Raw genomic sequence first — 107,381 nt, forward strand, 5'->3', positions numbered from 1 at the left:
CTCCCCGGCGGATGGGCGGGAGGGTGGGCCAATCAGAGCGCGGGCTCCGCGCTCCCATTGGTCGGATCGCCTCGCCGCGCTGCCATTGGTCGGATCTCTCGCCGGGGGTGGGGTGCGGCAGGGACTGATGGCGGTGGCGAGCCAATGGAGCGGCGTTGCTCAAGGAGGGGGGCGGGAGATGGCCAATGGGCGCGCGTCGTGGGCGGGCCGGGCCGGGCCGGGGCGTTCCGGAAGCGGACGGAGCCGGGGGAAAATGGCGGCCGGCTCAAAATCGGAGCGGGGCGATCCGGGCGGAAAGCTGGGCCCGGCGGGCGGGTGCGCGGTCGGGCCGGGCCCGGCCCGCGGGGCCGCCGCGAGCACGTCGTGAGGCAGCTGGACCGCGTCAAGGTGAGCGTTCTGTGGGGGCCCCGAGGGGTGATGGGGGGGCGGCCGGGAGGGCCCTGAATGGGGCTGGGGGAACGGGGCGCCCGAAGCGGGGCATTGTCGGGTCGGAGGGGGTTGCTCCGCGCGGGGTCCCTTCGGCCTGGGGAGTTTGGGGTGCGGTGCCGGCGATGCTGGAGCAATAAAGCCTGGCACGGCGGTAAGAAAGCGGTGCCCGGGCCGAGCTGGTGCCGCCCCGCAGGGACGCGGGGCCGGGCCCTCCGCAGTTTCCCAGCGCTCCCCCAAAGTGCCCGTGAGGCCCTGGGGGTGCGGGCTGTGGGGTGGCTCCGCTCCCTCAGCGTCGCCCAGAGGGGCTGCAGAAGGGATCAGGAAGCAGATGGAGGGGACCCGTTTGGGGCCCGACATGGAGACCAGGTCTCTTGCTCCCGGGGCTGGCAACCAGGCTCGTGTGGCTGGTTTTGGGGCTCAGAAAGAGGGGGAGTTGTGTGGCTTTGGGCTCAGGAACAGGGTTAGAGATGAAATCCGTGGCAGCCCCCCTCTCTATCTGCACGGAGTGTCTGTCCCGGCTCCGCTCCCGAGGGCAGAGGTAGGGTGGGGGTCCCCCGGCTCATCCCCGTTGGCTGGGTGCGACAAACAGGCTGATTTCTCACCTCCTCTTTTCCCAGGGTCACCTTCTGCGTCACAGCAAGAGAACCTTGCACGGCTGATTCTGCTCGCTGCTCAGGTAATGGCACGCGTGTGGCTGGGGGAGCGGGGAGACACATTGGTGAGTTCAGGGATGCTACAGATACTCCACATCGAAGCCATGGAAAAGGCAACTTTGCTGCCAGTGCAGAAAAGCTGACGAGGAGTTGCAGTGAACAGAGCGTGCCTCCTGCCTGAGCAGGTCCCTCTAAAAAGAATATAAGGTCTGTTCTGGAGCACGTTACACAGCCAAAAGCATTCGCCAATCTGCTGATGCTTTTTGATTGCAGCACCAGGGATTTGATTTTCCCCCTGACCCTCAAGAATAAAACCATTTGGGCGGTCTCTTATATTGCTGATTTTTCTATGCAAAATTAAACTTAAAAAAAAAAGGTAACATTGTATAATTTACCCACTGACTTGCATTGTTTAAAGTGCAACTGCCAAATAGCTGTAGCATGCAATGTATGAGGCATATTTAGGCAGTTAAGTGTTTGTTCTGAAGGTTTAAAAAGAGAGGCGACTGAATGTTACCAGGTTTTCCCTGATATTTCGACAGAGTGCTCTGAGGTACTTTATTTCTGTCTGGCTTTCAGTGGCGCGCTTCCCCAGCAGCCCAGTAGCATCTCTCTCGGGCAGTGCCCCTGGCCAGATGTCCCTCCTCCTTGTGTAACACCCAAGAAAACCTGCAGTCAAGTTATAACTGTGTATTTTGAAGATGAGTAGTTTGCTGCTATCAATTCACAGCTGTGCAAGTGAAATTAGTGCCAGAGGCAAGTCAAATACTTCTAGAGTATGAGTATTTTTACTGGATGTATATAAACATAGGCTCACCCTTTCACCATGAAGTGAACGGCCGAGCTTTGTTCTTTATTGTTCCTTTTGCTCTTCAGGGTTTGATCCGTGCCTCTCAGCTGCATCGACCCAGCGAGCGAGGTGAGCGGCAGCAGCAGCATGAGGGCTGTAGGTGCAGTGGTGGGTCCAGCAGTGTCAATTCTGGTTACGGCACAGTCTGGTCCTGCCGCCCTGCAGGGTGATTTCCCTGCGGCCGCGCTGGGAGGAAGGGGCCAGGCGTTTGGCAGCACCAGAGAGGGGTGTGTGTGTGTGTGAATAAAAAGGGATGCGTGTGTCTGTGGGGGCCACAACATCATTTGGGGCACCCCAGTGTCACTGAGGGGGAGGTGATGTGGCAGAGGAGCAGGTGAGCAGGTGGTGTGGGTCATGCAGGGGTCGTCCCCCGTCCTTGTGTCGTGTGTGTCCCCCCCCGCAAAGAGGTGGGTCACAACCCCAAAATGTCTGAAAATTCACGGGGGTGGATTTAAAAAATGTTAAAACCTCTAAATATGGGCGTGAGACATTGAAATAAAGTCTCTCATTTTTATATGCATTGATAAATAATTTCTTTATATAGAAGGAGTTAAAAATAAAACCCTATATCTCTAAGCATTCTGTGGTTCTATGTTGTATAAAGGGGTTTAGAATATAAAAAGATATTAAAATGTCAAAATATATGTCTAAATCTATGTTCTATATAATGTTAACATAGAAGTCTAAACAGATATTCTATATCAGTACAAATAGATAATATATATTCCCTTAAATTGATCTATCTGCATGTGAATAGATACATTAATGTAAACATCTATGCTCTGTAAGGTTTTAAAAATGCAAAGAAAGCCTATTTATGGAAAGGATTTAAAAACTCTCCCTGCCCTTTAATCTCTCTTGAAGACATAAAAATACTTTCCAAAGCTGCCCCTTTTCCCCTCCCAATTTGGGGCCAGTTCCCCCGAACGGGGATTTTTCCCTGCGGGGCTGCGCACACCCAGCGGGAGCTGCTGCCAGGGCACAAAAATACCCCCAAGCCCCCGATTCTGGGTCTGCACTGGGGGGCAAAACAACAATTTGGGAGAAAAAAATCCTAATTTGGGACTCCCAGGAAAGCCAAATCCAGTTGGATTTGTGCAGCTGGAAAGGAGGAAAAAAAATGCCAAAAAAATTTTCATGCCGAAAAGCAAAGATCGCTGACTTTCGTGTTGTGGCTAAGGCACCAGCCTTCCTCCCGGGTCCCTGGCGGCCTCGCTGCTGCTGCCCCCCTGTGGCCGAAGCACGGTACTGCAGAGCGGGCCCCGCACTGGCGGCTGCCGGGCGCCATCCCCGGCGGCAGGGCCGGGCCGGGACCACCGGGGAGGCGAGCGAGCCCCTTCGGCCGGGGCGGGAGTGTCTCCTGCCCGCTTGCCGCCCGGGGCTGGCGGGGCGGGAAGCTTCAAACGGCCCGCTGCGGCAGGCTGCCGGGGCGCCGGAGGCGAGCCCCGGGGAGTTAGCCGAGAGCGGGCGGGCGGCAAGCGGGGAAGAAGGCGGACACCCCGCGGGCGCAGATGCCGGCCGCCTCCCCAACTCGCCAGAGCTCCCCCGGAGCCTCCCCGATCACGCCCCGGGCCGTGCCGCCCGCCACCGCCGTGTCCCCCCCGTAGGCGCTGGCCCACACGCAGCCTCAGCGGACGCTGCCCCCGAGCTGTGGGAGCCCCGTCTGCTCTCGAAGCTCCGGATCCCAGGGGAGCGCTGCTGGGGGGCCGGGCAGCGCGCCACGCTTATTTTGTGCTTTCGCAAACAAATCTCTATAGTTTTTAAGAAGAAAAAGCCGTGTTTTGGTGAATCTCCCTCCTCGCCCCCGCCCGTCCTCCCCCGCCCCGCAGGGCCCTGTCGCCATGGCAACGGCCTCGGCCCCCGCCAGAGCGTCCTCACCATGGCAACCGCTCTGGGACGCATGCGCGGGAGAATGGGCCAATCACAGCGCAGGTGCCGCGCTCCCATTGATCGGGTCACCTCGCCGCGCTTCAGTTGGTCGGATCGTCTCGCCGTGCTTCGATTGGTCGGATCGCCTCGCCAGGGCGGGGCGCAGTGGTGATTGACGGCGGCGAAAGGCCAATGGAGCTGAGCTGCCTGTGAGCGGAGTGACCCGTGGCCAATGGGCGCGCGCCGTGGGCGGGCCGTCGGCGGCGGGCCGGGCCGCTCCGGAAGCGGACGGGGCCGAAGGAAAATGGCGGACGGGTGGAAGCGGGCGCGGGGCGGCCTGGCGGGAAAACGGGATCCGGCGGGCGGGTCCTCGGCCGGGCCGGGTCCGCGGGACTGGGTCCCCGGGGCTGCCGCGAGCACGTCGTGAGGTATCTGGACCGCGTCAAGGTGAGTGGGGGGCGGTGGAGTCCCGAGGCGAGACGGGGGGGCCTGAGGGGGGCACGGGGGGCCTGAGAGATCCCTGAGGGGGCCCGGGCGTACGGAGGAGTGTCTCACTGGGGCATTGTAGCGTCGGAGGGGGCTGGCTGGGCCGGGCTTCCCGCAGGGTCCCTTCGGCCTGGAGGGGTTGGGGTGCGCTGCTGGTGATGCTGGAGCAATTAAACCTGGGACGGCAGTAATTGAGCGTCGGCCGGGCCGAGCTGCGGCCGCCCCGCAGAGACGTGGGGCCAGATTCTCGGCAGTTCCCCAACGCTCTCCAAAACTGCCGGCGGGGGACACTGGGGATGCCGGGCCGTGGGGCGGCTGCGCTCCCCCCGCCCCTCGACGTCGCCCAGAGGGGCTGCAGAGGGGGTCAGGAAGCAGAGAGGGGGCGCCAGTTTGGGGCGCGACACGGAGACCAGGTCTTCTGCACCCGGGGCTGGCAACCAGGCTCGTGTGGCTGGTTTTGGGGCTCAGAAAGAGGGGTAGTTGTGTGGCTTTGGGCTCAGGAACAGGGTTAGAGATAAAATCCGTGCCAGGTGCCTCTCTCTGTGTGGTGGGTCCATCGCGGCCCCACTCCCAAGGGCAGAGGTAGGGTGGGAATCCCCCAGCTCGGCTGCGTTGGCTGGGTGTGACAAACAGGCTCATTTCTTGCCTCCTCTTTTCCCAGGGTCACCTTCTGTGTTACGGCAAGAGAATCCTGCACAGCTGATTCCACTTGCGGCTCAGGTAATGGCACGCGTGTGGCTGGGGGAGCGGGGAGACACATTGGTGAGTTTGGGGATGCCGCAGATAGTCCGCGTCAAACCTGCAGAAAAGGCAACTTTGCTTTTCTGGACAGCTGATGAGGAACTGCAGTTCACAGAGAGTGCCTCCTGCCTGGGTTGGTGCCTTGGTATATAGGAATGGTTTCCTTTGGGGTTAAAGAGCGAACTTTCACCTCAGATAAATTAAGAGCTGCCTGTTACCTTCTTTAGGGTCTCTTCTCTTCTCTTCTCTTCTCTTCTCTTCTCTTCTCTTCTCTTCTCTTCTCTTCTCTTCTAAAGTAAAACCATTTGGGGGATCTCTTATATCGCTGATTTTTCTATGCAAAATTAAACTTAAAAAAAAAAGGTAACATTGTATAATTCCCTACTGACTTGCATTGTTTAAAGTGCAACTGCCAAACAGCTGTAGCATACAATGTATGAGGCATATTTAGGCAGTTAAGTGTTTGTTCTGAAGGTTTAAAAAGAGAGGCGACTGAATGTTACCAGGTTTTCCCCGATATTTCGACAGAGTGCTCTGAGGTACTTTATTTCTGTCTGGCTTTCAGTGGCGCGCTTCCCCAGCAGCCCAGTAGCATCTCTCTCGGGCAGTGCCCCTGGCCAGATGTCCCTCCTCCTTGTGTAACACCCAAGAAAACCTGCAGTCAAGTTATAACTGTGTATTTTGGAGAGTGATAGTGTCATGGTATCAATTCGCAGCTGTGCAAGTGAAATTAGTGCCAGAGGAAAGTCAAATACTTTTATAGTGTAAGTATTTTTATTGGGTATATATAAACCGAACACACGCAAAAGGAAGAGGGAAGGGACAAGGCATTTTGCAACACCAGCGAGACAGTTTACTGTTATGCTAAGAGCATGTTCAAAATTGTAGCAATTAGACTTAATCCTGACTTTGAGAGTTCGAATGGCTCTGGCTTTTGAAGGCTGTGCTGTATTTTGAGCTGAGCTGTTTCCTCAGAATGCTCCTGTAGCTCAGCTGCTGTCCCATCCCTCAGTCTGATGGAATTCCTCTACTCTCTTCTGGGCTATTTTTTAAGATGCTGAGCTATAATTGGGGATTTTTGTTTTCCAGGTGCCTCGTTGTAGGTGTCTCGTGCTGCTTGAGAGATCCCCAGCCCAGGTTTGCAGCTGGTGGTGGAGCCCCCTGAGGGGAAGGGGCCAGCCCTGGGTCTGGGCATTTTGGTCCTTTTTTTGGGATGAATAAAAAGGGGCGTGTGCCTGGGGAGCTGATGATGTCATTTGGGGCACCCCAACATCACTGAGGGAGCAATGAGGCAGTGGAGGAGCAGGTGAGTGGGGGATGTGGGGTTATGTGGGTGTCCCCAAAAGAGGTGGGTCACAGCCCCAGAACGTCTGAAAATTCTTGGGATGCATTAAAAAATGTGAAAACCTGTAACTATGGGCATGAGGTGTTGAAATAGACATCACTCTCTCATTTATATATGAGAAATATTTATATACTGAGAAATAATATTAATTTATGTATGTAAAATAAGTGCAAAATAAAAACCTCTCCCTAAGGATTCTATGATTCTGTGCTTCTGTGTTATATAAAAGATCCTAGAATATAAAAATATTTTAAAAAATGTATTTATAAAAAGATATTAGTGTCAAAATAAATGTGTAAGCAGACAGTCTGAATAGATATTCTGTATCATAAGTGTTAATGTCTAAGTCTGAGCAGATTTTCTATGTAAGTGTAAACAGATAATATAAATTCCCTAAATGTCATCGCCGCCGTTGTTTGCATCATCGTCGTCAGCGTCGTTGCCGCCATCGTCGGCATTCATCCTTCATGTCGTGGTCGTCGTCGTTGTTCACGTCACTGTCGTGGTTGTCGTCGTCCAACGTCCCATCCTGCCCCTCTGCCGCCCGACGCCGCTCCCAGGACAGGCCCCCCCGGCCCCCCTCACCCGTGGGGCTGGGTGGGACATAGAGACTGTCAGCCCCCCCCAGAGGGTGCCGGGGTGCTGGGAAACAAGGAATGACCCCCCCGGAGGGTGCCAGGAGGGACACACAAGGTGTGACACACACCCCTCCCCCGGGGGTGGGGCTGGCACAATTGGGCCCCCCAGTGCTGTCCTGGAAGGGTGGGGGGGGGGGGTGTAGGCTTTGTCCTGGGGTTGTGGGGGGGTCCTGGGTGTCCCCACCCTGTGCTGTGTCTTTATTCCGGGCTGGAAGGTTGGTGTGGGGGGCTCTGCTGGAGGACGCAGCAATGGAGTGGGGTGAAACGGGGGGGAGGTATGGCTCCCCCCACCCCAGGCTGTGCTGGGGGGCTCTGCCCTTCCTGAGGAGGGGTGCTGGGGGGGAGGGAATTGTGTTCTCTCATCCCTTTCTCTTCCATGCCCCCCAGGCCCTGGAGCAGCTGCTGTGACAGAGCTGAGTCCTGGAGCGTGGGCAGAGGTGGGTCAGGATACCCAGAACCCATTTTGGGGGGGGGGGGGGTGTGGTCTTTTCCCCCCCCTCCCCTCCTGGGGGGGGCTGGGTGCTGCTCCCTGGGTCCCCCCTGGACCCTCCCCCAATCCTGGCTGGGTGAAGCCCCCCCCGCTTTGAACCCAGGGCTGTAGGGAATACCCTTGGTGTGAGCCCCTGTGGAGTAATTGCTAAAATGATCAAAAACACACAATTGTTCGCACATTAAGGTAAGGTATAAAATCAAAAAGCTTCTAGGGTAGAACACAGCCGCAGCTGGGATGCGAAGAGTCTGCGATTCCCTGTACAATGTTGCTTGCAAAGCAACACGGGGGGCGAAGTGGAATGGAGAGTCCACGGTCTCGCCCTGTGAAAATCCAGCAGATGTGGGAACAGGATGGAGCTTATGGAACTGATATCAGTCCTATGGAACTGATAAGCTGCATACTTACTACCCTGAGCCAACAGTCTGTCGAATTTTGATGAAATGCTGTCCTTTGTGCAAACTTTGCTCATTATGATGTCATTACAATACCAAAACGCACCTCCATCCTGAAGGCTACCCGCCTCCAAGGTGCGACCGCTCCTCCTGGAGTCTGTGCCCTGAATTTTTTGTAAACTCTACCTTTAAATGTGAGGCGAGAGAATTTTACACCAGTCATAATAAAGGTATTTATGACTGGAGTCACTCAAACTCCACCTTGAAGGTTAAAAATAGTACAAAAATAGCCCAAGAAAGGGGGGATATGAGAGAAGACACCATCGTGAACAAATCAAGGAGGACTCCATCACCGACTGCCGTTGACTTCCAGGACCAATCGACGGGATGAGCCTTTCTTGCCCCCCATAGGGACACCTTTGGGTAAGACTCGGACTATACCGAGTGCTTCCTCGGGAAACTTAGAAATCTCTCTAGGGAGTCTTTTCCCTATATTTGTAGCCAGGCTGTATTGTTTAGAAGTTTGTCACATGTTTTGTGTAATTAACAAGACTTTTATTTGCACCTGCTTTGCAGACAGTGTATTTATCACGGGCAACCCATAAGAACCTATATATCTGTTGCTTAAATAAACCCCACTGTTTAAGTAGCCGGTCGTTTCGGTTTCCCATTGAACGCGGCCAAAGAGAGTGGCCGTTGCTAGTTCACGAGCACGACTAGACTGAAGGTGCCGCCCCCTGTTAGCGTATCCGACTCGTTACAGCTGAATGTATTAAACGCGACTGGAGTGATCGTGGGGCATTGGGCATCCCTCAGAATTCAAACGCAGCCGCGCCTGGCCTCCCGCCTGGGTGAGGAGTGTTAGAACGCAAGGGGCTTTATTTTCTGCCAAAACCGTTTTGACCCTTAACACGACAGCCCCCTGTGCCCGGGGTGGGGGGGTCCCCAGGGTGTTCCCCCGATGCCGCGCTGGGTGCAGGGAGACTCCAGGCACCCAGTGAAGGGGGCGGGGGGGACACTTTTTATTTTCCAGGTGTTTGTGCCGGAGCAGCAGCAGTGGCGGCGGCGGATGCGCCATTGTCCCTGCAGGTGGGTGGGGCGCAGTCCTGGGCCCCCCGTCCCCCTCCCGTCCCTGTCCTGCCTCTCTTTCCACCCCTGGCCCATCACTATCCCTGCCCACATGCCTGCCCATATCCTTTCTGCTCCTGCCCCTGCCTGATCCCTGTCCCTGGCCATATCCCTGCCCCTGCCTGTGTGTCTGTTTCTGTCCCTGACCCTGCTCCTGCCTTGTCCCTGCACCTTCCTTTGTCCCTGTCCCTGTCCTGTCCCTATTTCCACCCTCGGCACATCGCTATCCCTGCCCCTGCCTGCGTCTGGTGAGGAAAATCTCATTTCCTAACTATTGTACCAATTAGTCTTTATATAGTATTGAAACCATATGGACTTTCTTAAGATATATGTATTTACATTGTATGCTGCATAGTTATGGTTCAGCAGGCACGGCTGCAGGATGGCAGCTCCCTGCGAGGAGGAGGAGGAAGAGGAGGAGGACAGCCCCATCCTGAAGGGTGAAGGCCACCCCTGGACTCCCAAGATAAGGAGCACCCCGGCTCCTCCAACACCCCCCTAAGATCCTCCTGTGACCTGTCCTCACAGATAAATAGAATCATGGAACCACAGAATGGTTTGGGTTGGAAGGGACCTTAAAGATCATCCAGTTCCAACCACCCGCCCTGGGCAGGGACACCTCCCACCAGACCAGGTTGCTCAAAGCCCCGTCCAACCTGGCCTTGAACCCCTCCAGGGGTGGGGCAGCCACAGCTTCTCTGGGGAACCTTTCACCACCCTCACAGTGAAAAATTTCTTGCCTTACATCTAGTCTAAATCTCCCCTCTTCCAGTGTGAAGCCATTACCCCTTGTCCTATCACCACATACCCTTGTAAAAAGTCCATCTCCAGCTTTCGTACACCTGTAGCAAGATGGACTCCAGAGACACCTGGACGAGGAAAGGGTGACACCACCATAGAATCCCAGTGGCTTTGCAAAGTAGGGGCGTGTGTGTGTGTGTGTGTGTGTGTGGCGGGGGGAGGGGAGTAAGTAGGGATTGTCCAAACCATGCTGTACCCCAGCGCTCAGGAGGTGTGAGAGCCATGTGTGACACCATGTTTGGGGTGCCCCCATTCGGCTGGGACATCCCATGGGTGCAAATAGAGAGTGACTCTTGTTCTCACCTTGGCACCCTGGCCTCGCTCCTTGGGCGTCCGGAGACAGGTGCGAAAGGTTTGTGACACCAGTCCCTGCCCACAGCCCTGGCCCTGCCTGTACCCTGTCCCTGCTGCCGGTCCTGTCCCTTCCCGTATCCCTGTCCCTCCACCTGTCCCTGCCCTGTCTGCACACCTGCACATATCCCTGTACTTTTCCCTGCTCCTGGCCCTGCCTGTATCTCTGCCTCTGTCCTTGCCCCCACCCCTGCCTGTATCCCCATCCCTGCCCCAATACCTGCTCCTGTCCCTATTTCTACCCCTGTCCCTTCCCATAATTGCCCATATCCCTGCCTGTAACCCTGCTCCTGCCCCTGCCCACATCCTTGCCCCTGCCTGTATTCCTGCCCCGCTGCCTGCCCTGTTGTCACCCAACACTAAGGGGACTGCCATCCCTGCTCCTGCCCATGTCCCTGCCCCAGCCATATGGCTGCCCCTGCCCGTATCCCTGCCCCGTCTCTATCCCTGTCCCTGCCCACCTCTCCCCCTGCCCGTACCCTCATGTTGGGAATTAAATTAGGCTACTTATAGGATATTAGAATTAATTGTGGGATCACTTAAAATTAGGTTGAATTCAAACTTGAGTGATTTTGCTTGGCATGAGTGACCGGAGTGTGGAAGCTTTGGGCTGCAAACCGCAACTGGACTTTAGTTCAACCTTTACTTAGTCGAAAAGGGGAAATACTCGGAGTCTTGCACAAAGAGATAAACTGGACCAAGCCTGTAACTGAGGGAAAGAACCTTCAAAGAAAGAGAGAAACCATTCTATCTGAAGTCAACAGAAGACGGATGAGACCCAAGTGCAGGTAAGACAGGAGGAAGATGAAACTGCGTGAGTAGACAAAATTCGAAATGCTATTCCAGACGTCACAGAGAAAAAGCGGCTATTAAACAAATCAATGGGGCAAACAGTCCCTGCACATCGCCTGGACAGACACGTCAACACGTTGTGAGGCCTTAAAAGGCACAGGAAAACAACCGGGGGGGCGGCGTGTCTCTCCTCGGAGACACCCAGCTCGATCTGAAATCGTCTCTGTGCCAGAGCCTGGGGTCCCAACCCTTCCTTACAGCCGCAGGCTCATCCCGGACCCAGACGCCGCTCCGAGGAGGCGTTTGGGGGCGAAGGGGGGCTGGCGGGGAGCGGGAGGGCAGAGCCGCTGCCGACTCGACTTTGCACTTTCGTTTCCAGGCGGCGGAGACAGAAACCGAAACGGCAAAAATAAACAGAAACTCCCGTTTCCCGGCCCTGCCGCAGCCGGCGCTTAAGGTGGCGCGGGCAGCAGCGTCCTGCCCGTACGGCCGGGGGGCGCCGGGACCCCCGGGGATGCTGGCACCAGCCACGTCCCGCTGCTGGGGGAGCACCGCGACCCCCAGGGATGCTGGCACCAGCCATGTACCGCTGCCAGGGGTGACACCAGGACCCCCGGGGATGCTGGCACCAGCCATGTACCGCTGCCAGGGGTGACACCAGGACCCCCGGGGATGCTGGCACCAGCCATGTACCGCTGCCAGGGGTGACACCAGGACCCCCGGGGATGCTGGCACCAGCCATGTACCGCTGCCAGGGGTGACACCAGGACCCCTGGGGATGCTGGCACCAGCCACGTACCACTGCCGGGGTGACACCAAGTCCCCCAGTGGCACTAGCACCAGCTGCATCTCATTGCCTATAGTGATACCAGGGCGTCTGGTGACACCAGCGCTGGCCATGTCCCATTGCCTGGGGTGACACCAGGGCCTCCAGTGGCGCCAGCCACATCCCATAGTCAGTGGTGATACCAGGGCCTCTGATGGCACTGGCACCGGCCACATCCCATTGCCTGTGGTGACACTGTGCCACCAGCAACAGCCAGGTCCCAGCGCTGGCTGTGTCCCCCAGGCCAGACCCTTGAGCCCCTGGTGTGGGCACAGGCAGGCGCAGGGGCAGACAGGGCACTCCCGGCCCCGGGCAGGGCCTGGTGCGGGGTCCCGGTGGTGGGACACTGCCTGTGGCCAGCTGGGCACCCAGGGCAGACCCTGTGCCACTGCAGACACCCCGAGCTACGAGGTCCTGCAGCACCCCAGACCCAGCCTGCAGGCAGCTGCCTGTGCTGCCACTGTTGCTGCTGCCCCTCAGCCGGCTGCCGGGGTGATGGCGGTGCCGTGCAGCCCCTCCTGTCCCCTCCCAGCCCCTGCGGATGTGGCACCGGGGCACTTGGGGGACCCCCGAGGAGATGGGAGCAGGGGACGGGGAAAAGCGAAACCGGGAGGCAGTGGCCACCTTAACTTCCCGGTGGTGACGCCATCGGAGTTGTGGTGACACCATCGCCATCGGAGTCCCTGGAAGGTTTAAAAGCCGCTGCAGGCAGGGAGGAGTGGGCAGAGGGGAGGCAGCAAGCCAGGAGAGAGCCGAGGGAGCGGCCACGCTCCCACACCTAGCAGGATGGAAGACACGAACGGGCTGCTGACGGTGACCGCTGAGAGGCTGGACGCCTGGATCATGGATGTCCTGCAGCCCAGCACGGAATTCAGCGACCAGGTGAAGTGGACAACGAATCAAATCTGTGAATTCCTGAAGAAGGACTGCTTCCTGAAGGAGACCAACATCCATGTCAACAAGACCGTCAAGGTGAGCACTGGCCGGCTCAGGGACCAGCCAGCACCCCTGCTGCCACCCTTCCCTCTGTCCTGCTGCTCCAGCTCATGCCCTGCCTCAGTTTCCCCTGGCAGCCCCAGGAATGGTGGCAGGCGGTTCCCGCGCTGAGGGGCAGCCGTGCTGAGCGGACAGGGCATCTCTCCACAGGGCGGCTCATCAGGCAAGGGCACAGCCCTGCGGAACAACTCCGATGCCGATGTGGTGCTCTTCCTCAGCTGCTTCTCCAGCTACCAGCAGCAGAAGCAGAATAGAACGGGTATCCTGGATTTGATCAAGAGGAGGCTGGATGACTGCAGGCAGAGCCTGATGTTCACCGTGAACATCACTGAGCCCCGGTACAAGGGTCCCGGCAATATGCCGCGCTCCATCAGCCTCACCCTCTGCTCCAAGGTGAACTCGGAGTCCACCGACGTGGACATCCTGCCTGCCTACGACGCCTTGGGTAAGGGCTGTGGGCTGGCATGGGGCTGGGCTGTGGCCTCAGTGCTGGGATGGCTCTCACCCTCCTTCTCACCCCACAGGACAGGTAAGACGGGAGGACTGGCTGAACCCGAGCTTGTACGAGGCAGCCTACGTGGAGCTTCTGAGAGCCAAAGGCAGCGCCGGGGAGTTCTCCCCCTGCTTCACTGAGCTGCAGAAGAAGTTTGTGAAGCGTTATCCTGCCAAGCTGAAAAGCCTCCTGCGCCTGGTCAAGCACTGGTACAAGAAGGTGAGGGGCTGCCTTCCCTGGCACCCACCGGGCACCCCCCCTAGCTAGCTCTCACCCCCATCCTCATCTTCTCCCCAGAGGGTGAAGCCACGGTGCCACACCAAGGACCTGCCTCCCAAGTATGCTCTGGAGCTGCTGACCATCTACGCCTGGGAGCAGGGCACAGGCTCCAATGAATCCTTCAAAATGGCTGAGGGCTTCCATACGGTGCTGGAGCTGCTCTGCCGACCCCAGGAGATCTGCATCTACTGGGAGGCGTACTACTTGCTCCAGCACAGAGAGATCGGCGCCCATGTGAAGAGCCTGCTGCGCCAATCCTCCTGGTGAGGACCGTGCCCGGTGGGACCCATGCCACCCGCCCCGTGGCACTGCCCGGGGCTGATGGCAGCGCCCACCTTCTGTGTTCACAGCCCCATCATCCTGGACCCCGCCGACCCCACAGGGATCCTGGGACAAGGCAATAGATGGGACCTGGTGGCACAGGAAGCTGCCCGTGACCGTTTGCTGCCCTGTGTCAGCACTGCCAAGCCTTGGGCCGTGCAGGTAAGGCTGCCGGCGCCTGCAGGCATCGCGGACCCCTCCCTAGAGCCCTCACCCCTGCCCACTTTGCCCACCCATTCTCCTGTCCCCACAGCCGGCCAAGCCCGTGACGATTGAGGTGAAGCAGCTGTCGGGCACCAGCCTGACAAAGACCGTCAGCCCGGGCACCACCATCAATGAGCTGAAGGAGACGATTAATCAGAAGTGGGGCATCCCCTGGTACATGCAGCGCCTGGCGCAGCAGGAGTCGGGAATGAGCAGCCTCATCCTGCAGGATGGCAATACCTTGGCCACCTACGGCATCTTCTACAGCACCACGCTGTTGCTGCTGCAGACCGAGCCCCAGACGATGGAGGTCTTCGTGAAGGACGACAAGAACCGGAGCACCACCTACACGGTGTGTCCCACCGACACTGTCCGGCAGCTAAAGGAGCAGATCCACAGGCGGAATGGGCCTCACCCCGACCAGCTGTACCTGACGTATGAGTCCAGGCCTCTGGAGGACCGGCACACGCTGGCAGACTACAACATCCAGCCCATGAGCACCATCTTCATGCTCCTGCGGCTCCGGGGGGGCGCAGGTCCCTGACACTCCCAGTTCCCTGCCTGCTTGCCCTCCTGAGCATCACCCCCCTGGCACCAGCAGATGCTACTGTACCCCGAAGCCATGTGTGCTGGAAATAAAAGCTTTAGTAGATCCTTGTGCTGTTCGATGGGTTGTGGATGGTGCCAAGTGGCACAGGGGGTGGGTAGTGGTAAGGGGGAACCCTATTGAGATGAGGCGGGGGACATCAATGCCACCGTCTGCTGGGACAGCACAGGGATACATGGGTGCTGCCCAAGCCTGAGGTGCCTGGTGGGGTCAGGGGTGCCAGCCCGATGCCAGCTAGACCTCAGGAAAAAAACATTTCCATTCTCTGCCTGCTCCTGCCTGCAGCAGCTTTTAAACCTTCCCGGGCCACCACCCTGGTGGCATCATCACCATGAAATTAAGGTGGCCCCAACCTCGGGGTTTTGTCGCCACCTGCTCCCTGGGGGGCTCCTGCCCTGGGTGCCCAGCTGGCTGCAGGCAGCATCCCACCACCGGCACCCTGCTCCAGGCCCTGCCCAGGGCAGGGGGTGCCTGTGCCCACGCCCCGAGGTCACCTCCTGTCACTGCCTTATGTGCGGGGCTGTTGACACTGGGGACACGCCAAGTCAATTTTCGGTTTTCCTCTTCCAGAAACGAAAGCAAAGTGTGGGGAGCTGTAACCCTGGGGAGACCCCATCAGCCTTGGTGATGTCCCTGTGGGACTTGGGCCCCCCATCCAAGCACCCCGACCCCCTTGGCTTGGGGTGCCAGAGAGGGTCCCTGCTGTAGCTCACCCACCCGTCCCCCCTAGCCCCCCCGAGTGCTCCCTGGGGCAGATGCAGGACCCTGGGCTGAATCTTCTGCTTTATTGTGCACAATTAGTACAAGCCCCCCTGGTGCCACTGCTCTGCACCCGGGGCGCTGGGCACCACCTCTGTGCCTGCCCCCATCTCCTCCCCGGGCACCCATTCTCCCACTGGATCCCCCCCCGTCCCACCAGCGCCCATCCTGCCTCTCCGGGGTCCTGCTCCCACCCACAGCCCCGCCGGGACCCGAGGGTGGCCCTGCTGCCCCGTACCCCCACGGCACCATGCCTCGGGGCGGGGGAGTCACAGCCTGGCCCTGCCACCCCCACGGGGGCAGGTTTACATTCATCCGTAACAGTCGTTAATAAATATTTCGGTGACTCTGCGGTGCCGGCAGCCGGCTGGGTCCCCCCCACCGGTGCTGGAGCCAGTGGTGAGGGTGGCCGGCAGCCCCTCGGGGGGGGCAGTCAGCCCAGCTGCCCTCCTGGCCCCAGAGCCACAGCCCCCCCCCGCCACTGACCGTGCCAAGCTCCGGTGCTGCCGGAGGGGCGGCCGAGGCCGGGGGGGGGGCTTTGCCCCTGCCCGCGGCCCCGCTCCTAGGCAGAGCCCGGTGCCCGGGGCCGGCCCCGGGGTCACCAGGGGGATGCGCTGCGGGGACCCCGCTCTGCCCGCGGCCCCTCGTGGGTACGCCGGCGGCGGGCTTTGCGCGGCTCCTCGCCCTGCCCGCGTCCAGGGGGTCCGGCGTGGGTGCGGGGGGGCGGTGGGGGTCTCCCCCGGCTCCAGAGCCGCTGGCAGACCCTATCGGCGGATCCCAGCGGTGGGCGCTCCACTAGCTGGAGGAAGTCCCGGTACCAGACTTTGCGGCCGGGGGGGCCGGCGGCAAGCTGGGTGTCTGTGGCAGGGGCCGTGCCCGCTGCCTGCCGGGCGCTGATGACCTCCAGGGAGAGCCGCAGCAGGGGCTGGGTGAAGCCGTGCTCCGTGGCGTGGCAGAGGTAGAGGCCGGCGTCGGCACGCTGCACGCTGCGCAGCAGGACACCCCGCTCCGTCCGCACCACCCGCTCGTCCACCTGCACCTGTGGCACCCCCGCCGGGGACAGGGGGTCAGCTCAACACGGCACAGTCCCGCCGGTGGCACCCAGCCCGGGAAAGCCTACCTCTCGCTGCGGGTCATCCGGGGTGCGCTGGTAGGTCCAGAGGACCTGGGCTTGCAGGGATCTGGGGATGCACTCCAGGAAGGCGGTGCTGCCCTCCACCCCGTAGAGCTGCTTCTGGGGCACACTGCCCTGCCGCGGGTCTGGCGGGGGGATGACATTGCCTGGCTGTCACCCTCTTGCCTCGGCAGGGCTGACCCCCAACCGCCGGCCATGTCCCAGCTCACCTTCGGAGCAAAGCACGTTGGGGTCACCGTTGCGGACGTCCTGCCGGCGGAAACGCCTGCGGGAAGGTGGCGGAGGAGGAGCAGGGGCTGCGGCAGCCAGGCCCGTGCCCCTCACCCTGGCCTCGAGGCTGGCTGGCCGCCCCAGCACCAAGCCTTGGCACCTCACCTACCTCTTTGTGTTGGGCACGTAGCGGGTGCAGGCGGTGCCATCCCAGGCGCAGTAGGGGTCCCGGGCCAGGCAGCACTCGGCGCAGGCTTTGCCGTAGGCGCCACATCGGTGCAGGGGCAGCTGGGCCAGCGCTGTGGCCGAGCCGGCGTAGAGCTGTTGCTGGGGGGGGTGTGGAAAAACGTGGGGCTGAACACCCCTGCACCACGGCACGGGGCGGGACAGAGCCACAGCAGAGCCACAGTGGGACACAGGGACCCAGGCAGGGTCCCCCCTTACCCGCTTGGAGGAGAGCTGCAGGCTGGTGATGGGGGAGGCGTCCTGCGGGCAGAGCGCGGGCAGGAGTCAGGGTGTGCGGGAGGACGCAGGGGTCTGGGCTGCCAGCTCCCACATCCCAGCAGTTGGAATGCCCTGGCATGACCCAGAGCATGGGCGGCACAAGGAGGGGGGGTCTGAGTGGAGGGGCGCAGGCCCCCCTCCCCCTCACCTGGAAGACCTGCAGCTCCTCCAGCAGCAGTGGCTCCATGCGGTGCCAGCTCTCCGTGGGCACTGAGACCACCTTCAGCACCGTGCCCACATCTGCGGGTAGGGAGGGGTGAGGCCGGGGGTCCCAGCCCCGGCAACCCCCAAATCTCACCCCCTGCCCCAACCCCAGGGTCACCACGTGCCTGTGCCGATGAAGAGGACGTCGTAGTGGCCATCGGCGGCGGTGACACGGTCCACGGCAATGCGGGTGAAGGTGTAGGGCACGGCCGCTTGCAGGAAGAGGGGGCGGTGGCCGTGGGGCAGCACGGGGTTGTACATCAGCGGGTGATGCCGAGCAAACTGGATCACCTCGTCCGGGAAGTCCTTGGTGGAGCCGAAGGTGCCGAAGGTTTTGCTGGGGCACTGCGGGGAAGCGATGCTGACTCAGCTGGCGGGGGGGGACTTGCTCCCCACTACCCTGGGTACCAGCATCCCACCAGCGGCACCAGGCGGGACATCCCCGCGCCACGTACCATGCCCGGACGAGGGTACGGCACGCGGCCCTGGTAGGACACCCACTGGTAGTTGGGACCCTCCTTGTGCGCGAAGGGGCCCAGGAAAGCCCGGCGGATGTCAGCCATGGTGTAGACGCAGATGGCCGAGCCCTGGAAAACAGAGCTGGCGGGAGAGAGAGAGGACAATGTGAGGGGCGACAGGGGCACCAGCGGGGCACGGGGGGATGGTGGTGGGGAGGGTGCTCGACCTGGAGGTGGAGAAGATGGCGTAGACCAGGGGGTTGCGCTTGTCCCTTGTCTGCAGCAGGAAAACGTCCCCTGCAAGCAGGGGGGGCATTAGCACTGCCCTGACATGCCAGGGACGCCCACGGCCACCCTGTGTTTGTGGGTGTCCCCCCGCCCCGGCACTCACGGAGCTCATCGAAGTGTGTGTCTGCCCCGTCAGGTCCTGGCACGGCGCAAACGAGCCGAGCCTTCAGGAAGGTGGTCCACTTGTTCACCAGGCTGCGCTGCCCGCCCACGTCATTCTGCCGGGAGAGGGAGGGCTCCGCTGTCAGCAGCAACAGGGGGACACCCATGGGCACCCCTGGCCCCCAGCCCGCCCACCCGCAGACGCGCTCACCCGGCAGATCTGGCCGATGCGGGCGAAGCTGGTCTTGCCCAGCCCCTGCTGCCGCTCCACCGCCGTCTCGCGGAAGAAGAAGTAGATCTTGTCATCGTCGGGGTCCTCGCTCTCCGGCACCCAGAAAACAGCCACGAACTTGGGTTCTGGGGGCAGAGGGGTGCCGCCTCCAGTGCTCCCGCTAGCTCTGCTCCCTGGGGACCCTGGGGCACCCGCCGGGGTCCCAGGTGGGCACAGACCCCCCCGCCCGGCTGTGGTGAGGCAGGGTGAGGGTGGGACCCCACCGGGCACTGAGAGCCTGAGGGGGGCACAGAGACCCCCCAAATCACCCTGCACAGGCAGCAGAGGACGGGGTACGGACTTGTTGCCCCAATGCCTCCAGGGAGCAGCGTGGCCACGCTGGTGTGTGCTGGTGGCCCCGCTGCCCTCCCGCTCCCCGGCACTGACCGTTGAGCCAGCGAGAGTCGTGCTGCTCGGTACGGATGGAGGGACGCCGGCCCAGGCTGCGGAAGATGGTAAAGTCCCGTCCCATCAGATCGGTGGCCACCCCAGAGTAGAGCTCCTCGCCTGGCAGGCACCGAGGGAAGCGTTACGGGCAACCCCCCGGGCAACCCCCCCCGACCATGGCTGCCCCCTATGGGGGGCCGGGCTCGGCTCTCCCTTACCCACGAGGACGGAGGCGGCTGCGTGCCGGGGGTCGTAGGGGCTCTTCCCCTTGCCGTCCTCGGTGTGCCGGGGGTCCAGCTTGAAGAGGGGCTCCTGGAGGGGGGTAAGGGTGGGAGATGGGGGGGTGGCAGCAGCGGGAGCTCGCGGAGGAGCTGGGTGCGGGGGGGGGTCTCACCTCCGCGTGCTGGCCGGCCTCCACAAAGGCACAGACGGGGTGGAAGGCGCCGGTGCCGCAGGCGTACAGGTGGGTCCGGTTGTAGGGGTGCAGGATCTTCACAAAGTTCATGCACTCGGCCTGGGGGGGGAGGGCACGGGGAGGTGGCGATGGGGCAGCCCCTCGGCACCCCCGGCACCCCCCAAACACGCTGCGGTCCCCCGGCACTCACGGTGATGTCCTTGCCAGCCCAGTTGCACTCCTCCCTCCACTCCACCGGCGCCGGCCAGTAGATCTGCGGGGGGAGAGGGGGATGCTCGCAGTCCCACGGTGCGCCCAGGGTCACCCAGCTGGCGTGTCCCTGTCCCCGCTCGTTACCTTCCTGTCCCGCTGGCTGATGTCATCCAGTGCCAGGGAGAGGAGGTGGTTCTGGGCGCCGGCGAAGAGGCGGCCGCGCTCCTCGTCCAGCAGCAGGGCCTCGTAGCAGCAGGAGCGCTCCAGCGTGAAGAGGCGCAGCCCGTGGCGAGCCCGCAGCTCTGCCGGGACCCGCCGGCACCGCTCAGCCCGGCCCCATCGCTGCCCGGCACGCTCCCCTGCCCCGGCCACACACCCTGGGGGAACCCAGGTCTGGCCATGGCCCCCCCGACCTGCCACCCCCTCCCCCAAACCTGTCCCACTGGCTTGACCGGGTTCACCAGCCCTGTGCCGGCACAGCACCCATCCCCACGCCAGCCTGACACCCATCCCCGTGCCCCCCAGCACCCATCCCTGTGCTCCCCAGCCCGGCGGGAGGTGGCGGGAGAGAAGGGGCCGTTCCCTGCCCCACGGAGCTAATCCCACCGTGGCGGGAACAAACAGCCCTTTGTCCGGCTGGGAGGAGAGCGCTCGCTGGGACCCGCCGCCGGACAAAGCCCCCCGTGCCGTGCTGGAGCCCACAGGGTGGCCAGCTGGGACAAGGCACCGGCTCCCTGGCCAGCATGGTGTCCCTGCTGGACATGGCATAGCCGGGACTGGAGAGTGCTGCTGCGGTGCTCTGCAGGGGGACAGGCACCTGAGCCGGTACATGCCGGGGGCCGAGAGCGCAGGCATGGCCCCAAGGGCAGGCAGGTGGCCCTGGGGGGCCTGCCATCAGGCGAGCAACCTGGCAGCCCATGCCAAAGCCCGGCAGCCCGTGGCGGGGGCAGCACTGGTGCCGGTGAGGCGGCAGCACCGGGGTTTCACCCCCCTCCCGCCATGTTGCCCGTCTCCCCCCAGGATGCTCCCATCCCCCGGGGACAATGCTGGGTGCTGACACGGCACCGGTGCACCCACGCCCGGCCCCGCGTCCCCCTCACGCTGCCCATGTCCCAACTCACCGGGGAAGGCCAGCTTGAGGCGGGGGGTGGCAGCGGGCGGGGGGCGGCCGGCGGCGGCGGGGCCGCGCAGCAGGAGCAGGAGCAGGAGCAGCGTGTGGCTCATGGCCGGGGTCTGGCTGGCGGCCCCGCGGCTGGGGCAGAGAAGCGAGACCTCAGCTCGGGTTACAGCCCCCTCCCCGCAGCCCCAGACCACGATCCCTCCCCGGCGCTGCCGATGGGATCCGGAGAGCCCCAAGCATCGGCATAGGACAACCCCGCATGGCACGAGGGGACCCCCTGCGCTGAGCTTAAGCTGGTGATTGCTGGGGGGACGCAGGCCAGCTGCATCCCTCCCCGGTTTTCAAGCCCCCGTTAATTTGATCCCAAACCAAAGAGGCTCTGGGAGCCGCCCTACCACTCCTGCCCGTGGGGAAACTGAGGCAGCTCGGACGCGCAGCACCCAGGCTGGACCCTCCCCATCCCTGCCTAAGCCCTGCTGGCAAGAGGGTGCTGGGCTCTGTCTGGTCCTGCCTGCAAGCACAGAGCTGCCCTGCGGGGACGGGGTGAGCACCGGGGTGGTTCCAGCCAGACAGGGCACCCTGGGCAGGCAGCAGGCTCCCAAGCACCAGGCAAGCTGGGCATCGTGGGAGTCATGGGGTCTCGTGCCACAGTTTCCCCTGCAGCCCCCACCGTTTGGCCCCTGGTCCTTGTTATACCACCCTGAGAATGGGAGCTGGGTTTGGGAGGGCTCTGGCCGAGCAGGTGCCCACATCGCCCCCGAGGGGCCCACACTGGTGTGCCCACCATGGGGTAGGGGAAGAGCTCCTCTGGCTCCGGCACCGGCACGCTGTCCCCCGAGGAGCAGGAGGTGATAGTTATCGTGAGCATCACGCCAACACGCGGCTCCCCGCCTCGCCCGCCGGCCACGCCGTGGCAGCCCCGGGCAGCCGTAGGCAGCCAGGACGTGCCAGCCGGCACCGCCCTGCGCCGCGTGCGAAGCACAAGCCCAGCCACGCCAGCCATCGGCCCCCGGCGCAGTCGATGGGTTTCACCCGTGCCGCAGCCACCGGGGCTTCACTGAGACACTGGCGGCAACTGAAGCCCCACTGCGGCACCGGGGCTCAGTGCAACCGCCCCCAAGTTCTGCCGCCCCGCTCAGGCCAGGCCGTGGTGGGTGCCCAGCCAGGGAAGCACGCATGGGTGGCAGTGCCTGACACACATCTGGGCACGTCTGCCTGCTGCCCGGCACGGCCGGACGGGGCTTGCCCTGGGCTCCTGAGGGCAGGGGCTGCCCCGTCCCGGGCTGGCAGTAGTGGGGTCAGGTCCCAGGCAGGCAGCGGGCAGTGGCAAGTGGCCCCGACCAGGCACGAAGCCACAGGGGTGGAATGCCTGGTGGCCTGGCGTGAGGGCGGCAGGCGCTAATGGCATTTCCAGAGGCACTGGGACGAGGCGGGAGACCCGCCGGGCTCTGCCAGCTCCGCCCGGCTGCCAGCCAGAGAGGGCCGTGGCAGGGGCACCGGGGGTCCTCCCGCCTGCCCGGCACCTGCCAGCCCCCACCGAGGGGCCAGGGCAGACCCCCGGGTATGGATCTCCCCCCGCGGCTGTCCCAGCCCGATGCTGGCACGGGGGGCAGGCTGGGGGGTCGGGGGGGATGGACGGGCAGCAGCGGCATCACAGGAGACCCCCTGTGCCAGCACCGGCAGATCCAGCCCCCGGTGACCCCCGGTGCCAACCGCCCCCCCCCAGCCCCGGTACGGACACAACCCCCCGGTGCCGGCCCGGGCAGACACAGCCCTCCCGGTGCCAGCCGGGACAAGGACCCCGCCACCAGCCCCCCCCCCGCGGTGCCACCCGGGCAGACCCCCGACGGCAGCGCAGAGATCCCGTCCCGGGACACCCCCCCGCCCCGTCCCGGCCCCGGGAGCCCCCCCTGCCCCGGCACACCCCGCACCCTGCCCGGCCCCCGGCACCCACCTGGGTCCCGGGTCCCGGCTCGGCTCGTCCCGGCCCGGCCCCGCCCTCCGCGTCCGCCGGGAGGGACCGGGGCGGCCCCGGCGGGGGGTGGGGGGGCGGGGCGGGGCGGGGCGGGGCCCCGGGGGCACGCGCACACGCACACTCGCGTGCAAACACATGCACGCGTGCGAGCGGGGGCGGGCACGAGCACCCGGGCCACCCCCCCACCCCCCCCCCCCGGGCACACACAGACGTGTGCGAGCACACACGGTGACACACGTGTACGCATGCACACACGCGTGGAAACACACGTGCGTGCAAACACGCGCACACACGTGTGACAACACGCGCACACACGTGTGACTACACCCGCACACACGTGTAAACAGACGTGTGCTCAGACACACACCTGCCAAACCACCCAGGCACCCACCCACCCACTCCCCCCCACCCCACACAGCCACGCTGCCACCCCACACAGCCCACAGTGACACCCTCCGTGACACACACTGCCCCCACCCGGGGCAGAGCCGAGGATGCCACGCTCATCACACCAGTGGCTCAGCACACCAGTGGCTGGGCCACCTCCTCCCTTCGCCAGCCACCGGCCTGCCCGGGTGTGGGGTGCCGGCGGCTGTGCCGAGGGGTGCTGAGGGGCCACACCAGGGGGCAGCGGGGGCCATTCCGGGGACGGCGGGGGGCTGGTCCCGCGCCCCGCTCAGCTGCAGCCCAGATGTCTGGCCCGGGCCCAGCCTGGAGCAAACAAAATTCCTCCGCTGCCTCCCATTTTCCAGCCACCGCTGCCAAGAATAGCAAGTGCCGAGCGGTGCCGGCAGCGGGGCCACGCGCGCCTCGGCGGGCAGGACTCGGGGCAGGAGGAGGACACAACACATGGGCTGCCTTGGGGGCCACCCCTTCCCTTGTCACCCTCCCTCCCTCCTCCCCCCCTAGCTGTCCCTACCTGTGGATGCAGCAGTTGAGGAAGGCAGGTCTGGCATGAGCAGGGAGGCAGGGGTGCAGGCAGGCAGGCAGCGGGTGCAGGCAGGTGCAGGGTGAGCAGGGAGGCGGGGGCGGGGGGGGGTGCCAGCAGGCAGCGGGTGCAGGCAGGTGCAGGTGCAGGTAGAGAGCTGGCGTGGGCAGGCAGCGGGTTCGGCAGGCAGCTGTGCAGGCAGGCGCAGGCAGGGTGCCCGGGCAATGCCCTTCCGTCTCGCTGCTGGTAACCCTCCTGCTGACGGCACGGGTGGCACCCTCTGCCCTCCCGGTTGTGCCATAGTGCCGGCCCAGCATCAAGGGGGACAGGGACAGTGAGGGGACGGGGAGCTGCTGGCACTGGTATGGCAGGGGTTACTTCGCCATAAGACTTTGCCCAGGTGACACAGCGGGACTTTGGGCTGGGTGGCCCCCAACAGGGTTGGGCCTGCCTGGCTGGGACAGTGGGGACAGGGACACTGTGCCCAGCCCTTCCCAGTGGACAGCTTCCCTTGCTGTGCCACCACCGTGCCTCAGTTTCCCTCCACCCAGCTGGGACCTTTCCACCCGGCACCGCTCCCGGCACACGTGGCGAGGTGGCCGAGTGACGTCACTGTCACCCCGGGAGCCCTGCAGGGACCTCGCTGGCGGCAGGAGCTCCGCCTGGAGAAACCATCAGGCGTCAGAAGGGCCGGGCTTCCATTCCGGAAAAAAGAAACTGCGCGGGAGGGATGCATGCGCCACGTCGCCCGCCGGACACCCCTTCTCACCCTGATGGGGATGTTCCTGACAAGGGATGAAGCCGGCAGGGGGGCTGGCAGGGTGACGGTCCCCAGCTGGAACGGGGCATCGCCACCGGCATGCTGCCTGCATCCCTGCGCTCGCTGCCAGCACCGTGGAGGCCGGCATGGCCGGGTGCCAACAGCCTGGCTCCCTGCCAGCGTGGGGGTGTCACCGCCACCGGCGCGAGCAGGTGCCGGCACCTTCGCTCTTTGATCCCTTTTTCCTGCCGCCGGGTGGATCCGCACCCCTGGGGATCTGCTGCCTGGGCCAAATCTCTCCCAGCACTTCCGTCTCCGGCGAGCATTGGTAGCTCCAACTGGCAGCGCCCAAGCCCCCAGCAGTGTTTGCGGTAGGAAACGGCTCCTCTCTGCCTCTGCAGGGCTCCCGGGGGTGGCACAGCGGCAGGCAGCGGCCAACGGCTCCTGCACCTCCTGTGCCGGTGGGCGAGCCAGCACGGCACAGGATGTATCCATGCTGTCAGATGGGGGACCTGGACCTGCGGCTGCTGGAGAGCCTTCACGGAGGAAGATGGGCTGGGATGGGCATCTACTAGCCACCGGGATGGGGATAAATCCTGCACCCCAAGAGCAAGTGGCACCTTGCTGGGAGAGCCCTGGTGATGCTGTGGGGACCTGTGGGGTGTCCCAAAGCGAGTGAGGTGGCCGCAGGGTGTCCCCCATGTCCCTGGAGGCTGAGGAGCAGCCCTTCGCCCCTGTGGAACCACCATGGCCGGGGCCAGACAAAACCCAGGGGGACGAGGTGAGCTGCGTCGTGCCAGCTGGTGCTGTAGGTGTCCCTGTGCCAGCTGGGCTCAGCCAAGAGATGTGCTTGTGCGGCGGGGTGGCCTTTGCCAGCACGCCTGGTGACACTGCCGGCTTGCCAGGGGGATAGGAGGGCGCAGAGGGAGGGGAGGCATCCTCACCCCAGCCTGCACCAATGGCCCGGGCATGGGGACACCCTCCTCGAGCTGGTGCCTCCTGGGCCTGGCCACCCCAAAAAGCCCTCAGTGGTTTGCGACTGCACAAAAGACATGGCTTTAGGATTCCTTTGGGAATCCCCCCGGCATGGGGCCCCTCACCGGCTGCCTGTGTGGTTCCTCCATCCCTGGCCAGGCTGGCTCCCTGTGCCAAGCCACAGCCTGTGGCTTATCCGGGGGGGGTGAGGTGAGCCCTGCGGTGCCATGAACACCATGGGGGTCTCTCCCATCACTGCTTTGATGGGCATGCCGGTGTCTCCTCGCCGGCACGCCTGCCTCAGCTGTGCACCAAGGCAGGGAAGGGCTGCGTGTCCCTGTGGCACGTGGTGTCGGGCCACAGGTTGGCATCAGGTGGCCGCCACATCCCTAGTGCAAGGGCAGGATGTGTCAGACAGAGCCTGTGGGGTGTCACGCGTGCCAGTGCAAGGGCCTAGCCCAGTGATGTACCCGAGCCAGCTGCATCCTCATAGTGCAGTGTGGTGTCGATGTCCCGCAGGGGACACCAGCTCAGGGCTCACACCCTGTCTATGGATACACCCCCCCGAACCTACATCCACCTCCCCGCCCCACAACATGCTGGTGTGAGACCCCCGCAGCAGGGACCCGCGTGGCCCCAGCACATTCCTGCCAGGATTAGGTACCGGCTCCCGGCAGCGCCATGCCGGCATAGCCCGGCTAATCCCTTTTTAATTGTCCCCACCCGCACCGGGCTGAGCTGGGCCGCTCGGGGGACATGGGGTGCACCCAGCACCCAGTGCCTGGGCACGTCTGGGGAGCCACCATCGGGTCTCCCTGCTGTGGGACCGAGCCGTGGGGTGCACAGTGAACCTTTGGGGTGGTGATGAAGAAGGAGGCATCCATCCTCCTGGTGCTGCGCAACGGCTTTTTGGGAAAAGGAGGGATCCAGGGCTTCTAGGATCCTACTGGGCTGGCTCCGGGGCAGGTAGGGCGACTGCATCCCGTGCGCTGAAAACCGCTTGAAGCTCCTCAAAACCATCCCAGTGGGGCAGAAGCCTCAGCAGCGCCACAAGACGTGGGGCACGGCATGCAGGCTCTCTGTCACTGGGCTGTCCCTGTCCCTGTCCCGGCGGGAGGGCAGGAGAGATGCTGGCTGAGCGCCCCCCCGCCCGCTGCCCTGCCCCAGCCCCTCCGGCCCTGCTCTGTGCCACACCAACCGGTGGCATCCATCTCCTCCAGGCTTTAAAAATAGGCTAGTGTCCCTGCCACAGGGTTGGTAATTTTAGCCGGGGCGTGTTTCGCCGGGAAGCACACGGGACTGTTCATCTGCTCCCAGTGGCCTGGTGGCATCCAGCAGCCCCTCACTGCCCGCATGCTTGTTCCTGCCCCGGCGTAGCACCCGGTGGCACAGCCTGGCTGTGGCCACCTTAAGCATGGTGGACACATGCCCAGGTGGGACAGCGAGGGCAGGAGAGGGGACAGGGGTGCCCGGGTGCCCCCTGAGCCTGCCCGCACCCCATCCAGGCCATCTTGTCCCCAAAGCAGGGGGGAGCGCAGCACCCTGCTGCCATGGCACCCAGCAGCACCCAGCCTGGCTGTGGCGTGGGGGGGTGTCCTGGCACCCTGGCCTGCCCACCCTCCTCCTCTCACCCCAGCCCCGCAAGACAACAGCCACTTCACATCGCCTCCCACGGTGCTCCCGCAGAGCCGCGGCGGCTGGGAAGGCTTGGGGGGGCCACCACCGAACATAATGCGGCTATTGACGGGCGAGCCGGCGGCCCCGGCGCGGCACAATAGGGCCTTGTCTGCCGGCCCAGCTCCTGCTCCTGCCCAGCCCGGTGCCCGCCGTCGGGCTCCCCTCATCCCCGGACGGCTCCGAGCTCCACCAGGTGCCAGACAGGGCAAGCCCTGCCTGGGGCTGGGCCGACAAGCGCGATGGAGGAGCCAGGGGTGGGAGGGCACCAGGTAAACCCCCCCTTTCCCATAAACCAGTGCCCTGGGGAAGGGGCATCGCTTGGGAAGCCCCCTGACACAGCCGAGCTGGCACTAGCTGCCCCGGCTGGAACAGGGCTCTGGGGTCCCCGCTCTGCTGTGGGGTGATGGGGACAAGGAGGCGGCATGTGCCTGGCGTTGCCCCCTCTTCCCTCTCAGGCCCGAGTCCGAGCTCGCCGGCAGCCAGCACCTACCGAGGGGACACAGGGACCTGCCTTCCCCCCTGGGGACCTCCACCGCCACATCCCCCCAGCCCCCTGGCCCCCCTCGGCGGGGCAGCCCGGTATCCCGCGGCCGCCATCTCACCTTCTGCGGTGCGTGGGCTCTGCTGGAGCTTGCCTGCCTCCTCGCCTGGCGGGTGAGCCGGGGCTGCGGCTGCCGCCTGCTCTTTAAACCCCAAATCCCCGGTGTCGGGCGCCAGTCCCGCCGGCGGCGGGGGCGGAGGGAGGGGACATGAAGCCCCGGTCCCTGCTCCCGGGGCCACCAACAACAAAAGGCGACTGTGTCCCATGTCCTCCCCGTGCACCCAGCGACCCGGGCGGCCACTCGGGGACAGCCCCTTGGCACCCCGGGACTCTCTGGGGTGCCACCACCCCCTCCACTGGTGCAGGGAAGGCAGGAGAGGTGCAGGTGAGCTCTGATGGCAGCCGCAGAGCATCCCAATGTCCCCAAGGAGCCATCCCTGTCCCTGCCTGGAGGGGTGCCAGGGCAAAGGCGCTCATCGCTGTCCCCCCGCCTCATCTGCCCCTGCAAAGCCCATCCCCAGCGGCGCTGGAGGAGGCAGACGGAGACATTGCTGCCACCGTGGTGCCTGGGGGACTCACCCCAGAGGACTCCCGGAGCCCTGCCCTGCCCTGCCATGGCTGTGGGGCCGGCTGGCTGCCTGCGAAACATCCCTGTGGTCCGAAGGCCAGCAGCAGCCCGTGCCGCCTCATTAACGCGCAGTAAATGTGTAACGAGCCCTCAGCCAGGCTGGGGCGGTTAGACCTGCATGGCTCCTCTCGCCCACCCGGCATGCCGCGAGCCGGGGATGCAGTGGATTTATCCCGGTGGGAGCAGCGCAGCCAGGACAGGAGGGAGAAGAAAGGTCTGTCTTGTGGCCGGGGTGACTTCAGCTGGAAGGAGCGGAGCGGGCGGCGTGCCGGGCTGGGACGGGAACAAGCCTGTGCCTGGAGGAGGGTGGCTGACCTGCCACCCACGCCTGCCCCTGCCTCCACAGGGGGTTCTGGCCCAGCCCAGCTGCCCCTGGTGGGGCTGGGGGCGAGGGAGCCAGGCTCTGCTCTGCCGTGCCCGCCGGCTTGGGAGGCAACGGGCACCAATTTAATAAAAAAACAACACAGGAAATTCCATCTGAAGGAAGGCAAGAAAATGTTGGGTTTTTGTGCTGTGACCATGGCCAGGCACTGGCACGGCTGCCCCGGAGGCTGTGGAGCCTCCAGGTGTGGCGACAGGCAAACCCATCTGGGCCCGTGCCACATCGGTGCCACGGCAGAGCCAGGCTCTTGCCTGCGTGGCTCCAAGCCGGGCTGTCCTGGAGCTGAGGGGGGTACGGATGCGTGGCACACTGCCCCATGCCGTGTGGTGCCATGCAATGGCACCCTGCAATGTTGAGCTCCATGGGGAGGTTTCCGGCAGACGGGGGGGCCTGGGGTGTGTGTAGCCCCTACCAGGGAAATGTCAGACAGCAATGGCCACCCCGCTCCGAGGAGAGGCTGAGAGGGGCCAGGGCAGCCCCATGGCAGGCAGAGTGCTGGGGTGCGACTGGGGAGAGAGGGCTTTCGGGGAGACACGGGCCTGGGCGGGACATGGGCCAGGTGTCACATGGGCATGATGGGGCAGCGTCTGCCGGGGAACTCCCCCAACACTGGGGCCAGGTGCAGGCAGGGTGCAGGCAGGCCCAAGCCAGAGTGCAGGCAGGCCCAGGCTCAGGCAGGGCAAAGGCAGGGCTGGGTGCAGGCAGGGTGCAGGCAGGGCACAGGCAGGGTGCAGGCAGATCACAGGCAGAGCACAGGCAGAGCACAGGCAGAATGCAGGCAGAGCACAGGCAGAGCACAGGCAGGGCACAGGCAGGGCGCAAGCAGGGTGCAGGCAGGGCACAGGCAAAGCACAGGCAGAATGCAGGCAGAGCACAGGCAGGGCGCAGGCAGGGCGCAGACAGGGCACAGGCAGAGCACAGGCAGGGTGCAGGCAGGGTGCAGTCAGGGCACAGGCAGGGCTGAGTGCAGGCAAGGCGCAGGCAGGGCACAGGCAGAGCACAGGCAGAGCACAGGCAGAATGCAGGCAGAGCACAGGCAGGGCGCAGGCAGGGCACAGGCAGAGCACAGGCAGAATGCAGGCAGAGCACAGGCAGGGCGCAGGCAGGGCGCAGACAGGGCACAGGCAGAGCGCAGGCAGGGTGCAGTCAGGGCACAGGCAGGGCTGAGTGCAGGCAAGGCGCAGGCAGGGCACAGGCAGAGCACAGGCAGAGCACAGGCAGAGCACAGGCAGAATGCAGGCAGAGCACAGGCAGGGCGCAGGCAGGGCACAGGCAGAGCACAGGCAGGGTGCAGGCAGGCTGCAGGCAGGGCCGTGCAGTGCTCCCGGCTGCCGCCAGAGGGCGGCCGGGGCCCGCGCGGCCGGCGCGGGGCGGGGCGGGGCTGGGCTTATCCGGGGTGGGCGGGGCCTGACGGGGCGTAGGCGGGGACTGATCTGGAGTGGGCGTGGCTTACAGCGGCGGGGCGGGGCCTGAGCCCGGCGTGGGTCAGGCCGGCCCCGGCGTGGGTCAGGCCGGGCATGGCGTGGGGCAGCCCGGTACTGCTGTGGGGCTGGTGCAGGCACTCCGGTGCCAGGGCTCCTGCTCCCAGCTGTGACCGAGGTGGTGGGGCACGGCCATCACTGGCCACGGCATAGGTGGCCCGGCCCTGCTCTCATCTGGCAGCGGGGCCAGGGTGGGTGCGGGGCGCCGGCAGGCTCCCCCTGCCCACACGGTCACGGGATGGTGGCATCCCTGCGTGGGCGGTGTGCCGGCGTCACCAGCGCAGTGACCTGCGCTTCAGCCGGTGGGAACCGGGAGCGTCTGGCTGGTCACAGCCACGGCACCGCGCTCACCTTGCCGGCGGCAGGGCAGGGAGTGGGCAGCGCTCTCGCCAGAGCCAGAGAAGCCACCTGCGCCCTGCAGCCCATGCCCTGTCTTCCCAAGGAGCAGCTGGAGCTGCAGTGCTGGGGGGGCAGCTAGAAGCCTGTGTCCCCGTCTCCACTCCGGCCGCAGTGCCACCATGCACACCACTGCTGGTGGCGGTGTCCCCCATGCCCATCCTGGCCATCTCGGCCATGCTTCCTGCAGCCAGCCGAGCCTGGTGTTGGTGACGAGTGGGACCTGCTGCCTGCAGGCAGGGTGGGGGTCCCAGTGGGGGCTTTGGGTGGTGTGGAATGTGCTGGGGGTATACAGGACCAGAAACAGCCTCCGGTGTCTTCCTGGCCTCCATCAGGACCACGGTGCCCTTCCAATGGGGGATCTCCAGGAAGGGGGCTGGAGGGGGAATTTCCATGAAGCACCGTACTCTGCTGATGGGAAAGGGTTTCAGGGAATCAGGCTGGGGGGTGGAACGTGTTGGGTGGCTGGGCAGGGCCAGGGCACGTGCCCCTGGCGCATGCTGGCTGCCCGCTGCCAACCGGCTGGTCCCAGCTGGCCCACAGCCCCTGGGGACTGGCCCAGCCCCACGGCAAACAGCACTGAACTGGACAAGCCGACCCCTGGACTGGGCAAGGAGGGACTGGCCCATACCCGGGGACAGAAGTCACGGGGCTGCCCCGGCTGTGGCTCGGCCCTTTCCTTGCTGTGCTGGCCACCCCGGCACAGCCCCTCTGCTAGCATGGTGGCTATGGCTGCTGGGTCCCGCTCCCTCCTCCCAGCTCAGTCCCCAGGCTCCTTCCCGGCTGGTGGGTCGGTACCGTTAACCGCCCCCAGCATCGAGAGGCGGGGGGGGGGGGGTGCCGGCAGCTCTCCTTGGCGGTGGGGGTCCCAGGGTGCTGGGGGGTGCTGGGTGCCTGGCCGCGTGACAGCAGTGGCGGGGGCCGCGCTGGGGCTGTTTTCCTCTCTGTTTGCTCAGCCGTGGGGACAGCCAGCCATGCGGATCAAGGCCGGCGTCCCCCGGGGCAGCCAATTGTTGACCAGTTTGGAGGGGAGGGAGAGGGGCAGCTGCCCCAGGGCTTTCCCAACCATGGAGGGGGCCACCATGCCAGCACTGCCTGGCCTGACTCAGTGCCAGGCTCAGCCCACCCGAGCGCAAGGCTGGGTGACGCTGGTGGGGACACCCCTGCTCCCCGGCTGCCCCCTGGTTGGGGCAGCCGCCCCCTGTGTCCCACCACTGCAGGAGCTCGGGGACCCCGGTGCTGGTCGACATGGCAGCCTCGGTCCTGAGCGCCGGCATGTCCTTTTGTGCTTCTCCTGATGAATCGTTTTCCCCGGCGGGCCATGAAAGGGCCTTTATCCCCTCTCCTCCTCGTGGCTGGATCACACCCGGCAGGACCCTGTGCTGCCGTCTGGCCCCGGGACCGCCAGTCACCCTGGTGAGGGGACCCAGCACGGCCCTGCCGGTGCCTCCCGCGGGGAGCCGGAGCAGACCGCAGCTTCACCAGCGCCGCACAATCCGTATCTACTCCTGGGCCATCTCCGGACCGACCGCCGCCACCCGGGGAGAGGAGGGACACAGCTGTGGCCACGTCGCTTTTTCTGGCCCGGTTATTTATATCTTTTAAACAAGGATGCTACAGTCATCTGGGCTTGAAAGTCGTCCCCGGTCCGCCCCTGCTCCCCGGTCCCCAGCTCCCCAGCCATCTGCCACCCCGCAGACCAGGCCCCCCCCGGCGCTCCCCCAGCTGGCTCCACGCTTGTGACAGCTTGCTGGGGAGCTTGGGTTTGAACCAGAGACCCCCCTCCTTGGTAGCTGCAGACCCTTCAGCGCTGCCCCACATCTCCTTCCACTGCCCCATGCCGAGGTCCTGCTCCTCCTCTGCTAAACATTAACTGCCCGCCCCGGCCCTGGACCTGCTGTCCCAGGGGGGTTGCCTGGGGGTCTGGCCCTACGTCCAGCCCAGGCAGGGTTTGGGGTGCAGGGCAGCCCAGCCCGGCCATCCCGCCCTGCTGGCATCACCTTGTGCCTCCTCGGAGGCCCTGGGAGCTGCCTGGGCTCCCTCCCTGTCCCTGGGGAGCCTGGGTGGCTGCAGCGCAGGATGCCGAGCTCCCCGTGGGATGGAGGACTCCAGGACTCAGGGAGTTGATGGAGGGCAGCTCACGGCCCGGAGAGCCTTGGGCCCTGTGGAAGTGGCAGTGTCCCCCACTGGCTGGCAGGTCCCCTGTGTCCTCCTGCAAGCAGGGGTCCCCCAGCAGAGTGGGGCCCTGGCTCCCTCCGGAGGGATAGCTGCGTGAGCATCCCTCAAGCAGGTGGTACCCAGCATCTCTTTGTCTGCTTGAGGGAAAACACCACCAGCCCCATGCCAGCTTTTCCAGTGGGATGTGGGGAGCAATGGAGCCCAGCAACTGGGAACACGGGGGAAACTGGCCAAAACCCAGAGAAGCTGCCCCAGAGTGGGGCACTGACCACCAGGCACAGGACATTTTGGGAGCATCATGGCTGCTTGGGCTCGTTTGGCTTTATAGGTGTTTAAGTTGCATTTAAAGGCATTAAAGTCCTTGCTAAGTCCTTGCTTAATTGCCTTAAAGGCATTTAAGCCCTTGCTGCAGGATGGCAAGCCCATGGGAGCAAAGCCCCTGGCCCTGGTGGGGCTGTGGATGCTGCCAGGGGGGCCAGTGGGGACAGCAGGGACACGGCTGCACTGTCTGGGTGGCAGAGATGAGCACAAAGCTGCTGGCACCTCCAAAGGTGACAAAGGGGATGGTCCCCCTACGCCAAGAGGAACAGCTTGTCTCCATCTCTTACGGCTCAGGGCATCCTCCAGCTCCCGAGCGCTTCCAAGTTGACTTGGGGCTTGATGACTGGAAGTTGGAGGAGCCTGCGTGGGACCGGTGTCCTGGTGGGGGCTGAGGGGGTCCTGGAACCCCTCTCCAAACCCTGCAGTGCTGTAGGGAGAAGCGTCGGGGTTACCCTGGGGCTCGTCCTTGGGTCCTTGGTTCCCAGTGCCGCGCTTGGCAGGGAAGCGATTGAAGGCAGAGATAACCCAACCCTCCAGGTCTGCTGAGCAGTGCTTTTTGCTTCTGGCTTCTGTAAAGTTAATTGGTTTCGAGGTTCCAGGAACAAACGAAGGAGAAAAACGCACTCTCCCGATGTGCAGGATCATTGAATGCTCTCTGACGAGTTATAATTGCAAATCATGTTTTGAAATCGCATTAACCAATTAGTCCTTGTTGTTGTTGTTGTGCCCTGCCACATGACAGCGTGTGCCGTGAGGGAGCCAGCGGTCAAGGGCGAGGGAGGGGGCCACGAGCTGCCCCCCCACCTCCTGCCCCCGGCGCTGGGCCCAGGAGCCATGCTGCCGGCACTGGGGGGCTTTTCCAGAGGGGGCGGCTGGGGGGAGGCGGCTGGGTGACACCTCGGGCAGGTGTCACCCTGAGGTCCCCCCATCCTGCACTGCCAGCCGCGGGCATCCTTCTCCTCCTGCCACCGGTGTTCCCGGCCCCTTTCATGCTTCACCTGCTCCCTGGTGTTGGGGTTGGGGGGCAGCGGGGGTCTCAGAGCCCCCCTGTGCCTGTGGGGTGACTGGCACCAGGGACCAGAGGCACCCGCCGGCGTGCTCCCGGCAAGGACAAGTGCCGGGAGGCTTCTTGCTCAAGTGGCAGTGTGTGGCGGCGACACTGCTTTGGATGCAGGTCTACCTGTTATCTCCACCACATCTTCCACATCTTCCTGCCATCTCCTGTCTCGGCCCAGGGAAGAGCGGGCAGTGGCGGGCAGCAGGCGCAGAGGCCGGGCAAAGAAACCAAGGGTGACAAGGAGACCGTGCCCCGGCCATGCACAGCACCTGCTCCATCCTGCCCGGGTCCCGGCCAGCCTCGTCCCATGCCAGGATGCTCTTGAGGTTCCCTTCATCCCCTCGATCTCCAAGCACAGCCAAAGGATGAAAAACAGGGAAGATTTTGGCTGGGGGGCTTGGTGAGAGGGCAAATCGACTGTGGGTGAGGGCTGCCGGCATGGCAGAGGCAGCATGGCACAGCTGGCACGGCACAGGTGGCACGGTGCTCAGCTCCCCACCATTGGTGAGGCAGGATGCTGCTGGCGGGATGCGCTGTGCTGTGCCGTGCCGTCCTGCACTCCCCCGAAGGCTCCTCACATCCGGGAATCTGGCGTCAAACTTTCCAGCTGGCCGGAGAAAACCACAAGGCTGCGGTTTCGCAATCGGCTGGAGCCCAGGCACAGGCCTGACACCCCCAGAGCCAGCAGCAAAGCGGCCCTGGGCTGTGCCAGGGAAGCACCATCAGCTGGGGGGGTCGGGGGGCTGACAGGAGGGTCTTAGCCCATCCCTCTCCCGGGCAGCTCCCAGTGAGGGGACCCGTCCCCATGTCGGCTCCTGGCTGCGTGACCAGCCCAGCTGCATGGGGCTGGAGCCACCGTGTGCCAGCTGTGGGGACCCCCTGGGCCAGGCTCTGGGGGGGTTTGGGGATATCTTCACTCCTTTTCCCTCCTCTCCTTCCCACCGCTTTAGTTTTCCGCAAAGCTTCAGCTGGGCATGGTGGGGATGGCTTGGGCATCTCTGTCCAGCCGAGAAGGGGGAAATGACGAAGGGCGTCACTCGCGAGAGGACAAGAGAGGGGATGATAAAAAGGGGGCATTAATTTGTGCCAACAGGAGAAGGGGAAGGGCAGCATTTGAAGGCTGGGAAGGAGCAGGCTGCCCGCACGCCGGTCCCGCAGCATGCCCACCCCGCCGGCAGGTACTGCACCCTGTGCCATGGGGCCATGCTGCCCGTCCCCGTCCCCGTCCGCCTGTGCCGTGTTTGCTTACAGGGTGGCAGCCCTCGGCCTCCTTTTACAACCCTGGCGAAGTGTGTGTCCGCCCGTTCCTGGGACGTCTCCGCACTGGTGCCACGTGGCCGGGGCAGGGGAAGGGTTAAGCGGATGGTTTGAGCACAGCCATGCCCATGGCTCTGGGTGCCTGCGACTCCCCCCTCACCACCCTGCCAAACCTGGCTGCCTCCGGTCCCCCCCGGCGTGCCAGCCAGTGTTACGCATGCTGCTGTTATTAGAAATTAGTTAATGGATGTCTCTGGCCAAAGGAGAGTGGCGGTAACAGGAGCCGCGGGATTGCCGGGAGCTGAGCTGCCGCTGAATATTTAACGTCCCGCAACGGCCGGGTGAGAGGCTGCTGCCGACGGGGCGAAGGGGGGTTTTTCCTCCTGCCAGCCCCCATGGTGACGCTTGCTGCCAGCCAGCGGAGCCGTTTCCATCCCAGGCTGCCCGAGGCTTCCCGAGGATTTATGAAAGATATGCATAACACAAATAAAGCCTCCCAGCAACGCGCGGGGCCGTCCTGCCAACGTGCGTGGGGCTCGGTCCCACGTGCTGCGTGGGGCTCCCTGGTCTGCACGGGGAGGTGGGTGCATCCAGCCCCCGTCTCGCCGCGGTGGGCACCCCGAAGATTTTCCTCTGAAGTAAAAGCCAGGCAGGGCGGAGGAGCTGGGTGCCCTGCTGAGTAGGGCAGGAGGTGGTTTGGGGGTGACAGACCCCAAAGAAGAGACAGGGAAGCTGTGGGGACACGGCTGGTGGCTGGCCAGGAGTTCCTGGCTCTCCCTGCAGCTCGTGAGATGCTTTTGGGAGAAGAAATTGCCTCTTTGGGACACTTTCGTAGGGATAGACCCCAAAATTTTGTCTCATGAGAAAAGAGGTGTTTCAGCTCAAGCAGGGAAGTTTGATGGAGACGGGAGCAGGGGACTGGAGTGTCCCCCTCAGTCTGGGTCACTTTGGGATGGTCCCACCCGAATTGTTTGCTCCCAGTGTTGGGAGCAGTGGGCACCCCCAAGCAGGGCAGCCATCTTAACATGGGGGCGGCTTGAATTTCCCAGGCAGGGGAGGGAAGCTGGCTGCGGGGGGAACTTGGGAAGGACCTTCGCCAGCTGTCAAGTGACTCTGCCCCTCGCAAAGAGGGGAGAAAACCCAGTGCCCGCACTTGACGCCTGCTGGATTTAGACCTTCAGGTGAGATTAGAGCACGTGTGACAGCACTGTTGCTTTGGGTGCCGGCCGCTGTTCCGGGTAGCGATGCCTGCTGGGGTGCTGGTACCCGGTGGGGTGTTGGATGCCTGGTGGGGCAGCGGTGCCTGGTGGGGTGGTGATGCCTGGTGGGGTACTGATGCCCCAGTGGGTGGGTGATGCCCGGTGGGCTGGGGATGCCCAGTTAGGTACTGATGCCCAGTGGGGGTGGCGATGCCCAGTGGGCCACTGATGCCCGGGGGGTGGCCGTGCCCGATGGGGCGGCGATGCCCGGAGGGACGGCGGTAGCCGACGGGGCGGGGGGGCGACGCGGGACCGGGTGGGCTGCCCCCCGCGGCCGGTCCCTCCCCGGCGCTGCCCCCGGCGCTGCCCCGGCTGGGCGGGGATTGGGAGCCGCCGCTCTGGGGGCGGGCCCGCCTCCGGTTTAATCTCCGGCTCCGCCGGGATTACGGCCGCTGGGATAGTCTCTAATCCGCGGCAGCGCGGGGTTGGCCACCGGGGCCTGCTCGCCCCAGCCCGCAGCACAGGCACCGCCGGAGAGGAGGGCAGGTAAATTCCCCCCCCACCTCCCAAGTCCGTCCTTCCCCCCCGCCAAGTCTCCCCAGCTGCGCGGACCCCCGTGCTTTTTGCCTTCTCCGTTAGGGAACTCCGTGGCTGAAGGCTGCCGGGGACAGGGACCCCTCGCCTCCCGCTCCCAAACCTCCCCCTCTACCCCATGCCAACACCCCCCCAAACCCATCTCCCTTTGCCCCCCGCCCGGACCCGCTCTCCTCCCGCAGCCCGGCGCTCCCTTCCTCCTCCTCCGGGAGCGGAACAACTCCCCCCGCCGCCCCCCGGCGATACCCGGGGAAGGCTGCGGGGCTCCGGCTGCCCTGGCAGGTGACATCGCCCCGGGGCTGTTTGCTTCGCCTTTTCTCCTGCCACCTCCCTCTCCAGCCGCGGGAACCCTCCCACGGGTGGGTGACAGATCCTGCGAGGGCAGAGGGACGGCAGAGCCCTGCCTCGCCGCCTTTCCACCCCAGCGCCCAGGCAGACCTGCCTCCAGCGCGGTGCCGGGGGTCGGGGAGGGGGGGGCTGTTTGGCATCGCCACCCGCTTTGCTGATAATAATAATACCACCAGTCCCCAAACCCCTTTTTCTTTCCCTTTTTTCCGCTTTAATTTTTAATCGCCCGTGGGTACAACATATGTTTCTTAAGGCTGGAAGCGGTGGCGGCCGGGATCGGGTGTCAGGGTGCTGGGTGAGGAGTGGTGCGCGGCCGGGGGGTACGGCCGGGGGGAACCATGTTGGCCGCTACGGGTGCTGCTGGGGCTCGGCTTGGCCGTACGTGCGGTGCTTGCCCAGGCCGGGGTATTTATAGAGCCTGGCTGGCCGGGATGGATGGCGGTGCGGAAAAGCAGGCGGCACATCGCATTCCCACTGGCCATGCATGTCCCATGCCAGCCGGCGTGGCGCTCGGCTCTGCCTGGGGTGGCTTGCAAATGTCCCGCCAGAGAGAAACCTTCCCCAAAGGGGAAACTGAGGCATGGCAGGTGGCTGCTAGCCCCGGGCTCCCTGTGCCAGGGGCTGGCTCTGCGATGGCACGGGTGAGCCCGGGCACCCAGGAAGTCCCCGGCAGGTGGGGTGCAGGGGAAGCAGAGCCCTGGTGCAGGGCTGAGCCTGGGCTGGCTGCGGAGGGCACGACTGTGCCGAGCCACCGCCGAGGAGACGGGGAATTTTCCACTGGTGTTTGGATCTGGCCCAAGCTGAGCCGTTAGACCTGCCTGGTCCCTGCTGCTGGCCGGCAGTGTGCGTTTGCCCCCCGGCTTCGTGGGGGACATCCCAGAGAAAGCCCTCCGTGCCCCAGGATGCTGCCCTGTCCCCCAGGTGCTGACATGCCCTGGCTCCGGTGGCCAGGGATGCTGGGGGGCAGCAGGGACACCCCGGCCGGCCCGGGGGTGATATGGAGGGGGTGCCGGCACCGTGGGGGAGCCTGGCCGAGGTGCAAAGGGCCCCGCAGCGCCTGGACGCGCTGCAGCTGTAATCACACGCCGGGGCCGCAGCCACGGCAAACAAACAGGCACCGGCAGGGCCTATTTTGCTTGGCGTGTGGGGACGGGGGGAAGGAGCGGGATCCCACGGGCTCCTTTGGAAATGCAGCCCTTGAGAAAACAGAGGTGGGTCAGGGACAGGACGGGCCCCCCATGTCCCCAGCCTTCCTCACCGCATGGTTCTCGGCCGCCGCACGCCTCCCTGGCCGCTGACGCAGGTCCAGGGCCGGCTGGGTCCCCTGTGCTGGTGGGGGGACAGCCAGCATGGTCCTGCTGTCCCTGGGCTGGGGAGAAGATGCCAGGCTGGTGGGGTGGCCCGATGGTGGGCAGGTCGTGGCCCCCAGCTGGGACGGGGTGCTGTGCTCGGGTGTTGAGCACCTCGGGTGGCAGGTACGTGAGGCTGTGGCTGAGGCCGGTCCCTCCTGGTGCCTTCGGTGCTGCCACAGAAAATCACAGCTTGGATTTTTTGCCATCAACCTCTTGGTGTCATCCCGCCAAGGCCAGGTGTGTTTTAGGGAACGGGAACTCCTGGAAAGCATCTTGCTTCCAAGGCCAGATGAGTCTCCAGAGGTGTGGTAAAAAACCTAACGTGTTTTTTTTCAGGCATTACCTGCCCATCAGTCCCCGCAGTGCCACCATCCATGCCACCATCCTCCCCGCATGGTCCTGAGCTCCCGATGGGCAGTGCATTGACTTTAAAGCAAAACCCAACACCTACCCTAGAGCCAGCTGAGATGCTTTGGGCTCAAGCTTCTGTCTCACCCAGCCTCCTCAAGATCCACGCTTGGTGCCCTTGGCCTCATACTGTGCTCACTCTGTCCCTGTCCCCGTCCCCACGCTGCCAGCCACCTCTGCTGCCTGACCTTGTCCCTCACGGACTCTATTCCTTCCTTCCACGCTGGGTTGTGTCAGTGGCAGCTGGGGCTGTCCTGCTGCTGGGCACGGCTCCCCTGGCCTGGCCTCAGTTTCCCCACCACCCTTCCCAGCTTGCATCACTACTGGTGCTTAGGTGTGGGAGGACGTGGCGTGACGGTGGGGGCTGGTACCTGTGCCACAGCCCCTCGCTCCCCCCGTGGCCCCATGCTGGGGTGTGTGGCTGGCAGGGTATCGCTGTGGCTGAGCAGCACCATGGCTCCAGTGCTGGAAAACCTTCCCCGTGGCCCCCCGTGTGATGTTTGGCTCCGCCACCCCCTTCCCCAGGGTGCATTTCCCCTCCCCGGTGTGTCCCAGACCCCAGCAGGTCTGTCGCTGAGGGACGGTGCTGTGGTTGGTGGCCATGAGCCAGCCCAGCCTCCGGCACGCTCTGCCGCTGGGCACGTCCCTGGGCTCGGGCAGAGGACGTTGGCATTGCTTGTGCTCTTCGAAGGAAGATCCTGGGTCGACACTGCTCCCTGCACAGCAGGGACATCCCAGAGCTGCTGGGGCAGGTGTCAGTGCCACCAGAGCCTTGGTAGCCAGGACAGCAGCTTCGAGAGCCTCTTGCTCCTTCTTGCTGCTGCCAATTCTGCCCTGGTTGGAGCGCAGGGGGCATCACCTGGCCTGACGCTGAGCCATGGTGTGGTATTTGGGGCTGAAACCCTAGGTTGCCCAGGGGCTAGGTGAGCCCAGGAGTGGTGACCACGCTGCCCAGCTTGTGCCGGGACTGTGAGCGGGGCTGACTGGCACGGCTCTCTGGTGGGGCTCTCTCATAAGGGTCTCTGGTGGGGCTATCTCATATGAGGGTCTCCAGCAGGTCTATTTGGGGAGGGTCTACAGTGGGGCTTCCCAGAGGGGCTCTCCAGCCGCGCACTGGGCAAGTTGTCCCCAGTCACCCCTCCCCGCTGCTGCCAGGGTCCCCCTGCACATGGGGGTGCACCCCAGAGCCTCACCCCAAAGGTGAGGTGCCTGGCTGTGCTGTGGGGCAGCTGTATTTGCCCTCCTGGGTGCCTGCTGCCCCCAAGGGAAGGAGGAGTGTGGCACTGCCTTTGCTTGGCTGGGAGGTGGTGGGGTGGGAGAAATGCCATAGGTTTAAAAACAGGTTTGGGGCGCTAATTTTAGGATGGCAGGTCAGGGGGAAAGCCATGTCTGTGTGCGCTGGGGGGGAAGGGCAGGTCCGGCTCCCGCAGGGTCGGGCTGGCTCCGCTCCCAGTGCCCGCGGTCCCAGGGCTGCCTCGGGGGACAGTTCTCTGTGGAGGGACAAGAGGAGGTGTGGAGGGGTCCCTGCTGCATGTGCCTGCTCTGCTGGGGCCAGCCTCCCTGGGGAGGAGATGCCCAAGGAGCCCTGAGGTTCAGGCTCTTGTCCCAGCTCTGCCTGCACGCCCCCTGTGCCCACAGCGGTCCTGGGGGCTGAGCGGGGACCCCAGGCTGGGGGTCACCCTGTTCCCCATAGCAGTGCAGGGGACTGACCAAGGAACTCAGGCTGGGGGTCACCCTGTGCCCAGCAGCGGTGCTGGGGGTAACCTTGGGGCTGATGGCAGTGGGGGGACACGGCTGGCATCCCTGCCTGCTTGCCTGGGCTCTGTCACCAGTGCAGCCCCAGGGAACATGAGCCCTCTGCGTGCCCAGCTCTGAAACCCGAACAGCAGCCCGGGCGGACCGACACGGGTTGGGGGGGCCCTGCTGCCAGCCCCTCAGCACACACCGGTGGCTGCAGGGTACCTGGCTGTGAGCACGCAGGCCGGCAGCTGCAGCAGGCTTGGCGCTAAATCCGGATTACCACCCGGAATAGTCCCGTGGCCCCAGCTGGGGCGGATTAACTGGGATTCATCTGCAGAGGGAGAGGGGTTGGGGAGGGGGTCTTTGCCCTGCGGGGGTCCCTGGACCGGGGGAGCACCCACCCACTGCCAGGGAGACCTGGCGCCGTCGTCCCCCATGGGTGACAGCAGAGGGTGCCCACGGATGGGTGTCACGGGCTGCGGGGACATGGTGGGTCATCGCACCCCCGGCTGGCACCGCGGTGGGCAGGCAGTGGCCGCCGGTCGCCATGTGTGCCATATTCCCACTGTTAAGGGTGTGCTCTGGCAGAGACCGGGCCGTGCCAAGGCTTGACCAGGGGAACCAGCGTGGCACAAGTGCCAGCTTTCCCACGGCGATACGCGTCCTCCTCGCCATGCTTCCGGGTGCGATGGACCCCCCCCCTCCAACACCCCGCTGGCATTGCCACCAGAGCTCCCCTGTCTCAGACCCTGCTCCTGGCTGTGCCTTGCTCCCAGCTGGGATTTTCCACCTTCTAAATAAAGTCCGGGTAGAAGTGAGGTGTCAGGGGGCTGCAGCCCTTTCCAGGACCAGATCCCCCCAGCTGGGGAAGGCTGGTGGGGGTCTGGGGCGAGCCCATGGCTGCCTGCTGCCTGCCCGCCAGGGGAGGGAAGGGATTTGGGAGCCCTGCCACCCCACAGACGTGTCCCCATCCCGGCAAGGCGGGGAGCAGGCATCTGCGCTGGCCGGGATGCGGCGTGCGAGGCCAAACGTAGCCTGTCCCGGCGCGCAGACGTGGCCGGCGGGGAGGGTACGTGCCGCCCCACGCATACGGCTCGGCCTTCCCCGCGGGGGGGCTGTGGGACGGCACCGGGGCCCCGCTGGGGCTGCCTGGCCATGCCGGAGGGTTGGTGGGGTGGACAACACTCCCGGTGTCACCGAGCAGCGGGATGGCGGGATCAGCCCCCGGCAGAGCTGGGGCTCGGTAGGGAGAGGCGGGAGGTCTCAGAGCAGCGGGGCTCTCACCGTCCTTGTCACCCGGAGCCGTCAGGCAGCGGAGAGGCGCACGCCGGGAAGTCAGTGCAGCTGGCTCAGCACCTCCGAGGACATGGCGCTGGGTGCCATGGGGAGGGTGTCTGTGCCCACACACGTGGCCGTGCCCACGCCATCAGGGTGGGCGAGTGGATGCTGGGGCTGGCAGTGAGGAGGGGGCCGATGCCGGGTAGCACATGGGATGCCCAACGCGGCAGCAAGGACAGCGGTGTCCCATCCATGGTGGGCTGGGGCTCTCGGGGTTGACATGCAGCAGGACAAGATCCCTGGGGAGATGCTCTTCGCCCGGAGCAGGGGGTCCCCAACTGAAGTGGGCACACAGGGACAGGGGTGAACCCACCACCCCCCCAGCCTGGAGGGGACCCATGCCACCCCCCCCAGGGCCATCCTCTGCTCCACGTATTTACTGTTCTGCCCAGCCTTATCACAAGGCAAACAGCGGCAGGCAGGGCACGCTCCGCCCGATCGAAGCGTCTCCCGTTCCCACCCCTTTCATCTCCCCCACTTCCCCGGCCACCACCGCTGGGAGACCCTGGCCGAGGGGGCAAAGGCCGGGGCCAGCCGAGGAGGTGGCGGCGAGCGGTGCCGGGGCTGTGCCAGGGCTGTGCCGGGGCTGTGCCGGGGCTGTGCCAGCGTTGCCTGGCGGGAGGAAGCGTCTGGGTGGTGATGCTAAGCCTGGTGCATGCGAAATGAGCCCGGCCGTGCCGCTTGCTATTCCGAGAGGCGCTTGGGGGAAGAAGCTGGTATTTCCTGAGCCGCCCGGCGAGGTGTAATTATAACCTGGGAGAAGAAAGGGGCTGCAGAGGAGAGCGCCCAGCCTCCGCGGCGCCCGCGGGGGAGCGGGCAGGGGGAGCGGGACGGCTGCTGCCCACCGCCGGTGGGATGCAGCCCAGCGGCACTGGGGGGGTTCGGGGAGGTGATGGAGCACTGTGGATCTGGTGGTCTCCCCCCCAACCTTGAGCCTGGCACCGGGAGCAGTGGGTTTCGGGATGCCCGCCCGTGGCGGTGGGAAGGAGCAGAGTTAACGGCAGTGTTTGGACGTGCTGGCAGCCTTGTTCGTGCCTGGATCTGGCCCAAGCGGAGGCCTCGCGGAGGGGATAAATCATCGCCCAGCGCCCGCCCTGCGCTTCCCTCTCTTCCCCCGCGCGGCTGAGCCTCCCTGCTCTGGTCCCCACTGGCCTGCCTCCTGCCTCAGTTTCCCCACCGGGCTGGGTGCCCAGCCATGTGCCCCCCACCCTGGGTCAGCCTTAGGGGCTCGTCCCCCCCAGGCAGTGCTGGCAGCCGGCGCATGGCCTGGGATGACCCTGCCAGGTCTTCTTGGTGGCCTGGATGGGCAGGGACAAGCAGGGCAGCAGCTCAGGAGCCCAGAGGTGCTGGTGTCCACACCCTGCTGTGGCATCCTTACCCCGAGTGTGAGGGCAGGGGGGGGCTGCTGTCCCCAGCATCTCCCTGCCCCAGCAGTGCCGCGGGAAGACTCGCCTGGTCCCCGGGGCCACCCATCCCTTGGGAGCACAAAGACGGTCACATCCCCTACTCACCACATGGGGACCCCAGACACTGGGGTGACGGGGCAGCAGCATCCTCCCGGGGTCGGGGACTGCTGCTTCCTGGCCAGCCCTCGCCTTGTGCCGGGTGGCATTGTCCCACGGCCAGACATGGCCTCAATGTGGAGCCCCCTGAGCTGGGCAGACGGGACCCCAGCCCCCCAGGGCTTTGGGGGGTGGTGGGGGACCCTGCCCCGGCTGCCAGCCTGCCCCAGAAAGCCACCCTGTGCCGTTTCCCAGCGTGGCGGGGAGGGCCGGGGCTCGCACAGAGGCGGCTTTGTGCAGCGTGCCAAGGCGTCCCGCGCTCGGCAGCCCGGCCGCCTTCCCCTGCCAAGGAGCTGTCTCCCTGTCCCGCGCTCTTTCCTGCTCCGTTTGTCCGGCCCTGACGTGCCCCCAAGCCCCTTGCCTTGGCACCCCGGCAGCGCCGGCCCCGGGCAGCAGGACATGGGCGAGCCCTTCGTGCTGGGCAGCGCTGCAGGGCTTTACGTAACGGCGGTGGCCGGGGGGTCCCCGAGCTCCCTGCCCCGTCCCCAGCTGCCCTCCCAAACCTCCCTGTTGGCGCCCATCTCCAGGAGGGGAAACTGAGGCATGGAGCGGAGAGCTGTGGGCAAGGGAGCGGAGGTGGGCAGGTGTCGCGACAGGGGCTGTGGGGCTGGCACCGTGCTGCAGGCAGGGGAGTGGGGAGGTCCCGCGGCGTGGGCTGTGGGGCGTCTGGTTGGGCGAGGGGACGGTCCCATCTGGGGACCCCTGGGGGGCTGTGAGAGCTGGGACGAGCTCCGTGGGGTGTTGTGTGCTGAGCAGGCAGAAGGGAGAAGTCCAGCCGTGGTGATGCATCCCCATCATCCACAGTGCCACCAGCACTGGTGCTGAGAGCGACTCCAGCATCCCTGGTGGATGCAGGATTTGTGGGACCAGCCCCTCTGGTGCTCCTACCCAGAGCCGGACCTCTGTTGCCCCCTGTCTTGCAGAGCCCAAGAAGAGCCCACAGTGAGACTAGCCACCTCCTCGCCATGGACACCACGGACGTGCCCCTCCAGGCCGAGATGGTGGAGCTGGTGCCCAACGGGAAGCACACGGCCGCGCTCACTGCCTCGGCTGTCCCTTCTCTGGCAGGTGACAGGTAGGGACACCTGGGACAAGCCGGGGTGCCAGGGGCTTGGGGGATCCTCCTGGCTGCTCCCTGCCCTTGTGATGCCAGCCGGTGCTGCCTGAGCACAGGGTGGGCATGGTGGCCCCCTGGGTCTGCTTCAGCTTCATTCCCCTCCCTCCGGCGGCCAGGTTTGAGGAGAACCAGTCTGGCGCGGCGGAGATGGAGGAGTTCCTGCCCCATGGCGCTGAGAAGAAGCAGACACACTTCACTGACGTGAGTATCAGCACGGGCACCGTGGTGGCGGCAGGATGGGGGCAGCTCCCGGTGCGACCGGTGCACCCCCTCCCCGTCGCATCTCGTGTGCGCAGTTCGAAGGGAAGACGTCTTTCGGGATGTCCGTCTTCAACCTGAGCAACGCCATCATGGGCAGCGGCATCCTGGGGCTGGCCTATGCCATGGCCAACACTGGCATCATCCTCTTCCTGTGAGTGCCGCATCCCCGTGGGGGCTTGGGTGGGGGAGTCTGGTGTGGGGGGCTCCTCCAAGGGATCGGTGGGTGCCAGGGGTGCGGGTGAGAAAGGGGTCCCCGGCTCAGGGTGACACAGGGACCGGTGTCCCACTGCCTGAGCAATGCCCGTCCTTGGCATGAGCCCATCTACCCCTGCCGGGCTCTGTGCCCCACTGAGGAGGAGGAGGAGGATGAAGGCTTGACTTCCTTAATGCAAGCCCATATTCCCCACATGGCCCAAAGGTGCTGGGTCCCCTCGGGTGGGGTGAGGGGCCGGGTGGGCTACCAGGATGGCTGCCTGTAGGCAGAGCCTGCCCGTGTGAGGCTTGCCCCATGGCTTTGCTGTGACCCGTGGGTGACAGTGCTGTCCTCCCGCAGCTTCCTCCTGACGGCAGTGGCCCTGCTCTCCAGCTACTCCATCCACCTGCTGCTCAAGTCCTCCGGCATCGTGGGTGAGTGACAGGTCCCCAGTGGGGCTGTGTCGGCGCGTCCCCTCCCGACCCTCACCCTGCCATCGCTCCCTGTTCCCCAGGCATCCGCGCCTACGAGCAGCTGGGCTACCGAGCCTTCGGCACGCCAGGGAAGCTGGCCGCAGCCATCGCCATCACGCTGCAGAACATCGGAGGTGAGGACGGGGCTGGCAGGGGGGGGTGGACACCTGGCGGGGCTGGGGACTGGGGACGGGACCGGAGCACGTCAGCGCAGCTTGACCTCGCTCTGCCCCACAGCCATGTCCAGCTACCTGTACATCGTCAAATCTGAAGTGCCTCTCGTCATCCAGACCTTCCTCAACCTGGAGGAGAAGACCACGTGAGTGCCTCCTGCCGCCCTGCTGCTGTCCTCGGGCAGGCGCCGGGGCTTCGGCTCCAGCTGTGCAGCCCATGGCAGGGATTTACTGCCATTAAGCCACTACTATTTTTGATAACTGTCAGTGCTGAATAAGCCCCCGGGTGGGATTAAACCAGGCTGAACTTCCAATCCCTCTGCTCCTCACATCCCCTTGTGATCAGGCTTTCCTCCTTGAACAGAGCTCGGGGCTGCGGGGGCGATGCGGGAGCTCTGGTTGGTATGGGGTCCCCCCCACGCTGTGCCCACATCCCCACCCAGCAGGGTGGGAGCTGGGCAGATGCACAGCAGAGCTGCCACTGGGACCTCCACCAGCCCGGGACTGGGTGTCCCAGTCAGGCTTGACTCTGGTGTACTCGACCACACGTAGGACCAGGGCCGGGCAGGGCTCTCCCTCTGCCCGGGCTGCCGAGGACGTGGCTGAGCCCTCTGGCAGATGCTGGTACCCTGGGCTACCCACAGGCAAACATGTGCTGAGAGCAGCAGTTCTCAACCTGCCCACAGCAGCTCCAGCCCTTGGGAGTACGCCACTATGGGGGTAGGCGGGACCCCAGCTCAAGGGTCCCCAGGGATGCTGGCCTCAGGGGTCCCCAGGGATGCCATCTCAGGGGTCCCCGAGGACCTTAGCACAGCAGGATGCCAGCCTCGGGGATTGCTAGCATCCCTGGGGATGCCAGCTCAGGGATCCGGGGGTGCCAGCTCTGGGGTCCCCACGGATGGCAGCCAGCCCCCTCTGATGGCTGCCTGTGCCTCTGGTGCCCCGGCAGAGCAGGGCGGTGAGCGGGCCCTCTGCTTCCAGGGACTGGTACATGAACGGGAACTACCTGGTGATCCTGGTTTCCGTCACCATTATCCTGCCCCTGGCCATCATGAAGCAGCTGGGTAAGTCAGGGGGATGCTGCGTGTGGCACCAGGGTGCAGCACCCACGAGGTCATGGTGCCAGCCTGGGGGTGACGGGCAAGGAGGAGGCACCCAGCCAGCATGGGGGTCCTGCCCGTGCCCACTGGCCACTGTCTTTCCTCAGGCTACCTCGGCTATGCCAGCGGCTTCTCCCTCAGCTGTATGGGCTTCTTCCTCATCTCGGTGAGCACCTGCCGGTGGCCCGGGATGGCGAGCATCCCTTTTGCCGGGGCGGATGGCTCTGCCAGCGTGCAGCCAGGCTGCGTGCCGTGGTGACAGCCACAACGGGGACAGCGGGCGCTCGGGGCTGCGGAGATGCGGCGGCAGTGCTGTCACACTGCTGGGTTATTTTGGGCTGAAGGAGCTGAGTGCTGGGGAGAGGGGAAGGGAGAGGGTGCCAGGGGCGGGGAACCATGCACATGACCCCTCCACGTGCCACTGCCCCGCTCTGCCCCGCTGCCCACCGTGGCAGGGGCAAGCCAGGGGGCCAGCATTGCCATCGGGCACTGCCGACGAAGGGTGCCCCATAGAGGGGACCCTGCAGGGACACCCTCCCGCTTAGTGCAGTGCTGGCTTCGGCAGCCGGTTCTCGGGGGCGGTGGTGCTGGGTGCTGACCATCCTCACGTCCACCCCCCACCAGGTCATCTATAAGAAGTTCCAGATCCCCTGCCCGCTCCCCGAGCAGGAGGGGAACCTCACGGGCAGCCTCAATGCCACCACCGTCAGCACCAGCGACTACCAGAATGGCTACACCGTCCTCCAGGCGCCTGACCAGGGCACCTGCACCCCCAGCTTCTTCACCCTCAACTCCCAGGTAGGGACCTGGGATGCTCTGGGTGAGCCCCCATCCCATGCACCCCATGAAGGCGGGTGGTCCTGGTGCTGGCCAGGTCCACCAGTTTGGGCCTCCGGCACTCAGGCGCCCTCCTCTCCTGCAGACGGCATACACCATCCCCATCATGGCCTTCGCCTTCGTCTGCCACCCCGAGGTCCTGCCTATCTACACTGAACTGAAGGAGTGAGTCCTGGATGGGGGCACCCACGGGAGGGGTGGGCTTCGTCTAGCGCCAACCCAAATGCAGTGCCATCTGGGTGTGGGACCTGCACCGGGGCATCGTGGGGAGGTGGGTGATAGGACCTGAAATGGGTTATACCGGTCCTAGGAGGTGGGTGATACAACCTGAGGTGGATGGATGGGTGGTGGGTCATATCACCCCCAGGAGATTGGGGATATAACCCAGGGTGGGGGGTGGTGGTAGGTGGTATCACCCCTGGGAGGTGGGTGGTATGACTGGGGATGGGTGGTGGGTGAAATGACTTCTGGAAGGTGGGTGTTATGACCAAGGATGGATGGGTGAGGGGGGGGTGGTGGTTCATCCAACCCACCACACAGCCCAGGAAGGGGAATGCAGCCTCTCTCCGCACAGCCCCCAAGCACCCCCAGGTGCTCTGGCATCACTCCTCCTCGCTGGGTGGGTGCTCGGTGCCAGTGGGTACCATGGGGTGGGCTGGGCAGGGGGGGGCTGTGCTGAGCCCACCGTCTCCCACAGCCCCTCCAAGAAGAAGATGCAGTGCATCTCCAACATCTCCATCATGGTTATGTACCTCATGTACTTCTTGGCTGCCCTCTTTGGCTACCTCACGTTCTACGGTGAGCTCTCGGGGAGGGGACTGAGCATCCTGGTGGCACCGGGGGGGGGTGGTGGTGGCAGGGCTCACCCAGCGGCTCCCCACCGGTGCCCACAGGCCACGTAGAGTCGGAGCTGCTGCACACGTACAACAAGGTGGACCCCTTCGACGTGCTCATCCTGTGTGTGCGGGTGGCCGTGCTGACGGCTGTCACCCTCACTGTCCCCATCGTCCTCTTCCCGGTGAGTGGCCCCATGGGGATGCCAGTGTCACCGCCACCCCCCAACCGAAACAAGACTTTGGCACGGGGCTTTGAGAGGGGAAACTGAGGCAGCGGTGGGGCTGAGACCCACGGACAGGGTGGCAGGGATCAGTGGGGCTGCAAGGATTGGGGAACAGGCTGGGTGTCAGGGACAGGCCTGGGGCAGGGGAAGGTGTGATGGGGACCAGCAAGGCTATGGGGACAGAGCTGGGGCAGGGGAAGAGGTGACAGTGACCAGTGGTGCCATGGGGACGGGGCTGGGGCAGGGGTGACAGGGACCAGTGGTGCCATGGGGACAGGGCTGGGGAGGGGTGATGGGGATGGTCAGGGCTGTGGAGACAGGGCTGGGAAGGGATAATGGGGACCATCAGGACTGCAGGGACGGGGGGACAGGGGACGGGATGGTCCCTGGGTCCAAGGATGGAGTGTGACACCCTGTCTCCATCCCTGTCCCCAGGTACGCCGGGCCATCCAGCAGATGCTGTTCCAAGGGAAGGACTTTAGCTGGATCCGCCATGTCACCATCGCCGTGGTCCTGCTGACCTTCATCAACCTCTTGGTCATCTTCGCCCCCTCCATCCTTGGCATCTTCGGCATGATCGGTGTGTGGCAGTGCCCCGCTCCTGTCCCGCCCCAGGCACCGGGCTTTGCCTGACCCCCCCCATTCCTGTTTCCCCTTCTCACTGTGCCAGGACCAGGGGGTGCATGGGGTTCCCCAGCCCCGTCCCTGTCCCGGCAGGCTGGTTCCCGGGATGCAGGGCTGGCTGCTTGCGGCGCTGCCGGCCGGCTCTTGCTCTTCCCCTGAGTATTTCCCTTGATCCCCCATCCGGGCTCCCCCCGCTGGCACCCGGCTCCATGCCAAGGCCCTGGCTGCAGCGGGGGGGCATGGGGACGGTGCCAGGACACGGCGTCCCTGGGTTCCTGGAAGGCTTTGCCAGGGCCGGGGATGGTGGCGGGGGGGGACAGGACCTGGCCCAGCAGTGGGGCTGTCAGTGCTGAGCTGTGGGGCGGGGGGCCCTCTGCCCGCTCTGTCTCTCTCTGCTCCAGGTGCCACCTCTGCTCCCTGCCTCATCTTCATCTTCCCTGCCATCTTCTACATCCGCATCATGCCCAAGGACAAGGAGCCGCTGCGCTCCGCTCCCAAAATCTTGGTAAGCCGGGGGGTGGGGGTATGCGGATGGGGGTCCCGGGGCTGGGCTGGAGACCCTGTCACCCTGGCCATCCCTGACCCGCTTCCCTGTCCCTGCAGGCTGCCTGCTTCGCCCTCCTCGGGGTGCTCTTCATGATCATGAGCTTGAGCTTCATCATCATCGACTGGGCCACGGGGGGTGGAAAGAGCGGCGGCAGCCACTAGCCAGCACCGGGTGCCCACGCCAACCTCCCCCCCACCCACTGGTGCCCAGGGAGAGCCGGCCCCCGGGCTCAGCCCCCGTGCCGCGGCCCTGGCAGGCTTCCCTGGGGACCTCCCGCCGTCGCTGCCCATCACCTGCGGTGGTGGTGAGGGGGCATGAGCCATGGCAGGCTCGGGCACCCCCCGACCTGTGCCCGGGATGGGGCAGCGAGCCTGAGGCAGGTGCTGTGCTGCCGCCCCGCTCCAGTGGGTACCCTCCCTGCTCTGCGCCTCAGTTTCCCCATCTGTAAAATGGGGAGAATAATACTGCCCTACCTCACCGGGAGCTGGCTGTCAGGTGGAGCTCATCTCTGCACACCCAGAGCCGCCGGCAGCGGGCACTGCCCACCGTGGGGGCCAAGGACCGGGGCCCTTTCTTGGCCCCCCCCAGACAGCACCGAGAGCCCTGATGAACAGTGTCCATGGGGGGCTGGAATCCAGCAGGGTGGTGAGACCTGTGGCAGTGCGCGTGCCACAGCCACCGGCCCTCTCCCCCCGCTGTCCCCTGGTCTCTGGAGAGATGCCACCCCACTGCCCCAGCATCACGGGGGCACCCTGGCCCCTCTTGAGCCTGCCGGGGGAACGGTTGGCTCTCGGTGTGTGCAGATGGGACCCCGGTGACCCCCAGACAAAGCTTGGGGATCGGCTGCATCGCTTTGGGGCGGTGGCACGCCTGCTGGGGGCTTGGTGCCCGCTGGCATCCTGCCCGTGCCCAGGGCATGGCCTCCCCCGCAGGGTGCAGGTGGGGAGTGTGGGGGGCTTAGGGCAGCACTCGCTGGGGGCCAGCTCAGGGGTCCGGAGCCAGCCCCCTGTCTGCATGCCCAAACGCCAGGGTGATGGGCACCCCCGCAACCCAAGCTGGCCCTGCTTGTCTTGCACCCAGGGCCAGCACCCAGCCCTCCCTGCAGCCCTCTCCCACCCACCTAAGCCCCCACCCACGCCGCTGGGATGCCCCACGCCATGCCAAAACCCGGAGAGCGGCTCTCCCACCCCCCCACCTCCCCTCCCAGCGCTGGGGGGAGCAGCCCAGCAGGGTGGGCAGCACACTGCGGAGGGGGGTGGGGGGGGCTGTCCTGCAGCAAAGTACATAAGAGACGTATTTTTTTACCGGGGTGGTGGAGGCTGGGATGCTTTTTATAAATACTGTATATAAGAGTAGATCTTTTTTAACGTGTTGTGTTGCTCTGGGTAGCTCTGTATAATGTACATATCTATACGGGGCGGAGGGGGCAGCCGTGACCCAGTGCTGGTGGGGGGGTTGGCAGACCCTCACCATTGCCCTGGGGCTGCCGGCTGCAGCGCGTCCCGGTGTCCCATCCCCAGCCATCCCTGTGCTGTGCTGGGGCGGTGACACTTTTAAATTATCGGTGGGGGCTACGTCTGTGCTGGCGAGGAGGCCGGCCAGCGGAGCCTCTGGCAGTGAGAATAAAGATGTGAACGTGCCCAGGTCTCGGGCGTCACTGGGGCGGGCGAGGGGCTGGCACGCAGGCTGGCACCCGGCACGCAGCATCCCGGGACAGCATGGACACACGGACACGCATGCGTGGATGTACATGGGGACAGCATGGACAAATGGACACACATGCACATGGATACGTGGATGTACATGGGGACAGCATGGACAAATGGACACACATGCACATGGATACGTGGATGTACATGGGGACTGCAGGGATATAGGGACATGCACACATTGCACAGCGGGACAGCACAGACATACGGACACGCATGCATATGGATGCATGGGTGTACATGGGGACAGCATGGACACGCCTGCACAGGGTCAGAGCACACGCGTGCACAGACGTACGTGGGGACAGCATGGACACATGGACACAGATGCACTGGGTCATCCGCAGACACACATGGGGACAGCACGGACACATGGACACTGCCACGCACCCACGGGGATAGACAGGCGGGGGGGAAACACAAGGGGGACGCCTGCGGGGACACACACGCGTGGGGATGCAGGGACAGGAGCGCAGCGGTGGGGTCGGTGGCCCCACGGGGACACGCATGGGGGGGGCGCGGGGCTCCGCGGGCGCCAGGGGGCGCTGCGCTCCCACGCACGGACTCGGCCCGCGGGAAACACGCCGGGGGGGGGGGGGTGGTGGCCCGATAGGGACCCCCGGGGAGAGGGACCCCCGGGGAGCGGGAACTCCCAATTCCCGTGGGAGCGGGACCTCAAGGAATCAGGACCCCCCCCGGGAGTGGGCCTCCCTTGGGAGTGGGGCTGGAGGCATCCCGTGTCCCCTGCCAGGGCAGCAGGTGGCCCCGGTGCCCCCCCAGCACCCCCCGAGGGGCAGCCCCAAGCCCCCCAGCCCTCTCGCGTGTCACAGCGTGGAATGGGGGTGAGCTCCCCCCACCCTCCCCCCCTCGGCCCGGGCCCCTCTCTCCCCTGCCCGCGGGCACGGGGCTTTGGTCCAGCCAGCCTCGGGCCTGGGCACAGCGCCAGCTCGTTAGTGAAGCCTTATTAGCGCTGCGGCCCGCTCCCACGGGAACAGCCCCGCTCCCTCCACGCTGGGGCCCACGGGGGCTGCCCCACAGACCCCACGGCTGGGCTGCGTGGGAGGGTACTGCGCCCCTTCCCCTGGCATCACAGCTTCCAAATTAGACCATCCCTCACTGCCCCCTGCCCCACTTGGTGGGTGACAGTCTGGGGGGTGAGGAGGGGCCAGGAAGGGGGGGGGGTCCCAGGCGGGCGGCGAGGCTCTGCCGCGGGGCTGGCACAAAGCTGGGGCGGCTTGCTGAGCACGGGCCAGCCCCGCAGGGCAACTGGCACAGCCAGGCCCCCTCCTGGGGCCGTGTGGGGGGTCCAGTTCCCAAGGGAGACACCCTGGGAGACAGGGGTTAGGGGGAGAAATTGCTGGGGGTATCCCCTGCCCTGGGCGAGAGCTGCCGGGTGCCCCATCCTGCCTGGTCCCATCCTGCTGGTCCCAATCCCTTCTCATGGGCACCCCCAGCCCTGGCACCCACCGAGGAGCTCCTTCCTCCAGCAACATGGCATGTGGGTCTCCGAGGGCTGAGCCCCACGGCCAGTGACAGGACAAGCAGGCCGCCAAGGTCTGAGCCACCACCCTGTGACATGGTGTCCCCATAGAAGGTGGCCCTGAGACACAGCATCCCCCCACACCACTGGCCACGGGGCTGCACCCCCCTCTCTGCACCCAAAGGACCCCAGGCCTAAAGTGCAGCACCCAGACTCCATCTCCCCCCCCGTGCCTGTCCCAGGGCACACTGTGGCCAAAGCCCGCATGTCCTGGGGCACGCCATGGCCAGTGCCCACCTGTCCCAGGGCACATCGAGGCTGGTGGCCACCTGTCCCGGTGCACACAGTGCATGAGGCCCACCTGTCCTGGGGCACACTGTGACCCATTGCTTGGCTGTCTCGGGGCACACATGACTGGTGCCTGTCTGTCCTGGGCCACACCATGACCTACCGCACGCCTGTCCTAGGACACACTGTGGCCCAATGGCCACCTGTCCCGGGGCACACTGTGGCTGGCACCCATCTATCCTGGGGCACACCATGACCCACCACACGCCTGTCCCAGGACACACCATGGCCCAATGCCTGCTTGTCCCGGGGCACACCATGGCCCTTCACCTGCCTGTCCCAGGGCACACTGTGGCTGGTGCCTGTCTGTCCTGGGGCACACCATGACCACCACGTGCCTGTCCCAGGACACACCATGGCCCAATACCTGCTTGTCCTGGGGCACACCATGGCCTTTCACTCACCTGTCTTGGGGCACACCGTGGCTGGTGCCTGCCTGTCCCGGGGCACACTGTGACCCATCTCCTGGCTGTCCCGGGGCACACCGAGGCCCCATGCCTGCCTGCCCCAGGGCACACTGTGCCCCACCACCCGCCTGTCCCGGGGCACACCGTGGCTGGTGCCCACCTGTTCTCGGGCACACTGCGCCCCACCACCCGCCTGTGCCGGGGCACACCGTGGCTGGTGCCTGCCTGTCCCGGGGCACACTGCGCCCCACCACCTGCCTTTCCCGGGGCACACCGTGCCACACGGCCCGCCAGTGCCCGGCGCTGCCGCCGGGGGGCCGGTCGCGCCGCTCGGGGATGAAGCCCCGCCCCCTCTGCACTCTTGGCCCTGCCCCTTCTTGGCCCCGCCCCCTTGGCCCCGCCCGCCCGGCCCCGCCCTCCCCCTGGCCCCGCCCCCCGGCGGGGTGGGCAGGGCAGAGCCGCGGCCGCGCGCAGGCAGCCGCCGCCGCCGCCGCCGCCATGGGCTGCACCGTGAGCGCCGAGGACAAGGCGGCCGCCGAGCGCTCCCGCATGATCGACAAGAACCTGCGGGAGGACGGCGAGAAGGCGGCGCGGGAGGTGAAGCTGCTGCTGTTGGGTGAGACCCCCCGGGACATCCCCCCACTCCCCACCCCCACCGGGGACACTCCCCCCTCCCCGGGACACTCCCCGGTCCCCCCATCGGGACACCCCCCCGGGACATCCCCCCGGGACAACCCCGCCGCTCCCGGCCCCGCACCGGAGCGACCCCGGGTACCGGTCCGCGGGGGTGCCGGCCCCGCCCCGGACATCCCCCAGGAGTGGGATGCTGGGCCCAGCCCGGGTTTCGGGGTCTCCCCCGCCGCCCCGCAGTGGGGTCTTGGCCCCATCTCGGTCTCCGGAGATCCCCCCGGCAGTTGGGGGGGGCTTCCCCCCGCCCTAGGCTTCCGGGTGCCCCCCCAGGAGTGGGGTGCTGGCCCCACCCCAGGCCTTGGGGATCCCCATCAGGGGTGGGGTGCTGGCCCCACGCCAGGCTTTGAGGATCTCCCCCAGGGGTGGGGTGTCAACCCCATCCCAGCCTCCAGGAATCCCACCCCACCCCCCAAAGCAGCGGGATGCTGGCCCTGCAGCAGGCCTTGGGCATCCCCTCTGGAGCGGGATGCCGGACGTATCCCAGGCTTTGGAGATCGCCTCTGGAGTGGGGTGCCAGCCCCACCCCAGGATTCGGGGATCCCCTGCCCCTGGAGTGGGCTGCTGGCCCTGCAGTGAGCCTTGGGTGTCCCCCAGGAGCAGGGTGCCAGCCCCACCCGGGGCCCTGGGGTTCCCCCCAGAAGTGGGAGTGCCGGCCCCACCCCACCACCCCACTGCGGTTCCGTCCCCCCAACCCTGTTGGCGTCCATCCCTCGGGGGTGCAAGTGGGGGTATCCCACCCTCCTCTTGGCTGCCCCACCACCACCCCCAGCAAAGACCCCACAAGCCTGGGCACCCCATCCTGCCTGCCTGGGACCCCCGGGGGACCCCTCCGTGGGCTCCCCTCGCCCCGGCCGGCTGCGGTGGAGGTAACGGGGCCAACAGGCACCCACTGCCGCTACCAGGGTACCGGGATGGGCCCAAGCCCCTCCATCCCGCTGTCACCCTCCCCTCGCTGTGGGGGTCTGGGTGGCTCAGGCAGCCGGCTCTGCCCCATGTGCTGCCCACAGCCAGTACCCCACGGATACCCCATTTCCATACTGATAACGGGCCGCTCGCGCTCTTCAAAGCGCCCGGCGATGCTCCCGTGGGCGTTCACAGACCTGCCCTGCGCCTGCGGGCAAGGCAGCCACTTATTTATTTTAATTTATTATATTTTTTTTTAATAACTGCCAGTTGGGGTTGGTTTTTGTTTGTTTTTTTTTTTTTTCTCTTCCCTTTTCGAAATTCCCAGGGAGCGCCTGGCTCCGGGTGGGATGCAGGAGGGTGCGGGGCTCCCACGGGGGGCGGCTGGGGACATGGGACGGGGTTCGAAATCCCCGGCTGCTGCTTCTTGGGGAGGGAGCGCCGTCAGAAAATGTCTTTCGGCTCGTCGCCGTCGGCGGAGGAAGCCGCCGGCAGCAGGAAGTCACGCCGAAATCCGGCAGCCCTTTATTTGCTCAACCCCTGCCTGCCTTGAGAAATACGTAGTTAACGCCTTGAAACGCTCGTTCAACAGAGCGCTTTTGGGGGTTTTCTTTTATTTTATTTCAATTTTTATTTTATTTTTGCCTCGGGATGAGCATCATGCAAGCCCCGTCCTTGGGAAAGGGGGTGCTGGGTGGGGGTCTGCACCATCGCCGGGACTCGCCGGTTTTTTTTTTCTGGGGAGGGGAAGGCGCCGGCGGAGCGAAACCCCACGGGGTTTGCAGGCTGGTGGGGAAACACGTGGTGTCCCCCCGCCTTTGCCGTGAGCTGGGGCCATGCTGCTCTTCGCCCACCGCTGCCCGGTGTGAAATAACGGTGCCGGGGGTTGCAGACGGACGGGGGGGTTGGCACCTCCTTCCTGCAGGGCTCCGGGGACCAGCTGGGATGGGCAGCATTACCCCGGCGCCGTCGGCATTGGGTGCCCGGGCTGGGGGAGCCGGGGTGGTGCTGAGCATCACCAGGGGCTCGCCAGTCGGCGAGGATTGCGGCGTGGGCTGGCTGGCTGGCACCCCACTCCCCGTGTCCCGCTCTGTGCCGAAGCAGAGGCAGGAGGAGGAGGAGGAGGAGAACGGATGCATCCCTTCTGCCAGGGCCAGCATTTACGAGCGGCATTTCTGATCCCAGCTGGTTTCTAAAGCCAAAAATAGAGCAAAACAACTCTTTTTTCTTTTTTTTTTTTAATTTTTTTTTAACATTTATTTTTTCCCCTCACAGCTGTTCAGGTGTAAATAGCGCCGGAGGTTTGGGTCACTACTGCCCATTTCCGAGCCGAGCCACAGCCAGAAAATCCTCCCAAGGCATCCGGGAGCGGCTGGGGAGGTGGGGCCGGCATTGTCCCCCAGGGGCTGCTGCTCGCGGCATTCCCCCCCTCCACAAAAACCCCTCGAGGTGGGGATGTGGGGCTGAGGGGATGCTCCTGGCATCCCTGCTGCCCGCCCTTTCTACTGCTTTTTTTTTTTCCCCAAAAAAATAAGGAGGGGAAAAAAAAAAAAAGAGATCGTCACAGCAAAATTCAGGAGGAAAAAATTAGGGAGGAAAATGGTTTCACCCTTGGTGCCGCATCAGCCTGCAGCACGAAGAGGGTATGCCTTTTCCAAGCGCCGCGTGGATTTTGCCGGTGTCTCATGCTGTACTGCGGCTTGCAGCCACCGGTGCAGCCGGGCAGGACACGGTGTGAGGAGTGAGCGTGGGTCTTGGCGTCGGTGTGGCACCGGGACCTCAGGACCATGCCGGCCATTGGCACCACCAAGGGCTTGGGGGGTGACCGGTGAAGCCGCCTCGGCTTGGCGCCGACAATCTCCTGAGGTTTCGGTGCTGGGAGAGGCTGGGAGCTGCCACCGGCACCTGAAGGTCCCCAGCCCTGGAGCATCCACCCCGTGCAGCGGTGCTGCCGGCAGCTCCCGGTGCCACTGTTGGCTCCTGGGCATCGCCAGGGCTCAAAGTTGCTGGCTGTTTCTGCTGGGCAGCTGTGGAAGTTGGGTCCAGGCCGTGGGAGCCGGGATGCTCCGGGGGGGGGGGGATGTAGGACCAGTAGTAGGCAAGCGGTTGCCCATCTTCCAAGCTAATTCCTTATCTTCCTTTGGAGGATTAGGAAAGCAAAAAGGATTTCTCGGCTGCTCAGGAGGCGTTAGAGGCTGCAAGGGCACCTGGGGTGGGGGGAAGGCACTGGTGAGTTGATCATGTCAATGGTCCCTGATGGTGTTCAGTGCTGGAGGTGCACACCCGGGGATGAGGATGCTCCTCTTGCACCCCACCCGGGCTGGCTCGCACCGGGGTAGGTCACGCAGGCAGCTGCCTGTACGAGATCCTGCCTGGGCGAGCCGGTCGCTGGGGTGAGGGCGGCCGGGGCAGGGCTCTGCAGCTTTGTATTTTATTTTTTTTTTTCGGTGCTTGCATAAAAATAGAGGAAGGGAGGGACCAGCTGCGACTTTCGGAGGCCGTGTTGTCCCGGCGCTGCCCTGGGCTTGCGTGCGAGCGGCTGGGTTTGCTGCACTTTGTCCTGCCTCGGGGTTTGGGGTTTTTTCTCCTCCCTCCTGCCCCAGCCCTGGGGTGGTGGTGGGGGATCAGGTCCTCCTTTTGGTGGGAGCACCGGTGCGGGCCCGGTGGTGTTTCTGGCCACGGACCAGGAGGTGTTGTGGTAGGGACGAGCAGGGGAGAGCTGGGTGCTGTTATATCCGGGGGGGTCCACATCCAGCCCTCCAGAGCTGGTGGCCAGGCTTGGGATGGGATGGGATGGGAGGAAGGAAGCTGGCACCCAGGTCCTGGGATGGGTCACCCCGATGTCCCCACTGGTGATGTCCCAGGTGCAGGCGGCTGCTCTCTGCTCCGAGATGAGCACTTAGGCTTTGGCCAGGAGAGGCAGAAGGCTTACATGTATATATTTTATATATTATTTTACATATATGCATTAAAAATATATTTTTAAATATATATATATTACTTTTGGTATATATATATTGCTCTTTTGTATGGAGCAATATGAAAATTGATTTATAAATATATTAAAAAGCATATATATATATATTGCTTTACCTATTTAGCTTTACACAAGAAGGTGTCCCACGGGCAGGGCGGCGGGTGCCGGCGGGTGCTGGGGCCAGGATGGTGGTGTCCCTGAGCATCGCTGCCATAGCCGGGGCTGGGCTGGCCTCTCCACAGCCACTGGGTTTCCTGCTCCGGGCCGGAGCGCGGGTTTCCGGGCCGGAGGCTGGCTGAATCACCGGAGTTGTGTGTGTGTGGGGAAGCCTGAGTAATCCTCCATCCCCGCTGCCGGAAAACCCAGGCTGGGGGGTAGCAGGGTGCTGGCGGCATCCCAGCTGTGCCAGCGGGTGAGCCCCTACCCCGACAGGGTGGGATGGAGGGGATGGTGGCACTCAGGGACATGGCACTGCTGGGGTCAGCTCTCCGGAGCCGGTCCGGATATTTGTGTGGGAATGCGGGGAGCATCATGGGGTTCCCCATGCCCAGAGCGGCTGGGGGGACGCGTTGGGTGACGGTCTTCAGGAATCCCCTTTTCTAGGGCTGAGCCCCAAAATTGACGCCGGTAACCCCAATCGTGTGCAGGAGGAGGGGACAGCTCGATGCTGAGGGGGGGGCTCTTCCCAGCCGCCCGGGTGCCAGCACAGCTGGAGTCGGGGGTGGGGGCACGGAGGGAGCTGGTGCCAGGGGAGGGGGAGAAGGGAGAGGGACCACCCCAGCTACAGCAGGGACAGAAACAGAGCAGCAAAGTTCCGGGATTCCTGGAAAAAAGCCTGGCACAAGGACAGTTTTGTCCGGCTTGCGAACACCAGCGGCCCTTGTTGGCACTGGGGGTACGTTTGCGGTGCTCCCCCAAGGGAACCATCCCCTGCCCACCTCCTCCTCCCCCGTGTGCTCCGAACGTCCTTCCCTCTGCCGATTTATTTCTATTTTATTTATTTTTGTGGTTTTTTGTTTTTTTTTCTGTGTCTTCATCGGCTGCCTTGGACAGGGGGGTCCATGCCTCTCCAGTGCCCCCCAGTTTTTGGGGGTCCTGCCTGGGGACGTGGCATCCCACCAGCTGCTGGTGCACGGGCTCCTCCTGGGAAGCAGCCAGCCTCGTGCCGGAACGGGACGGCCCCAGGGAAAAACGCCCTGTGTCGCTGTGGGTTTTTGTTTTTTTTTTAAAAAAAAAAGGCAATTATTTTTACAGCAATTTTCCATCTATTTTGGGTAGGAAGGAAAATGTCGAGGGGAATCTCTTTTTATTATTGTTTTCTGAGTCCTTAGGGTAACTCTGCTTTTATCCCACACCTTTGGAAGTCCCGTTTGATGGTGGGGATCCCACAGTGCCGAGGGGGGTGGGCTCCGCATCTGTCCCCCTGTCCAGCTGTCCCTCCGTCCTGCAGGGAAGGGGATCGGCGGGTTTCTGTGGCGGTAAAAACCATCAGTAAATCCACACTCAAATAATAGCTGCCGTTTGCCGGGCCGGGAAAACTTGCTGGCACAGTGGCTGGGGAACGGGGCTGCGGGTGCCGGTGATGGGGATGGCTCCGGACCCGCCGGTGGATTGAATTCCAGCTTCTCCCTCGTAATAAGGAGAATTTTCCAGCTGTGCATTGCTTCCATCCACGCCTGGATATTTGAAGGCATAAACCAGGATGGTGCAGCAAGATGGAAAATCCCCTCTCGGCGATGCGGGGTGAGGCGGACCCTGAAGCCTGACCAGCTCCTTAAATATATGGCATTAAATATACGCTGACCAGAAAGCATCTTAAATCGCGGGCTGCAAAATATACGTTGGCTAAATAAATTTTTCGCCGCTGATTATTTTTTAACGAAAAAAAAGGGAGGAATCAGCCAGGGAGAGAGCTCGCCTCCTATTTTTTGACAGGCGCCGCTGTGGGAATGAGCACTGCCCGGTCGCAGGAAGGGCAGGGAGCGGGCAGGGATGGAGGAAGCCCAGCCATGGGGTCATCCCATGGTGGGGGGCTTCTCTCCGTGTCCCCCCACAAGTGCCTGGCCAGTGTGGGGGGGTCCAAAGGATGCACAGCCCCTCTGGTGCTGCCTGCCTCCTGCCTGCTTTGGGCAGGAGGGTGGAAGCTGGCAGCTGGCGCCCTGCCCGGGGATTGTTTTGGGGCTGAATGGACGGCAGCCCGGGTTTTCCGGGGATTGGAAACCCTTCCCCTCTGCCGTGCTTGCTTTGCAGGGGGGCAGGAAGGGTGCTGGATAGGGAGGGAATGGCAGACAGGGTCAGGCAGAGCAGGAGGCTGGGGGACGATTGCCTGGCACCTCGTCCCAGGGATGCTTATAAGCCCCATCAGTGTGGCTGCAGGGGCCTCTCTCGCTCTGTGCCTCAGTTTCCCTGTCTGGGGATGCTGCCCAGCCTGGCGGTACAGGGCAGCGTTGCCAGAAACCAGAGATATTTCATGGAAAAAATGAAGGAATATGCTGAGTCCTTCCCCCCCCCCCACCCCCGCCCCCCTCCACCCTGCTCCCAGCTCCGGGCGGGAGCTGCCAGGGCTGACCACGAATGCCGGCCGCGCTGGCCGGGCTGTGCCGGGTGCCGCGTCAGCATCCTGAGGACGCCGGGGGGAGGCTGGGGCGGCAGCGCCAGGGAGCCCCCACCGAGCCGAAAGCTGACCTCAGGGCTGGGCAAAGCACATACAGCGTGGAAACCGTGGAGCGGGGTGGTCGTGGCAGTAAATCTGGGGTCTGTAGCCTCGATACGGCCCCAGCCTCGGGGGGCTCCGTGCCCTGAGCGATGTCCGTGGGGGTCCGTGCCCATCACCATTCATGCCGGTGGCAGGGGCAGGGGCAGCAGGCATTTGCTCCCTGCCGTCATGTCTCAGCTGGCATGACGGGCTCTGTTTTTCCTGGTTAATTTTAGCATAATCTCCATTTTTAATTTTTTTTTTAAAATTTTTTTTTTTTCCCCTCCTCTGTAATCTGTCTTCCCCCTCTGCGGCCGTGCTGGCACAGCCCTGCCGCCGCTGCTTGGGGCCCCCCGTAAGGGCAGCTCCGTGGCTGAGGGCGGTGGCACAGGGACCCCCGAGGGGTGGGAGAGGGCACAGGGATGGATTCGGCTCTGGGGGATCCCCCGGCGTTGGCACCTGGAGGCAGGTCCCCGGACAAAGGGGGGCTCATCCTGCTCGGGGTTCCGGGGTGAGGCGAGCTGGGCGCTCATCCATCTTGATGGCACTCCCTGTGCGGAGAGGGGACAAGGAACATGCGCCATCCCTGTCAGCTTCCCCTTTGAGCTTCCCCTTTTCTGCAGCCGGGTGACTTTGCTCCTTCCTCACCCCCAGCCCGGGGAGGGAGGGCTGGGCCGGGAGCTGTACATTGCCTGTGCAGGGGTGGGTGACATCTCCCAAGGCAGGACAGGGTGGCGGAGGGGGAGCCTTAGGCACCCTAGCTGTCCTCTCTGAACCCCTGGCATCCCACGTTCGGATGCTGAAAAGTAAACCCACTCCCAAAGCCATCGGCTTTCCCTGCTGGCAGCCACCTCCGCCGCTGGGGCAGGGGGCCTGGCAGGCTGGGAAGTGCGCGCTATTTAAAAAGCAACCCGGGGGCGGCTGATCCCACCGGGATTCGCTCGAGCTGGCTGGCGGAGGCGGCAGCCTCTTCCCGCGTTCCCTAGGGTGCTCAGCTTCGGGTACCTGCCCCCTCCCCCCCCCCCCCCCAACCTCGTGGCATCGGCATCTCCGCATCCTGGCTGCTGCTGGCTCCAACCGTGGGCACACGGTGAGGGTAGTGCTCCAACATTCCCTGGCACAACAGGGATGCGGGATGCGGGATGCGGGATGCGGGATGCAGCAGCTAAGCTCAGGCTCTGCCTGGAGCTGTGGTGGCAGGCGATGGGCAGGGGGTGCCATCACAGGGGGTCCCCAAGCTCAGCCGAAGCCAGGAGTCGTCTTGGCTGCGGCATCCCAGGACCATGGGGCAAACGTTAGTGCGTTGATGCCATTTTCCTGGCCCAGGGCAGGTGCCATTTCTCCCCTCGGGAGCTATTGCAAGGTTCCCCCCACGAGGCTCCCCTTTTTGTCCCCCTTTCTTGGCCCTGACGTTCCCAGTGCTCATCCAGGCATCTGCTGTGGCTAACACTGGGAGCTCTTCTTCAATGGCTGAGGCACCCGCTGCCCTCCCTCCCGGGGCTGGGGGGTCCCAGAAGGGTGGGGGTCCCTGGCTTCGGGCAGCACCTCACTGCTAATCCCCCCCTTTTCATTTCTCCGCAGGTGCCGGCGAGTCTGGGAAGAGCACCATCGTCAAACAGATGAAGTGAGTGGTCCTCACACCACCACTGCGGCCAATGCCACGCAGACCTTGGCCGCTGGCTGTGAAACTGTTGGCAGCTGGGGAAGGCTCCCCATCGGTGCTGCTGCAGAGCATGGGTGGGGAGCAGCACCCCAGGGTGCCCCGCAAAGGGCTGACCTTGCCTGTGTCTCTCTCCTGCCCCAGGATCATCCATGAGGATGGCTATTCAGAGGAGGAGTGCCGGCAGTACAAAGCCGTGGTTTACAGCAACACCATCCAGTCCATCATGGCCATCATCAAGGCGATGGGGAACCTGCAGATTGACTTTGGAGACTCCACCAGAGCGGTGGGTGCCCTCCTGCTCCTGCCGTGCCTGGCAGGGGTGGGGGTCCTTGGGGGGCAAAAGCAGATGTGCCCAAAGCTGGACCAGGATTAAGGGTGTCCCTGCCCAAGCCCTGTTGCTCCCTGGCTGGCTGTGACCTCCTGTCCCTGGTGCTGAGGGTTGGGGGGGACCCAAAGCATGACCCACGTGTGGCCTGCTGGGTGCAGGGGTGGGGATCCTGCTGCTTCCCTTGGATCTCATCCCCATCCACTGCTGCAGCTCCTGCCCTGCTTTCCTGGTGGGACACGGTGGGCTCTGGTCAGGTCCTTTGGGGCAGAGGGAGCTTTGAGAACCCTGTGCCGATGCTTGATCCCTGTTTTTTCCCTGCAGGATGACGCTCGGCAGCTGTTTGCGCTCTCCTGCACTGCCGAGGAGCAGGGCATCATGCCGGAGGACCTGGCCAACGTGATCCGGAGACTGTGGGCTGACAACGGGGTCCAGGCTTGTTTTAACCGCTCCCGAGAGTACCAACTGAACGACTCCGCTGCCTAGTGAGTATCCCTGCTCCTCTCCCCCGGCTCAACTGGGTCCGAGCCCCATGGGCTGCATCGCTTTCATTGAGCAAGAGAAAATCCCCCCGGGGGCTGGTGCTGCCACTTCCCACCCTGGCGCCGGGGCTGAGCTGGGGCAGAACTGGGAAGGCGGATGTTTCGAAAGCTGTTTCCTCCTCTGGCGGGGTGCTGCATCCCCTGGCATCCCCCTCAGCCACTGCTCTTCCCCAGGGATGCTCTCCCCTGGCATCCCTGAGGTGACTCCCCCCATGTCAGCACAGCCAGGGGTGCTGCCCGCCTGTGGGCATGGGCCATGAAGGCAAGGAAAAGCCCCAGAGAAAGCACTGGGGACCCGTATATCTGAACGGGATGCACAAGAGGGTTTTCTTTTTCTTTTTAAATGAGGTTACGTGGAAGGACTTGGCTTTATGCTGGCGTATTAGCCATCAAACTGGTGTTAGGTAGATAAATTGCCTGCATCTGGTTGGGTTTATCCCTGAAGAGATTTATTAAATAAGTTAATCTGCCTAAAGTATGATCGCTGGCGAGGGCAGTGCGGCCGAGGCTGCGCTCGGCTCGCATGGTGCCCTCCTGCCTGCCCTCCCTGCCCAGATCCCTCACAGCAAAGCAGTGCCCGGGGGGGATCATGGTGATGAGCAGAAACCCCCGCAAGTGCTGGTCCTGCCAGGGGTTGAGCGCTCTTGGGGCTCACCGCCATCCTGGGGGCTGATTGGTGCCCCCGCATGCCAGCCCAGCTGTCCCCCCCGGCCTTGGCACTGGCGGGTCCCTCTTCTGCACCGAGATCAGTGGGGGAAGAGGCTGCAGGAAAGCAAGCGCCGACCCCAGAGAAGCTCCTTGCCGGCGCTTTCCTCCGGCGCCTGCAGCTTTCGCTTCCTCCTGCCCAGCACCAGCCAGCCCTCCCCAGCCCCTCTCCTGCTCAGCCCCACCGCCCTCCAGCCCCTCTCATGCTCAGCCCCTTTCCCGCTCAGCTCCCTCGCCCCCCAGCCCCCTCTCTGCTCAGCCCCATCGCCCCCCAGCCCCATCTCCCTCCAGCCCCTCTCCTGCTCAGCCCCATCGCCCCCCAGCCCGCCCTCCCCATGCCCTCTCCCACTCAGCCCCATCTCCCCCCAGCCCCTCTCGTGCTCAGCCCCATCTCCCCCCAGCCCCTCTCTGCTCAGCTCCATCACCCCCCAGCCCCTCTCCCACTCAGCCCCATCTCCCCCTAGCCTCTCTCTGCTCAGCCCCATCTCCCCCCAGCCCCTCTCCCACTCAGCCCCACTGCCCCCCAGCCCCAGCCCGCCCTCCCCATGCCCTCTCCCACTCAGCCCCATCGCCCCCCAGCCCCTCTTCCACTCAGCGCCACTGCCCCCCAGCCCCAGCCCGCCCTCCCCATGCGCTCTCCCACTCAGCCCCATCGCCCCCCAGCCCCTCTCTGCTCAGCCCCATCACCCCCCAGCCAGCGCCGGTGTTTCCCTGGCAGCGCTGCGCTGTGCCGTGGGTGCTGCTCTGGGGGCACGGCAGAGCCGGCAGGAGCCTGGCGCCTCTCACACACGCACAGTTCGTGCAAACGCGTCTGCAAAGTGCCTGCAAATCGAGTGTCGCTGCGAAGCGCATTTATGGAGCGCTTGGCACATGGCGGGCGTTGGACAAGGATTCCTGAGGAGCCACCTCGAGCCCTTGCTCCAGCCTTTCTTCAGCCCCACAGAGGTGCTGGTGGCCGATGCCCCATCCATCCTAGGGGGGATGGTGCTGTGCCTGCGGTGCCACCGGCACGGGGCACCCTGGGGACGAGGAGCCCCGTGCTCAGCACGCAGCCCCCCCATGCACCCCTAGCCTCCTCCCCCGCAGCCCCTTGGGGTGCCCGGAGCTCAGGGTGCCGGGGTGGGCTCTCGGCAGCACCCCGGGGCTGTGTGTGAGGTCCGAGTGCCGCCAGCGCCGCGCAGGGCCCTGCCACGGTGTTTCCTGTTTTTTTGTCAGCCGGAGGCCGCGTGTGTTTCCGGCTGTTTTTGAGCTGCTCCGCGGTGGCCGTGTGATGGCTCCCCCGCCCTCCCCACTGGCAGCGGGGGTCCTGGGGCACCTGCAGCTCCAGCTCTGCCCCAGCACACCGGAGGGCTTCCCGGCGGGAGCATCCGCGCTGCCGCCAGAGCCGGGGATCCCCATGGCCTCACGAGCTGTAATCTGGCTTTCACCAGATTACGGGGCTGCAAAGGCTTTAAGTAGCGCAAGCCTAATTTGCTTAAAGGTGCCCGTTTATAATAACCCAATTAAAGCAATGTGAGCTGGAGAAATCGAAACCCGCCTTGATCCCACCTGGTGGGTCCGGCGGTTGCTTGGGGACGGAGCCACAGCCACCACTGCCATCAGCAGCCGGGGTCTGGCACAGCCTGGCAGGTGATGCCGCCCCGGGGTTGGGGGGCTCAGGGTGGGCAGCATCCCCCCAGCCACGCTGCCCTCCATCCCTCCGGCCGCCCGCCTCCCGCTTCCTCCCAGGATGCCGGGCCCTTTGTGTTTTTTGACTATAAATGGCACGGCGCCATCGATTGTTTCCGCCGGCGCTGCGGCCGGTTGCCATAGCACTGAATACTTTCCTCTCCCTGTTTCCCTCCGTGCAAACGGCCGGGGGAAACCGGGGGGGAGCCCCCCAGCCCCGGCTGTGTCCCTTGCTCGGCCCCCGAGCCCTCGTTCCTCTGCATCCCCTTGTCACCCCTACACGGGCAGGGGTGGCGGGGGTCCCCGGGGTGGGGATGGAGTCCCTTGGGCTGCCCGGCTCAGTGCTGCCCACCCCGAATAGGCGATGCCGAGGTGTGGGGAGGGGTCCCTGGGGGGGTGTGGGGGTGCCCTGTGGGATTCGGGCGGGTTTTCCCCCCTGGTCCAGCTTCCCCAGTGCCTTTCTGCTCCCTCCCCAGCTACCTGAACGACCTGGAGAGGATAGCCCGTGCCGACTACATCCCCACCCAGCAGGACGTGCTGCGCACCCGGGTGAAGACCACCGGCATCGTAGAGACCCACTTCACCTTCAAGGACCTGCACTTCAAGTATGTCTGACCCTTTCCCTTTTAGCCTTTTTCCAAAAAAAACCCCTCCCTTCCTCCCGGTGCCGGGCCGGATCCTGCTTGCGTGATGCACCGAGCTCCCCCCGCCCAGGCTTTGCTCATGGCGGGAGCCGCTGCTTCGGAGAGAGCGGAAACTGCTGAAATAGCTGGAGCAGCCTCAAAAACGCCTCGCAGGGCTCGGCCCGGGGGCGGATCCAGCCTCTGGCGAGGAGGGAAGGGGGAAGGCGGCTCCGGGTGCCGTGACGTGGCTTCCGCCGTGGGAAGGGTGCTGGGCAGGAGCTGGGGGTTCTCGGGGTCAGGAACCATCACCGCTGCCTGCTGGCATCCCGGCGTTGCTTTCCACTGAAAACCCGTGGGAAATTGGTTTCCAAGGCAAAAAGCTGGCATCGGGCACATCCCGGGGGATTTAGTCACTTTGCAACAGAGCTGCTGGGCTCTGTTGGGTGGAAAGATCTGCTGGGCTCCTCCCCGAGCGTGGGGGACTTGCGGGGACCCCTGTGCCCACTCCGGTGGGATGGCCGTGCTTGGGTGGGCATCACCAGGGCTGTGCTTTGGAGGCGGCAACAGGGCAGAGAGGGTGGCCCGGGGGGAGCCGGGCGGTTGGTGATGGACGTGGGGCTGCTGCCGGGCTCTTCCTCCATGGAGGCAGGGCATCCTCTGCCGCCGGCAGCGGGAGAGACATGCCGTGCCCTGGGATCATCCCCTGAGCCCCTGTGATCCCGCTGAGCCCCCGGCTGCTCAGCCGAGCACTGGTGGCTCCCCTTGCCGTGTCGGGTCTCCGAGAGCATCTCCTGGAGCCTGGCTCCACGGACAATTGCGCTGGCACGGTCTGGGAAAAGGTGGTCTGATCCTGCCCCACTTTATGGTGGGGATTTGGTCCAGCTGGGAAATAATCCCGGGTACCACCTGGGATGAGCAGTGGGTGCTGGGGCAGATCCGCGGCAGCAGCAAAACCCCTGGGGCAGAGATGCCATGCTCTGCCCGCCCAGCTCCTGCTCCGGGCAGCCAGGGAAACTGAGGCAGGGAGCGGGGCGAGAGCCAGGGGGCCGGGAGCTGCTGCCCAGCGCCACGCTGCCTCCCTGCCCAGGATGTTCGACGTGGGCGGCCAGCGCTCGGAGCGGAAGAAGTGGATCCACTGCTTCGAGGGGGTGACAGCCATCATTTTCTGCGTGGCCCTGAGCGCCTACGACCTGGTGCTGGCTGAAGACGAGGAGATGGTGAGTTGGGGGGAACGGAGCCGATGCTGTGAGCTGTCCCATTTTTTGGGGCACTGTGGGAGCACCCCCTCCTCTGGTGGCCACCAGTGCCCTGACCAGTGTGGCCCAAGTCTTGCAGGGCCCTCAGCGTTCCCTGCGCACAGGGGACAGCAGGTTGGGCAGCAGTAGGGTGGTCACTGCGTGGGGGTCCCTGCCTGGCTCAGGCCGTCATCTCCCCTGCCAGAACCGCATGCACGAGAGCATGAAGCTGTTCGACAGCATTTGCAACAACAAGTGGTTCACAGACACATCCATCATCCTCTTCCTCAACAAGAAGGACCTCTTTGAGGAGAAGATCGTGCACAGCTCCCTGACCATTTGCTTCCCTGAGTACACAGGTACCGCAGGGTCCCTCGGTGTCCCCCCCCCAGGTGATGTAGCAGGAGATGGTGGGGATGGAGACGGTGGGGGTGGAGACGGTGGGGATGGAGGTGCTGGGGATGGAGTTACCAGGGATGGAGACGGTGGGGGTGGAGATGGTGGGGGTGGAGACGGTGGGGATGGAGGTGCTGGGGATGGAGGTACCGGGGATGGAGATGGTGGGGTTGGAGATGCTGGTTCTCCTCTGCCTGAGGAGCGGTGTGTTGGGGCAGCAGGTGGGGTGCGGTGGTGTTTGGGCTGGCCCTGGAGATGGGGGAAGATGAGGCAGGGAGGACGACAAGGGGCAGCAGCCCTGGGCGGGGTGAGCTGAGGCTCATTGTGCCTGAGGAGCATCAATTCAGCATCAGGGCACTGGCAGGGGGAACGAAGCCGCTTCCTCACCCCTTCGGTGCCCATGGCGAGGGGGGGGTTCCCCAGGCAACCGCAGGGCAAGCCCAGCGTCTCCTCCTCCCCAGGGGCCAACAAGTATGACGAGGCGGCCAGCTACATCCAGAGCAAGTTCGAGGACCTGAACAAGCGGAAGGACACCAAGGAGATCTACACCCACTTCACCTGCGCCACCGACACCAAGAACGTGCAGTTCGTCTTTGACGCCGTCACCGACGTCATCATCAAAAACAACCTGAAGGACTGCGGGCTCTTCTGAGGGCCGGCACTGCCCAGGTGGGTGGTGGTCCCGGTGGTGGCCCCCTAAATGGGTGGTCACGGAGCACCCTCTGGGGCTGGGACAGGCGCTGCCTGCTGTCCTGCAATGGCACAGGCTGGCAGGGGGTCCCCGTGCCCCCCCTGTCCCAGCGCCCCCCAACTCACCTCTTACTCTCTCCTAGGACCCCCGGCCACGCCGGCGAAGGAAGGACCGTGCCACCTCCCCACTCCTGCTTCTCTTTGGATTCATCCCTTTGCCCCCACCCCATAAAGAGACTTTTTGGGTGCCAGCATGGTGGCAGGGCCCGTGTCCCCCCCGCCGCCCTGGCTCACCATCCCCCCCCCTCCCCATCCTCCTCGCCGGCGTCACCCTTTCTGCCTTCCTGAGGAAAATGAGGTTTTCATCTTGGTTTTTAAACCCCCAAACCGCTCCAGCCCTCCCCTCCACCCTTCATTCACTGTTTACATTGCGAGTGTTGCTGGCACAGGGGGGGACGCGGGGGTCCCCTCGGGGACACCCACCTGGCCGCAAACACCACCGACAACATTCCATTTAGTAAACCAGAAAAGAAAGAAAAAAAAAAAGAAAAAAAAAAAGGCAATGCCCCCCCTCCCCCTCCAAAAACGGCGCAAAAAAAACCCCTGAACTCACACCACACCGGCTGGGGCCAGGTTGCTTTTTAAAGAAATATTTTTACCAAACTATTTAAAAGCATCAAGTGCTACGTGGTGGCGGCATCCTCTGTGGCCAGCCCACGCCCCCCCCCAACCGTGTGCCTTGGCGGGGTGAGGGGGGTGGTCCATACCCCACTCCCCCTCACTGTCCCCCCACCTTGCCCCAAGGGACGGGCAGCCCCGGTGGGCAGCGGCTGGGCAGGAGGGTGGGCAGGGGGGTGCTGCCCGCTGCCTGTATCCCCCCCCCCCGCTTCTCCCCCCCCCTCCTCTTTCTAAGCCTAGTTTTGTAGGGCTAGCTGTTGCGTTGGGCGAGGAGAGCCCGCTGTACAGAGCGGCCCCCGCTGTGTGTGTCCCCCTGCCTCCCAGTCCGTGGGTGGTGATGGTGGGGGGGGGGGCCCCTCAGCCGGTGCCCGCGGCCTCGCTTTTCCCACGGGATGTTTTACCGACTTGTTCACATGGTTTGAAATAATAAAATGTAGAAAGGAAAAAAAAAAAAAAAAAAAAAAAAAAGAGAGAAAAAAACCATATAGACACACACACGCCCCCCCCCCCGCCCCCGGCTCTGTGACTCGGGGGTGGGGGGGCATGGGTGCTTCACCTCTGTGGGAGGGCTGGGGGGTCCCCAGGGTGGAAAGGGGACACAGGGAGGGCTGGCATCACCCCGGGGGTGGGGGGTGGGGGCAGCAGTGGGACCCTCTGGGAGGGAGCTGGGATGTTGCTGGGGGGCTGCCCCCCACCCCGGGTGTGCTGGTTCAGCAGCCTTGGGGGGCCATGACCACCCCCTGGCCCGGCAGCAGGGGCATGGTGGCACCCAGCGGTTCCTGGCACCCGGGGGGCCCTGGTACCATGCAGTTCTTGGGGACACCCAGTGACCTGTGGCCCCAGGTGAGATCTAGCACCCCGTGCACCCAGCAGCCCACAGGGACCCCCCAGCTCCAGGGGGCTCCCATGGACACCCTGCAGCACCCCAGGGACCCCAGCAGCCCACAGCTCCAAGGGGTTCCTGGAGATCCCCAGCACCACCCAGCTCCAAGGGGGCATCCAAGGGACCTCCCAGCACCCCCCAGCTCCAAGGGGGCACCCAAGGGACCCCTCAACCCGAAGGGGTACCAGGGCCCCCCAACACCCTGCAGCACCCCAAGGGACCCCCAGCACCAAGGGGCACCCAAGGGACCCCAACCTCTCCAGAGCCAAAGGTCAGCTGGGGACTCCCAGCACCCCTCAGCTCCAAGGGTTCCTGGAGACCCCCAGCACCCCCCAGCTCCAAGGGTACTAGGCACCCCAAGGAGAGCTTCAAAGGATACCCAGGGAACCCCAGCACCCAAGGGATGCCCAATACTCCCCCCGCCCCAGCTCCAAGGGGTACTCAGGGACCCTCAGCACCCAAGGGACCCCCAGTACCCCCCAGCTCCAAGGGGTAACTGGGGACCCCCAGCATCCAAGGGACCCTCAACACCCCCCCCACCTCCACGGGTACCAGAGAACCCCAGCACCCAAGGGCATCCAGCACCCAGGGTCAGCCAGTGCCCCCCAGCACCTGGAGCCCCCAGGGACTCCCAGTAGCCAGCGGTACTGGGTGCCCCACAGCGCTGGCCGGTGGGAGGGGTAGTGGGGAGGGGGAGTGGGGCCATGCCCGGCCACCCAGGTGTGGGTCTGGGGCTGAGTGGGTCAAATCCCAGGGGTTCAGAGCAAGGGGAGATGGTTGCGGAGGTGGGGGGGGGCAGCGGTGGGTCTGGGCCCCAGGGGAGGGGGAGGCCAGGGCTGGGGAGGGGACGCTGGGGCTGGGGCTCAGAAGAGCCCACAGTCCTTGAGGTTCTCCTTGATGATGATGTCAGTGACAGCATCGAAGACGAACTTGACGTTCTCGGTATCGGTGGCGCAGGTCATGTGGGAGTAGATCTCCTTCACGTCCCGCCGCATGTTCAGCTCCAGGAACTGCAGCTTGATGTAGTTGCCCGCGTCTTCGTAGGTGTTGGGACCTGGTAGTGAGCAGGGTCCCCTCCTGGGCTGGTGTCCCCCCACACCATGGGTGCTGGCCCAGCGTCACACAGCGCTCCCCCCGGTGGGCAAACCTTGCTTGGTCCATAAGCAAGGCTAGTGCAGCAGCGCTTGCATGGGGTGCTGAGGACACCTGGTGGGTGGCTGCTGTAGGGTGCTGGCACCCAACCCTTCACCACCACCCCACCACCACCCGCCTGCACCCGGTGGGAGAGCTGCTGCCACCCTCACCGTCATAGTCGGGGAAGCAGATGCTGAGATGGGCCTTCTTTATCTTCTCCAGGAAGACATCCTTCTTGTTGAGGAAGAGGACGATGGAGGTGGTGGCAAAGTAGCGGTGGTTGCAGATGCTATTGAAGAGGTGCAGGCTCTCGTGCATGCGGTTCTGCGGCAGGACACAACCCCATCAGGCTCATGGTGACCTCCACATCGTGATGGAGGGGCTATGGGGTGGTGTGCCTTCCTCACCACTTCGTCATCCTCCACCAGAACCATGTCATAGGCGCTGAGGGCCGCGATGAAGATGATGCAGGTCACCCCCTCGAAGCAGTGGATCCACTTCTTCCGCTCCGAGCGCTGGCCACCCACGTCGAACATCCTGGGTAGGACAAGGAGGGGTCAGCAGCCCCCCAACTCCTGCGCACCCCCTGAGTCCCAGCCCTCACCGGGGGCTCAGACCCCACCTGAAGTTGAGGTCTTTGAAGGAGAACTGGGTCTCGATGATGCCGGTGGTCTTGACGCGGGAGCGCAGCACGTCCTGCTCCGTGGGAACGTAGCCGGGGGTCACCAGGCGCTCCAGGTCCGACAAGTAGCTGGCCAGGCACTTGGTAAGCATGAGACACGGATTGGCACGCCCCAGACCCCCCCACCCAGACTCCCCCACCCCACGTACTAGCCGGCCGAGTCATTGAGCTGGTACTCGGAGGCACGGTCGAAGCAGGCTTGGATGCCTGCATCCTTCCAGAGCCGCCCAATGATGTCCGACATTTCCTTGGGCATGGTGCCCTCCTCGATGGTGTCCGAAAGGTGCAGCAGCTTGCGGGCATCATCCTACAAGGGAGAGAGTCTCAGCAGGGCCGGGGGGCTGGGGGGGACCCCTGTGCCCAGCATGGGCTGCCCCTCACCTGGCGAGCTGTGTCCCCGTACTGGATGTTGAGGGTGTTCATGGCCCGCACGATGGCCAGCATGGACTGGAGCGTGTTGCTGTAGATGATGGCAATGAACTCCAGGCATTCCTCCAGTGAGTAACCATCCTGGTGGATGATCCTGGCCAGGGAGGGGGACACGGGGCTGAGCTGGGCGCCGTGAAGTGCGGGGACACCCGTGGGTGCAGCATGGAGCTGACGTGGGCACTGTGGCATGGGGGCATCCATGGGTGCAGCATGGAGCTGAGGTGGGCACTGTGGCATGGTGGGGTACCCGTGGTTGCAGTGTGGGGCTGAGGTAGGTGCAAGCCACGGTTGTGGTGTGGGGCAGAGCCAGGCACGGTGGGACAGGGGCACCCCGTGTCTGCTGTGTGGGACAGGCAAGTGGCACAGTGGGGCATGTCCAAGTGTCACCCCTGGCACTTACTTCATCTGCTTGACGATGGTGCTCTTCCCGGACTCCCCTGCTCCTGTGGGACAAAGCACGGGTCATGGTGGTGCCTGCACCATGGGCACCCCCAGCTGTGCCCCACACTGGCCCCCTGAGACCCCCTGGCACGGTCAGGGGTCACTGGTGGCTGTGCCAGGTCTGCGGCGCAGGGCAGGGGGATTACAGCCTGGTGCCAGTGGGCATTAAGATTGGGCTGAGCTGCTGTGACTAATGGGATCTGTGGTGGCTCAGCCGGGGACGTTCTCGGGGACCCAGGGGAGGGGTAGGGGACACGGTGGCATCGCAACCCCACCACCCACCACCTGATGCCCCAAGCCTGTGGCAGCAGAGGAGGACGTGCCCTGGGCTGGGATGCTCTGGACATGGTGGGACCATGGGTGCCATTGCTCTCCGCCCATCCCAGCCCTTGGGCACCACTGGCGCAGCTGGGAGGGACTGGGACGGATCTGTAGCGCTCTGGGGGGTCCGGGGACAGACCCCAGGGCTGGGCAGAGGGGCGGTGGTGCACAGGGGTGCACCCTGTGCAGCACAAGGGGCTGCACAGGGGTGCCCGGGAGGATGGCGGGGGTGATGCTGGGGTGGGATGTTCATAGGTGGTGTTGGTGAAGGTCTTGACATGGGTTGGTTGGGGTCAGGGTACCTGGGAATGGGGGGATGTTGAGTGGGCTGGTTGGGTTTGGGGGCTACCTGGAAGGTGGGGGATCTTAGGGTGGGCTATTGAGATGGGTCGTTGGGCTTGGGGTGCCTGAGGCGGGGGGGGTCGGGGCTGTTGAAGTGAGTTGGTTTAGTGAAGCCTGGGAATGGGGGGCTGTTGGGGTGGGCTGGTTGAATTTGGGGGTGTCAGAGGGGAGAGGGAAATGTTGGGTGGGCTCTGGGGGTAGGTTGGTTGGGCTTAGGTGTGCTGGGGGGGGGTGCCAGGGAAATACGGGGGGGCCTGTTGGGTTGGGCTGTTTGGTTTTAGGGGTGCTAGGGGGGTGAGGGAAATGTTTGGAGGCTGTTGGGGAGAGCTGTTTGGGTTTAGGGGTGCCAGGGGGGGGTGTCAGGCAAACATTAGCATTAGGGGGGGTTATTAGGTTGGGCTGGATGGGTTTAGGGGTGCTTGGGGGGGGGCTGTTGAGTGGACTCTTGGGCTGGGCTGGTTGGGTTTGGGGGGGGTCAGGGAAACTTTGGGTGGCCTGTTGGGGTGGGTTGGTTGGTTTTAGGGGTGCCTGGGAGCGGGAGGCTGTTGAAGGCACTCTCAGGGTGGCCTGGTTTGGTTTAGGAGTGCTGGAGGCATCAGGGAAACATTGGGTGGGCTGTTGAGGTGGGGGGGGTGGTTAGGGCTGCCTGGGAATGGGGGTGCTGTTGGGGTGGGCTACTTGGTTTTAGGGGTGCTGGGGGAGTCAAGGAAACATTGGGTGGGGTGGTTGGGTTTGGGAGTGCATCTGGGGGCCAGGAGAGCATTGGGTGGGCTGGTTGGATTGAAGGGTCAGAGAGCATTGGGTGGGCTGTTGGGGTGAGATGCACAAAGGATGGGTCTCTCCCTTAGGGTGTTGTCCCCCTCCATACCCAGCAGCAGCAGCTTGACGGTCCTGGCATCCTTCTCAGCGTCCTCTTTGAGCTTCTTCTCCAGCTCGCGGGAGTGCTTCTCCTCAGCGCTGGCCCCGGCGCCCATCCTCGGCCCCACGGCCCTGCGGCTCACCCGTTCCTTGGAGGTCAGCACCAGGATGGGAACCGAGCTCCAGCCCCCCGCCGCCTCCAGCGCTCGCCTCCCTGCGCCCGCCGACGACTGCCACTGCTGCCACCACCGCCACCGCCTACCCAATGTGGGCCAAGGACAGGGCCAAGGTTCCCGGGGGGCCACCCAGCAGGGTGCTGCGCTCAGCACCCGCAGCTTAAGCTGGGGCCCCCTCCCCCCGCCTTCGCCCTCCCTGGATAAACCCCCTTAAATCTGCAGTGGGCTGAGCTCAGCAATCCCGCGGCTCCAGCGTCAGCGCTTCTGCCGGGGGGTGGGGGGCAAGGATGGCCAGCCCCCTGCTTTGCCCCCACCCTGGGGCTGGGGACAGTGACCCAGCCAGCCCTGGGGGTGTGGGACCCCCCACCTGGCTCCGGCTCTGTTGTGGACCCTGGGCGGTTGGTGCTGGGGGGCTCTGCTGGGGTCTGGCAGGGGTTGGGGGCAGTGGGTGGAAATGTCCCTGTTGCCTGCAGCTCACAACGGTCATCCCCCTGCTCTGAACCAGTGCCCACAAACGCCCCCAGTAAGCAATCCCAGTGTCCCCAGGACCCTGTGCCCACTTGTCCGCAGGGACACCCGCCTAGTCATTAAATGCCAGCCCCAGTCACCCCACCTTGTGTCTCCAGGGCCCCTTCCAGGACCTTCCACCAGTGTCCCCAGCCACCCACCAGTACACTCCCAGTGTCACCAGGCCAGCCCAGTATCACGCCCTGGAGTGTCCCCAGGCCCCTCCAGCAACACCTGCACAATGTCCCCAGGGGCACCCAAGTACCCCCCCCCCCCAGGGTCTTCAAGCCCCTCCTCAGTAACACTCTTCAGTATCCCAAGGAGAAATCCCAGTATCCCACCTGTGCCCCAAGCAATCTCATTCCTGCCCCCGCAGTGTCCTCCGGTCATGCCCTGCCCCCCCCAAGCTGCCTAATGTCCAAGGGCACCCCGGTGCCACTCCTGTGCTCCCACACCAACCGCAGTGACCCCCGCAATGTCCCCAGGCCCCTCAGTGCCCCTCCCCAGCGTCCTTAGGCCACCAGTTCCCCCCTCCCATGTCCTCACCCCCCCCATTGCCATCGTGTCCACCCCAGTAAGACCTAGTGTCCCCAGGGACACCCCAGTAACCCCTCTGTGTCCCCACGCCCTCGCCCCCAGTGTCCCCAGGCACTGCCAGGGCTCCTCCACGTGTCCCCAGTACAGCCCAGTGCCCCCATGTCGTCCCGCCGGCACCGAGGGGCTCCTGCAGCGCCGCGCTGGGCCGCCAGGGGGCGAACGGACCCAGCACAGACCCAGGGTGGACCCAGTACAGCCCCAGTATAGCCCCGCACCGACCCCAGCGTGCCCAGGGCTAACCCCCCCATAGCCCACGACCTCCCAGCACCGGCCCCAGTACCCTCCCGGGACTGCCCGGAGGAGCACAGTACCGCCTCCATTGCCCCAGTACCGACCAGAGTGTCCCCAGCACCCACCAGAGTGTCCCCAGTACAGCCCAGTACCTCGCACATAGTGACGCCCTACAGGACCCAGTACCACTCCTCTGCCCCGTGCCCCCACTACCACCGAGTACCGGCTCCCAGTACCAAACCCTAATGCCCCAGTACTTCTCCCAGTGCCCCCAATACTGACTCTGAATGCCTCCAGTGCCCCCAGTACCAACTTCCAGTGTCCCCAGTACTGTCCCCAGTATGGCCCAAGATGCCCCAGCACCAACACCAGTGCCTCCCAGGAGCCTGGTACTACCCTCATTGCCCCAGTACTGACCAGAGTGCCCCCAGTACAGCCCAGTATTGCCCATTGCCACCAGCAGCGTCCCCTGTAGAGACACCCCTCCACACCCCATGGCCCCAGTACAACCAAGTACTGGCTCCCAGTACCAAACCCCAGTACTTTCCCCCCAGTGCCCCCAGTACTGACTCTTGAGTGCTCCCAATGCCTCCGGTAACACCCAGTACTGGCTGCCAGCCCAGCCCAGCATACCCCTAACACTCAGGCAGTGCTGCCGCCTCCCCGTGCCCCCTTGTCCTGCCCGGTGCCCACCCCCCAGCACCCAGTGCCCTGGCTTCCCAGTGTTCCCAGTGCTCCCCCAGGCTCCCCCCAGCTCCCCGCTGGACTCCAGCCCAGCCCTTGCCCCCCCCGGCAGGGCTCAGGGGGAGAGTTAAGGGGATTATGTGCTGGGCCCAGGCGGCAGTGCAGCCCCCAGTGCCTGCTCCCCGTCCCCGACAGAGCACACGCAGGCGCCCACGTCCGTCCCAAAGCCAGCGTTTATTTGGGGGCTGGGCGGGGGGGGGGCACTTGCTTGGCCCTGGCCGCCCCTGCGCTCCCCATGTACAACTATTTACAACCCCCCCCGCAACCACTGGGGTGCCCTGAGGGGGCAGCTGATGGCCTGAGTGCCCCAAATGCCCAGGGGTGCCGGTGCCAGTGAGTGCCAGCAGCTGCCTGAAGTTTTACCCTGGCACAACCCCTTCTCCTTCCCTTCCCCACCCAAAGACCCTGGCCGAGCCCCCACCGTGGCCTGGACACCTGGGTCTTTTCTTGAGGCTCCTGTCTCCCCCCCACCAAGCTCCACAGCCCCCTTCTTCTAGCTTTGCCTGGTGGTCTGCAGCTTCCCCATGGAAAGCACTTGCTTCTGGATAACTGGGTGGGGAAACTGAGGCAGGAAGGTGTGAGGGCCATGCCCACGTTGCAGGGGAGCAGACCTTGTCCAGCACCACCTCTCCCCCTGCCCCTGCCTTGCCCCCCCTGGCTGGGGTTTGTCCCCCTCCCCAGGGCATCACCCCCATCCCATGCCAGGACCCAGCACCTCTGGCCCCTGCTGCGGTGCTGTGCCCCAGCCGGGGGGAAACAGCGGCCGCGATGCTCTTCAGTCCCCACACACCATGATCCTGGGGTCTCAGGGCAGGGGGGAAGACAGGGATGATGGCCGCGGTCACACCAGGGGTCCCCGCGCCTCCCCGGGGATGGGAGGAGGGGTCACATCACCCCAGTGACTATGTACAACCTACAAATAAATACCGTCTCCTGTGGGAGGGGGGGAGTGCGTGTGTCTGCGTGCGTGTGTGCGTGGATGTGTATATATATATATATATATATTTATTTATTTATAGATATTTTTAATATTAAAAGGGGGGAAAAATAGACCACTGTGCTAGCAAAGTCCCTGATGATGGTTTCATGTAGGCCCGTAGGTCTCTGGCTGGTGATTCCGGCGGTTCCGAGGCTTCTTCTGGTCCTGCTGCTCCTTGGCTTTGAGGCCAGCCAGCGGCTGGGGGGGGCTAGCAGCCATGTGCCGCCAGTAGCCCTGGCAGTACTGGTCCAGCAGTCCCATTTCAGGCTGGGTGAGGAGCTGCAGCAGGTCCTGGTAGCGGGGAGTGGGGGCGCCTGGCAGGCTGGGGGGAGTCTCGGCCTGGACCAGCACGGCGTGGACGGCACGGCCGCTGAGGACGCGGAGCTGCACCTTGGTCACCGTGTGCTTGAAGTTGTTCTCGGTGGCGGTGCAGGAGTAGAGGCCACTGTCAGCGAGCTGGAGGGCGCGCAGCAGCAAGCCCTGCTCCGTCCGCAGCACCCGGCCCTCCACTCGCAGCTGGTGGGGGGGGGAAACGTGGCAAGGCTCAGCCGGCTGGTGCCTGGCCTCCCCTGGGGTCCCCCGGCACCCCCGGTGCAGCACCCTGCCCTACCTCTTTCCGCCGGTCGCTGTTGTCCTTCTGCAGCAGCCACTTGATGCTGGCCTGGGGGGAGCGGGGCTGGCACTCCAGGAAGGCGGTGCTGCCCTCCACCCCGTACTGCACGGCCTCCACCGTGTTCTTGTTAGCTGCAGGGGCGGGACACGGGCAGCCGGGTCACACGCGCTACTCCGTGCCCCTGCCCCACTGCCCTCCTGCACAGCCCACCTGCTCTCCAAGGGAGAGCTCCTGTCCTCCTCCAGCCATGGGTCTGCCTGCTCCCCAGTCACCCAGCAAGTGTGCTCCTCCTCTAGTGGAGCCATGCTTCCACAGGGGTGTCCATCCATCCATCCGTTTGTCCGTCCATCCATCCATCCATCCATCCATCCATCCATCCATCCATCCATCCATCCATCCATCCACCCGCCCACCCACCCACACATGTTCATCTTCCTCTGAAGTACCTATCCACTCATCCACCCACTTATTCATCTACACACCCATCAATTTGTGGTCATCCTTCCCCCACTGTACCCATCCATCCCTCTGCCCACCTGTGCAAATCTACTTGTTCTCCTCCCCAACATATCCATCTGTCCATCCATGTTCCATCCCCAATGTATCCACCCACCCATGTTCATACTCGTCTCTAATGTATCCATTCACCCATCAATCCATCCATTCATCCACCCATCCATCCACCCATCCATCCATCCACCCACCCACCCATAGGCGCTCATCCTCATCCACATTGTATCTACTCATCCATGTTCATCCTCCTGTCCAATGTATCCATCCTTCCTTCCTTCCTTCCATCCATTCATCTATCCATCCATCCATCCATCCTCACTCTCCTCACATATATCCACCTACACAACCATCAGTCCACTAGGGCTGGATGGTGCATCCATCCACCCATGTCCCCCTCTGGCTGCTGCTCACACCCTCCTACTCCCTGCCCTCAGGACACCCCCCAGCTGCCCCCCAGTGCCATGGGGCTGTGCCCCAGACCCCACTCACCGTTGGAGTTGTAGCCTCGGCACTGGCGAATGGGGTTGCCGTGCCGGACGTCCTGCCGTCGGCTCCTCCTGTGGGGAGGCGGGAGGTGAATGGGGGAGCCTGGGGCCGGGGGGTCCCTCCCTCCCGCTCCCCCCCGGCCCCCCGTACCTCTTGGAGGAGGCAGAGTAGCGGGTGCAGGCGCTGCCGTCCCAGGCGCAGTAGGGGTCACGGGCCAGGCAGCAGTCGGCACAGGCTTCCCCATACACGTCGCAGCGGTGCAGGGCCAGGTGGGTCACCCCTACGGCCGAGGACACGTACAACTGTTGCTGTTGGGGGGGACAAAGAGGACAGGTGAGATGCTATCTCGTCCCCACCCTGCAAGGAGCCCCCCCAGAATGAGCTGCAGCCTCCCGGTACTGGGACCGGCCGAGACACCAGAACCACTCAGCTTGCCCTGTGGCCACCCGCGTGCCTCCCTGCCAGCCACTCTGGTGCTGTGGTGACACTGGGCAGTGCCACGGCTGGGCACATGTAGGATTTTCCTGGCCCCTCGCCACACACCATGACTCACCCTCTTGGAGGAGATGGTCATCGTCTTGATGGGTGCCGGCACCTAGACGGGAGCAGGAGCAAAGGAGATGAAGGGGCGACTACCTGCCCTGGCACTGCAGCCCCAGGGTGGGCACCCCGCACACCCCCAGGCAGCTGGGGTGGGCAGGGGTGGGCAGGGGGAGCTGCGAGGGGACAGCAGGCAAGACAACCAATGCTTGGGGTCCCTCCAGAGCCAGCCAAGGGGTGGCTGGTGTCCCAAGGAGCTGACTGGTGTCCCAAGGGGCTGGCTGATGTCCCAAGGGGAAGGTTTATGTCCCAAGAAGCCAGCTGGTGTCTCAAGGGGCTGGTTGGCTGGGCTGAGGACGCTCAGCAGAAGGTGGAGAACAGACCAGCCCTTACCTTGAACACCTCAATCTCCTCCAGCATGAGCTCCTCCGTCTCCATGTCATCCCGGGGGAGCACAATCACCTTCTGCACGGTTCCCCGATCTGCAAGACACCACAGTGCCCGGGTGCTCAGTACCACACCTGGGCATCTACGCCCTCCCCTCCTGGGAAGGGGGTCCCTTCTGGAGCTGGGGGGTGGAAGGACCCCCCAAGCCCATCCCCATCTCTCTCCTGCCACAGCGGGCAGCTGTGCCTGGGGTGCGGCACGTCAGCTCAGGTCACCACATGTGGCTAGGGACTGCCACCACCCAAGGCAGGGTGAGAACAGCAGCTGGGAACAGGCAGCGGGACAGGGGAAGGTCCAAGATGGATCATGGAGGCTCTGGGATGCATGTTAGAGAAGGGGAAGCACCAGGCTGGGCAACAGTGCCCCCAGGATGGGCACTGGGACTGAGGAAGGACAGGGCACGATGCTGGTGCCTCTAGGATGGGCAATCGGGCAGGGGAAGCACGAGGCTGGATGACGGTGGGCTTGGGATGGGCAATGGGAAGCATGAGGTTGGATCACAGAGCCCATAGGATGGACACTGGGGTCAGGAAAGTATGAGGCTGGATGGTGGGGCCCCTGGGATGGGTCAGGAACCAGCCTGGATGGCGGCATCCCTAGGATGGCAGGTATCATGCTGGATCGCTGGCCCTGGGTACGGGAACTGGGCAAGGGGAAGGACCAGGCTGGATGGTGGGATGGGCACCAGGGCAGGGGAAGGACCAGGCTGGATGGTGGGTTGAGCACTGGGGCAGGGGAAGGACGAGGCTGCAGCCTCGAGGAGGGGCAGGGATCTCGGGGGGGTGGGTCTCAGCCCCTCGCCTGGCTCCAGCATGGCAGAGGGCACCGTGTTCTGGCCAGCCCTGGTGGTGCCCGTGCCCTCCGGGGCCGCGCCGGAGCATGCTGCGTTCCCCGCGGTGCGCGGCGTGGGTACCTGTGCCCAGGAAAAGCACCTCATAGCGCCCGTCTGCCGCATCCACCTGGTCGACGGCCACGGTGGTGAAGCGGTAGTTGACGTTGGTGCGGACCACCAGTGGCTGGCGGTGGGTGGGGTAGACGGCATGGTACATCAGCGGGTGCGCGCGCATGAAGTTGATCACTTCGTCAGGGTAGTCCTTGGTTGACTTCATGGATGGGGTGAAGGTCCCCCCAGGGCACTGTGGCACAAACATCACCAGCGCTCCATGACCCGGTATCCGGACATGGGTCCGAGGGTGCCGTCTGCCCCGCAGGTGCCGGCTCACCTCCCCGTGCGTGCCTGGGCGGTACTTACGGTGCCCGGCCGGGGGTAGGGCATCTTGCCCGTGTAGGGCATCCACTGGTAGTTGGGTCCCTCTTTGTGCGCGAAGGGCCCATTGAAGACCATGCGGATGTCGGCCATGGAGTAGACACAGACAGCAGAGCCTTTGAAGACCGACCTGGGAGGAAGGACCTGCTGCCACCCTCTGGCTTGGCGCTGCCCGCCACAGAGGCATCACTGAGACCCCCACCCAGCTGGGGACCCCCCTCCACTGCTCCGTGCCGGGAGGGTCAGCACTCACCCCGAAGCGGAGAACACAGCGTAGATAACAGGGTTCTTGGTGTCCTGAGTCTGCTGGATGAAGACGTCCTCTTGGGACAGAAAGATGGGGGTGTCACCATGGGGGAGGCAAGACCCACCTTGTGCCCAGGGACTCTGAGGCAGGGTGGGCAGCAGCTCCGCGTGGGAGAGGTAAGAGGTGGGGGGCAGCAACAGGGTCCCCAGCCCTCCCCAGGGTGACCCCCAAGCCCCCAAGGGGTGCAGAAGGCCCCTGGCCCCCATCTCCCCCACTCACGGAGCTCGTCAAAGTGTGTTTCGATCCCGTCGGGTCCCGGCACAGAACAAACGAGCCGGGCCTTCAGGAAGGTGCTCCACTTGTTCACGAGGCAGCAGTGGCCCCCGTCGTCGTTCTGCAACGGAGGGACCCCCATGCTCAGCTCTGCCTGCCCGCCCCCGCTCCCCTCCCCGTCCCCCCACCCCTCCACCTACCAGACAGATGCGCCCAATGCGGGAATAGACGCCGGGGCTCAGCGGGGCATCAGCCGACTTCTCTCGGAAGAAGAAGTAGAGCTTGTCGTCGTTCCTCTCGCTGCTGTCGGGGATGAGCTGGGCACGGACGAAGGCTGGGTCTGGAATGGCATGGCACGGCACTGTCAGCCCAGCAGCACTCCTGCCCCATGCCGCAGCGCAATGCTGAGCCCCCCTCTCCTTTGGCACGGCCCCACTCCTGGGAAAGCACTTCCACCAGGGCAAGCGCCGGATCTGAACCAGAGCTCCAGAGGTGGGCTGAGGATCTGAGTCTCTCTGGTGACCATTGGTGCCCTAGGAGGGGCTCGAAGCATCCCTGGGAGCATCCCTGAGGTCCACAGGGTGGAGGGCTCCAGCATATTCATGAGCAGGGCGGTGGGAACGGGTCTTTTCCCCCTGGGGAGGAACCACACAGCCTGGAAGCTTCTCAGGAAGCTTCTCCCTGCCATCCATCAGCCGGTGCCCAGCCTGCGCTGACAGCTCCCCCTCTTCAGGTTACCACCCTGCCGCCTCCCCGGCCCGGCAGGATCAGCCCATCTGCTCTGCTCTGTTTACTCAGCTGCCGCCCCACAGGCAGGGGTGCTCCGAGGGGGGCAGGATGAGTGCTCGGGGTCACTGATTGCAGGCGACATGGTTGACATCTCAAGCCCTGCAGAAACCCATGCACAGACTCTGGCAGAGCCAGCCTCATCTCGCACCAGCTGACTGCTCCCACCATCCAGCAAAGCTCCCAGCATGTCTGTCACCATGATCCACACAGCTATCTCTCTGCTATTCTGCCTAGATTTCCTTCCTTCCCTCCTTCCCTCCTTCCCTCCCTCCTTCCCTCCTTCCTTCCTTCCCTCCTTCCCTCCTTCCTTCCTTCCTTCCTTCCTTCCTTCCTTCCTTCCTTCCTTCCTTCCTTCCTTCCTTCCTTCCCTCCCATCCATTCATCCATCCCCCATCCTTCCGTCTGTCCATCCATCCATCATACACCAATCAATTCATCCATCCATCCATCCATCCATCCATCCATCCATCATCTGTCTATCCATCATGTGTCCATCCATCAACTGTCCATCCATCTGTCCGCCCACCTACCCATCCCACACCACCACCCATCCATCCCACACCACCATCCATCCACCTGCCTGTGCTGGCTACTGTCTCTGTCCTGGGAGAAGGACACAGTATGACATGATGGGTCTCGTCTCTAGGGCCGGAGCCGTGGGGTTCCCAAGGAACCTGGGCCAATGACACCCGAACTCACCATTGAGCCAGCGTGAATTGTACTGGTCTGTCCTCATGGCTGTCTGCTTGCCCATGGTGCGGAAGATGGCTGCGTCCGTGCCCATGAAGTCAATGTAGACGCCAGCGTAGAGCTCTTCATCTGCAGAGGGCAGAGATCAGCTGGAGACCCCCACCTCGTCCCATCCACCCACCTTCTCCCACTGCCCCAGGCTGCATCCAGTCCCAGCTCCGGCCGGTAGCCACCAGGCAACAAAGGCCCACTGCCTGTGGCCATCCCAGAGAGCTCGGGAGGTTGGCACTGGTCTGTAACCAAGACTTCCACCTCCGCTGGGCCAGGTGCCCAAGGACCAGGTGCGTAAGGACCAGGCATCCTGGGTGCCCAGCCATCTGCAGCTGGAGTGGGCAGGAGTGGCAGGGGCATGAACTCGACTCCTTGGGGATATTTGGGCAATGCAGGAAGACAGTGGGAGTTGTCCCATCTTGCCTGCATGCTCCTTCTGCTCAACACAGGCAGCGCTGTCCCCGGGGAGCTACAGGACTCACTTATTAACACAGAGACGGTGTCTACTTTGGGGTCGTAGGAGCACTTCCCCTTGCCCGACTCCAGCTTGTCCGGCTCCAGGTAGAAGATATAATCCTAAAAAAGGAAGCAAACCAAGCAGCTGGTTAGACTTTCACCTCTTCATCCCTGTGGCACCTTCTAAAGCTCACCAGGAGAGGCAGCCTCCTCCAGGATGGAGTCCAGCAGTGAGGACAGATGTGGATGGACCACACCAGGGGTCTGCAGGTCTCCTGAGAAGCTGAAGCCCCTGCAAGCTACTCCTCCAATGTTGATGAGTGCTTCTCCATGCCCTCCACTGCTTGGAGACTTGGCTGAGCCACCAGGCTGAAACGGGACATCCGTGCCCCAGGCCCGCTTCTGGGCAAACATCTCCCTCCGACCACCTCTTGGCTCTGGCTGGCCACGCCATACATCACCACTTGGCCGGCTCCAGGTCACGCAGTTCCAGCAGCTTCAGAAGGCAGGATATGGCCCACGGCACAGCTCAGCACAGCTCGGCTGCCAGACCCGCCATGGTCTTCTTGCCAAGACCCATTTTCCAGCCGGCACCGCCGGGGTGGCATCGCAGTGAGATGCTGTGCCTACTCCAGGGGACCTGCCCCATGTTGTTAGGAGCCTTTGCCTTCCCTGTGGCCATCCCCAGCTCCATCACACATCCCAGGCTCGGGGCCAGACCAACACTGTCTCCAGAGACGCACGCAAAACCCTCTGCTGGTGCTGGCTGGGGGCAGCCAGGTCACCCCTCAGCCCGGTGTACAGACCCCTGGAGACAGCACTAAGCATGGCAGCATGGAGGACCTCAAGCAACCAAATCAGGCTGGCAGAGCTGTCTGCTGGCCGTGCCCTGGCTTTGACACAGGGGCAATGGAGACAGTGGCGGCCACCCTCTGTCGACAGGTGAGGAGGGTCCTGGCAGAGCCCCTGGCTGCGGGAAGGGCAGGAGGGGCAGGGAGCCGGGATGCTCACCATGTGAGGACACCTCCCACCGGAGGGCATCCCCATGCCAGCTCCTCCTGGGGCATCCTTACCCCAGAGACGGGCACAGCCACACTTCCGCCATCCCCATGGCAGCACTGTGCTGCCTGCGCCACCGTCACCATCACAAACTCCTCTGCTCGGTGCCGGCCCTGCTCCTGAGCTGGCCAAACTGGCCACACCACTTCACCCTCCCAACCGGGCAAGCCACTGCCGTTCGGCTAACGTGTCTTGAACCGCATCGGAGCTGCCAGAGAGCCGGTGACGGTAGTCCCCAGGAAGCCCCTCCTTGGGGCACAGGGAGCCTCGCCAGGGAGCTTCTCCCTGCGGATGCTGGGGGCCAGATCCATCAGGGAGGGAAGAATGGGGGGTCCTGATGGGGCTGAAATGGCAACAGTGCTTCCCCACTGGGGAAACTGGTAGCAGAAGCTGCCCGAAGCTGGGGAGATGCTCGCAGCCAAGCATTGCCCTCTGCCCTCCTACCACCCACCCTCACAGTAGAGGGGCCAGGGGACACAGAGGGACAGGCTGCCATGGGGTGCCCGCACCCCACACACTCCCCAGCCCATGCACCGACCCACATTAGTCCGGAGGGGAGAGACTCGGGGGGGTGACACTGTCAGGGCGGGCTGGATGCTGGGTGTCCCCAGAAGCTGGGGATGCCATCGCCTCCCCGAGCCCGCTTGCCCACTGGGATGACACAAGCCCCTCCCGGGGCAGGGCAAAGCAGCGGCTCAGCGATGTTTTTGTAGACCCTACCAAAACACCTTCTGCACATCGCCTCGGCATCCTCCCCTGAACTATCCAGAGCCCCACGGCTCTGCCGACATGTGGCCCCGCTTCCAACGGACACAGAAAGCCCGGAGCTGGGAAAAGCTGGCAGCGGGGCATGGGGATCCACCGTCCCTGACAGTGTCCCCTGCAGGGGACCCGTGCACGGCCTGGGAGGAAGGAGTTAGTGAAAGAGAGAGAGCAGAGATGCCAGGCCGGTGGCTGGAAGATGCTGTGCCGAGAGGGGAGGACATGGCGGGGATGCCCATGGCACGGGGCGCCCGGCCCAGGGGTCGTAAACATGCTGGTGGGAAGGAGAAGGAGCCCGCGGCTCCGTTGTGGCCCGGGGGAGAGGTGGGCACGGCTGCGGCGGGCTCCCAGACTGGTTCCCACCTTGCTTTGTGCTGGTCTTGGGCTGAGGGGGCTGTCGGTGGATCTGCTTTCCCGGCCTCCCGGCTGGCTCGGCGGAAACCCCTGGGGAAAAGGAGCAGGGCAGAGAGTTAGCGCCAGTGGGGAGCAAGGACCCCCCGGGGCGGGGGCGGGCGGGGGGACACCAAGAGCTGGGGTGATGGATGCCCATGGAGCAGCAGAGCCGCGGTCCCTGGGGTGGTGCTGGTGGGGCTCCGCGGATGCTCTGGGCTGGGCTGGCCTCCAGCAGGAGCTTCTCCAGGATGGATCCTGCTCTCTCCGGCAGAACCAGGGTGCCCCGGCGCGGGGCAGGAGAGAGCAGAGAGGTGGCTACCTACAGACGGTCAGGTTGTGTTCTTGCCTGGGGACACAATGCTGGCACCTGTCACCCAGCTGGCAGCACCCCGTGGATAGCAGCAATGTCCCAGTGCCAAGCTGCGGCACTGGGGAAGCTACCGGCACCGCAGGGGTCACCAGGACCCCCTGTCCCTGACACACCACTACTGCCTCCACCGGAGGGGACACACAATGCTGTCCTCAATTGCACTGGCACCCCTGGTCCTCAAATGCTGACACTGCCCAGTCCAGTTCTAATCCGGTCCCAATCCAGTACCAGTCTGGTCCCAATCCGGAGTGGCCCGAGCACCATCCACCTCTCTCAGTGCCCCTGCCGGGCTTGGGGGACCCTGAGGCAGACCCCCGTCCTCCACGTCCAGCGCCGTGCTCCTCCCTTGGCTCACGGCACCCAGCTTGCTCCGAGAGGACACAGCCCAGGACCTGCCACCCCGGGGTGGGGGGATGGACATCCCCCGGGACACCCGCGCTGCTACTTGCAGAGACTGGCTCCCTCCCAGGGCTGTCCCGAAAGCGCTCCTCTGTTGTACATCCAGCCCAGTGGCACGCAGCTTTGATGCCACCTTCTTGCTGTGCACCATGGTCCTCAGGGCCGGGTGACATCCATCCAGGGAAATCTCCGACACGGCCAGCACAGTCCCTGCCATGGTTCTCCCTGTGCAACACCGGTGCTGGCGTGGTGCCGGGCATCCTCCACATCCGTAGCAAGGGGCTCAACAGCCCAGAGGCAGGTGGGAAACCAGGGGGAGACATGTCCCTCGCCCCGGCGGAGATCCAACGGTGGCCGCGGCCAGCAGGGTTGGAGGGCACGTCGCCTGGAAGCCGACGTCAGGGTGAAGAGAAGTCCTCGGTCTGCGAAGATGGCTCAGCCCCACTCGGCAGCACAGCACCGTTAGCCACGGTCACCCGTCAGCCCACTGCTGCCCCCCGGCTCTCTGCCCCCCCAGACCTCCCAGCACCAGCAGGCAGAGCCGAGCCTTGCTGCGCCACCCTCCCACCCCCCACCGCAGACCTACAGCAGCTGTGCCGGCACCACCGGGTTGGGCACTGGATCAGTCCCCCCCGTCCCTCCCGCCCCTCACCTGGGCTTTGCGCCCGCGGTTGACGAAGGCGCAGATGGGGTTGTAGGCACCAGTGCCGCACACGTAAAGGTGGGTCCGGTTCCAGGGCTGGATCAGGCGGATGAAGTTGCCACACTCCCCCTGGGAAGCAGAGGAGGGGGTGCCAATCCCAGCAAGGGGACAGGGGCACCCTCCTTCCCACCGCCTGCCAGCACCCATGCCGGGGTGGGCACCACAGGGTCCAGCCCCCTGGCATGGGGCAGGAGCTGGGGAAGGGAGAAAACAGGCCAAGGAGACAGGAAGGTGGGAGGCTGGTATGGGGCATGGGCTGGCATGGGACATGGCATGGGACCATGGGTTGACGTGGGTCATGGGTTGGTATGGATCATGTGATGGCATGGGTCATGGGTTGGTATGGGTCATGTGATGGCATAGGTTATGGGTTGGTATGGGTCATGTGTTGCCATGGGGCATGAGCTGGCAGGCTGCAGGGCCCAGCCCTGGCTGCCAGGAGGATGCAGTGTGGGGATGTCAGCCTCCTGCTTGCCCATGAGACTCTGTGTGGCTGGGACAGAAGGGGTGGCAGGACACCGCAACACCTTGGAGTGCCACTGGCTGCAGATGCTGCTGCGCTACAGGGGACCCAGGGGATTTCCAGGGTAGGACGTAAGGACATAAATCCCCCTCCAGTGCTGGGCACCAGCCCCCCCACCCCTACCAGAAGAGGGTTCGTGGTAGCCACTCACGTTGCTGTTCTTGCCCGACAGGATGCACTCCTCAATCCTCTGCTGGGATGCGGGCCAATGGATCTGCAGAGACACCAGTCCAGGGGAGACGAGGGTTCCCACCCAGCCCAACCTCTTCCCCACCAGCACCAGTGATGCTCATCGAGCTCTTGCCCCAATACCCGAAATGCCCGCCTGTGTGCCCAGTTGCCCCCCTTCCACCCATGCCCTGCAATGGCAGCTTACAATGAGAGGCTCGCGGTTGATGTCGTGGAGGTCTAGCGAGAGGACGTAGTCCTTGCTGCCCACGTACATGCGGTCGTGGTCCTCGTCTTTCAGCAGGATGCGGTAGTCGCTGGAGTTGAGGAGGAAGTTGAAGAAGTGCGCCGTGCCCGTCGCCTTCAGCTCTGCAGGGGCAAAGGGGCACGCATCAGCACCCTGGGGACCCCCGCCTTCCCCAGTACCACCCCTGCCCCTAAGTCCAAGCCTGGTCCCAGCTGCAGGACCTCCTGTGAGAGGAGGTGGGCACCTTCCAGGTCATGGTGCCCATCTTTCAGGCCATGGAACCCACCTTCCAGGTCATGGTGCCCACCTTCCAGCCCTATGGTGCCTACTTCCCCCTCCATGAGCACCATGATGCTGACACCTCTACGTGGGACATGGGGCAATGACGGAGATGCTCACGGATGGTTGGAAGAACCAAGAGTGGGCAGGGGAGGGGGCAGCAGGACCTGAGCTCAGGAGACCCATCACCCCACTGAGATGGGGGAGGAAAGGGGTGGCTCCAATGCATCCCATCCAAGAGCCCACAGCTCCTCAAACCTCCGGCATCACCCCTCTCCTGCGCCGGTCCCCCTTCATCATGGTCCCCGTGTCCCATCCAGGCCACTGGCTCCTTGGATGGAAGAGCTGGGACCCCAAGGAGGCAGCTCCCAGCGAGGGGACTCCCCCACCCTGCACACCCCATCCCCCCTTGGGAAGTTATTTTTAGCTCGAGTGTGGGAGCAATGAGTGAAAGAGGATAATGAGGGTCATGAATATTCACAAGTGCAATGAGACAGCCAGATGGAAGGCAGAAGTGCTGCAGATGATGTGGGCCGGTGCCAAGGACCACGCAGCAGGGGCCAAGGCATGAGCGACACAGAAGACCCTACCCCCATGGGACACCAATCTGCCAGGGATGCCACCAACTTTGCAAGTGCCACCCCTTTGGAGGTGCCATCCCTTTGGATGCCACCAACGGCCATCAGATACCACTCTCAGGCATCAGGTGCCATGCCCACTGGACGTCATCTTCCCCAGCTGCCACCCCCTTTGCAGATGTCACCCCCTTTGGATGACATCCTCAGCCATGAGATGCTACCTCCATGGGATGACATCTGCCCCAGATGCCACCCACTTTGGAGGTGCCGCTCCCTCTGGAGGTGCCACTTTCTCTGGATGCCACCAACAGCCATCCAATGCCGCCTCCATGGGACACGATCTGCCTTGGATGCCATCCCCTTTGGAATTGTTACCCCCTTTGGATGCCACCCCTAGACATTGGATGCCACTTCCATTGGATGCCATCTGCCCCAAATGCCACCCCTGTGGAGGTGCCACCCCTTTAGAGGTGTCACCCTTTTGGATGCCACCAACAGCCATCAGATGCCACCTTCCCACCCAAAGCGTCACCCCCTTGGATGCCACCCCCATGAGCATCCTCACCCCACAGTTTGTCCCTCCACACAGGTGCTGGGGCCGGTTTGGGGCTGGGGCAGCCCCCTGGGGTCCCCCCTTTCCCAGCGGGAGCAGAGGACGGTCCCGCAGGTCAGTAGCAGGAAGGAGCACGCTGGCTTCCAGGCAGGGCCGGGCAGGGCTCCAGCGGCCAGCTGCTGTTCCCAGCTGGGATGCCAAGTGCCTGCAGATCACCCCGACCTCCCGCCTCCCAGCCCCACAGCGGGGCTGGCAATGACCCACGAGTGTCCCCAGGGTCCCTTCCCATCCTAGGCACCCTGGGGACATGGGGGTCTGCCCTCTGTGGGGAGCAGGAGGGATGGGGTGGGTGCACAGCCTCGGGGACCCCCCTGCTTGTCATCCCGGGGGTGGGATGGGGAGCTGGCAGGGGGAGCAAGGACCTCCGGGGCAGGGTGGGCACCCACCCTCCTGTTAGCCCGGGAAAAAGGGGGGGTCTCCATGGGAGCCCACACCACGGAGGGCAGAGGGTTGCCCAGACGTGGCCAGATCCATGCTACCCGGTGTCACCACCTCCGTCCTGCGGCCAGCAGTGGTGCTCCCTGGTCCCCAGCCCCACAGCAGGACACCCACAGCCCACCCAGCACCACAGCGGCGAGGCCAGTACGTGCTGGGCACCACAGGGCGGAACCCCCTCTGCCCCCCCGGGACACACTGCGGGAAACGGTGTCACGGGACGTGACATCAACCTCCCCCCAGCCCAGGGGTCCGCCTGCCTGCCCGCTGGGGCTGGATGGACGGGGCGAGCGCAGTGGGGTTTGGGGGTGCCCCCTGCCACGGCAGAGGTGGGGTGGGGCTGCATGAAGGGTGGGGGGCTGCCCCCCAGCCCCAGCACGCTCCTCCTCCTGCCTCTCCCATCTGGGCTCCAGATGCTCCCTGCTGCCAGTGCTGGCTTGCCTGCCACCCGCGGTGTCCCCTGCCTGTCCTGTGGCAAACTGGGACCAGTCCCTGCCTGCCCCGTGGCCAGTGGCTGCCTGTGCAGTGTCTGTGTGTGTGCCCAGGAAAGGGCAGAGCGGCTCCGGCAGGGGGTGACGCAGGCGGAGGAGCAGGAGAGGTTGCCACCGGTGCTGGGAACCCACTGTCCATCACCCTTGGGGCAGAGACAACCCCGGTGCGGGCAGAGCCGGGGATGGTGGTTAAACCATGTGGGAGATCTCATGTGGGACAGCCCTACATCTGCCATCACTGCCTGGCTCAGGGATGCCATATCCAACCTCTCCAGCGGACACAGTCCCGTCATCCCACTCCCAGCTGGAGCGGGACACCATCAGTCCCACGCATGGCAGGAGGGTCCTGTGCCAGCGACAGTCACAAATACCCCACATCCATTGGGACGGACAACCCCAGGGCTCAGCAGGGGACGGGGCCAGCAGCACAAAGGGCCCCGTCACCCGCCTCGCCGGGGGTGCCATTCAGCCCCCCACGCCCCAGTGATCAGAGGGGCACCCCCAAAGCGGGGCGGTGACGGACCCGCTGCCCCGTGACGCCCTCTCCAAAGGGGACGGAGCGGGGGGGCAAGCCCCCGCCCCAACCTCTGACCTCCCAAACCGCCACCCTCCCGCCCTCCCGCCTAATCCCCTGCCATCGCGCCCCCAAACCTGCCCCCAGCAGCCACGGGGGGGCCCAGGGGACGGAGCGGGGCGGTGGGGTGTCCCCCAGGGCTGGAGAAGCCAGCTCGTTAGCGGATGCGCACTGATGAGCGTATTGCCTCCCACATCCCCACCGCCAGCCCCACTACCAGCGGAGCTTCCCCGGCTGGCCGGGAGCCTAATCCCATTTTAATTGCCCAGCACCGGAGCCAGGAGCCACCCGGCATCGCAGCCGGGGTGGCCACCCTGGGGATCATCCCCCCACAGCATCCCACGGAGTCCCCACCGAGTCCCTCCCCAGCAACTTGCCTCCCCAGCATCGTTTGGTGGCCTTGGGCGTTGAGATTTATTTACTCCGTGCTCTTGAGCGATGCCGGCGGCCAGGAGCCCCTCAGCCCCTTGGCTGGCAACGTGGGGCGATGCTGGGCTCTGCCCCATGATGGTGGTGAGCGGCACCGCCCAATTACACGCTCTGCAAAGCCAAATTCCCCCTTAGAATGCCAAATCCGGGCGGAATTCGCAGCTCCGGCAGCTGCCCACACGTCAGCCCTTGCTGGCTGCCACCACCGTCCCCACGGGGCAGGGATGAGCGCTCCCTGCCCATCGTCGCCCACCGACACGCAGACTGCCACTGATCTCCAAAGCATGGGCAAGATTTTGGAGGGTGGGGGGGGAACCCAAAAAGATCATGCATCCCGGGGTGCTGCTCACCCCAGCCCCCCAAATTCCCCCGACCCCCCCTAGGCATCACCAGGGTGCCAGCACAAAGAGTTAATGCCATTAGGACCCGAGCCCGTCACCTCCCCAGGTGCACCATCGCTGTACCCCCCCCAAAACCAATTACAGGCGCTCTCACCTAATTAGTTTCTAATTATGGGCTTGTAGCGCATTCAACATAATTAGTATGTAAATTACACGGCGTGTTTATATTCAATAACCGCTCTCCCCCCCCTCGGCTGGCGGCGGCAGCGCCTTTTGGGAGCCCTTTCTTTGCATGGGGGTGAATGAATTCACTCCAAATGCCGATGGAGAAGCCCGGCGCTGATCCCAGGGGAGCCCAGCCCAGCAGGGATAAATCCCAGCTCCAGCCCGGAACGTTTTATCCCACACAAATTTAAAGCATGCCCCAAATTTTGGGGATGCTCCTCCCTAATTTTTTATTTTTTTTTTTTTCCCCCTGCTGGAAATCCGGGATGTGGGTTTCTGGGTACCCGGCAGAGGGGAGGGATGGGGAGTGATGCTGGGAGAGGGATGGGGGGGCTGGATGCATCCCCCCCGCCTGTTTAAAGCATTTGTTGTTATTGGGGCTGATCAAAGAGCTGGGTGGGTCGACCGATGAAAGCAGAATTGCTTATTTGTTTGAGCGTCACTCCGCTACCCCTTGATGGGTTATTTATGATGTAATTAAGCTAATTACATGTAATAAGAGAGTTTCCGTGGCCCCCAGCCAAGCTCTTTTCCCATTTAACCGATTCACAGGTGGGAGGAAACCGAAGCCGCCTTGCTGGGGGGTTCGGGAGATGAAATGGCTCCAGCTCCCGCTCGCCGCTTTCCTCCCGCCCTGGGCCACCCCCAGCTCCCCCCCTGGGAGCATCGCCCCATGCCAGCCCCTGCTCCCCCCAGCAGGGGACAGGTGCCATGGCCACCCGGGTCAAATCCCTTGGGATAAAAGCGGGGCCAGCCGGGTGCTCCCCCCCCTCCTCCCCTGCACCGCCCCGGCCACCATCACCGCCAGGCCAGTTGGGCATGGGCCAAAAAAACAAAAAGAAAAAAGAAAAACCACATTTTTTCAGGCGAAACCGCTGATTCATCCCCCGGCCAGCCTGCCCCAAGTGCTCGCAGGGTGGGGGGGGATGTGTCCCAGCGAGCATCGCCGGCAGGGGGGACCCCGTCCCCACCGAGCATCACTCGGCAGCCGTCACCCCGGTCCCCACAGGGAGCTGGGCCAGTGGATGCTCCAGCAGCAGGAAAACCCTCTCGGGAAGAAGCCCGGCTTCGGAAAAAAACACTTTAATCCCTGCAAAAGCAAAGGGCTGAGCTGGGGGGGTCCCTACCCGCCCCCTTGGCAAGGGCTGGTGGCTCTGGAGCCGGTGTGGGGGGTGACACACACACATCAGGACCCCAGGAATGGCCATGCTGACTGTGCTGCTCCAGAAGGAGCGTCGCTAATTTGAGGGATAACGAGCTTATTAGCTACTGGATGGGGGGGCTGAAGTCACACGGGTTGGTGGTTTTTTTTTTTTTTTTAGGGTTGGGGGGGGAGGGAACAAGGATTAAGGAGCTTACGGATCTTTGCAGCCGGAGCCCGGGGGGCTCAGCCCCAGCGGCAGCCGGTCCCAGCGGGTGGGGGGGTCCTGCCACAGCCCCCCACCGCCCCAGCCAGAGAAATCCTCTTAGGGGGGCTCAGCCCCACGTCCCCGCCCCCCAGTGCATGGGAGAGGGTACCGTGGTGTGTCCCCCACCTTCAAGGGGTCTGAGGAGCAGCATGGGGGTCCGGGCACAAACCCCCCCAACCCACACCGGGGTGGGGACCGATGGCACCGGCTCTCCCAGCACGTCCCCAGGGCTGGCTGTCCCCAAGCCCTTGGCCCTGCCTGTGCATCCCCCCCATGTCCCCCCCATGTTTATCCCAGCCCGCTGTCGCCGAGCGGTGCCCACAGCTGCGGCAGCTTAGGAGGGCGCCAGGGTGGCCCCCGGGGACACGGTCCCCTGGCCGGGCTCCTCTCCAGCCATCTGCCACCCCCAGCCCCGGATCAAACGTGCCGAAGTCCGCCGGCCGCCAGCCGAAATGCCAGCGGGGCAGGAGGGGAAACTGAGGCAGGAGGAGCATGGTCACGCAGAGGGCTGGCGGCATCACCAAGAGGAGACTCCACAGCTTGATTTATTCTTTTTAAAGTGATTTTTCTCCCCCCCCCCGCTCCACAGGAACTGCCCTGCCTCTCACTCGGCCCCTCCCAGCCAGGGCTGCCCCCCCTCCCGGCTGGACCTCTGCCGCAGCTTTTCCGAGAGGTGCCGGCATGGCTGTTCCCGTCGCAGCAGGGCTGGGGGGGCGGGGAGGGGGGGGGGCGGCGGCTCCCCCTTTGAAGCCCCACCGAAGAGCCCTGACCCTGAGGGCTTCCCGCAGTGATGGGGGGCCAGAGCCCACCCTTCCTTCCCGCACGCTTTTCCCACGCCGGACAGGGAGCAGGACACGGAGGGATGAATCACCATCATCATCATCATCACCTCCTGCATCCTTGTGGGGAAAGCACCGGTTGGGCAGCCAACCCCCTCCCAGTGCCCGAGCCCCCCGGCACGGAGGAAGGTCCGGAGGAGAGGGGGCCGCAGGATGTGTACGGGAGAGAGAAGGCGGGGGGGAACTGTTAGCAAGGAGATGATTAAAAATATCCACCCTATTTCTGGCCAGCACCAGGCTGGGATCTGGGAAGAGGCTGTTGGCAAAAGGGAGCGGAGCCGGAGCCGCTCCCAGCGCTGTTCTTTCCGTGCCGGTCACCTTCCTCCTGCCGACACATGGACAGGAAAGCCTTGAGAGGGAGGACAGACGGACAGGGACCACGGGGGTCACGGGATGGGGAGGGGGGAGGACTGGGGTTGACCCTGTCCAGCCCATCACCCTGCACCACGGGGGGAAGGAGCTTGGCTCCAACCCCTTTCCTATTGCTTCGTTATTTTATATATATATATATATCTAATATTTTTTTTTAAAGCTCTCAGAGACGATGGGGCTCCGTGGAGGATGACGCAGGCCCCGGGGAGCTGCGACAAACCTCCGGCGCGCGATAACAAGCAAAGGCAAACAAACCCCGAGACGCTCCCGGGGCTGGCAGGGCTCCAGGCAGCGCGGCCCAGGCGAGGCGCCGGGGGGGGGGGGCGGGATGACACAAACACACAGGGACATGCAGCTCCTGCCAGCACAGCTCCTTCCCCGGCACCCCGCCGGGCGCCAGCTCCAGGCCATGGCCACCTCCGTCCCATCCCATGGGGATGCTTCAGCCAGAGGGATGCTGGTGGTGGGGACCTGCACCCCAGCCCCAGCGTCATCCCTCCAGCCATGCCCACACCAATGGCCACCAGGTCCCCCCCAGCGGTGCCACAGCCGTGTCCCTGCCGGCAGAGCCCACCTCAATTCATCACACCAGTGCCCAGCTCCCATCACATTCAGCTCCGCTGCCTGCTCAGCTGCCCTGGGGCATTTGGGGCCAGGAATTTGGGTAGCAGCCTCAGCTCCTCAAGCAAGAGAAGGGGCTGGGGCTGGCCGGGAAGTGCCGCTGCCACCCCACATCTCACGGCCCCACGGCTTCGAGGATGCTGCGGGCACAGTATCAACGTGGGGAAGGCTCTTACCAGCAGCTCGGCGTGCGGCTCCCGGCTGGCCCTCGAGGAAGACCCTGGGCTAATTCTCCGCTGCCACTGCTGCGAGAGCATGGGCAGGGAAGGGGCGAGCGCATGCCTTCCTGATTCCGGCATGCTTGCATCCGGCACACTGATGGCATTTCTTCTCCATGTGCAAGTGTGAACTGGCCCTTTTCCCACCACAAAGCCCCTCTGCGGGCAGCGAGGGCACGGGGAGCCCTGTCAGGCCACCCCAGGCAGGAGGGAGAAGGACCAGTGATCCCAACACAGGCGCTTGGTGACACTCCCGGGTCCCTGGGGCATGGCCAGGGACTTCTGCTCCACCCAGCCAAAAAACCAACCCCAAACCAGCCCCCACCCCGCGGCACAGCAGGCCTAACCATGCTTATCCGGAGTTAATCCCACTCCCCGCGGCTGCGGGATGGCCACAGGCGTTAACACACACCTCGCCGGGGCGGCAGGCGCCGGGTGCCAGGACTTTGCCGGAGCCTCCCGTCGCCTTGGCCACGAGGAAGGGATGCTCCAAGCCAGGGCAAGAGACGCATCCCTGGGTGGCAAACGGCAGCAGCCGAAGCGCCCCGCAGCCCCCAAAATCCTCTGAAACCACCTTTCAGAGAGGAAAACGGCGCCTGCCGTGCCGGGAGGAACTGCTCGCTCCTTTCCAGCCTGGACTTGTCCCCTGCCTCTTCATACCAGCCATTTTTCCTGTCGAGACCAGCCCTTAGCACCAGCGGCTCATCCTGCCTGTACCACACTTGCCATCAGCACCCCCCGCCCCGAGCCCCTCCTGCCAGGCTCTGCCAGCCCGGAGCCGCCGTGCTCACCGTGGGCTCTGCCACCGCATCCTGGGTTTGCCCATTCGGAACGTGACCGGAGGGCAGAGGCACGGTGGGACGGTGGCGCAGGGGCGCAGGCAGCATGGCCCCCGCTCTCCCACGGCATCTCGCCTCCCCCAGGACCCCAAGGCAGGGCAGATGCGAGGCTCCGCGCGTCTGTCACCCTCCCGACACGCGTCCCAACGCTGGGATGCATCCCAGCGGGCAGCCAGCACTAGGGCAATGGCAGCATCAAATACACCATTGCCGGCAGGGGCAATTTTTGTTCCGCTCCTCCAGGTTTCCAACCCCAAGCCCTGACTCATTGCCCCCCATCCCCCCCCCCCCCCCCCAGCATCCCCACAGCAGGAGCAGCTCCGATGTTATTTTGGTCAACCCCTCCACCCCAAAGCTTACCCCGGGGTCCCCCCCACAGCTCCCAGAGCCAGCTGGGTGGGTTGGGCAGCCCCGGTACCAAAGGGTTAAGCCCCTTCTTCCCCCCCCTGCCCCCCCAACCAGGCATCCTCCCCTCCTGCCTCTTGCCGGCTCCCTGCCAGCTCCCAGGTGCTAATACCAGCTGGGGGGGGTCAGGGCAGCGTCAAGCTGCTGTCTGGACTCAAGGGGCTACTGCGGGGGGGCTCCCCACACCTCAGCACCCGGCTTTGCCAGATGGAGGGAGCCACCCACACGCGAGAGGAAGCGTACTGGGGGGACTGGGCAGGCAACCAGCCCCCCCCAGACTGGGAGCAGGGGGCAGACTGGAAGCTCAGACATGGTACAGATCCCCATGGAGCTTTCTGAGGGTGCAGCCTGCTGATGCCCCCCCCCATCCCACGCTCTGGGCGAGGAGGAGCAGCCTGGATCGGGGTGCCCTTGGTCTCCTCCACCTTCTTAGGGTCCCACCCTGCTCCCCGACCCCCTCCGCCGGGCTCTTACCTTTGAAGGAGAGCTGCACCCTGGGGGTGGCGATGCCGTGGTCCTTGGCGTGGGTGGCCCGCCAGCCCAGAGTCAGCAGGGTGGCCCACAGGAGGACACCCACCACGGGCATGGTGGGCACACACCGGGGCACCGAGGTCGAGGGGAGTCCGGGGTGGGGGGGGGCTGCCAAGCCTGCCAAGGAGGGCACAGGGGGGAAGGACATCAGTTTTCTGCACCCACTGCACCCCCGGAGGTGGGGGACAAGCCCCCCACATCCCGCTCTTCATCACCCGCTGGCACGCAGCATCCTCCGGGGAGAGCTGGGAGCCAGCCTTGCAGAGGGGGAGTGCTCAGCTGAACCCCACTGAGCAGGCTGGGGGGGTGGGGGGGGGGGGAGGAATCGGGGGGTGCCCAGCCTCACCTCCTCGGGTGCCCAGCCGAGCGCGCAGGGCGAGGCGAGCGTGGTGGCGAGCACCGCAGCAGAGCGCTCCTCCACCCAAACTGGCGAGCCTTGCCCAGGTGAGGAGCATCCCTCCCCGTCCCCCCCCCCCACCCCGAGCCTGCAGCATCCCCACCCCGCCAGGCTGGCTCCCCCCGCCACAGCACCCAGAGGGGTCCCATCCCCAGCCCTCTCCCATTCCCGCTTGCCCCCCCCCCCCCCACCTCCTCCCAGCCCCCGGCAAAGCCACAGCGAGCAGAGCCGGGATCAAATCTTTCCAACATGAAGGAAATCTGGACTTCATTATTCCAAGAACGTACAAAAAAAAAAAAAAAAAGGGATTTTTTTTTTCATAAATAAAAGAGGAAGAAAAAGGAAAAAAAAAAAAAGCCCTGCCTGTGTGCCAGGCAGCTGGACTCCCTGGGGCTCCGGCACTGAGCGGAGTCCGCCAAGCTGCCTCCAGCAAGCCACACACGCACCCCGGCACGGCACGGCACAGCACGGCGCGCAGTGCCCCCGGCATGCCCCCCTGCCCCTGCTGGAAAGGGACCATCACCTTGGGCCCGGGTCCCCCCTCCCGGGGAGCTCTGGGAGTCTCGGGGCAGGATTCGGGAGGAGGCCCGTGGTGGGAAGCCCCTCGTGTCCCCAGGGAGCTTCACACCCAGGGTGGGATGTGCTGCCCCGTGGTACCCGGGTGGGCTCGGGCATGAGGGAGCACCTGGCCAGCCCAGCCGAAGGGGCTCTGCGCCGTGGGGATGGAGCTGCCACCCAGCATACGGCACCGGGGGGTCCCCACTGTGCCACCCCCACGGGGATGTGCCCTCCACAGCTCTGCCAGCTGCCACCGCACAGCCCCACGGGGGACGGGCACACAGAAAGGCGCCAGGGGGATGGCGGGGAACCCTTCGGGGAACCCCTGGAGAGGGATGCTGAGCTGCAAGGGGGGTACCCGCGACGCCAGCCCCAAGTGGGACAACGGCAGCAGCATTGTCACCAGCGGGTGTGCAAATGGGGTGCCCAAGGGGGTGCCACCACAGCCCCTCCAGCGATGCACTCCCTCGGGCGGCCGGGCAAGACCTGGAGCGTGGTGGCACCGCTGGTCCCTGGGGCTCCATTTCCCCCCCGCCCCCCTCGCTCTTGCCTTTGGAGTCAGTAAATATTTCGATTTGCTCCTCTCCCCCTGCACACACAAGCTCTGCTCCATTGTACTGGCATTCGGTCCCTTTCCAGGCTGCCCCCACCCTTCTCCCACCCATTCCCAGGCTCTGCCCTTCCCATCAGCCCGGCCGGGACAGCCCGAGCCCCCCAGTCCCTCCACCAGCCAAAACTCCAGTTGGTTGCAGTTAAACACCCACCCCCCCCTTCCATCCAAACCTCCCCCCCCTCTCCCCGGCAGCTTTAGGAAATAATTCTGGCAAATCCCACTATTGCATTTGGATGGAGCGGCGTACGCGTCAGAGACAGGGAGCGAGATGGCAAACAAAGGAAAAGAGGGAGAGGAGGGGAGCGCAGTGAGCGCAGGGCGAGGAGGGGGGGAAAGGGCCGGCGGGGAGCAGGGGGCACCCAGGCCTGGCCGGGAAAGGCAAATTCCAAGGAAGCAAAAAGGGGAAACGGCCCATTGGAGCGCACCTTGGCCGGGAAATCTCTATTTCCAGGGTCATCTGCGCTCCAGGGAAACTGGAAACTCCAGGGGAGAGCGGCCACGTTCCTCCCCCCTGCCAGCACCCGGGCTGGCTGGGGTTTGGGGGGTGGGTTTTTTTTTAGGGAATTAAAGTTTGGCCATTGCTGGTGCTGCCGCTGGAGGATCAAAATCCCACTCGGCTTTATCCCCCCTCCCCAGGCCGGTCAACCGAGCGCGCCGAGCCGAAGCAATTAAGGAAAGGTTTTCCTGGCTGGAATAGGAACTCCTATGGGAGGGGGCCGAGACACCGGGGCAGAGGGGGTACAGGGAGGGGGAGTGCAGAGGGGGGTTTGAGGGTAGGGCTGCCCGCACTCCCGGTCCCAGCGGCCTCCGGAGCGAGCCTTGGGAGCAGGAAACGTTTTGGGAGGGAAAAAGAAATGCAGGCAGGATGGGCAGCGGGAGGGGAGGCTGCCCACGGCGCCCCAATGCACGACGCCCCCCACCCGGGGCGGAGGGGGAATAAATAAGAAATAAAATAAAATAATAACGCTAATGGTCCGCCGCGGCCTCTCGCGCCCGGGGAATAACTTTGCACAACTTTGCAGCGCCGGCACGCCTGGCCTGTCCCCAGGGAGAGCCCCCTGTCCCCTGCTCCCCGGCCCTCCCCCCCCCACCACCCCCTGGGGCTCGGGGTCCCACCGGGGTGGGCTTCGGTTGCCCCATGCCACCCGCTCCACGGTGCTGGGCGGGGGAAGGGGGCTCTGGTGTGTCCCCCCCACCCTGAGCACCCTCTCCCTTGGGGGGCACCCACACTGCCACAGCCCCTCGGCCCCCCTAGCTCCCTGCCAGCCTCCGTCCCTGCCTGCACCCTGCCCCCGGGGACCGTCCCCCCGCGGGACCGGGGGGCGCCCGCCCAGCCGCGGGCTCCTGGGGGTGGGGGGACCGGCAGAGACATCCCCCCCCACACCTCGGTATTGCCGGGTGTGTGTGGGGGTATTGCCCCCCTGCGAGGCGCGGGGTTCTGCAAAGCCCCCGGTGTCGCTGCCAGCTCGGGGCAGGGGTCCCAGCACAGGAGCCACCAACACACCCCCCCACCTGCAAGTTGCAGCGCGGCGCGGAGCGGGGACACACACACGGACACACACACACACACACATGAGTTCCGAACGGCGGAAAGTTTTTCCGGGGCGCCCCCCCGGCAACGCCGGACCCCCCCCCTCCTCCGCCCGCCCTTACCTCTGCGGGGGTCCCGGCGGCGGCTGAGGCGGGGTGGGGTGTGGGAAGGGGGGGGGGAGGTGTGTGTGCGCGGAGGGCGGCGGGGCTCAGCGCCGCGCCGGGCACCCGCGGCCCCCCGCCATCTCGACTGCCGCCGCGGCCCCGGCCCGTGGAGCGGCGGCGGGGCGGGGGGGGGGGGGGGGGGGGGGAAGGGGCGGGGCGGGGGCGGGGCCAGCGGCGGCGGCGGCGGCCCTGCCCCACCGGGCGCCGCAGCCCCTGCGCTCGCCGCCGCCGAGGAGGGGTCTCATTTGCATAGCCACGCCCTCTCAGCCCCACCCACGGCCCCGGGGCCGCCGGTTCGAGCCCCGGCGCCTCCCCCTCCCCGCTCACCTCCGGCCTTTTGTTGCTCCGTGCCGGTGGTCCCCCCGGCGCCGTGCGGGGCGGTAAGCGGCTCGGTTGGGCTCCGGTGGTCAGCACCTTCCCGCCGGCCCCGGGGAGGGAGCGGATAAAGAAGCGCCGCGTCCTGCCTTTGTCTGCCGAGGCGGGCGGCGGGGGGCGGCCCGGGGCGGCGGGAGGCAACGGGGAGCCGAGCCCGGGAGAGCCGGTGGCTTTGTGAGAGCTTCGGCTCCAGAGAAAAAACGCCTCCCACACACGGCAACTCCTTGGGCAGGGAGCGGGGCTCCTTCCCCCGGCCCCACCTCGCTCCTTCTGCCACCCCCCACCCCGGTTATAGCCCCCCCGCCCCCGTCCGGTGACCCCCGACCCTCAGCCCAGGGGACACAGGTGATCCCAGCCCTGCTGCGGGCTCCCAGCATCCCTCTGCTCCAGGATCTGCTGCCCCTTGGGGTATCCCTCCCCAGGACCATTCCCCTGGGTACCCCTGCACTGAGAACTGCTGGCCCCTGTCTGATCCCTGCCCGGCACCATTCCCTCGGTATCCCTCTGCTCCAGGGTCTGCTGGCCCCTGGCTGATCCTTGTCCGGCACCATTTCCCCTGCACACCATGGCACGCTTCCCTCCAAGGCAGGGACTGGCAGGCGCCGTGCAGCTGAGCCCCATAGCTCTGTCCTGATCCGTCCTGCCCCGAGCTGGGCACCTTGGAGCCCGTCAGATGCCAGGCACGTGCCTTAGTCCCCTGCTCTGCTCCCACCAGGCTGGGGACCTCTGCGGTGCCACCTGCAAAGGCAGGAGCTGCCTCCACCCCCAGCTATGGGTGCGATCCCCCTGCAAGCACCACAGAGCTTGGCCCCAGGCCCCCCACTCTAGCAAAACCTTCCCCCTTGGCCTCAGACGTCCTGTCCACAGGTTTGCCGGCTCTCCTTCTGCTACGCTGCTCCTACGCAGGGTAACGAGGCGTTAAGGATGCTGAGAAAGCACAAAAAGGGGTGCTGGAGGGGAAGGTGCCCTGATCTTAGACCCATCATGTGCGTGGGTGGGCCTGTACTGTTCCCCCACACCCAGGGCGGTGCTGGTGCCTCCAAGCCCAGGTCCCCAAGCAGGAGCAGGGCATGGGGGAGCCAGGGCTGTCCCGGCACAAGAGCCACAGGATGGACAGTTGTCAACACCCACAAGCAGACCTTGCTGCTGAAGTGATTCCCCTCCTTAGCGCAGCCCCCCGGCTCTGTCCCAATGCCCCTCCATCGCCCCAGTTCCACCAGAGGGAGAGGGGACTGTTTGCAGGGCAGGGTCTCCAGCCAGGGCCACCTTGTCACCTGGCACCCGCTGGGGCTGGAGGAGGAGGCAGAGGGGGGGCTGCTGCCAGCCCCACTGTGATCTGCACCCTGCTGCCACCTCCTTTCCCAGGGATGACTCCTCAGGAATAAGCATCTCCGTCCTCTGCCCTCACACTTCTCCTCCAGCTTTCTCTGGAAAATGAGGAGTTTGTCACCGGCTTTCTCATCACAGGCCACGCTGTGTGCGGGAGAGGGCGGCCGTAACGGCCTCAGTCAGCAGGACAAATAAATGGCCCGAAACACGATACGCGAGAGCTTCCTGGGATAAAAGAATTTCTAAGGAGAGGTTTTATTTTCCCCTCGGAGCCCCAGCCTCTCATGGTCTGGTCCAAACACAAAGGCTGTCCTGAATTTCTCGTCTCACTTTCTCTCCTCGCAGCTGGCGAGTCGGGCGATGGTTTGGGGCACCCTCTCCCCCGCGCCGGGCTGCAGTGGTGGCCCGTCACCCGGCCTCCACAGATTGATGGCCTCCCCAGGTTGATGGCATCCCCAGGCCACCAGGATCCGGCGCAGCCTCCCGGCCCCCTGGTTGCAGTTCTGGGGGTGGTGACACACATTTGGCGGTGAATTAAACTGGGGCAGCCACAGCCGTAGGCAGTTCTCAACCCCCCCACACTACCTGCCAGGTGCTGGGAGGGCTGTGGGTGCTCTCTCAAGCTGTGGTGGGGTGACACCGGGTAGGAAAGGGGGTGCCCAGCCCTGCTCCGGGCCACCCTCCCGGGACCTGCCCCCCAGAATGGGTGTGGGGGTCCCGGAGACCTGTAAAGGAGCCAGGGCTGTGTAGCTGGGTCCCCGCCACCCCCTCCCTCTCCCCATCAACCCTGGCTCGCTGGCAGGGAACCGCTCCTGGCCCCATCCGGTGTATCATTAACCCAGAACTGAGCCATTAACAGCCCGACTCTCCCAAGTCCCCATCATTATAAATCAGCCTTCCCCGTAACTTCCTTCTCCCCTGCTACAGTTTAAGCCCGTGGCTTCCTGTCCTAATTAACCAGTGAGGTTAATTGGTCTCCAGCCTCTTTACACCTCCAAGGCTCTCTGAGGACTGGGGTCACTGCATGCCCTGTTCCTGCACTGACCCTCGGACCCTTCCCCTCGGCATGAGCTCTCCCAGGAGCATCCGGGATGGGAAGCCCTGATGCAGGCCCACCCCCCACCTCCGCCCCGACACCACTGCTGGGGGCAGCTGCCCGCCTCTCCCGGCTCCCGGGAGCTGGATTTTGCCTCCCTGACCCTCGCCTGCAGGCCTGGGGTGGGAACCCACCACCCACCTGGTACCACATTCCTGTCCTCATCCCCATTCCTGTCCCTGTTTCCACCCCTATCCGTATCTCCATCCCCATTCTCATCTTTATCCTTGTCCCCATCCCTGTTCCTGTCCCCATTCCCATCCCTATCCCTATTCTCATGCCTTTCCCTGTCCCAATTCCCATTCCCATCCCTATCCTTGCCCTCATTCCCATTCCTGTCCCCATTCCCCCATTTCCTCCCCATCTCCTCTCCTTCCTGGCCCTGCTGCGTAGCAGTGCAGAGGCCCCAGCCTGCTCCCGGATGCCTCGGCACAGCCTGTGCCAGCTTCGTGCTCCGGCCATCTGTCCCCCGCCTGCCTGCCGTCTCACACCTCCTCCTCAGGGCCCAGGCACCCGGCTCGCCCGCCCCAGGCAGCGGATGCCAGCAGGCTCCAGGGTGGGTGTCCCCAGGGAGGACAAGGCAGCGGGTGGGTGTCCCCAGGGAGGAGGATGATGCCAGGACAGAGCTGAGCAATGCTGGCGGCCGAGTAGCAGGGAGATGCCAGGACTGGGTTTGGTGGCCCTCTGTGCCAGCCTGGGGACCGATCTGCTGCCACCCACCGTAGGGAGCCCGCAGGGACCCTGGGACCTGCTCAGCCCTTTGGGTCATGCCCCGATGCGAAAGGGTCCCCCGCACCCTGCCACCCCGGGCTGGGGGCTTGGCTGCTAGGCGCCCTGCGTGCCAGCTCCCCGCTCCCACTACCTTCCCTGCCGGGCTGGCAGGCATCGCCTTTGGTGTCCTGCTGCTGGGGGAAACATTTCTGCTTTTTATAACCCTGCTGATGCTCCCCAGCTGCCAGCCCCATGCCAGCCTGCTCTGCCTGCCCAGCCCTGCCTGCCTGCCTGCCCCAGGGCAGCCCGGGGGGGCCATCCCCGGGCAGGGCAGGGCAGGGGGCGACACACACAGGGGTCCGGGTGCTGCAGGGCCCGTCCGACCTGCACAGCTGCATAGCTTGTCTCCAGCTATTAAACAAACTCCTCCATCTCTCCCCCCTCCTCTCCGTCCCCTTCCCGCCTGCCAGACGCTGCTTAACCCTCTGCTGCCCCGCAGCTCCCGGGAAGCGGCATCTGCCCCTCGCTGTGCCCCAGAGATTTGATTCACAGGACCGATCCCCTCATTCTGCCAGTGCTCCCAGCCTGGCTGGGCAGTAGGGGGTGGCCCTCCATGTTCCCAGGGTGCCTGCAGCCTGGCACCGTCCTGCAGAGAGCAGGGCAGGAGCAGGCAGACCAAGCCAGGGATGCACGGCAGCTTGCCAGGCACCATGCCCACCCTCGCAGGGATGCACTGGGGGCATGGTGGCCAGTGCTGGGCACCCAGACTGTGGGCAGGGCTGGGACACCCTGCAGCTGGGCACTGGGAAGGAGGGCACAAGGCTCAGAGGTTGGGCAGGGCAGGGGGATGCAGGATCTGGGGGATGCAGGGTCTGGGGGATGCAGGGTCTGGGGGATGTGGGGCAGGGGGATGCAGGCAGGGGGATTCAGGATCGGGGGAGGGAGGAGCTGCAGTGCAGGGCAGAGGGATTGAAGGGCTGGAGGGGAGACAGAGGAGTGCGGGATGAGGGACTGGGCCCCCCTGACACGTCCCAGCACTCTGGTCTTCCCACCCCTCTGTAGGAAGCAATGCTGGGGAGTGCCCCAGCGCCCGGGAGAGCTCCAGCCACAGGTCTCCCCTGCAGATGTGGGCCGGTAAAGGAATCAGGTGGGAGCAGCGGCCGTGGGACCCTCCCCGGGGTGGCTGCTCCCTTTCTTTGCTACTGAGAATGGCACACCTCGGTGCATGGAAGCAGCAGTGTCACAGACTCCTGCTTCCAGCCTGGCTCAGCGTGGCAATGCCACCAGAACAACCTCCGTCCCCCAAAGTCCCCAAAAGCTATCTGCACGCCACTGCTCTCAGAGATGACAGCTTCATACCTAACCCCAAGCAGCTCCCAGCTGCAGGGGATGCGAGGAAGGAGCAGGATTCACCCCTCCAGGCTGAACTGAGCCCTCCGGAAGGGCTGATCTGGCATTGCCATGCTCTGCTGTCACCATCCGAGGACACTGTGAAGAGGACAGACCCTGCCTGGTCCCCCAGGACCTCCCTGATTGCCCTCTGCCTCCCACGCTCCCTCTCGCAGATGTTTGGGATAGCTGGTCCCTTGCCGCTCCAGCCCCAGTGACAAATGCTTGCCTGAGCGGAGTTTATTATTGTAAGAGCCTGGAGGTGGCTCTGGCCAACTTTCCGCCTGGGGCCGAGCCAGCAGCTGCAGGGCACCCTTCAGCACAGCCACCCCAGGGACAAGATGTCCCCCCCTGGGCACCCTCTGTGTGCCATGGGGTTGAGGACAGGCCCCCGGTATCATCCAGCGCCCCATGGCAGCAGCGGGTGGGAACCAGGAGCCCAGAGCAAGCCCCAAAGTCCCAGGCGAGGGATGGAGCTGGGCTGGAGCTGGAAGGAGGGGGGTTGCTGAAAGCCCCCCCCCCGCCCCGAACCCCCCAGTGCTTCTCCCAGCTCCGCTCCCCGGCCAGGCTGTCGTGGGCTGAAGCGCGGCGGGCTTGGTGATCGATGGCCGAGGCGTGGGCTTGCCAAGCCCTGCATGTTTGGAAGGCGTCATGTTTGTCTTGGCAGGAGCAGGGATGTCATCTCCTCCGCCTTGCACCGTGACGAGCTGGGAAAGCCAACGGGGGGTTACGCCGGAGCGGGTG

The 107,381-nt window shown here is 64.5% G+C and overlaps 6 protein-coding genes and 2 long non-coding RNA genes across 13 annotated transcripts; 5 read left to right on the plus strand and 3 right to left on the minus strand.

Moving 5' to 3' along the window:
- Positions 1-205: 205 nt before the first annotated feature.
- LOC128915600 (uncharacterized) lies at positions 206-2,172 on the plus strand. Its single transcript, XR_008468693.1, has 2 exons — positions 206-387; positions 1,047-2,172. It is a non-coding gene; the product is annotated as an uncharacterized LOC128915600 (long non-coding RNA).
- A 1,913-nt stretch (positions 2,173-4,085) lies between these two features.
- Positions 4,086-8,665, plus strand: LOC128915744 (uncharacterized). Of its 2 annotated transcripts, XR_008468737.1 has the most exons (5): positions 4,086-4,248; positions 4,949-5,007; positions 6,118-6,334; positions 6,808-7,066; positions 7,399-8,665. It is a non-coding gene; the product is annotated as an uncharacterized LOC128915744 (long non-coding RNA). The 2 variants fall into 2 exon arrangements; XR_008468736.1 differs by lacking the exons at positions 6,808-7,066; positions 7,399-8,665 and having other exon boundaries at positions 6,118-6,568.
- A 3,813-nt stretch (positions 8,666-12,478) lies between these two features.
- LOC128915743 (2'-5'-oligoadenylate synthase 1-like) lies at positions 12,479-14,739 on the plus strand. Its single transcript, XM_054216485.1, has 6 exons — positions 12,479-12,766; positions 12,941-13,235; positions 13,315-13,502; positions 13,581-13,825; positions 13,913-14,045; positions 14,137-14,739. The coding sequence occupies exons 1-6, from the start codon at positions 12,581-12,583 to the stop codon at positions 14,629-14,631; spliced, it is 1,542 nt and encodes a 513-aa protein (XP_054072460.1). The 5' UTR covers positions 12,479-12,580; the 3' UTR covers positions 14,632-14,739.
- An 804-nt stretch (positions 14,740-15,543) lies between these two features.
- SEMA3B (semaphorin 3B) lies at positions 15,544-27,750 on the minus strand. 3 transcript variants are annotated; one of them, XM_054216696.1, is made up of 18 exons: positions 27,657-27,750; positions 20,741-20,871; positions 19,764-19,921; positions 19,618-19,680; positions 19,407-19,526; positions 19,231-19,324; positions 19,013-19,132; positions 18,566-18,711; positions 18,356-18,470; positions 18,192-18,261; positions 17,962-18,106; positions 17,632-17,851; positions 17,451-17,542; positions 17,243-17,284; positions 16,968-17,125; positions 16,798-16,853; positions 16,574-16,713; positions 15,544-16,492 (listed from the first exon to the last, which is right to left on the minus strand). In XM_054216696.1, the coding sequence occupies exons 2-18, from the start codon at positions 20,841-20,843 to the stop codon at positions 16,052-16,054; spliced, it is 2,283 nt and encodes a 760-aa protein (XP_054072671.1). In that variant the 5' UTR covers positions 20,844-20,871; positions 27,657-27,750; the 3' UTR covers positions 15,544-16,051. The 3 variants fall into 3 exon arrangements, with proteins under 3 accessions (XP_054072671.1, XP_054072672.1, XP_054072673.1); XM_054216697.1 differs by lacking the exon at positions 27,657-27,750 and adding an exon at positions 22,694-22,719; XM_054216698.1 differs by lacking the exon at positions 19,013-19,132.
- A 9,134-nt stretch (positions 27,751-36,884) lies between these two features.
- SLC38A3 (solute carrier family 38 member 3) lies at positions 36,885-51,880 on the plus strand. Of its 2 annotated transcripts, XM_054216619.1 has the most exons (16): positions 36,885-37,040; positions 44,760-44,911; positions 45,070-45,154; positions 45,250-45,365; positions 45,768-45,841; positions 45,922-46,014; positions 46,118-46,199; positions 47,035-47,117; positions 47,261-47,319; positions 47,778-47,951; positions 48,076-48,155; positions 48,688-48,788; positions 48,884-49,008; positions 49,486-49,630; positions 50,076-50,179; positions 50,278-51,879. In XM_054216619.1, the coding sequence occupies exons 2-16, from the start codon at positions 44,802-44,804 to the stop codon at positions 50,380-50,382; spliced, it is 1,536 nt and encodes a 511-aa protein (XP_054072594.1). In that variant the 5' UTR covers positions 36,885-37,040; positions 44,760-44,801; the 3' UTR covers positions 50,383-51,879. The 2 variants fall into 2 exon arrangements, with proteins under 2 accessions (XP_054072594.1, XP_054072595.1); XM_054216620.1 differs by lacking the exon at positions 36,885-37,040 and having other exon boundaries at positions 50,278-51,880.
- A 2,722-nt stretch (positions 51,881-54,602) lies between these two features.
- GNAI2 (G protein subunit alpha i2) lies at positions 54,603-70,400 on the plus strand. The gene is made up of 9 exons (XM_054216508.1): positions 54,603-54,781; positions 63,012-63,054; positions 63,235-63,376; positions 63,743-63,903; positions 66,810-66,938; positions 68,044-68,173; positions 68,397-68,550; positions 69,049-69,256; positions 69,421-70,400. Exons 1-8 carry the CDS (start codon positions 54,664-54,666, stop codon positions 69,237-69,239), a joined length of 1,068 nt encoding a protein of 355 aa, XP_054072483.1. The 5' UTR covers positions 54,603-54,663; the 3' UTR covers positions 69,240-69,256; positions 69,421-70,400.
- A 1,301-nt stretch (positions 70,401-71,701) lies between these two features.
- Positions 71,702-75,161, minus strand: GNAT1 (G protein subunit alpha transducin 1). The gene is made up of 8 exons (XM_054216123.1): positions 75,056-75,161; positions 73,484-73,526; positions 73,036-73,177; positions 72,804-72,961; positions 72,595-72,723; positions 72,380-72,509; positions 72,143-72,296; positions 71,702-71,892 (listed from the first exon to the last, which is right to left on the minus strand). The coding sequence occupies exons 1-8, from the start codon at positions 75,159-75,161 to the stop codon at positions 71,702-71,704; spliced, it is 1,053 nt and encodes a 350-aa protein (XP_054072098.1).
- Positions 75,162-78,343: 3,182 nt separating this feature from the next.
- Positions 78,344-101,821, minus strand: LOC128915857 (semaphorin-3F-like). Of its 2 annotated transcripts, XM_054216701.1 has the most exons (19): positions 101,696-101,821; positions 98,418-98,591; positions 89,237-89,397; positions 89,012-89,074; positions 88,287-88,406; positions 86,836-86,916; positions 84,678-84,771; positions 84,154-84,273; positions 82,866-83,005; positions 82,672-82,786; positions 82,399-82,468; positions 82,131-82,275; positions 81,792-82,014; positions 80,825-80,913; positions 80,445-80,486; positions 80,042-80,199; positions 79,895-79,962; positions 78,890-79,023; positions 78,344-78,795 (listed from the first exon to the last, which is right to left on the minus strand). In XM_054216701.1, exons 2-19 carry the CDS (start codon positions 98,527-98,529, stop codon positions 78,385-78,387), a joined length of 2,346 nt encoding a protein of 781 aa, XP_054072676.1. In that variant the 5' UTR covers positions 98,530-98,591; positions 101,696-101,821; the 3' UTR covers positions 78,344-78,384. The 2 variants fall into 2 exon arrangements, with proteins under 2 accessions (XP_054072676.1, XP_054072678.1); XM_054216703.1 differs by lacking the exon at positions 86,836-86,916 and having other exon boundaries at positions 101,696-101,820.
- Positions 101,822-107,381: the final 5,560 nt, after the last annotated feature.

This window comes from Rissa tridactyla, chromosome 10 (genome assembly GCF_028500815.1).
Source record: "Rissa tridactyla isolate bRisTri1 chromosome 10, bRisTri1.patW.cur.20221130, whole genome shotgun sequence".
NCBI classification, from domain to species: Eukaryota; Metazoa; Chordata; class Aves; order Charadriiformes; family Laridae; genus Rissa; species Rissa tridactyla.

What these genes read in the sequence shown, in the direction of transcription:
- GNAI2 (XM_054216508.1), top strand. Translation starts at nt 54,664, where the DNA reads ATGGGCTGCACCGTGAGCGCCGAGGACAAGGCGGCCGCCGAGCGCTCC. An exon ending in ACCATCGTCAAACAGATGAA is followed by an intron (nt 63,055 to 63,234) that starts GTGAGTGGTCCT and finishes CTCCTGCCCCAG; the next exon opens with GATCATCCATGAGGATGGCT. An exon ending in CTGAACGACTCCGCTGCCTA is followed by an intron (nt 63,904 to 66,809) that starts GTGAGTATCCCT and finishes CTCCCTCCCCAG; the next exon opens with CTACCTGAACGACCTGGAGA.
- SLC38A3 (XM_054216619.1), top strand. Translation starts at nt 44,802, where the DNA reads ATGGACACCACGGACGTGCCCCTCCAGGCCGAGATGGTGGAGCTGGTG. An exon ending in ACTGGCATCATCCTCTTCCT is followed by an intron (nt 45,366 to 45,767) that starts GTGAGTGCCGCA and finishes GTCCTCCCGCAG; the next exon opens with CTTCCTCCTGACGGCAGTGG. An exon ending in ATCTACACTGAACTGAAGGA is followed by an intron (nt 48,156 to 48,687) that starts GTGAGTCCTGGA and finishes CGTCTCCCACAG; the next exon opens with CCCCTCCAAGAAGAAGATGC.
- SEMA3B (XM_054216696.1), bottom strand. Translation starts at nt 20,843, where the DNA reads ATGAGCCACACGCTGCTCCTGCTCCTGCTCCTGCTGCGCGGCCCCGCC. An exon ending in TCAGCCAGCGGGACAGGAAG is followed by an intron (nt 19,681 to 19,763) that starts GTAACGAGCGGG and finishes CTCCCCCCGCAG; the next exon opens with ATCTACTGGCCGGCGCCGGT. An exon ending in CAACGTGCTTTGCTCCGAAG is followed by an intron (nt 16,714 to 16,797) that starts GTGAGCTGGGAC and finishes TCCCCCCGCCAG; the next exon opens with ACCCGCGGCAGGGCAGTGTG.
- LOC128915857 (XM_054216701.1), bottom strand. Translation starts at nt 98,529, where the DNA reads ATGCCCGTGGTGGGTGTCCTCCTGTGGGCCACCCTGCTGACTCTGGGC. An exon ending in GGTGCAGCTCTCCTTCAAAG is followed by an intron (nt 89,398 to 98,417) that starts GTAAGAGCCCGG and finishes TTGCCCCTGCAG; the next exon opens with AGCTGAAGGCGACGGGCACG. An exon ending in CACCGTCTCTGTGTTAATAA is followed by an intron (nt 84,274 to 84,677) that starts GTGAGTCCTGTA and finishes TGCCCTCTGCAG; the next exon opens with ATGAAGAGCTCTACGCTGGC.
- GNAT1 (XM_054216123.1), bottom strand. Translation starts at nt 75,161, where the DNA reads ATGGGCGCCGGGGCCAGCGCTGAGGAGAAGCACTCCCGCGAGCTGGAG. An exon ending in ACCATCGTCAAGCAGATGAA is followed by an intron (nt 73,178 to 73,483) that starts GTAAGTGCCAGG and finishes CTCCCTGGCCAG; the next exon opens with GATCATCCACCAGGATGGTT. An exon ending in ACGGGGACACAGCTCGCCAG is followed by an intron (nt 72,962 to 73,035) that starts GTGAGGGGCAGC and finishes TCTCCCTTGTAG; the next exon opens with GATGATGCCCGCAAGCTGCT.
- LOC128915743 (XM_054216485.1), top strand. Translation starts at nt 12,581, where the DNA reads ATGGAAGACACGAACGGGCTGCTGACGGTGACCGCTGAGAGGCTGGAC. An exon ending in ATGTCAACAAGACCGTCAAG is followed by an intron (nt 12,767 to 12,940) that starts GTGAGCACTGGC and finishes ATCTCTCCACAG; the next exon opens with GGCGGCTCATCAGGCAAGGG. An exon ending in CTGCTGCGCCAATCCTCCTG is followed by an intron (nt 13,826 to 13,912) that starts GTGAGGACCGTG and finishes CTGTGTTCACAG; the next exon opens with CCCCATCATCCTGGACCCCG.